Genomic DNA, 144,179 nt, shown 5'->3' on the forward strand with positions numbered 1-144,179 from the left:
AGGTCTACTGTAACTATCTGATAGGGGAGATGGTAGTAGGTCTACTGTAACTATCTGATAGATGGTAGTAGGTCTACTGTAACTATCTGATAGATGGTAGTAGGTCTACTGTAACTATCTGATAGATGGTAGTAGGTCTACTGTAACTATCTGACAGATGGTAGTAGGTCTACTGTAACTATCTGATAGATGGTAGTAGGTCTACTGTAACTATCTGATAGATGGTAGTAGGTCTACTGTAACTATCTGATAGGGGAGATGGTAGTAGGTCTACTGTAACTATCTGATAGGGGAGATGGTAGTAGGTCTACTGTAACTATCTGATAGATGGTAGTAGGTCTACTGTAACTATCTGACAGATGGTAGTAGGTCTACTGTAACTATCTGATAGTTGGTAGTAGGTCTACTGTAACTATCTGATAGGGGAGATGGTAGTAGGTCTACTGTAACTATCTGATAGATGGTAGTAGGTCTACTGTAACTATCTGATAGGGGAGATGGTAGTAGGTCTACTGTAACTATCTGATAGATGGTAGTAGGTCTACTGTAACTATCTGATAGATGGTAGTAGGTCTACTGTAACTATCTGATAGATGGTAGTAGGTCTACTGTAACTATCTGATAGGGGAGATGGTAGTAGGTCTACTGTAACTATCTGATAGGGGAGATGGTAGTAGGTCTACTGTAACTATCTGATAGATGGTAGTAGGTCTACTGTAACTATCTGATAGATGGTAGTAGGTCTACTGTAACTATCTGATAGGGGAGATGGTAGTAGGTCTACTGTAACTATCTGATAGGGGAGATGGTAGTAGGTCTACTGTAACTATCTGATAGGGGAGATGGTAGTAGGTCTACTGTAACTATCTGATAGGGGAGATGGTAGTAGGTCTACTGTAACTATCTGATAAGGGAGATGGTAGTAGGTCTACTGTAACTATCTGATAGATGGTAGTAGGTCTACTGTAACTATCTGATAGATGGTAGTAGGTCTACTGTAACTATCTGATAGATGGTAGTAGGTCTACTGTAACTACCTGATAGATGGTAGTAGGTCTACTGTAACTATCTGATAAGGGGAGATGGTAGTAGGTCTACTGTAACTATCTGATAGGGGAGATGGTAGTAGGTCTACTGTAACTATCTGATAGGGGAGATGGTAGTAGGTCTACTGTAACTATCTGACAGATGGTAGTAGGTCTACTGTAACTATCTGATAGATGGTAGTAGGTCTAATGTAACTATCTGACAGATGGTAGTAGGTCTACTGTAACTATCTGATAGATGGTAGTAGGTCTACTGTAACTATCTGATAGGGGAGATGGTAGTAGGTCTACTGTAACTATCTGATAGTTGAGATGGTAGTAGGTCTACTGTAACTATCTGATAGAAGGTAGTAGGTCTACTGTAACTATCTGATAGGGGAGATGGTAGTAGGTCTACTGTAACTATCTGATAGATGGTAGTAGGTCTACTGTAACTATCTGATAGATGGTAGTAGGTCTACTGTAACTATCTGATAGGGGAGATGGTAGTAGGTCTACTGTAACTATCTGATAAGGGGAGATGGTAGTAGGTCTACTGTAACTATCTGATAGGGGAGATGGTAGTAGGTCTACTGTAACTATCTGATAGGGGAGATGGTAGTAGGTCTACTGTAACTATCTGATAGGGGAGATGGTAGTAGGTCTACTGTAACTATCTGATAGATGGTAGTAGGTCTACTGTAACTATCTGATAGATGGTAGTAGGTCTACTGTAACTATCTGATAGATGGTAGTAGGTCTACTGTAACTATCTGACAGATGGTAGTAGGTCTACTGTAACTATCTGATAGATGGTAGTAGGTCTACTGTAACTATCTGATAGATGGTAGTAGGTCTACTGTAACTATCTGATAGGGGAGATGGTAGTAGGTCTACTGTAACTATCTGATAGGGGAGATGGTAGTAGGTCTACTGTAACTATCTGATAGATGGTAGTAGGTCTACTGTAACTATCTGACAGATGGTAGTAGGTCTACTGTAACTATCTGATAGATGGTAGTAGGTCTACTGTAACTATCTGATAGGGGAGATGGTAGTAGGTCTACTGTAACTATCTGACAGATGGTAGTAGGTCTACTGTAACTATCTGATAGATGGTAGTAGGTCTACTGTAACTATCTGACAGATGGTAGTAGGTCTACTGTAACTATCTGATAGATGGTAGTAGGTCTACTGTAACTATCTGATAGATGGTAGTAGGTCTACTGTAACTATCTGATAGATGGTAGTAGGTCTACTGTAACTATCTGATAGATGGTAGTAGGTCTACTGTAACTATCTGATAGATGGTAGTAGGTCTACTGTAACTATCTGATAGGGGAGATGGTAGTAGGTCTACTGTAACTATCTGATAGATGGTAGTAGGTCTACTGTAACTATATGACAGATGGTAGTAGGTCTACTGTAACTATCTGACAGATGGTAGTAGGTCTACTGTAACTATCTGATAGATGGTAGTAGGTCTACTGTAACTATCTGATAGGGGAGATGGTAGTAGGTCTACTGTAACTATCTGATAGGGGAGATGGTAGTAGGTCTACTGTAACTATCTGATAGATGGTAGTAGGTCTACTGTAACTATCTGATAGGGGAGATGGTAGTAGGTCTACTGTAACTATCTGATAGATGGTAGTAGGTCTACTGTAACTATCTGATAGGGGAGATGGTAGTAGGTCTACTGTAACTATCTGATAGATGGTAGTAGGTCTACTGTAACTATCTGATAGATGGTAGTAGATCTACTGTAACTATCTGATAGATGGTAGTAGGTCTACTGTAACTATCTGATAGGGGAGATGGTAGTAGGTCTACTGTAACTATCTGATAGATGGTAGTAGGTCTACTGTAACTATCTGATAAGGGGAGATGGTAGTAGGTCTACTGTAACTATCTGATAGGGGAGATGGTAGTAGGTCTACTGTAACTATCTGATAGGGGAGATGGTAGTAGGTCTACTGTAACTATCTGATAGGGGAGATGGTAGTAGGTCTACTGTAACTATCTGATAGGGGAGATGGTAGTAGGTCTACTGTAACTATCTGATAGGGGAGATGGTAGTAGGTCTACTGTAACTACCTGATAGATGGTAGTAGGTCTACTGTAACTATCTGATAAGGGGAGATGGTAGTAGGTCTACTGTAACTATCTGATAGGGGAGATGGTAGTAGGTCTACTGTAACTATCTGATAGGGGAGATGGTAGTAGGTCTACTGTAACTATCTGACAGATGGTAGTAGGTCTACTGTAACTATCTGATAGATGGTAGTAGGTCTACTGTAACTATCTGACAGATGGTAGTAGGTCTACTGTAACTATCTGATAGATGGTAGTAGGTCTACTGTAACTATCTGATAGGGGAGATGGTAGTAGGTCTACTGTAACTATCTGATAGGGGAGATGGTAGTAGGTCTACTGTAACTATCTGATAAGGGAGATGGTAGTAGGTCTACTGTAACTATCTGATAGATGGTAGTAGGTCTACTGTAACTATCTGATAGATGGTAGTAGGTCTACTGTAACTATCTGATAGATGGTAGTAGGTCTACTGTAACTACCTGATAGATGGTAGTAGGTCTACTGTAACTATCTGATAAGGGGAGATGGTAGTAGGTCTACTGTAACTATCTGATAGGGGAGATGGTAGTAGGTCTACTGTAACTATCTGATAGGGGAGATGGTAGTAGGTCTACTGTAACTATCTGACAGATGGTAGTAGGTCTACTGTAACTATCTGATAGATGGTAGTAGGTCTACTGTAACTATCTGACAGATGGTAGTAGGTCTACTGTAAATATCTGATAGATGGTAGTAGGTCTACTGTAACTATCTGATAGGGGAGATGGTAGTAGGTCTACTGTAACTATCTGATAGGGGAGATGGTAGTAGGTCTACTGTAACTATCTGATAGAAGGTAGTAGGTCTACTGTAACTATCTGATAGGGGAGATGGTAGTAGGTCTACTGTAACTATCTGATAGATGGTAGTAGGTCTACTGTAACTATCTGATAGATGGTAGTAGGTCTACTGTAACTATCTGATAGGGGAGATGGTAGTAGGTCTACTGTAACTATCTGATAAGGGGAGATGGTAGTAGGTCTACTGTAACTATCTGATAGGGGAGATGGTAGTAGGTCTACTGTAACTATCTGATAGGGGAGATGGTAGTAGGTCTACTGTAACTATCTGATAGGGGAGATGGTAGTAGGTCTACTGTAACTATCTGATAGATGGTAGTAGGTCTACTGTAACTATCTGATAGATGGTAGTAGGTCTACTGTAACTATCTGATAGATGGTAGTAGGTCTACTGTAACTATCTGACAGATGGTAGTAGGTCTACTGTAACTATCTGATAGATGGTAGTAGGTCTACTGTAACTATCTGATAGATGGTAGTAGGTCTACTGTAACTATCTGATAGGGGAGATGGTAGTAGGTCTACTGTAACTATCTGATAGGGGAGATGGTAGTAGGTCTACTATAACTATCTGATAGATGGTAGTAGGTCTACTGTAACTATCTGACAGATGGTAGTAGGTCTACTGTAACTATCTGATAGATGGTAGTAGGTCTACTGTAACTATCTGATAGGGGAGATGGTAGTAGGTCTACTGTAACTATCTGACAGATGGTAGTAGGTCTACTGTAACTATCTGATAGATGGTAGTAGGTCTACTGTAACTATCTGATAGATGGTAGTAGGTCTACTGTAACTATCTGATAGATGGTAGTAGGTCTACTGTAACTATCTGATAGATGGTAGTAGGTCTACTGTAACTATCTGATAGATGGTAGTAGGTCTACTGTAACTATCTGATAGATGGTAGTAGGTCTACTGTAACTATCTGATAGGGGAGATGGTAGTAGGTCTACTGTAACTATCTGATAGGGGAGATGGTAGTAGGTCTACTGTAACTATCTGATAGATGGTAGTAGGTCTACTGTAACTATATGACAGATGGTAGTAGGTCTACTGTAACTATCTGACAGATGGTAGTAGGTCTACTGTAACTATCTGATAGATGGTAGTAGGTCTACTGTAACTATCTGATAGGGGAGATGGTAGTAGGTCTACTGTAACTATCTGATAGGGGAGATGGTAGTAGGTCTACTGTAACTATCTGATAGATGGTAGTAGGTCTACTGTAACTATCTGATAGGGGAGATGGTAGTAGGTCTACTGTAACTATCTGATAGATGGTAGTAGGTCTACTGTAACTATCTGATAGGGGAGATGGTAGTAGGTCTACTGTAACTATCTGATAGATGGTAGTAGGTCTACTGTAACTATCTGATAGATGGTAGTAGATCTACTGTAACTATCTGATAGATGGTAGTAGGTCTACTGTAACTATCTGATAGGGGAGATGGTAGTAGGTCTACTGTAACTATCTGATAGATGGTAGTAGGTCTACTGTAACTATCTGATAAGGGGAGATGGTAGTAGGTCTACTGTAACTATCTGATAGGGGAGATGGTAGTAGGTCTACTGTAACTATCTGATAGGGGAGATGGTAGTAGGTCTACTGTAACTATCTGATAGGGGAGATGGTAGTAGGTCTACTGTAACTATCTGATAGGGGAGATGGTAGTAGGTATACTGTAACTATCTGATAGGGGAGATGGTAGTAGGACTACTGTAACTACCTGATAGATGGTAGTAGGTCTACTGTAACTATCTGATAAGGGGAGATGGTAGTAGGTCTACTGTAACTATCTGATAGGGGAGATGGTAGTAGGTCTACTGTAACTATCTGATAGGGGAGATGGTAGTAGGTCTACTGTAACTATCTGACAGATGGTAGTAGGTCTACTGTAACTATCTGATAGATGGTAGTAGGTCTACTGTAACTATCTGACAGATGGTAGTAGGTCTACTGTAACTATCTGATAGATGGTAGTAGGTCTACTGTAACTATCTGATAGGGGAGATGGTAGTAGGTCTACTGTAACTATCTGATAGGGGAGATGGTAGTAGGTCTACTGTAACTATCTGATAGATGGTAGTAGGTCTACTGTAACTATCTGATAGGGGAGATGGTAGTAGGTCTACTGTAACTATCTGATAGATGGTAGTAGGTCTACTGTAACTATCTGATAGATGGTAGTAGGTCTACTGTAACTATCTGATAGATGGTAGTAGGTCTACTGTAACTATCTGATAGGGGAGATGGTAGTAGGTCTACTGTAACTATCTGATAGGGGAGATGGTAGTAGGTCTACTGTAACTATCTGATAGGGGAGATGGTAGTAGGTCTACTGTAACTATCTGATAGATGGTAGTAGGTCTACTGTAACTATCTGATAGATGGTAGTAGGTCTACTGTAACTATCTGATAGGGGAGATGGTAGTAGGTCTACTGTAACTATCTGATAGGGGAGATGGTAGTAGGTCTACTGTAACTATCTGATAGGGGAGATGGTAGTAGGTCTACTGTAACTATCTGATAGGGGAGATGGTAGTAGGTCTACTGTAACTATCTGATAAGGGAGATGGTAGTAGGTCTACTGTAACTATCTGATAGATGGTAGTAGGTCTACTGTAACTATCTGATAGATGGTAGTAGGTCTACTGTAACTATCTGATAGATGGTAGTAGGTCTACTGTAACTACCTGATAGATGGTAGTAGGTCTACTGTAACTATCTGATAAGGGGAGATGGTAGTAGGTCTACTGTAACTATCTGATAGGGGAGATGGTAGTAGGTCTACTGTAACTATCTGATAGGGGAGATGGTAGTAGGTCTACTGTAACTATCTGACAGATGGTAGTAGGTCTACTGTAACTATCTGATAGATGGTAGTAGGTCTACTGTAACTATCTGACAGATGGTAGTAGGTCTACTGTAACTATCTGATAGATGGTAGTAGGTCTACTGTAACTATCTGATAGGGGAGATGGTAGTAGGTCTACTGTAACTATCTGATAGGGGAGATGGTAGTAGGTCTACTGTAACTATCTGATAGAAGGTAGTAGGTCTACTGTAACTATCTGATAGGGGAGATGGTAGTAGGTCTACTGTAACTATCTGATAGATGGTAGTAGGTCTACTGTAACTATCTGATAGATGGTAGTAGGTCTACTGTAACTATCTGACAGATGGTAGTAGGTCTACTGTAACTATCTGACAGATGGTAGTAGGTCTACTGTAACTATCTGATAGATGGTAGTTGGTCTACTGTAACTATCTGATAGATGGTAGTAGGTCTACTGTAACTATCTGATAGATGGTAGTAGGTCTACTGTAACTATCTGATAGATGGTAGTAGGTCTACTGTAACTATCTGACAGATGGTAGTAGGTCTACTGTAACTATCTGATAGATGGTAGTAGGTCTACTGTAACTATCTGATAGGGGAGATGGTAGTAGGTCTACTGTAACTATCTGATAGGGGAGATGGTAGTAGGTCTACTGTAACTATCTGATAGGGGAGATGGTAGTAGGTCTACTGTAACTATCTGATAGGGGAGATGGTAGTAGGTCTACTGTAACTATCTGATAGATGGTAGTAGGTCTACTGTAACTATCTGATAGATGGTAGTAGGTCTACTGTAACTCTCTGATAGGGGAGATGGTAGTAGGTCTACTGTAACTATCTGATAAGGGGAGATGGTAGTAGGTCTACTGTAACTATCTGATAGGGGAGATGGTAGTAGGTCTACTGTAACTATCTGATAGGGGAGATGGTAGTAGGTCTACTGTAACTATCTGATAGGGGAGATGGTAGTAGGTCTACTGTAACTATCTGATAGATGGTAGTAGGTCTACTGTAACTATCTGATAGATGGTAGTAGGTCTACTGTAACTATCTGATAGATGGTAGTAGGTCTACTGTAACTATCTGATAGGGGAGATGGTAGTAGGTCTACTGTAACTATCTGATAGATGGTAGTAGGTCTACTGTAACTATCTGATAGATGGTAGTAGGTCTACTGTAACTATCTGATATATGGTAGTAGGTCTACTGTAACTATCTGACAGATGGTAGTAGGTCTACTGTAACTATCTGATAGATGGTAGTAGGTCTACTGTAACTATCTGATAGATGGTAGTAGGTCTACTGTAACTATCTGATAGATGGTAGTAGGTCTACTGTAACTATCTGATAGATGGTAGTAGGTCTACTGTAACTATCTGATAGGGGAGATGGTAGTAGGTCTACTGTAACTATCTGATAGGGGAGATGGTAGTAGGTCTACTGTAACTATCTGATAGATGGTAGTAGGTCTACTGTAACTATCTGATAGGGGAGATGGTAGTAGGTCTACTGTAACTATCTGACAGATGGTAGTAGGTCTACTGTAACTATCTGACAGATGGTAGTAGGTCTACTGTAACTATCTGACAGATGGTAGTAGGTCTACTGTAACTATCTGATAGATGGTAGTAGGTCTACTGTAACTATCTGATAGGGGAGATGGTAGTAGGTCTACTGTAACTATCTGACAGATGGTAGTAGGTCTACTGTAACTATCTGATAGATGGTAGTAGGTCTACTGTAACTATCTGACAGATGGTAGTAGGTCTACTGTAACTATCTGATAGATGGTAGTAGGTCTACTGTAACTATCTGATAGATGGTAGTAGGTCTACTGTAACTATCTGATAGGGGAGATGGTAGTAGGTCTACTGTAACTATCTGATAGGGGAGATGGTAGTAGGTCTACTGTAACTATCTGATAGATGGTAGTAGGTCTACTGTAACTATCTGACAGATGGTAGTAGGTCTACTGTAACTATCTGATAGATGGTAGTAGGTCTACTGTAACTATCTGATAGATGGTAGTAGGTCTACTGTAACTATCTGATAGATGGTAGTAGGTCTACTGTAACTATCTGATAGATGGTAGTAGGTCTACTGTAACTATCTGATAGGGGAGATGGTAGTAGGTCTACTGTAACTATCTGATAGATGGTAGTAGGTCTACTGTAACTATCTGATAGATGGTAGTAGGTCTACTGTAACTATCTGATAGGGGAGATGGTAGTAGGTCTACTGTAACTATCTGATAGGGGAGATGGTAGTAGGTCTACTGTAACTATCTTATAGATGGTAGTAGGTCTACTGTAACTATCTGATAGGGGAGATGGTAGTAGGTCTACTGTAACTATCTGATAGATGGTAGTAGGTCTACTGTAACTATCTGATAGGGGAGATGGTAGTAGGTCTACTGTAACTATCTGATAGATGGTAGTAGGTCTACTGTAACTATCTGATAGGGGAGATGGTAGTAGGTCTACTGTAACTATCTGATAGGGGAGATGGTAGTAGGTCTACTGTAACTATCTGATAGGGGAGATGGTAGTAGGTCTACTGTAACTATCTGATAGGGGAGATGGTAGTAGGTCTACTGTAACTATCTGATAAGGGAGATGGTAGTAGGTCTACTGTAACTATCTGATAGATGGTAGTAGGTCTACTGTAACTATCTGATAGATGGTAGTAGGTCTACTGTAACTATCTGATAGGGGAGATGGTAGTAGGTCTACTGTAACTATCTGACAGATGGTAGTAGGTCTACTGTAACTATCTGATAGGGGAGATGGTAGTAGGTCTACTGTAACTATCTGATAGGGGAGATGGTAGTAGGTCTACTGTAACTATCTGATAGGGGAGATGGTAGTAGGTCTACTGTAACTATCTGACAGGGGAGATGGTAGTAGGTCTACTGTAACTATCTGATAGGGGAGATGGTAGTAGGTCTACTGTAACTATCTGATAGATGGTAGTAGGTCTACTGTAACTATCTGATAGGGGAGATGGTAGTAGGTCTACTGTAACTATCTGATAGATGGTAGTAGGTCTACTGTAACTATCTGATAGGGGAGATGGTAGTAGGTCTACTGTAACTATCTGATAGGGGAGATGGTAGTAGGTCTACTGTAACTATCTGATAGATGGTAGTAGGTCTACTGTAACTATCTGATAGATGGTAGTAGGTCTACTGTAACTATCTGATAGATGGTAGTAGGTCTACTGTAACTATCTGATAGGGGAGATGGTAGTAGGTCTACTGTAACTATCTGACAGATGGTAGTAGGTCTACTGTAACTATCTGATAGATGGTAGTAGGTCTACTGTAACTATCTGATAGGGGAGATGGTAGTAGGTCTACTGTAACTATCTGATAGATGGTAGTAGGTCTACTGTAACTATCTGATAAGGGAGATGGTAGTAGGTCTAGTGTAACTATCTGATAGGGGAGATGGTAGTAGGTCTACTGTAACTATCTGATAGGGGAGATGGTAGTAGGTCTACTGTAACTATCTGATAGATGGTAGTAGGTCTACTGTAACTATCTGATAGGGGAGATGGTAGTAGGTCTAGTGTAACTATCTGATAGGGGAGATGGTAGTAGGTCTACTGTAACTATCTGATAGGGGAGATGGTAGTAGGTCTACTGTAACTATCTGATAGGGGAGATGGTAGTAGGTCTACTGTAACTATCTGATAGATGGTAGTAGGTCTACTGTAACTATCTGATAGATGGTAGTAGGTCTACTGTAACTATCTGATAGATGGTAGTAGGTCTACTGTAACTATCTGATAGATGGTAGTAGGTCTACTGTAACTATCTGATAGATGGTAGTAGGTCTACTGTAACTATCTGATAGATGGTAGTAGGTCTACTGTAACTATCTGATAGGGGAGATGGTAGTAGGTCTACTGTAACTATCTGATAGATGGTAGTAGGTCTACTGTAACTATCTGATAGGGGAGATGGTAGTAGGTCTACTGTAACTATCTGATAGGGGAGATGGTAGTAGGTCTACTGTAACTATCTGATAGGGGAGATGGTAGTAGGTCTACTGTAACTATCTGATAGGGGAGATGGTAGTAGGTCTACTGTAACTATCTGATAGATGGTAGTAGGTCTACTGTAACTATCTGATAGGGGAGATGGTAGTAGGTCTACTGTAACTATCTGATAGGGGAGATGGTAGTAGGTCTACTGTAACTATCTGATAGATGGTAGTAGGTCTACTGTAACTATCTGATAGGGGAGATGGTAGTAGGTCTACTGTAACTATCTGATAAGGGGAGATGGTAGTAGGTCTACTGTAACTATCTGATAGATGGTAGTAGGTCTACTGTAACTATCTGATAGATGGTAGTAGGTCTACTGTAACTATCTGATAGATGGTAGTAGGTCTACTGTAACTATCTGATAGATGGTAGTAGGTCTACTGTAACTATCTGATAGATGGTAGTAGGTCTACTGTAACTATCTGACAGATGGTAGTAGGTCTACTGTAACTATCTGATAGGGGAGATGGTAGTAGGTCTACTGTAACTATCTGATAGATGGTAGTAGGTCTACTGTAACTATCTGATAGGGGAGATGGTAGTAGGTCTACTGTAACTATCTGACAGATGGTAGTAGGTCTACTGTAACTATCTGATAGATGGTAGTAGGTCTACTGTAACTATCTGACAGATGGTAGTAGGTCTACTGTAACTATCTGATAGATGGTAGTAGGTCTACTGTAACTATCTGATAGGGGAGATGGTAGTAGGTCTACTGTAACTATCTGATAGATGGTAGTAGGTCTACTGTAACTATCTGATAGATGGTAGTAGGTCTACTGTAACTATCTGATAGGGGAGATGGTAGTAGGTCTACTGTAACTATCTGATAGGGGAGATGGTAGTAGGTCTACTGTAACTATCTGACAGATGGTAGTAGGTCTACTGTAACTATCTGATAGATGGTAGTAGGTCTACTGTAACTATCTGACAGATGGTAGTAGGTCTACTGTAACTATCTGATAGATGGTAGTAGGTCTACTGTAACTATCTGATAGGGGAGATGGTAGTAGGTCTACTGTAACTATCTGATAGATGGTAGTAGGTCTACTGTAACTATCTGATAGGGGAGATGGTAGTAGGTCTACTGTAACTATCTGACAGATGGTAGTAGGTCTACTGTAACTATCTGATAGATGGTAGTAGGTCTACTGTAACTATCTGATAGGGGAGATGGTAGTAGGTCTACTGTAACTATCTGATAGATGGTAGTAGGTCTACTGTAACTATCTGATAGGGGAGATGGTAGTAGGTCTACTGTAACTATCTGATAGATGGTAGTAGGTCTACTGTAACTATCTGACAGATGGTAGTAGGTCTACTGTAACTATCTGATAGATGGTAGTAGGTCTACTGTAACTATCTGATAGATGGTAGTAGGTCTACTGTAACTATCTGATAGATGGTAGTAGGTCTACTGTAACTATCTGATAAGGGGAGATGGTAGTAGGTCTACTGTAACTATCTTATAGATGGTAGTAGGTCTACTGTAACTATCTGATAGATGGTAGTAGGTCTACTGTAACTATCTGATAGATGGTAGTAGGTCTACTGTAACTATCTGATAGATGGTAGTAGGTCTACTGTAACTATCTGATAGGGGAGATGGTAGTAGGTCTACTGTAACTATCTGACAGATGGTAGTAGGTCTACTGTAACTATCTGATAGATGGTAGTAGGTCTACTGTAACTATCTGACAGATGGTAGTAGGTATACTGTAACTATCTGATAGATGGTAGTAGGTCTACTGTAACTATCTGATAGATGGTAGTAGGTCTACTGTAACTATCTGATAGATGGTAGTAGGTCTACTGTAACTATCTGATAGATGGTAGTAGGTCTACTGTAACTATCTGATAGATGGTAGTAGGTATACTGTAACTATCTGATAGATGGTAGTAGGTCTACTGTAACTATCTGATAGATGGTAGTAGGTCTACTGTAACTATCTGATAGGGGAGATGGTAGTAGGTCTACTGTAACTATCTGATAGATGGTAGTAGGTCTACTGTAACTATCTGATAGATGGTAGTAGGTCTACTGTAACTATCTGATAGGGGAGATGGTAGTAGGTCTACTGTAACTATCTGATAGATGGTAGTAGGTCTACTGTAACTATCTGATAGGGGAGATGGTAGTTGGCAAGGTTGTGGAGTAATGGATTACATGTCACGGATTACAAAAAAAACTGTAGCTGTAATCCGTTACTTTTTATAAAGCAGATACTTTTTAAAAATTAGATGATTACTTCTAGGATTACTTTTAAATTCAGAAAGGATGTTTGGGCATTCGTTATTTCTCATTGATATTCAAATCAGCATTGAAAAAGGTGCAAGTTTAAGTTTGTTCTGCCTGAGTGAGTCTGACCACCAATCAAAGACCACTATGATGAGACACCAAATGCGTTTGATGGATCGCAGGAAAAGAGAAGTGGTGAAAAAAAAGTACCCAATTGTCATACTTGAGTAAAAGTAAAAATACCTTAATCGAAAATGACTCAAGTAAAAGTGAAAGTCACCTAGCAAAATACTACTTGAGTAAAAGTATTTGGTTTTAAATTTACTTAAGTGTATTTTAACAATTACATTTACTTTTGATACTTAAGTATATTTTAACAATTACATTTACTTTTGATACTTAAGTATCAATAGTAAAAGTTAAAGTATAAATCATTTCTCATTCCTTATATTAAGCAAACAATAATTGTTGTACTTTTTTTTTTTTACAACAGAACATCATTTACAAACAAAGCATTTGTGTTTAGTGAGTCCGCCAGATCAGAGGCAGTAGGGATGACCAGGGACCAGGGATAAGTGCGTTTATTGCACCATTTTCCTGTCCTGCTAAGCATTTGAAATGTAATGAGTACTTTTGGGTGTATGGAGTAAAACTTACATTATTTTCTTTAGGAAAGAAAAAGTCCAGGGTCTGTGTTCTTTTGCCCATCTTAATCTTTTCTTTTTATTGGCCAGTCTGAGATATGGCTTTTTCTTTGCAACTCTGCCTAGAAGGTCAGCATCAAGGAGTCGCCTCTTCACTGTTGACGTTGAGACTGGTGTTTTGCGGGTACTACTTAATGAAGCTGCCAGTTGAGGACCTGTGAGGCGTCTGTTTCTCAAACTAGACACTCTAATGTATTTCTCTTCTTGCTCAGTTGTGCACCGGGGCCTCCCACTCCTCTTTCTATTCTGGTTAGAGACAGTTTGCGCTGTTCTGTGAAGGGAGTAGTACACAGCGTTGTACGAGATCTTCAGTTTCTTGGCAATTTCTCGCATGGAATAGCCTTCATTTCTCAGAACAAGAACAGACTGATGAGTTTCAGAGGAAAGTTATTTGTTTCTGGCCATTTTGAGCCTGTAATCGAACCCAAAGTTGCTGATGCTCCAGATCCTCAACTAGTCTCAAGAAGGCCAGTTTTATTGCTTCTTTAATCAGCACAACAGTTTTCAGCTGTGCTAACATAATTGCAAAAGGGTTTTCTAATGATCAATTAGCCTTTTAAAATGAAAAACTTGGATTAGCAAACACAACGTGCCATTGGAACACAGCACTGATGGTTGCTGATAATGGGCCTCTGTACGCCTATGTAGATATTCCATAAAATATCTGCCGTTTCCAGCTACAATAGCCATTTACAACATTAACAATGTCTACATTGTATTTCTGATCAATTTGATGTTATTTTAATGGACAAAAAAATAGCTTTTCTTTCGAAAACAAGGACATTTCTGAGTGACCCCAAACTTTTGAACGGTAGTGTAGATGAAAAGGGAATGTCAGCTCACTGTTTTACTTCTCTCAAACTTGATATTTTAATTAAGTCTTGACTACTTCGTGATTGCATTGGGCAAACAAAACAACAAAAAACATATTTGAGAGGAGGGGAGGCTATGCCTGTTTTTTAATCCAATAAAACAAAATGGGAAAAAATATTAGTTTTTTATATTTATAAATATGAAGTATACAGGCACCAAAAGCACATTAGGCTACTCTTCTTCCATGCGCATATGGGCACCGTGCGTCTCATTTGGGCACTGTGCTGTCGGCATCAAAAGATTGTCCAATTTCAATAAACAATTGGACATAAGGATGATATCAGTGGTGTAGCCTACAGGAGGTCAGGATGATATCAGTGGTGTAGCCTACAGGATGTAAGGATGATATCAGTGGTGTAGCCTATGGGAGGTAAGGATGATATCAGTGGTGTAGCCTACAGGAGGTCAGGATGATATCAGTGGTGTAGCCTACAGGAGGTCAGGATGATATCAGTGGTGTAGCCTACGGGAGGTCAGGATGATATCAGTGGTGTAGCCTACAGGAGGTAGGGATGATATCAGTGGTGTAGCCTACAGGAGGTAAGAATGATATCAGTGGTGTAGCCTACAGGAGGTCAGGATGATATCAGTGGTGTAGCCTACGGGAGGTCAGGATGATATCAGTGGTGTAGCCTACAGGAGGTCAGGATGATATCAGTGGTGTAGCCTACAGGAGGTCAGGATGATATCAGTGGTGTAGCCTACAGGAGGTCAGGATGATATCAGTGGTGTAGCCTACAGGAGGTAAGGATGATATCAGTGGTGTAGCCTACAGGAGGTAAGGATGATATCAGTGGTGTAGCCTACAGGAGGTCAGGATGATATCAGTGGTGTAGCCTACGGGAGGTCAGGATGATATCAGTGGTGTAGCCTACGGAAGGTAAGGATGATATCAATGGTGTAGCCTACGGGAGGTAAGGATGATATCAGTGGTGTAGCCTACAGGAGGTAAGAATGATATCAGTGGTGTAGCCTACAGGAGGTAAGGATGATATCAGTGGTGTAGCCTACAGGAGGTGAAGATTATATCAATGGTGTAGCCTACAGGAGGTCAGGATGATATCAGTGGTGTAGCCTACCGGAGGTCAGGATGATATCAGTAGTGTAGCCTACAGGAGGTCAGGATGATATCAGTGGTGTAGCCTACGGGAGGTCAGGATGATATCAGTTGTGTAGCCTACAGGGTGTAAGGATGATATCAGTGGTGTAGCATATGGGAGGTAAGGATGATATCAGTGGTGTAGCCTACAGGAGATAAGGATGATATCAGTGGTGTAGCCTACAGGAGGTCAGGATGATATCAGTGGGTGTAGCCTACAGGAGGTCAGGATGATATCAGTGGTGTAGCCTACAGGAGGTCAGGATGATATCAGTGGTGTAGCCTACAGGAGGTAAGGATGATATCAGTGGTGTAGCCTACAGGAGGTCAGGATGATATCAGTGGTGTAGCCTACGGGAGGTCAGGATGATATCAGTGGTGTAGCCTACGGGAGGTAAGGATGATATCAATGGTGTAGCCTACGGGAGGTAGGGATGATTTCAGTGGTGTAGCCTACAGGAGGTCAGGATGATATCAGTGGTGTAGCCTACAGGAGGTCAGGATGATATCAGTGGTGTAGCCTACAGGAGGTCAGGATGATATCAGTGGTGTAGCCTACAGGAGGTAAAGATGATATCAATGGTGTAGCCTACAGGAGGTCAGGATGATATCAGTGGTGTAGCCTACCGGAGGTCAGGATGATATCAGTAGTGTAGCCTACAGGAGGTCAGGATGATATCAGTGGTGTAGCCTACGGGAGGTCAGGATGATATCAGTGGTGTAGCCTACAGGATGTAAGGATGATATCAGTGGTTTAGCCTATGGGAGGTAAGGATGATATCAGTGGTGTAGCCTACAGGAGGTAAGGATGATATCAGTGGTGTAGCCTACAGGAGGTCAGGATGATATCAGTGGTGTAGCCTACAGGAGGTAAGGATGATATCAGTGGTGTAGCCTACAGGAGGTCAGGATGATATCAGTGGTGTAGCCTACAGGAGGTCAGGATAATATCAGTGGTGTAGCCTACAGGAGGTCAGGATGATATCAGCGGTGTAGCCTACGGGAGGTCAGGATGATATCAGTGGTGTAGCCTACAGGAGGTCAGGATGATATAAGTGGTGTAGCCTACAGGAGGTAAGGATGATATCAGTGGTGTAGCCTACGGGAGGTCAGGATGATATCAGTGGTGTAGCCTACAGGAGGTCAGGATGATATCAGTGGTGTAGCCTACAGGAGGTCAGGATGATATCAGTGGTGTAGCCTACAGGAGGTCAGGATGATATCAGTGGTGTAGCCTACAGGAGGTCAGGATGATATCAGTGGTGTAGCCTACAGGAGGTAAGGATGATATCAGTGGTGTAGCCTACAGGAGGTCAGGATGATATCAGTGGTGTAGCCTACGGGAGGTCAGGATGATATCAGTGGTGTCGCCTACGGGAGGTAAGGATGATATCAATGGTGTAGCCTACGGGAGGTAAGGATGATATCAGTGGTGTAGCCTACAGGAGGTAAGAATGATATCAGTGGTGTAGCCTACAGGAGGTAAGGATGATATCAGTGGTGTAGCCTACAGGAGGTAAAGATGATATCAATGGTGTAGCCTACAGGAGGTCAGGATGATATCAGTGGTGTAGCCCACCGGAGGTCAGGATGATATCAGTAGTGTAGCCTACAGGAGGTCAGGATGATATCAGTGGTGTAGCCTACGGGAGGTCAGGATGATATCAGTGGTGTAGCCTACAGGATGTAAGGATGATATCAGTGGTGTAGCATATGGGAGGTAAGGATGATATCAGTGGTGTAGCCTACAGGAGATAAGGATGATATCAGTGGTGTAGCCTACAGGATGTCAGGATGATATCAGTGGGTGTAGCCTACAGGAGGTCAGGATGATATCAGTGGTTTAGCCTACAGGAGGTCAGGATGATATCAGTGGTGTAGCCTACAGGAGGTAAGGATGATATCAGTGGTGTAGCCTACAGGAGGTCAGGATGATATCAGTGGTGTAGCCTACGGGAGGTCAGGATGATATCAGTGGTGTAGCCTACGGGAGGTCAGGATGATATCAATGGTGTAGCCTACGGGAGGTAAGGATGATTTCAGTGGTGTAGCCTACAGGAGGTCAGGATGATATCAGTGGTGTAGCCTACAGGAGGTCAGGATGATATCAGTGGTGTAGCCTACAGGAGGTCAGGATGATATAAGTGGTGTAGCCTACAGGAGGTAAGGATGATATCAGTGGTGTAGCCTACAGGAGGTAGGGATGATATCAGTGGTGTAGCCTACAGGAGGTAAGAATGATATCAGTGGTGTAGCCTACAGGAGGTCAGGATGATATCAGTGGTGTAGCCTACGGGAGGTCAGGATGATATCAGTGGTGTAGCCTACAGGAGGTCAGGATGATATCAGTGGTGTAGCCTACAGGAGGTCAGGATGATATCAGTGGTGTAGCCTACAGGAGGTCAGGATGATATCAGTGGTGTAGCCTACAGGAGGTAAGGATGATATCAGTGGTGTAGCCTACAGGAGGTAAGGATGATATCAGTGGTGTAGCCTACAGGAGGTCAGGATGATATCAGTGGTGTAGCCTACGGGAGGTCAGGATGATATCAGTGGTGTAGACTACGGGAGGTCAGGATGATATCAATGGTGTAGCCTACGGGAGGTAAGGATGATATCAGTGGTGTAGCCTACAGGAGGTAAGAATGATATCAGTGGTGTAGCCTACAGGAGGTAAGGATGATATCAGTGGTGTAGCCTACAGGAGGTAAAGATGATATCAGTGGTGTAGCCTACAGGAGGTCAGGATGATATCAGTGGTGTAGCCTACCGGAGGTCAGGATGATATCAGTAGTGTAGCCTACAGGAGGTCAGGATGATATCAGTGGTGTAGCCTACGGGAGGTCAGGATGATATCAGTGGTGTAGCCTACAGGATGTAAGGATGATATCAGTGGTGTAGCATATGGGAGGTAAGGATGATATCAGTGGTGTAGCCTACAGGAGATAAGGATGATATCAGTGGTGTAGCCTACAGGAGGTCAGGATGATATCAGTGGGTGTAGCCTACAGGAGGTCAGGATGATATCAGTGGTGTAGCCTACAGGAGGTCAGGATGATATCAGTGGTGTAGCCTACAGGAGGTAAGGATGATATCAGTGGTGTAGCCTACAGGAGGTCAGGATGATATCAGTGGTGTAGCCTACGGGAGGTCAGGATGATATCAGTGGTGTAGCCTACGGGAGGTCAGGATGATATCAATGGTGTAGCCTACGGGAGGTAAGGATGATTTCAGTGGTGTAGCCTACAGGAGGTCTGGATGATATCAGTGGTGTAGCCTACAGGAGGTCAGGATGATATCAGTGGTGTAGCCTACAGGAGGTCAGGATGATATCAGTGGTGTAGCCTACAGGAGGTAAAGATGATATCAATAGTGTAGCCTACAGGAGGTCAGGATGATATCAGTGGTGTAGCCTACCGGAGGTCTGGATGATATCAGTAGTGTAGCCTACAGGAGGTCAGGATGATATCAGTGGTGTAGCCTACGGGAGGTCAGGATGATATCATTGGTGTAGCCTACCGGAGGTCAGGATGATATCAGTAGTGTAGCCTACAGGAGGTCAGGATGATATCAGTGGTGTAGCCTACGGGAGGTCAGGATGATATCAGTGGTGTAGCCTACCGGAGGTCAGGATGATATCAGTAGTGTAGCCTACAGGAGGTCAGGATGATATCAGTGGTGTAGCCTACGGGAGGTCAGGATGATATCAGTGGTGTAGCCTACAGGATGTAAGGATGATATCAGTGGTGTAGCATATGGGAGGTAAGGATGATATCAGTAGTGTAGCCTACAGGAGGTCAGGATGATATCAGTGGTGTAGCCTACGGGAGGTCAGGATGATATCAGTGGTGTAGCCTACAGGATGTAAGGATGATATCAGTGGTGTAGCATATGGGAGGTAAGGATGATATCAGTGGTGTAGCCTACAGGAGATAAGGATGATATCAGTGGTGTAGCCTACAGGAGGTCAGGATGATATCAGTGGGTGTAGCCTACAGGAGGTCAGGATGATATCAGTGGTGTAGCCTACAGGAGGTCAGGATGATATCAGTGGTGTAGCCTACAGGAGGTAAGGATGATATCAGTGGTGTAGCCTACAGGAGGTCAGGATGATATCAGTGGTGTAGCCTACGGGAGGTCAGGATGATATCAGTGGTGTAGCCTACGGGAGGTCAGGATGATATCAATGGTGTAGCCTACGGGAGGTAAGGATGATTTCAGTGGTGTAGCCTACAGGAGGTCAGGATGATATCAGTGGTGTAGCCTACAGGAGGTCAGGATGATATCAGTGGTGTAGCCTACAGGAGGTCAGGATGATATCAGTGGTGTAGCCTACAGGAGGTAAAGATGATATCAATGGTGTAGCCTACAGGAGGTCAGGATGATATCAGTGGTGTAGCCTACCGGAGGTCAGGATGATATCAGTAGTGTAGCCTACAGGAGGTCAGGATGATATCAGTGGTGTAGCCTACGGGAGGTCAGGATGATATCAGTGGTGTAGCCTACAGGATGTAAGGATGATATCAGTGGTGTAGCCTATGGGAGGTAAGGATGATATCAGTGGTGTAGCCTACAGGAGGTCAGGATGATATCAGTGGTGTAGCCTACAGGAGGTCAGGATGATATCAGTGGTGTAGCCTAAAGGAGGTAAGGATGATATCAGTGGTGTAGCCTACAGGAGGTAAGGATGATATCAGTGGTGTAGCCTACAGGAGGTCACGATAATATCAGTGGTGTAGCCTACAGGAGGTCAGGATGATATCAGCGGTGTAGCCTACGGGAGGTCAGGATGATATCAGTGGTGTAGCCTACAGGAGGTCAGGATGATATCAGCGGTGTAGCCTACAGGAGGTCAGGATGATATCAGTGATGTAGCCTACAGGAGGTCAGGATGATATCAGTGGTTTAGCCTACAGGAGGTCAGGATGATATCAGTGGTTTAGCCTACAGGAGGTAAGGATGATATCAGTGGTGTAGCCTACAGGAGGTCAGGATAATATCAGTGGTGTAGTCTACAGGAGGTCAGGATGATATCAGTGGTGTAGCCTACAGGAAGTCAGGATGATATCAGTGGTGTAGCCTACAGGAGGTAAGGATGATATCAGTGGTGTAGCCTACAGGAGGTCAGGATGATATCAGTGGTGTAGCCTACGGGAGGTCAGGATGATATCAGTGGTGTAGCCTACGGGAGGTCAGGATGATATCAATGGTGTAGCCTACGGGAGGTAAGGATGATTTCAGTGGTGTAGCCTACAGGAGGTCAGGATGATATCAGTGGTGTAGCCTACCGGAGGTCAGGATGATATCAGTAGTGTAGCCTACAGGAGGTCAGGATGATATCAGTGGTGTAGCCTACGGGAGGTCAGGATGATATCAGTGGTGTAGCCTACAGGATGTAAGGATGATATCAGTGGTGTAGCATATGGGAGGTAAGGATGATATCAGTAGTGTAGCCTACAGGAGGTCAGGATGATATCAGTGGTGTAGCCTACGGGAGGTCAGGATGATATCAGTGGTGTAGCCTACAGGATGTAAGGATGATATCAGTGGTGTAGCATATGGGAGGTAAGGATGATATCAGTGGTGTAGCCTACAGGAGATAAGGATGATATCAGTGGTGTAGCCTACAGGAGGTCAGGATGATATCAGTGGGTGTAGCCTACAGGAGGTCAGGATGATATCAGTGGTGTAGCCTACAGGAGGTCAGGATGATATCAGTGGTGTAGCCTACAGGAGGTAAGGATGATATCAGTGGTGTAGCCTACAGGAGGTCAGGATGATATCAGTGGTGTAGCCTACGGGAGGTCAGGATGATATCAGTGGTGTAGCCTACGGGAGGTCAGGATGATATCAATGGTGTAGCCTACGGGAGGTAAGGATGATTTCAGTGGTGTAGCCTACAGGAGGTCAGGATGATATCAGTGGTGTAGCCTACAGGAGGTCAGGATGATATCAGTGGTGTAGCCTACAGGAGGTCAGGATGATATCAGTGGTGTAGCCTACAGGAGGTAAAGATGATATCAATGGTGTAGCCTACAGGAGGTCAGGATGATATCAGTGGTGTAGCCTACCGGAGGTCAGGATGATATCAGTAGTGTAGCCTACAGGAGGTCAGGATGATATCAGTGGTGTAGCCTACGGGAGGTCAGGATGATATCAGTGGTGTAGCCTACAGGATGTAAGGATGATATCAGTGGTGTAGCCTATGGGAGGTAAGGATGATATCAGTGGTGTAGCCTACAGGAGGTAAGGATGATATCAGTGGTGTAGCCTACAGGAGGTCAGGATGATATCAGTGGTGTAGCCTACAGGAGGTAAGGATGATATCAGTGGTGTAGCCTACAGGAGGTCAGGATGATATCAGTGGTGTAGCCTACAGGAGGTCACGATAATATCAGTGGTGTAGCCTACAGGAGGTCAGGATGATATCAGCGGTGTAGCCTACGGGAGGTCAGGATGATATCAGTGGTGTAGCCTACAGGAGGTCAGGATGATATCAGCGGTGTAGCCTACAGGAGGTCAGGATGATATCAGTGATGTAGCCTACAGGAGGTCAGGATGATATCAGTGGTGTAGCCTACAGGAGGTAAGGATGATATCAGTGGTTTAGCCTACAGGAGGTAAGGATGATATCAGTGGTGTAGCCTACAGGAGGTCAGGATGATATCAGTGGTGTAGTCTACAGGAGGTCAGGATGATATCAGTGGTGTAGCCTACAGGAAGTCAGGATGATATCAGTGGTGTAGCCTACAGGAGGTAAGGATGATATCAGTGGTGTAGCCTACAGGAGGTCAGGATGATATCAGTGGTGTAGCCTACGGGAGGTCAGGATGATATCAGTGGTGTAGCCTACGGGAGGTCAGGATGATATCAGTTGTGTAGCCTACGGGAGGTAAGGATGATTTCAGTGGTGTAGCCTACAGGAGGTCAGGATGATATCAGTGGTGTAGCCTACAGGAGGTCAGGATGATATCAGTGGTGTAGCCTACAGGAGGTCAGGATGATATCAGTGGTGTAGCCTACAGGAGGAAAAGATGATATCAATGGTGTAGCCTACAGGAGGTCAGGATGATATCAGTGGTGTAGCCTACCGGAGGTCAGGATGATATCAGTAGTGTAGCCTACAGGAGGTCAGGATGATATCAGTGGTGTAGCCTACGGGAGGTAAGGATGATATCAATGGTGTAGCCTACGGGAGGTAAGGATGATATCAGTGGTGTAGCCTACAGGAGGTCAGGATGATATCAGTGGTGTAGCCTACAGGAGGTCAGGATGATATCAGTGGTGTAGCCTACAGGAGGTCAGGATGATATCAGTGGTGTAGCCTACAGGAGGTCAGGATGATATCAGTGGTGTAGCCTACGGGAGGTCAGGATGATATCAGTGGTGTAGCCTACAGGATGTAAGGATGATATCAGTGGTGTAGCATATGGGAGGTAAGGATGATATCAGTGGTGTAGCCTACAGGAGGTCAGGATGATATCAGTGGTGTAGCCTACAGGAGGTCAGGATGATATCAGTGGTGTAGCCTACAGGAGGTAAGGATGATATCAGTGGTGTAGCCTACAGGAGGTCAGGATGATATCAGTGGTTGTGGTGGATGGCAATTTACACATGTATATGTGTATTTTAACCCAATAATGGTCGAATTGAAGAAGTGTGAATTACCTATCAATTCTTGTTTTTTCGACCAGGGGTGTATTCATTACGGAAACCGTTTACTGTTTAAGAAATAAGCTGAAGCGTTTATTGGAATGAGACTTGTCCTTGAGGCAGAACTTAGTGATTTCCTCTAGGTGGGCCAACAGAAAAGCCCAAATTGGCTATATTGTAAAGATTTCTGAAAATAAAGAAATAGCTTTTTGGTCTTAATTTAACGTTAGGGTTAGGCATCAGGGTTAGCGGCGTAGTTAAGGTTATGGTTAAGGATAGTTTTAAAATCAGAATGTATGACTTGGTGTCTGTGACAGCTACTAACTCTCTAATATGCCATTTAGCAGACGCTTTTATCCAAAGCCACTTACAGTCATGTGTGCATAAATTTTTACGTATGGGTGGTCCCGGGGGATCGAACCCACTACCCTGGTGTTACAAGCGCCGTGCTCTATCAGCTGAGCTACAGAGGACCGCTCTACACACACGTACATTATAATATTGTTGAATGGTGGTACTATACATTTTGTATTGTAGATACAGTTGAAGTCGGAAGTTTACATACACTTAGGTTGCAGTCATTAAAACTCGTTTTTCAACCACTCCACACATTTCACTATAGTTTCGGCAAGTCGGTTAGGACGTCTACTTTGTGAATGACACAAGTCATTTTCCCACGTTCATCTGTACAAACAATGGTACGCAAGTATAAACACCATGGGACCACGCAGCCGTCATACCGCTCAGGAAGGAGACGCGTTCTGTCTCCTAGAGATGAACGTACTTTGGTGCAAAAAGTGCAAATCAATCCCAGAACAACAGCAAAGGACTTTGAAGATGCTGGAGGAAACAGGTACAAAAGTATCTATATCCACAGTAAAACTAGTCCTATATCAACATAACCTGAAAGGCCGCTCAGCAAGGAAGAAGCCACTGCTCCAAAACCGCCATAAAAAAGCCAGACTACAGTTTGCAACTGCACATGGGAACAAAGAGCGTACTTTTTGGAGAAATGTCCTCTGGTCTGATGAAACAAATATAGAACTGTTTGGCCATAATGATCATTGTTATGTTTGGAGGAAAAAGGGGGTCGCTTGCAAGCCGAAGAACACCATCCCAACCGTGAAGCACGGGGGTGGCACCATCATGCTGTGGGGGTGCTTTGCTGCAGGAGGGACTGGTGCACTTCACAAAATAGATGGCATCATGAGGAAGGAAAATTATGTGGATATATTGAAGCAACATCTCAAGACATCAGTCAGGAAGTTCAAGCTTGGTCGCAAATGGGTCTTCCAAATGGACAATGACCCCAAGCATACTTCCAAAGTTGTGGCAAAATGGCTTAAGGACAACAAAGTCAAGGTATTGGAATGGCCATCACAAAGCCCTGACCTCAATCCTATAGAACATTTGTGGGCAGAACTGAAAAAGCGTGTGCGAGCAAGGAGGCCTACAAACCTGACTCAGTTACACCAGCTCTGTCAGGAGGAATGGGCCACAATTCACCCAACTTATCGTGGGAAGCTTGTGGAAGGCTACCTGAAACGTTTGACCCAAGTTAAACAATTTAAAGGCAATGCTACCAAATACTAATTGAGTGTATGTAAACTTCTGACCCACTGGGAATGTAATGAAATAAATAAAAGCTTAAATAAATCATTCTCTGTCACGCCCTGGCTCTGGGGACTATGTTATGTTGAGCCAGGGTGTGTAAGTCTATGTTTAATTTTCTATGTTGGGCTGAGTGACTCCCAATCAGAGGCAACGAGTGTCAGCTGGGTGTCTCTGATTGGGAGCCATATTTAACTGTTTGTCTTGCACTTTGTGTTTTGTGGTTTCTTGTTCCTTTTGGTTTGTGTATCAAAGGACTTCACGTTTCGTTCTTTGTTTTGATCATGTGATCTAGTAATAAATATAAATATGTTCACCCGCAACGCTGCGCCTTGGTCCTCTCTGTTCGACGATCGTGACAGAAGAAACCACCTTAACCAGACCAAGCAGCGTGTTCAGGAGCCATCGCTGGCAGATCTCCGTGGCAACCTCGACTGGATCAAGCAGCGTGACGAGGAGAGAGGATGGACGTGGGAGGAGATGATTGCGAGTCTGGCAAGAGGGAGGAGAGACCCCCAGGAAATCTTTAGGGGGGGGCTCACGACGTCGGGCCAGCAGGTGTACGGGTTGGAGCGGTGCAAAGCGTTGGCAGAGAAGGCCGCCAGGTTAGGGGGGCCACTGGGCACAGAGGAGAGGGAAAGTGTGGAGGCACGGCGAGAGGTACTGGGGTGTGTTACCAGTCCGGTCCGGCCCGTTCCTGATCCCTGCGTGGGGCCAGTGGTGTGTGTCCCCAGCCCAGCCCGGCCTGTTCCTGCCATTCCCACCAAGTCAGTGGTGCGCGTCGTCAGCCCGGCCCGGCCTGTTCCTGCCATTCCCACCAAGTCAGTGGTGCGCGTCGTCAGCCCAGCCCGGCCTGTTCCTGCCATTCCCACCAAGTCAGTGGTGTGCGTCGACAGCCCAGCCCGGCCTGTCCCTGCTCCACGCACAAAGCCTACGGTGTGCGTCGACAGCCCAGCCCGGCCCGTTCCTGCTCTCCGCACCAAGTCTGTGGTGCGCGTCGCCAGCCCAGTCCGGCCCATCCAAGCTTCCCGCACCAAGCCAGTGGTGTGCGTCGTCAGTCCGGCACGGCACGTTCCTGCTCTCCGCACCAAGTCTGTGGTGCGCGTCGCCAGCCCAGTCCAGCCCATCCAAGCTTCCCGCACCAAGCCAGTGGTGTGCGTCGTCAGCCCTGTCCGGCCCGTTCCAGCTCCCCGCACCGGGTCAGTGGTGCGCGTCGTCAGCCCGGTCCGGCTCATTCCTGCTCCCCGCACCAAGTCAGGGGTGCGCTTCGTCAGCCCGGTCCGGCCCGTTCCTCCTCCACGCATCAAGCCAGGGGTGTGCGTCGTCAGTCCAGCACAACCCGTGCCTGGGTCATGTCCGGAGCCGGATCCGCCGCCGAGGCGGAGTGCCCACCCGGTCCCTCCCCTGTTGTGGTTGTTTGGCGCGGCCGGAGTCCGCGCCTTTGGGGGGGGGTACTGTCACGCCCTGGCTCTGGGGACTATGTTATGTTGAGCCAGGGTGTGTAAGTCTATGTTTAATTTTCTATGTTGGGCTGAGTGACTCCCAATCAGAGGCAACGAGTGTCAGCTGGGTGTCTCTGATTGGGAGCCATATTTAACTGTTTGTCTTGCACTTTGTGTTTTGTGGTTTCTTGTTCCTTTTGGTTTGTGTATCAAAGGACTTCACGTTTCGTTCTTTGTTTTGATCATGTGATCTAGTAATAAATATAAATATGTTCACCCGCAACGCTGCGCCTTGGTCCTCTCTGTTCGACGATCGTGACATTCTCTCTACTATTATTCTGACATTTCACATTCTTAAACTAAAGTGGTGATCCTAACTGAACTAAGACAGGGAATATTTACTAGGATTAAATATCAGGAATTGTGTGTCTGAGTTTAAATGTATTTGGCTAAGGTGTATGTAGTGGTGTATTAATGTTATATGATGTACTGTTTTATCTTTTGTTTTATATGTAATGTAAGTGTCTTGATGTATTTGGACCCCAGGAAGAGTAGCTGCTGCCTTGGCAGGAACTAATGGGGATCCATAATAAACCCCAGGAAGAGTAGCTGCTGCCTTGACAGGAACTAATGGGGATCCATAATAAACCCCAGGAAGAGTATCTGCTGCCTCGGCAGGAACTAATGGGGATCCATAATAAACCCCAGGAAGAGTAGCTGCTGCCTTGGCAGGAACTAATGGGGATCCATAATAAACCCCAGGAAGAGTATCTGCTGCCTCGGCAAGAACTAATGGGGATCCATAATAAACCCCAGGAAGAGTAGCTGCTGCCTTGGCAGGAACTAATGGGGATCCATAATAAACCCCAGGAAGAGTAGCTGCTGCCTTGGCAGGAAGTAATGGGGATCCATAATAAACCCCAGGAAGAGTAGCTGCTGCCTTGGCAGGAACTAATGGGGATCCATAATAAACCCCAGGAAGAGTAGCTGCTGCCTTGACAGGAACTAATGGGGATCCATAATAAACCCCAGGAAGAGTATCTGCTGCCTCGGCAGGAACTAATGGGGATCCATAATAAACCCCAGGAAGAGTAGCTGCTGCCTTGGCAGGAACTAATGGGGATCCATAATAAACCCCAGGAAGAGTATCTGCTGCCTCGGCAGGAACTAATGGGGATCCATAATAAACCCCAGGAAGAGTAGCTGCTGCCTTGGCAGGACCTAATGGGGATCCATAATAAACCCAAGGAAGAGTAGCTGCTGCCTTGGCAGGAAGTAATGGGGATCCATAATAAACTCCAGGAAGAGTAGCTGCTGCCTTGGCAGGAACTAATGGGGATCCATAATAAACCCCAGGAAGAGTAGCTGCTGCCTTGACAGGAACTAATGGGGATCCATAATAAACCCCAGGAAGAGTATCTGCTGCCTCGGCAGGAACTAATGGGGATCCATAATAAACCCCAGGAAGAGTAGCTGCTGCCTTGGCAGGAACTAATGGGGATCCATAATAAACCCCAGGAAGAGTAGCTGCTGCCTTGGCAGGAACTAATGGGGATCCATAATAAACTCCAGGAAGAGTAGCTGCTGTCTTGACAGGAACTAATGAGGATCCATAATAAATACAAATACAAATAACCTGTTCCCCTTAAGAGGGAAATTAATAAGATTACGTTAAAATGTATATAGTAAGTATAAGCTGGAAGTAGAAGCCTAAGTGTTGTTGTTCACTAGGGGTTGGAAAGTAATAAAGAAAAAATATTTTTAAAAAGGATATGTATATATATGTATGTATATGCATTTATATGTATTTATGTGTATATATATTTGCGAGAAGAAAAAAAACATATGGGTGATTACGTTACTTAGTTTGGGTAATCCAAAAGTTACATTACTGATTACAATTTTGGACAGGTAACTACTAACTGTAACGGATTCCATTTAGAAAGTAACCAACCCTGGTAGTAGGTTTACCTGTCTGACAGCCTGCGTTCCACAGGGGAACAGGGTTGTAGTTGGAGGAGTCTGTTCTGGAGCCAGCTGGGTAAATACGGCTCAGCTTGGTCATGTTGTGGTGGATAAAGGCTTTCGCTTGGAGAGAGGTAAACCAGACAGGATAGTGGTGCAATCATTGTAAGAACTGTTTTCTAGAACATGCATAATGAAAGCTGTTTTCTAGAACATGCATAATGAAAGCTGTTTTCTAGAACATGCATAATGAAAGCTGTTTTCTAGAACATGCATAATGAAAGCTGTTTTCTAGAACATGCATAATGAAAGCTTGCTGTTATTCATTACATTTTTTTTTACATTTTAGACATTTAGCAGACGCTCTTATCCAGAGCGACTTACAGTTAGTGAGAGCATACATTTTTCATTCAGGCTTGCTGTTATCCAGGCTTGCTGTTATCCAGGCTTGACAGAAGAGAGGGATTTACCTGCTGTCTCAGCCAGGTGAACAGCCTTGACAGAAGAGAGGGATTTACCTGCTGTCTCAGCCAGGTTAACGGCCTTGCTCTCTTTGAAGGAGGACATCTCGTAGAAGGCCTGGTTGTGTTTGGCGTGATCGAATCCTGAGAAGTGGACACTCTTACAGTAGATCACCAAGTTAGACAGCTGCTTGGATAACTTCATCTTTGACTTCTGAAAAGCAATAAGACATCATCTGTATAATATCATGTGTATAATATCATGTGTATAATATCATATGTATAATATCATGTGTATAATATCATGTGTATAATATCATCTGTATAATATCATGTGTATAATATCATGTGTATAATATCATATGTATAATATCATGTGTATAATATCATGTGTATAATATCATGTGTATAATATCATCTGTATAATATCATGTGTATAATATCATGTGTATAATATCATATGTATAATATCATGTGTATAATATCATGTGTATAATATCATGTGTATAATGTCCATGTGTATAATATCATGTGTATAATATCATGTGTATAATATACTTTGGTGCGAGAAGTGCAAATAAATCCCAGAACAACAGCAAAGGACCTTGTGAAGATGCTGGAGGAAACAGGTACAAAAGTATCAATATCCACAGTAAAACGAGTCCTATGTCGACATAACCTGAAAGGCCGTTCAGCAAGGAAGAAGCCAATGCTCCAAAACCACCATTAAAAAAGCCAGACTACGGTTTGCAACTGCACATGGGGAATAAGATCGTACTTTTTGGAGAAATGTCCTCTGGTCTGATGAAACAAAAATAGAACTGTTTGGCCATAATGACCATTGTTATGTTTGGAGGAAAAAGGGTGTTGCTTGCAAGCCGAAGAACACCATCCCAACCGTGAAGCACTGGGGTGGCAGCATCATGCTGTGGGGGTGCTTTGCTGCAGGAGGGACTGGTGCACTTCACAAAATAGATGGCATCATGAGGAAGGAAAATTATGTGGATATATTGAAGCAACATCTCAAGACATCAGTCAGGAAGTTAAAGCTTGGTCGCAAATGGGTCTTCCAAATGGACAATGACCCCAAGCATACTTCCAAAGTTGTGGCAAAATGGCTTAAGGACAACAAAGTCAAGGTATTGGAGTGGCCATCACAAAGCCCTGACCTCAATCCTATAGAAAATGTGTGGGGAGAACTGAAAAAGCGTGTGCGAGCAAGGAGGCCTACAAACCTGACTCAGTTACACCAGCTCTGTCAGGAGGAATGGGCCAAAATTCACCCAACTTATTGTGGAAAGCTTGTGGAAGGCTACCTGAAACGTTTGACCCAAGTTAAACAATTTAAAGGCAATGCTACCAAATACTAATTGAGTGTATGTAAACTTCTGACCCACTGAGAATGTGATGAAAGAAATAAAAGCTGAAATAAATCATTCTCTCTACTATTATTCTGACATTTCACGTTCTTAAAATAAAGTGGTGATCCTAACTGACCTAAGACAGGGAATCTATACTAGGATTAAAGGTCAGGATTTGTGAAAAACTGAGTTTAAATGTATTTGGCTAAGGTGTATGTAAACTTCCGACTTCAACTGTACATATTACTTAAATTACCTGGACTAACCGGTGCTCCCGCACATTGACTCTGTACCGGTACCCCCTGTACATAGCCTCGCTACTGTTATTTTATTTTACTGCTGCTCTTTAATTATTTGCTATTTTTATTTTTTACTTATCTATTTTTAAAACTGCATTTTTGGTTAAGGTCTTCTAAGTAAGCATTTCACTGTAAGGTCTACACCTGTTGTATTCGGCGAATGTGGCAAATAAAATTGGATTTGATTTGATTTATATTCTAACCCCAACCCTTCCCTCCACATACACTGATACATCACACTCTCTTCTTTGAGCCCTCCCCTCTCTTTATTCATGTCTTGTTTAGTCTGATGTTTTGATTTGAGCCCTGTTTTGTTGTTTTTATATAATTGTTTTTATAATTGTAAAGCGACTTTGGGTCCTTGAAAAGCGCTATACAAGTCCCATGTATTATTATACTGCACTACTTTTGACCAAAGTCCTATGGGCCCTGGTAGTGCACTATATAGGGAATAGGGTGCCATTCTCTGGTCTAAAGTAGTGCACTATATAGGGAATAGGGTGCCATTCTCTGGTCTAAAGTAGTGCACTATATAGGGAATAGGGTACCATTCTCTGGTCTAAAGTAGTGCACTATATAGGGAATAGGGTGCCATTCTCTGGTCTAAAGTAGTGTACTATATAGGGAATAGGGTGCCATTCTCTGGTCTAAAGTAGTGCACTATATAGGGAATAGGGTGCCATTCTCTGGTCTAAAGTAGTGCACTATATAGGGAATAGGGTGCCATTCTCTGGTCTAAAGTAGTGCACTATATAGGGAATAGGGTGCCATTCTCTGGTCTAAAGTAGTGCACTATATAGGGAATAGGGTGCCATTCTCTGGTCTAAAGTAGTGCACTATATAGGGAATAGGGTGACATTCTCTGGTCTATAGTAGTGCACTATATAGGGAATAGGGCGCCATTCTCTGGTCTAAAGTAGTGCACTATATAGGGAATAGGGTACCATTCTCTGGTCTAAAGTAGTGCACTATATAGGGAATAGGGTGCCATTCTCTGGTCTAAAGTAGTGCACTATATAGGGAATAGGGTGCCATTCTCTGGTCTATAGTAGTGCACTATATCGGGAATAGGGTGCCATTCTCTGGTCTAAAGTAGTGCACTATATAGGGAATAGGGTGCCATTCTCTGGTCTAAAGTAGTGCACTATATAGGGAATAGGGTGCCATTTGGGACTCCATGTCTTTAACTACCACAGCAGTGTGTTACCATACCTTGGGTTTGGCCTTCTGTCCACTGGAGTCTGTCTTGGAGTCCTTGATCTCTGCAGCCTCGTCCTCCTCTGAGACGCTGTCGTTCTCTACTCCAGGACTGATGTTGCTGAAGACGGCATCCAGCTTGTTCAGACGTTTACCCTTGATGATGAACCGACCCTTCAGCTCCTACACAGAGACAGACAGATACACATTGTGTTGATGGAGATGCATCTATTATAGATATTCTAATGATCATTGTCAATGCAAATACAAACCAAATACCAGGACACCTTGTTTTTGTTGTTGTTTTTTACAAAGATTACCAGTGGAACCCCATCAACAGCCAATAAGAGGTGAGAGAAACCTTTTATGCAAAGTGTAAATTCCCCTTTCCACAATACCACAGCCATCCCATGCTATACATGGACAACACTGTCTAAATGGGGCTGTGGGACATCAACACTGTCTAAATGGGGCTGTGGGACATCACTAAAAGATGATTCCAGACTATTGTCTCAGCTCTCTTTGTGTTTTAATACTGTCGCCTGGACTCGCCTAACCCCTAGGGTTATCTGCACTGCTATTCTCCAAGGAGAGAGAGAGAGAGAGAGAGAGAGAGAGAGAGAGAGAGAGAGAGAGAGAGAGAGGGAGAGAGAGAGAGACAGAGAGAGAGAGAGAGAGAGAGAGAGAGAGAGAGAGAGAGAGAGAGAGAGAGAGAGAGAGAGAGAGGGAGAGAGAGAGAGAGAGAGAGAGAGAGAGAGAGAGAGAGAGAGAGAGAGAGAGAGAGAGAGAGAGAGAGAGAGAGAGAGAGAGAGAGAGAGAGAGAGAGAGAGAGACCTGGCTCTCAACAGAAGACAGGCTATGTGCACACTGCCCACAAAATGAGGTGGAAACTGAGCTGCACTTCCTAACATCCTGCCAAATGTATGACCATATTAGAGACACATATTTCCCTCAGATTACACAGACCCACAAAGAATTCAAAAGCAAATCCAATTTTGATAAAATCCCTTATCTACTGGGTGAAATACCACAGTGTGCCATCACAGCAGCAAGATTTGTGACCTGTTGCCACAAGAAAAGGGCAAGGGGTGAAGAACAAACACCATTGTAAATACAACACATATTTATGTTTATTTATTTTCCCATTTGTACTTTAACTATTTGCACATTGTTACAACACTGTATATAGACATAATATGACATTTTAAATGTCTCTATTCCTTTCGAACTTTTGTGAGTAATGTTTACTGTTCATTTGTATTATTTATTTCACTTTTGTTTATTATCTATTTCACTTGATTTGGCAATGAAACATATGTTTCCCATGCCAATAAAGCCCTTAAATTGAAAAATAAATTGAATTGAGAGAGAGAGAGAGAGAGAGAGAGAGAGAGAGAGAGAGAGAGAGAGAGAGAGAGAGAGAGAGAGAGAGAGAGAGAGAGAGAGAGAGAGAGAGAGGAAGAGAGAGAGATTAACTTAGTTTTCTCCAGCAACTTTCTCTGTGAGGAGAAAACAAATCATTACCGCTGTTAAAGGGAAATTCCATCACTTTTCAACAGTTTTTCTTACTTTTAATCCTACCATGTGATGACAGAAACTGTTAGCCTCATAGACAGACAGGTTCTAACAGACAGATACTGTTAGCCTCATAGAGAGACAGGTTCTAACAACCAGATACTGTTAGCCTCATAGACAGACAGGTTCTAACAACCAGATACTGTTAGCATCATAGACAGACAGGTTCTAACAACCAGATACTGTTAGCCTCATAGACAGACAGGTTCTAACAACCAGATACTGTTAGCCTCATAGAGAGACAGGCTCTAACAACCAGATACTGTTAGCAGGGAAATCACATTCCTTCTGGTAACACCCCAATCCTATCCCACTCAGTCAAAGAAGGTTTGTGCTTCTAGCACTGTTGGAGATAGAAGCACAAGCATTTCGCTACACCCGCAATAACATCTGCTAAGCACTTGTATGTGACAAATAACATTTGATTTGATTTGATGTTGGTGTTCTTCCTTAGCACACTCAGTACGGACTTAGAAACTTCAATCTGTCTAACATCCACAACTTATTCAGGCTGCCTCTTAGCTTTCATATTTAAAGTACTGGGTATGGAGCTCCAGGCTTTAACCACAGAGGGGTGAAAAACAAACAAGATTAGATGGATGGATGGATGGATGGATGGATGGATGGATGGATGGATGGTTCGATGGATGGGTGGATGGATGGATTGGTGGGTGGATGGGTGGGTGGGTGGGTGAATTGATGGATGTATGGGTGGATTGATTATCTGCTAGTCTTTGACCTGCGGTGAGGGGAAGGCAGTGGGCATCTGGTGCTCCAGGGGGGAGGTGAGCAGGGCGCTGCCCAGGATGGACCTCATGTGCTGGGCCATCAGCTTCTGCTGCTCCAGGGTGCAGTGGTTCTCCAGGGACAGGATCACTGGGTATTCTGATGTCTGGGGGACAGGAGGACAACAACACATCATTACCAGTCATGTCCATCTCTGGGGGACAGGAGGACAACAACACATCATTACCAGTCATGTCCATCTCTGGGGGACAGGAGGACAACAACACATCATTACCAGGCATGTCCATCTCTGGGGGTCAGGAGGACAACAACACATCATTACCAGTCATGTCCATCTCTGGGGGACAGGAGGACAACAACACATCATTACCAGGCATGTCCATCTCTGGGGGACAGGAGGACAACAACACATCATTACCAGGCATGTCCATCTCTGGGGGACAGGAGGACAACAACACATCATTACCAGTCATGTCCATCTCTGGGGGACAGGAGGACAACAACACATCATTACCAGGCATGTCCATCTCTGGGGGACAGGAGGACAACAACACATCATTACCAGTCATGTCCATCTCTGGGGGACAGGAGGACAACAACACATCATTACCAGTCATGTCCATCTCTGGGGGACAGGAGGACAACAACACATCATTACCAGGCATGTCCATCTCTGGGGGACAGGAGGACAACAACACATCATTACCAGTCATGTCCATCTCTACTGGTGATCACAGGGCTGGTTTGACTCTACTGGTGATCACAGGGCTGGTTTGACTCTACTGGTGATCACAGGGCTGGTTTGACTCTACTGGTGATCACAGGGCTGGTTTGACTCTACTGGTGATCACAGGGCTGGTTTGACTTTATGGTGAAACTTCACCTTGAAGGCATACTCCTTGAAGGGTTAGGGTCTGGGTTAGGGGTTAGGGGTTAGGGGTTAGACTGACTTTGAAGGCATACTCCTTGAAGGGTTAGGGTCTGGGTTAGGGGTTAGGGGTTAGGGTCAGGGTTAGACTGACCTTGACGGCATACTCCTTAATGGGTTAGGGTCAGGGGTTAGGGTTAGGGTTAGAGGTCATGGGTTAGGGGTTATGGGTTAGGGGTTAGGGTTAGGGTTACCTTGAAGGCGTACTCCTTGATGGGTTAGGGTTAGGGTCAGTGGTCAGGGGTTAGGGTCAGGGGTTAGGGTTAGGGTTAGAGGTCATGGGTTAGGGGTTATGGGTTAGGGGTTAGGGTTAGGGTTACCTTGAAGGCGTACTCCTTGATGGGTTAGGGTTAGGGTTAGGGGTTAGGGTCAGGGGTTAGGGTTAGGGGTTAGGGTTACCTTGAAGGCGTACTCCTTGATGGGTTAGGGTTAGGGTTAGGGGTTAGGGTCAGGGGTTAGGGTTAGGGGTTAGGGTTACCTTGAAGGCGTACTCCTTGATGGGTTAGGGTTAGGATCAGGGGTCAGGGTTAGGGGTTAGGGTCAGGGGTTAGGGGTTAGGGTTAGGGTTACCTTGAAGGCGTACTCCTTGATGGGTTAGGGTTAGGATCAGGGGTCAGGGGTTAGGGTTAGGGGTTAGGGTTACCTTGAAGGCATACTCCTTGATGGGTTAGGGTTAGGATCAGGGGTTAGGGGTTAGGGTTAGGGTCAGGGGTTAGGGGTTAGGGTTAGGGTCAGTGGTCAGGGGTTAGGGTTAGGGTCAGGGGTTAGGGGTTAGGGGTTAGGGTCAGTGGTTAGGGGTTAGGGTCAGGGGTTAGGGGTTAGGGGTTAGGGTCAGGGGTTAGGGTTAGGGTTAGCACCAGGGTTAGGGTTAGGGTTAGGGTTAGCACCAGGGTTAGGGTTACCTTGAAGGCATACTCCTTGATGGCCTTGATGACGTCTTTAAACAGGACCTTGGAGGTGAGGGTGTGGCCATGGTAGATGACTGGCTCCCCCTGGGCCCCGTCCCAACAGTCTAACTCCACACAGCGACAACTCTTCATGAGGGCCCTAAGGATCACAACACAATCAACACACATATAGAGTACTACTACTATATCTAGTACTGTATCTAGTACTATATCTATTATATATAGTTCTGTATCTAGTACTATATCTATTATATCTAGTACTGTATCTAGTACTATATCTATTATATCTAGTACTGTATCTAGTACTATATCTACTATATCTACTACTGTATCTAGTACAATATCTATTATATCTAGAACTGTATCTAGTACAATATCTATTATATCTAGTACTGTATCTAGTACTACATCTACTATATCTAGTACTGTATATAGTACAATATCTACTATATATAGTACTGTAACTAGCACTATATATATTATTATCTAGAACTGTATCTAGTACAATAATTATAATACCTAGTACTGTATCTAGTACTACATCTACTATATCTAGTACTATATATATTATATCTAGTACTATATGTAGTACTATATCTATTATATCTAGTACTGTATCTAGTAATATATATATATTATATCTAGTACTGTATCTTGTACTACATCTACCATATCTAGTACTGTATGTAGTACAATGTGTATTATATCTAGTACTGTATTTAGTACTATATCTATTATATATAGTACTATATCTAGTACTATCTATTATATCTAGAACTGTATCTAGTACAATAATTATAATATCTAGTACTATATCTGTATCTAGTGATATATCTACTGTATCTAGTACTACATCTATGATATCTAGTACTGTATCTAGTACTATATATATTATATCTAGTACTATATCTGTATCTAGTGATATATCTGTATCTAGTGATATATCTACTGTATCTAGTACTACATCTATTATATCTAGTACTGTATCTAGTACTATATCTATTATATCTAGTACTATATCTATTATATCTAGTACTATATCTGTATCTAGTGATATATCTACTGTATCTAGTACTGTATCTGTATCTGTATCTAGTACTATATCTATAATATCTACTACTATATCTACTATATCTTGTACTGTATCTGTATCTAGTACTATATCTACTATATATTGTACTATATCTACTGTATCTAGTACTGTATCTGTATCTAGTACTATATCTAGTATATATGTCCTACTAGAACTGTATCAAGACATTTTCATAGTCATGCTGACATAGAACAATAGTCGAAGGCCTTTTGATAAAGCCCTCTCTTATACTGCCCTTTGATAAGCCCTCTCTTATACTGCCCTTTGATAAGCCCTCTCTTAAACTGCCCTTTGATAAGCCCTCTCTTATACTGCCCTTTTGATAAGCCCTCTCTTATACTGCCCTTTGATAAGCCCTCTCTTATACTGCCCTTTGATAATCCCTCTCTTAAACTGCCCTTTGATAAGCCCTCTCTTAAACTGCCTTTTGATAAGCCCTCTCTTAAACTGCCTTTTGATAAGCCCTCTCTTAAACTGCCCTTTGATAAGCCCTCTCTTATAATTGTACAACTGCATAGATGAGTTGTATGGTAAAAATGAATGTTTTCTTGATATAAGCAATGTGTAACTACATAGACACTGTAACAAAGGCATGTTAACTTTATGTAAACCTCGGAACTTTTGTGTAAGAGACTAGAGGTTGTATTCAGTAATATGTTTACGTACTGTTGTATGCAATATGTTGTAATATGTATGTATTATTTAAGGTACACTGTAAACCCCAATGTGCTGTCATTACTCAAAACGTATGAGGAAACCTGTTGCACTTAATATATCGGACTACAGTTACTTAAAGTGATTTTGTAGTCATTACTCAAACCGATAGAGACGCTGTCACCCTGTAGGGGTCCAGATTTGAGTTGTATCAACTTGAACATTTTGAGTAACGCCTCCAGTAAGCCACGCCTCCAGACACATGTAATAATCTGGAGTACCCAAAAGGGTTAGGGTTAGGGTTAGGTACTAAATGTCTTGTGATAAATTACATAAAATCCTTGAACATACAAACATTCTGGTAGTTTACTGGTAAACTTCAAACGTTTAGAGTAATATACACTCCCTTTGCAACCCTGGCCACATCAGGCCACATCAGGCCACATCAGGCCATATCAGGCCACATCAGGCCATATCAGGCCACATCAGGCCACATCAGGCCACATCAGGCCTGTGAGTAGGGTTGCAAAATTCCGGTAATTTTCCCAAAATTCCCAGACTTTCAAAAGATCCTGGTTGAAAGATTTCCAGGAATCTTCCAACTGAGATTTCTGGAAAACCTGGGAAGTTTACCAGAATTTTGCAACCCTACCTGCAAGTCACATTATGCTGGCTTGGAAAGGGATGTGTAATCCCTATTGGAATCCAGCCAGAGTTAGGATCCATTCATAATGAATCAGGAACAGTGAGAGGAGACTACCTAAGGCGTTTATACTGGAACAACCTAACTAAACGATTGGATTAGTTCAGAAAAACGTATGTTATGGGATCACGTGACCCTTGAACGAGATGGCCGAATGAACTGAGTAATTTCCAATTCTTAATCTTACCTCCACTTCAAGTTAAACCCCATTTGCTTTAGTCAAAACGAGTAATAGCCTCGGAAAAAGCCACTAGCCAGGAGCATGAGGACCCGTCCCTTCCCGAGGCCCAACAATTGCCAACCTCGTCCTCTGTAGAAGACATCCTTTCTGAGCTGAGATCCCAACAACAAGATAACCATCAACGCAGGGCGCCTGGATGAGGCAGAGGGGCGAATCCTCTCCATGGAAAGCTCCCTGGCAGACGCCATGGAAACAATAGCATCTGCTAAAAAGAAAATAGAGCATCTGGAAAAGAAAACAGAGGACCTGGAAAATAGGGGGCGCCAGAATAAATGCAATAAATGCAATTGCTAAAATATACTTAAGTATCAAAAGTAAAAGTAAAAGTATAAATAATTTCAAATTCCTTATATTATTATTTTTATTTTATTTTTATTGGCGGATAGTCAGGGGCACACTCCAACACTCAGACATAATTTACTAACGAAGCATGTGTGTTTAGTGAGTCCGCCAGATCAGAGGCATTAGGGATGACCAGGGATGTTCTCTTGATAAGTGCATGAATTGGACCATTTTCCTGTCAAAATGTAATGAGTATTTTTGGGTGTCAGGGAAAATGTATGGAGTAAAAAGCACATTATTTTCTTTAGGAATGTAGTGAAGTAAAATAAAAGTTGACAAAAATATAAATAGTAAAGTAAAGTACAGATAGCCCAAAAAACTACTTAAGTAGTACTTCAAGTATTTTTACTTAAGTACTTTACACCACTGCACCAGAGATGACTAGAGTTCCATTACTGTACAATGACATTGACTAGTACCTTAACTCTACTGAAAAATATACTATGTGCTCTCAAAAAGGAAAAAGCATACGTTGCGCTAATACAAAAGACACACCTCTGTGATGCTGAACACGCTAAACTCCGCAGAGCTCGGGTGGGACAGGTGTATTTCTCATCTTTCAAATCAAACAGTAGAGGCACAGCTATACCTATCCATAAGCTTGTTACATTCATAATTGACAAAGACATGCAGTATCTGACTGGGTCACTGTATGGGCAACCAATTACTATCTTAAATATAAATGCCCCCAACACAGATAGTCCTGTTTTCATGTTGAAAATGATAACCCTGTTCAATGAGCATTGTGTTTCCTTTGGAGTGCTGGCTGGAGATTTTAACTGTACCCTCAACTCAACTCTGGACAAATCGTCTCAAGTCCCCACCACAAACCCTCGATCGGCAAAGATGTTGAACTCTCTTACTAAAGAGATGGGACTGATAGATACCTGGAGAGAGACTAATAGCTCATCTATGGACTATACAGTTGAAGTCGGAAGTTTAAATACACTTAGGTTGGAGTCATTAAAACTTGTTTTTCAACCACTCCACACATTTCTTGTTAACAAACTATAGTTTTGGCAAGTCGGTTAGGACATCTACTTTGTGCATGACACAAGTAATTTTTCCAACAATTGTTTACAGACACATTATTTAACTTATGATTCACTTTATCACAATTCCAGTGGGTCAGAATTTTACATACACTAAATTTACTGTGCCTTTAAACAGCTTGGAAAATTCCAGAAAATGATGTCATGGCTTTAGAAACTTCTGATAGGCTAATTTACATACTTTGAGTCAATTGGAGGTGTACCTGTGGATGTATTTCAAGGCCTACCTTCAAACTCAGTGTCTCTTTGCTTGACATCATGGGAAAATCAAAAGAAATCAGCCAAGACCTCAGAAAAAAAATGGTAGACCTCCACAAGTCTGGTTCATCCTTGGGAGCAATTTCCAAACGCCTGAAGGTACCACGTTCATCTGTACAAACAATAGTATGCAAGTATAAACACCATGCGACCACGCAGCCATCATACCGCTCAGGAAGGAGACACGTTCTGTCTCTTAGAGATGAACGTACTTTGGTGCGAAAAGTGCAAATCACTCCCAGAACAACAGCAAAGAAACTTGTGAAGATGCTGGAGGAAACAGGTACAAAAGTATCTATATCCACAGTAAAACGAGTCCTATATCGACATAACCTGAAAGGCCGCTCAGCAAGGAAGAAACCACTGCTCCAAAACCGCCATAAAAAAGCCAGACTACAGTTTGTAACTGCACATGGGGACAAAGATAGTACTTTTTGAAGAAATGTCCTCTTTTCTGATTAAACAAAAATATAACTGTTTGGCCATAATGACCATCGTTATGTTTGGAGAAAAAAGGGGGATGCTTGCAAGCCTAAGTACACCATCCCAACTTTGAAGCACAGGGGTGGCAGCATCATGCTGTGGGGGTGCTTTGCTGCAGGAGGGACTGGTGCACTTCACAAAATAAATGGCATGTGGATATATTAAAGCAACATCTCAAGACATCAGTCAGGAAGTTCAAGCTTGGTCGCAAATGGGTCTTCCAAATGGACAATGACCCCAAGCATACTTCCAAAGCTGTGGCAAAATGGCTTAAGGACAACCAAGTCAACAAAGTCAAGGTATTGGAGTGGCCATCACAAAGCCCTGACCTCAATCCTATAGAAAATTTGTGGGCAGAATTAAAAAGCGTGTGCGAGCAAGGAGGCCTGCAAACCTGACTCCGTTACACCAGCTCTGTCAGGAGGAATGGGCCAAAATTCACCCAACTTATTGTGGGAAGCTTGTGGAAGGCTACCCGAAACGTTTGACCCAAGTTAAACAATTTAAAGGCAATGCTACCAAATACTAATTGAGTGTATGTAAACTTCTGACCCACTGGGAATGTGATGAAATAAATAAAAGCTGAAATAAATCATTCTCTCTACTATTATTCTGACATTTCACATTCTTAAAATAAAGTGGTGATCCTAACTGACCTAAGACAGGGAATTTGTACTAGGATTAAATGTCAGGAATTGTGAAAAACTGAGTTTAAATGTATTTGGCTAAGGTGTATGTAAACAAAGTGGTGATCCTAAATAAAGGTGTATGGAAACTTCCGACTTCAACTGTACATACCACTCCAATGTCCATAGCACCTACTCTCATATAGATTACATTTTATTCCCAATGATTTTCATAAATTCTGCCTCTTGTACAATCGGACCCATGGCAGATCCCACCTTTGTCCGCCTCCGCTTTGACCTCTGTAAGTACATCCCGAGGTCAAAGAGCTGGAAAATCCAACACCTCCATGTTATCAAACGAAGCATTCCATACATTGGTTACTACACCAAACATTGGAAGGCCACCAAAAATTCTGAAATTTCCATCCCCAACTATAACATTTTCCGTCTAGATAGAACTGCCAAAGGGGGTGGAGTTGCAATCTACTGTAGAGATAGCCTGCAGAGCTCTATCATACTATCCAGGTCTGTGCCCAAACAGTTTGAGCTTCTACTTCTAAAAATCCACCTTTCCAGAAATAAGTCTCTCACTGTTGCCGCTTGCTACAGACCCCCCTCAGCCCCCAGCTGTGCCCTGGACACCATATGTGAATTGATTGCCCCCCATTTATCCTCAGAGTTCGTACTGCTTGGTGACCTAAATTGGGATATGCTTAATACCCCGGCCATCCTACAATCCAAACTAGATGCCCTCAATCTCACGCAAATTATCAACAAACCTACCAGGTACAACCCTAAATCTGTAAACATGGGTACCCAAATAGATATCATCCTGACTAACTTACCCTCTAAATACACCTCCGCTGTCTTCAACCAGGATCTCAGCGATCACTGCCTTATTGCCTGCGTCCGTAACGGGTCCGCGGTCAAACGACCACCCCTCATCACTGTCAAACGCTCCCTAAAACACTTTAGCGAGCAGGCCTTCCTAATTGACCTGGCCCAGGTATCCTGGATGGATATAGATCTCATTCCATCAGTAAAGGATGCTTGGTTGTTCTTTAAAAGTAATTTCGTCTCAATCTTAAATAAGCATGCCCCATTCAAAAAATGCAGAACTAAGAACAGATATAGCCCCTGGTTCTCCTCAGACTTGCCTGCCCTTGACTTGCACAAAAACATCCTGTGGCATGCTGCATTAGCATCGATATGCAACTTTTCAGGGAAGTTAGGAACCAATATACACAAGCAGTTAGGAAAGCAAAGGCTAACTTTTTGAAACAGAAATTTGCATCCTGTAGCACTAACTCCAAAAAGTTTTGGGACACTGTAAAGTCCATGGAGAATAAGAGCACTTCCTCCCAGCAGCCCACTGCACTGAGGCTAGGAAACACTATGACCACCGATAAATCTACAATAATCGAGAATTTCAACAAGCATTTTGCTACGGCTGGCCATGCTTTCCACCTGGCTACCACTACCCCGACCACCAACTCTGCACCCTCTGCTGCAACTTGCCCATGCCCCCCCCCCCCCCCCCCGCTTCTCCTTCACACAAATTCAGACAGCTGATGTTCTGAAAGAGCTGCAAAATCTGGACCCCTACAAATCAGCTGGGCTAGACAATCTGGACCCTTTCTTTCTAAAACTAGCCGCCGAAATTGTCGCAACCCCTATTACTAGTCTGTTCAACCTCTCTTTCGTAACGTCTGAGATCCCCAGAGATTGGAAAGCTGCCACGGTCATCCCCCTCTTCAAAGGGGGTGACACTCTAGATCCAAACTGTTACAGACCTATATCCATCCTGCCCTGCCTGTCGAAAGTATTTGAAAGCCAAGTTAACAAACAGATCACCGACCATTTCGAATCCCACCATACCTTCTCCGCTATGCAATCCGGTTTCCGAGCTGGTCATGGGTGCACTTCAGCCACGCTCAAGGTCCTAAACGATATTATAACCGCGATCGATAATAGACAGTACTGTGCAGCCGTCTTCATCGACCTGGCCAAGGCTTTCGACTCTGTCAACCACCGCATTCTTATTGGCAGACTAAATAGCCTTGGTTTCTCAAATGACTGCCTCGCCTGGTTCACCAACTACTTCTCAGATAGAGTTCAGTGTGTCAAATCGGAGGGCCTGTTGTCTGGACCTATGGCAGTCTCTATGGGGGTGCCACAGGGTTCAATTCTTGGGCCGACTCTTTTCTCTGTGTATATCAATGATGTCGCTCTTGCTGCTGGTGACTCTCAGATCCACCTCTACGCAGACGACACCATTTTGTATACATCTGGCCCTTCATTGGACACTGTGTTAACAAACCTCCAAACGAGCTTCAATGCCATACAACACTCCTTCAGTAGCCTCCAACTGCTCTTAAACACTAGTAAAACTAAATGCATGCTCTTCAATCGAACGCTGCTGGCACCCGCCCACCCGACTAGAATCACCACTCTCGACGGGTCTGACCTAGAGTATGTGGACAACTACAAATACCTAGGTGTCTGGTTAGACTGTAAACTCTCCTTCCAGACTCACATTAAGAATCTCCAATCCAAAGTTAAATCTAGAATCGGCTTCCTATTTCGCAACAAAGCCTCCTTCACTCATGCTGCCAAACATGCCCTCGTAAAACTGACTATCCTACCGATCCTTGACTTCGGCGATGTCATTTACAAAATAGCCTCCAACACTCTACTCAGCAAATTGGATGTAGTCTATCACAGTGCCATCCGTTTTGTCTCCAAAGCCCCATACACTACCCACCACTGTGACCTGTACGCTCTTGTTGGCTGGTCCTCACTACATGTTCGTCGTCAAACCCAGGCCATCTATAAATCACTGCTAGGCAAATCCCCGCCTTATCTTAGCTCATTGGTCACCATAGCAGCACCCACCCGTAGTCTGCGCTCCAGCAGGTATATCTCACTGGTCATTCCCAAAGCCAACACCTCCTTTGGCCGCCATTCCTTCCAGTTCTCTGCTGCCAATGACTGGAACGAATTGCAAAAATCTCTGAAGCTGGAGACTCTTATCTCCCTCACTAACTTTAAGCATCAGTTGTCAGAGCACCTTACCGATCACTGCACCTGTACACAGCCCATCTGAAATTAGCCCACCCAACTACCTCATCCCTATATTGTTATTTATTTTGCTTTTTTGCACCCCAGTATCTCTATTTGCACATAATCTCTTGCACATCTATCATTCCAGTGTTAATACTAATTGTAATTATTTTGCACTATAGCCTATTTATTGCCTTACCTCCATAACTTGCTACATTTGCACACATTGTATATATATTTTCTGTTGTATTTTTTGACTTTATGTTTTTTTACCCCATATGTAACTCTGTGTTGTTGTTTTTATCTTACTGCTTTGCTTTATCTTGGCCAGGTCGCAGTTGTAAATGAGAACTTGTTCTCAACTGGCTTACCTGGTTAAATAAAGGTAAAAAAAAAAAAAAAAAAAAGAACATGGAAAGACAACTACACACAAGACAACAAAGACTCTGATGTTTCTCCGGCCACAATGTGGGATGCTGCCAAAGCCCCTCTGAGAGGTTATCTAATTGCATATGCTTCCTCTAAGAAAAAAGCAATGGAAGCACACAGGTTAGATCTTGAGAGGGAGCTGGAACGCTGCGAAAAAGAACATAAACAATCCCCAGACAGCGACACCTGGAGGCAACTTAAAGCAGCCAAAGCCAAACTAAACTTGGGCTATACTCGGGTGACAAAAAAAGTGTTTTCTTTACTAAACAGAAATACCATGAGTATAGCAATAGGCAGATTGTCTTGCTTACCCATTAAGAAAAGAGCAATCAGAGAGTACAATCATGCCCGTCCGAACAGCAGATGACGAGGTCACATGTGATCCAAATAAGATACATTAACATTTTCATGATTTTTATACTTCTGAGAGAAAACATACAGAAAAACTACGAAAACTATTAGAGACCGACCAAGAAGATCTCAACTCCCCCTTTGCTCCTGAGGAGGTCCTAGAGGCAATTATCTCCATGCCACCTAACAAGTCTCCAGGCCCAGACGGATTTCCCAGAGAGTTCTACAAAGCTTTTTTGCCGCAGCTTAGCCCCATTTTCATGCCAATGCTAGATGATTTTTGCTAACACGGAGCTCTCCCAGACTCTATGTACACAGCCCGCATTACAGTGTTGCTCAGAAAGACAAGGACCCTCTCTCCTGCTCGTCCTACCGGCCCATAAGCTTGTTGGAGTTCCACTACAAAATAATTACAAAATTTCTCACCAAAAGACTAAACACTCTTCTACCCAAAATAATAAAAGAGGACCAAACTGGATTTATTAGAGACAGGTACTCTTCTGATAACATTCACCGTCTTTTTGATATTATAGATCAAGTAAACACACAGAAGACCCTTGTCCTGTTGGAGTGGAGCTTTCTGTCCTGCTGGCTTCACTGGATGCTGAGAAGGCGTTCGACAGGATGGAGTGGAGCTTTCTGTCCTGCTGCTGGCTTCACTGGATGCTGAGAAGGCGTTCGACATGATGGAGTGGAACTTTCTGTCCTGCTGCTGGCTTCACTGGATGCTGAGAAGGCGTTCGACAGGATGGAGTGGAGCTTTCTGTCCTGCTGCTGGCTTCACTGGATGCTGAGAAGGCGTTTGACAGGATGGAGTGGAGCTTTCTGTCCTGCTGGCTTCACTGGATGCTGAGAAGGCGTTTGACAGGATGGAGTGGAGCTTTCTGTCCTGCTGGCTTCACTGGATGCTGAGAAGGCGTTTGACAGGATGGAGTGGAGCTTTCTGTCCTGCTGGCTTCACTGGATGCTGAGAAGGCGTTTGACAGGATGGAGTGGAGCTTTCTTTCCTGCTGGCTTCACTGGATGCTGAGAAGGCATCCGACAGGATGGAGTGGAGCTTTCTGTCCTGCTGGCTTCACTGGATGCTGAGAAGGCGTTTGACAGGATGGAGTGGAGCTTTCTGTCCTGCTGGCTTCACTAGATGCTGAGAAGGCGTTCGACAGGATGGAGTGGAGCTTTCTGACCTGCTGGCTTCACTAGATGCTGATTAGGCGTTTGACAGGATGGAGTGGAGCTTTCTGTCCTGCTGGCTTCACTGGATGCTGAGAAGGCGTTCGACAGGATGGAGTGGAGCTTTCTGACCTGCTGGCTTCACTAGATGCTGAGAAGGCATCCGACAGGATGGAGTGGAGCTTTCTGTCCTGCTGGCTTCACTGGATGCTGAGAAGGCGTTCGACAGGAAGGAGTGGAGCTTTCTGTCCTGCTGGCTTCACTGGATGCTGAGAAGGCGTTCGACAGGATGGAGTGGAGCTTTCTGTCCTGCTGGCTTCACTGGATGCTGAGAAGGCGTTTGACAGGATGGAGTGGAGCTTTCTGTCCTGCTGGCTTCACTGGATGCTGAGAAGGCGTTTGACAGGATGGAGAGGAGCTTTCTGTCCTGCTGGCTTCACTGGATGCTGAGAAGGCGTTTGACAGGATGGAGTGGAGCTTTCTGTCCTCCTGGTTTCACTGGATGCTGAGAAGGCGTTCGACAGGAAGGAGTGGAGCTTTCTGACCTGCTGGCTTCACTGGATGCTGAGAAGGCGTTCGACAGGATGGAGTGGAGCTTTCTGTCCTGCTGGCTTCACTGGATGCTGAGAAGGCGTTTGACAGGATGGAGTGGAGCTTTCTGTCCTGCTGGCTTCACTGGATGCTGAGAAGGCGTTTGACAGGATGGAGTGGAGCTTTCTGTCCTCCTGGCTTCACTGGATGCTGAGAAGGCGTTCGACAGGAAGGAGTGGAGCTTTCTGTCCTGCTGGCTTCACTGGATGCTGAGAAGGCGTTTGACAGGATGGAGTGGAGCTTTCTGTCCTGCTGGCTTCACTGGATGCTGAGAAGGCGTTTGACAGGATGGAGTGGAGCTTTCTGTCCTCCTGGCTTCACTGGATGCTGAGAAGGCGTTTGACAGGATGGAGTGGAGCTTTCTGTTCTCAGTCTTAGAAAAGTTCAATATGGGCCCAAACTTTATTAAATGGATCAAGTCACTATATTCTCATCCAAATACCATGGTGTATACTAATGGTCTGAACTCTGACAGATTCCCTTCGGGATGTGGCACAAGACGCTCACTGTCCCCCTGCTCTACTTGTTGGGTCAGTTAAGAACAAATTCTTATTTACAATGACGGCCTACTTGTAAAGCCCCCCCGGCCAAACCCTCCCCCAACCCGGACGACGCCCTATGCAATGCCTTAGACCGCTGCGCCACTCGGGAGCCTTGATAAGGAGCAATCCAAGTGTAATGGGTGTTTCTGCAGGTGGCCTTCAGCGCAAGATTTCGCTCTACGCGGATTATGTCTTGCTCTACATATCCAACCTGAAAAATCCCTCCCTCCCATTTTAGACACAATTGCTCAGTACGGCAAGTTTTCAGGAAGAAGATACATGTTATCAAATCCATTGTTTGCCCTCTCAATCTTACACTCACCAGCTCTATGAAGACACTCTGTCCGTTCCAATGGAAGACACAAAGGGTCTCAATACCTTGGGATCTTTCACCAGCTCTATGAAGACACTCTGCCCGTTCCAATGGAAGACACAGGGGTGTCAATACCTTGGGATCTTTGTAACACCAGATCTGATTGGCCTTTTCAAGGAAAATTAACTCCCACTGCTGGATCGAATCAAGAATGATCTCCGGACCTGGATCTCCCTCCCAATTAGCTTAGTCGGAAGAATCAATGTTACCCGTATGAACATCCTCCCTAGATGTAACTATTTATTTCAGATGCTCCCATGCTATCTCCCAGTTTCTTTTTTCAAAACAACCAACCAAAGCATCACCATATGTGTATATGGGGCAATAAAAACCTAGGATCAAGTTCTCCTCTCTATGGAAACCTGAATCTAAGGCTGGCCTTGCCCTTCCTTCCCTGCCTACTGTGCTGCTGGTCTGCCCAAATCCTCAACATGGATCACAAACAGACAAGACTCAATTAATAACCTTATTGAAGTGGGGAACATACCCAAAACCTTTGTGATTTGCAAATGGCAGGATCCTAGGTTTTTATTGCCCCTATTACCCTACTAGCATGGAAGGACTGTAAGAAATACCTTGGCATTTCTTCCCAGCGTCATACCCAAGAAGACTTGAGGCTGTAATCACTGCCAAAGGTGCTTTAACAATGTACTGAGTAAAGCTTATTTTTATACATTTGCAAACATTTCTAAAAACCTATTTTTGTCTAGACATTATCAGGTTTTGTGTGTAGACTGATGAGGAGAAGAAAAAAAAACTATTTAACAACTTTTAGAATAAGGCTGTAACCTAACAAAATTTGGCAAAAGTCAAGAGGTCTGAATACTTTCCGAATGCACTGTATTTCAAATTGGACAGTGTGAATGGGGGTGATTAGGGATGTGTGTGTATACAGAGCCTTCAGACAGTATTCAGACCCCTTGACTTTATTCACATTTTGTTACATTACAGCCTTATTCTAAAATGGACTATATCATTTCTTTTCCTCATCAATCTACACACAATACCCCATAATTACAAAGCGAAAACAGGTATTTTTGAGATTTTTGCAAATGTATTACAAATAAAAAACAGAAATACCTTATTTACATTAGTTTTCAGACCCTTTGCTATGAAACTCAAAATTGAGCTCAGGTGCATCCTGTTTCCATTGATCATCCTTGAGATGTTTCTACAACTTGATTGGAGTCCACCTGTGGTAAATTCAATTGATTGGACATGATTTGGAAAGGCACACACCTGTCTATTGAAGGTCCCACAGTTGACAATTAATGTCAAAGCACAAACCAAGCCATGAGGTCGAAGGAATTGTCCGTAGAGCTCAGAGACAGGAACGTTTCAGGGGAAGGGTACCAAAAAATGTCTGCAGCATTGAACGTCCCCAAGAACACAGTGGCCTCCATCATTCTTAAACGAAAGAAGTGTGGAACCACCAAGACTCCTAGAGCTGGCCGCCCGGCCAAACTGAGCAATAAGGGGAGAAGGGCCTTGGTCAGGGAGGGGACCAAGAACCCGATGGTCACTCTGACAGAGCTCCAGAGTACCTCTGTGGAGAAGGGAGAACCTTCCAGAAGGACAACCATCTCTGCAGCACCACCAATCAGACCTTTATGGTAGAGTGGCCAGACGGAAGCCACTCCTAAGTAAAAGGCACATAAAAGCCCGCTTGGAGTTTGCTAAAAGTCACCTATAGGACTCTCAGACCATGAGAAACAAGATTCTCTGGTCTGATGAAACCAAGATTTAACTCTTTGGCCTGAATGCCAAGCGTCACTTTTGGAGAAAACCAGGCACCGCTCATCACCTGGCCAATATTATCCCTACGGTGAAGCATGGTGGTGGCAGCATCATGCTGTGGGGATGTATTTCAGTGGCAGGGAATGAGAGACTAGTCAGGATCGAGGCAAAGATGAACGGAGCAAATTACTCGATGATAGATCCTTGATGAAAACCTGCTCCAGAGCACTCAGGACCTCAGACTGGGGCAAAGGTTCACCTTCCAACAGGACAACAACCCTAAACACACAGCCAAGACAACACAGGAGTGGCTTCGGGACAAGTCTCTGAATGTCATTGAGTGGCCCTGCCAGAGCCCAGACTTGAACTCGATCGAACATCTCTGGAGAGACCTGAAAATCGCTGTGCAGCGATGCTCCCCATCCAACATGACAGAGCTTGAGAGGATCTGCAGAGAAGAATGGGAGTAACTCCCCAAATACAGGTGTATACAAGCTTGTAGCATCATACTCAAGAAGACTCGAGGCTGTAATCACTGCCAAAGGTGCTTCAGCAAAGTACTGAGTAAAGGGTCTGAATACTTTTTTTTAAATATAAATTCGCAAAAAAATCTAAAAAACTATTTTTGCTTTGTCATTATGTTGTATTATGTGTAGATTGATGAGAAAAACAAAACAATTTAGTCAATTTTAGAATAAGGCTGTAACGTAACAAAATGTGGAAAAAGTGAAGGGGTCTGAGTACTTTCCGAATGCTCCGTACATGTTGTGGTGCTGTAAAACTAATGATTTGCTCATTGTCTCAGCTAAAGCTGGAAATAGCTAACACGATCACAGATAGTGCTGCTGCAAATGTGTTGTTTGTTTTGTTTTATATTTTATGTAATTATATTATTCATGTTTGCCACATGTGAGGGTGGAATGTGTTTTGTTTGTTGATTGAAAAATCAGAAACTCTTTAAAAAAAAGTTAAAGTAATGTTTTTTATCGTTGTGTATGTTTAACATGAATCAATCAATCACTCAATCAGTGGAGGCTCCTCAGAGGAGGAAGGGGAGGACCATCCTCATCAGTGAATTTCATAAAAATACAGATAGTGAGACATTAAAGTAATCATTTTTTAGATAAAACTATACTAAATATATTCACGTCACCAAATATTTGATTAAAACACTGTTTTGCAATGAATGTCTACAGTAGCCTCAACAGCACTCTGTAGGGTAGCACCATGGTGTAGCCGGAGGACAGCTAGTTTCCGTCCTCCTCTGGGTACATTGACTTCAATACATAACCTAGGAGGCTCATGGTTCTCACCCCCTTCCATAGACTTACACAGTAATTAGGACAGCGTCCTCCAGCCTATCTGAGCTCTTGCAGCAAGAACTGACATGTTGTCCACCCAATGAAAGGATCAGAGAATGAATCTAGTACTGAAAGCATAAGCTACAGCTAGCTAGCACTGCAGTGCATAACATGTGGTGAGTAGTTGACTCAAAGAGATAGAAAGACAATAGTTGAACAGTTTTGAACAAATTCATTTCTTCCAAAATTAAGGAGAAGCAATGTTAACATATGTTTCCCATGTCAATAAAGCCCTTAAATTGAAATTGAATTGAATTGAATTGAATTGAATTGAATTGAATTGAATTGAATTGAATTAGAGAGAGAGAGAGAGAGAGAGAGAGAGAGAGAGAGAGAGAGAGAGAGAGAGAGAGAGAGAGAGAGAGAGACAGAGAGAGAGAGAGAGAGAGAGAGAGACACAGAGAGAGAGAGAGAGAGAGAGAGAGAGAGAGAGAGAGAGAGAGAGCTATACACTGTATATATATTTTTCTTCTTTCACTCTGCTCAAACAGAGAGGGATGCCATGTTAGCTGGCTGGCTATGGCTATTTAACACTGGAACTCTTCCAAGTCAAGGTAAGCTTTTGCTACTTGTGGACTAATGATTACTCCCTGGCAAGAGTGTGCAAGGCAGTATTGAATGTGTCACTGTCTGTCATCTTGATTACTCAAAATTCTCTATGTTGTAAACTTTCATTCATAGGAAGGATGTAGCAACCTCATAATGGGTACAGGGAATATTCAAGTATCATGTAGTAGCCTAAACCTATCGATGTTACATTGAACTGGGTGAATGGAATATGAATGACAGTCATCCAATATGCTGTAATAGAAATAAGGCCATGCTCATAAATAAAAGAATCATCCTCCCTCATCTTAAACGGCACCAACCGCCACTGCACTCAATGTACATTCAAAAACACAGATATTAAAAACAATTCCAAAAAATCTACCTGTAGTAGAGCATGCTGGGGAAAAAGTTAATTTGTTATCATAACTTTTAAAAATTGAGTTGATGTGACTTCTCATAAAATTTTGAGTCAGTACCATTTAACAATTTAAAGTAATAATGACTTTTCATTTACTTTGAGTTTAGCTTACTAGAACTATTTTAATAAAAAATACCTTGGGGTTTACAGTGTAGGCCACGGTGCAGCTGCATAGTAAGGTTAGTTTAGATAAGAGGTAGTAAGGTATGGTTAGATTAGATTAGAGGTAGTAAGGTATGGTTCGTTTCGATTAGATTAGAGGTAGTAAGGTATGGTTAGTTTAGATTAGATTAGAGGTAGTAATGTATGGTTAGTTTAGATTAGATTAGAGGTAGTAAGGTATGGTTAGTTTAGATTAGATTAGAGGTAGTAATGTATGGTTAGTTTAGATTAGAGTTAGTAAGGTATGGTTAGATTAAATTAGAGGTAGTAAGGCATGGTTCGTTTAGATTAGATTAGTGGTAGTAAGGTATGGTTAGATTAGATTAGAGGTAGTAAGGTATGGTTAGTTTCGATTAGATTAGAGGTAGTAAGGTATGGTTAGTTTAGATTAGATTAGAGGTAGTAATGTATGGTTAGTTTAGATTAGAGTTAGTAAGGTATGGTTAGATTAGATTAGAGGTAGTAATGTATGGTTAGATTAGATTAGAGGTAGTAAGGTATGGTTAGTTTAGATTAGAGGTAGTAAGGTATGGTTAGTTTAGATTAGAGGTAGTAAGGTATGGTTAGTTTAGATTAGAGGTAGTAAGGTATGGTTAGATTAGATTAGATTAGAGGTAGTAATGTATGGTTAGTTTAGATTAGATTAGAGGTAGTAAGGTATGGTTAGTTTAGATTAGAGGTAGTAAGGTACGGTTAGTTTAGATTAGAGGTAGTAATGTATGGTTAGTTTAGATTAGAGGTAGTAAGGTATGGTTAGATTAGATTAGATTAGATTAGATTAGATTAGATTAGATTAGATTAGATTAGATTAGATTAGAGGTAGTAATGTATGGTTAGTTTAGATTAGATTAGAGGTATTAATGTATGGTTAGATTAGATTAGAGGTAGTAATGTATGGTTAGATTAGACTAGAGGTAGTAATGTATGGTTAGTTTAGATTAGAGGTAGTAAGGTATGGTTAGTTTAGATTAGATTAGATTAGAGGTAGTAAGGTATGGTTAGTTTAGATTAGAGGTAGTAAGGTATGGTTAGTTTAGATTAGAGGTAGTAATGAATGTTTAGATTAGATTAGAGGTAGTAATGTATGGTTAGTTTAGATTAGCGGTAGTAAGGTATGGTTAGTTTAGATTAGAGGTAGTAAGGTATGGTTAGTTTAGATTAGAGGTAGTAAGGTATGGTTAGATTAGATTAGATTAGATTAGATTAGATTAGATTAGATTAGATTAGATTAGATTAGATTAGAGGTAGTAAGGTATGGTTAGTTTAGATTAGAGGTAGTAAGGTATGGTTAGTTTAGATTAGATTAGATTAGAGGTAGTAAGGTATGGTTAGTTTAGATTAGAGGTAGTAATGTATGGTTAGTTTAGATTAGAGGTAGTAAGGTATGTTTGGATTAGATTAGAGGTAGTAAGGTATGGTTAGTTTAGATTAGAGGTAGTAAGGTATGGTTAGTTTAGATTAGAGGTAGTAAGGTATGGTTGGATTAGATTAGAGGTAGTAAGGTATGGTTCGTTTAGATTAGATTAGATTAGATTAGAGGTAGTAAGGTATGGTTAGTTTAGATTAGAGGTAGTAAGGTATGGTTAGTTTAGATTAGAGGTAGTAAGGTATGGTTAGTTTTGATTAGAGGTAGTAATGTATGGTTAGATTAGATTAGAGGTAGTAAGGTATGGTTAGTTTAGATTAGAGGTAGTAAGGTATGGTTAGTTTAGATTAGAGGTAGTAATGTATGGTTAGTTTAGATTAGAGGTAGTAAGGTATGGTTAGTTTAGATTAGAGGTAGTAAGGTATGGTTAATTAGATTAGATTAGATTAGATTAGATTAGATTAGAGGTAGTAAGGTATGGTTAGTTTAGATTAGATTAGATTAGAGGTAGTAAGGTATGGTTAGTTTAGATTAGAGGTAGTAAGGTACGGTTAGTTTAGATTACAGGTAGTAATGTATGGTTAGTTTAGATTAGATTAGATTAGAGGTAGTAAGGTATGGTTAGTTTAGATTAGAGGTAGTAAGGTATGGTTAGTTTAGATTAGATTAGATTAGAGGTAGTAAGGTATGGTTAGTTTAGATTAGATTAGAGGTAGTAATGTATGGTTAGATTAGATTAGAGGTAGTAATGTATGGTTAGTTTAGATTAGAGGTAGTAAGGTATGGTTAGTTTAGATTAGAGGTAGTAAAGTATGGTTAGATTAGATTAGATTAGATTAGATTAGATTAGATTAGATTAGATTAGATTAGATTAGATTAGATTAGATTAGATTAGATTAGATTAGATTAGAGGTAGTAAGGTATGGTTAGTTTAGATTAGATTAGAGGTAGTAAGGTATGGTTAGATTAGATTAGATTTGATTCGATTACATTAGAGGTAGTAAGGTATGGTTAGTTTAGATTAGATTAGATTAGAGGTAGTAAGGTATGGTTAGATTAGATTAGAGGTAGTAATGTACGGTTCGTTTAGATGAAAGGTTGTCATGGTTACTTGATATAGGCCTCTGTGCTGCTTGGGCCTTTGAGCTGGTCTTCCATCAGGTAGGTGTTGTGGGAGGAGCTGATGAAGTAGTGGTTGATTGGCTGGCTCATATCCTGGAACACCTCCTTGTGGGCGGGGTTGAAGATAGACCCCTCCTCCTGCTGCAGGTACATCAGGAAGCCATCTTTGGTCATGTGATTCTTCTGCTTAGCTGGGCGGGGGGACAGGGGACAGAATGAGATAGGGGGTTGGGTCTTGTGAAATAGGTCTCTCAGATATACACTACCTTCAGAAGGTATTCACACCCCTTGACACATTTTGTTGTGTTACAGCCTGAATTTAAAATGGATTAAATTGAGATTGTTTTGTCACTGGCCTACACACAATACCCCATAATGTCAAAGTGGATTTATGTTTTCAAATATTTTACTAATTTATTAATAATTAAAAGCTGAAATGTCTTCAGTCAATAAGTATTCAACACCTTTGTTATGGCAAGCCAAAATAAGTTCAGGAGTAAAACGTTGCTTAACAGGTCACACAATACGTTGCATGTACACACTCTGTGTGCAATAATAGTGTTTAACATGATTTATGAATGACTACTCATCTCTGTACCCCACACATACAATTATCTGTAAGGTCCCTCAGTCTAGCAGTGAATTTAAACACAGATTCAACCACAAAGACCAGGGAGGTTTTCCAATGCCTCACAAAGAAGGGCACCTATTGGTAGATGGGTAAAAATAAAAAAAAGTAGACATTGAATATCCCTTTGAGCACGATGAAGTTATTAATTGCAATTTGGATGGTGCTATCAATAAACCAAGTCACTACAAAAATACAGGTGTCCTTCCTAACTAGGTTGCCAGAGAGGAAGGAAACCACTCAGGGATTTCACCATGAGGCCAATGGTGACTTTAAAACAGTTACAGAGTCTAATGGCTGTGATAGGAGAAAACTGAGGATGGATCAACAACTTTGTGGTTACTCGACAATATTAACCTATTTGACATAGTGAAAAGAAGGAAGCTTGTACAGAATAAAAAATATTCAAAAACATGCATCCTGTTTGCAACAAAGCGCTAAAGTAATGCTGCAAAAAAATGTGGCAAAGCAATTCACTCTTTGTCCTGAATAGGAAGTGTTATGTTTGGGGCAAATGCAATAGAACACATAGCATGGTGGCGGCTCCATCATGTTATGGCAGTGGAGGCTCCTCAGAGGAGAAAGTGTATTATGGGTATGCATGGTGGCGTCTGCATCATGTTATGGCAGTGGAGGCTCCTCAGAGGAGAAAGTGTATTATGGGTATGCTTGGTGGCGGCTCCATCATCTTATTTCTTTTGTTTGTCATTTTAGCAGACGCTCTTATCCAGAGCGACTTACAGTTAGTGAGTGCATACATTTCATACTTTTGTCATACTGGTCCCCCATGGGAATCGAACCCACAATCTTGGCATTGCAAGCGCCATGCTCTAACAACTGAGCTACACAGGACCAGGATAACGGTGGAGGAAGGGGAGGACCATCCTCCTCAGGACCAGGATAACGGTGGAGGAAGGGGAGGACCATCCTCCTCAGGACCAGGATAATGGTGGAGGAAGGGGAGGACCATCCTCCTCAGGACCAGGATAACGGTGGAGGAAGGGGAGGACCATCCTCCTCAGTGAATTTCAGAAGAAAAAAAAAGTGAAACATTACAAAAGTGATCATTTTTAGATAAAACTATACTAAATATATTCACGTCCCCAAATAATTGATTAAAACACTGTTTTGCAATGAGATTATTCTTCTTCACTTTTAGCTTACTCAAACAGAGAGGGATGCCATGTTAGCTAGCAGGCTATGGCTATCCAACACAGGAACTTTTCCAAGTCAAGGTAAGCTTTTGTTTTTATTAATTTATTGCCACCGGGGCCCACCGGTGTAACTGCTAAACTGCTTGCTGACTGTACACTGTACTGCATGATTGTAGCAGGTTTACTAACGCATTAGTTCTAGTAGCTATGTTGATTATGACGTTAGCTAATATGGTGACAACGATGTAGTCTGTGTGTAGTGGCTAGCGGTTATGGTATGAAGGTTTGGCTTGGAAAGGTGTTTTCGTCTGGTCACAGACAGCGCATAGATGCAAGATGGAATTAACAAGAAAAGTGATCATGCTGTTTGTATGTGGCTGCTATAAAACTCAACTGTGTTTGCGTGTGATCAGGGATGAATTCATTACACTGATTCTGTTGAAAAATGTTTCTTAAAAGGAAGCAAACGGAATGAAATGTGGATAAACATACCTCCATTTGTCCAATAGAAACTCTAGTTTGCAACTGTTTGGCTAATGATTACACCCTAGATCAGCTAGATGCAGGCCAGAGTGTGCAAGGCCGTATTGAATGTGTAACTGTCTGTCACCTTCATTACTAAAATAATTATCTCAACCTGTGCACCTACGTTGTAAACTTTAATTCATAGGCTAGGTTGTAGCAACCTCATGATGGGTATAGGGAAAATGTGAGTATAATGTAGTAACCTAAACCTATCGATGTTACATTGAACTGGGTGAATGGAATATGAATGACAGTCATCCAATATGCTGTAATAGAAATAAGGCCATGCTCATTGTCACGACTTCCTACGAAGCTGCCTCCCTCTCCTTGTTCGGGCAGGCTTCGGCGTTCGTCGTCACCGGCCTTCTAGCCACTGCCGCTCCTCATCTCATCATTCCATTTGTTTTGTCTTGTTAATTACACACACCTGGTTCATATCCCCTCACCAGTACCTGTATAAGTATTCCCTCTGCCCCCCTTGTCTTTGTGTATGATTGTTTATTGTGGAGGTTACTATAGCTCGGTGGAGCTCTTTGTATTTTGTATTTCCAGGATATTCACCCGTGTGCCTTGTTTTCTCCAGTGCGGCGTATTTACCGCACTGGAGTGTTTTACGTATTGCTGCGTACCGCTGTCTTACCGGATAAACCATTTATTCTGAGATTTACCCTCTTATGCCTGACTCCATCCAAATCATCCGTCACACTCATAAAAAAAGAATCGGCCTGATCGTAAATGGCACCGACCGCCACTGTGTTATGGGTGTTATGGCTTGTAATCTTTAAGGGAGTTTTTCAGGATAAAAAAGAAACTGAATGGCGCTAAGCACAGGCAAAATCCTAGAGGAAAACCTGGTTCAGTCTGCTTTCCACCAGACACTGGGAGATGAATTCACCTTTCAGCAGGACAATAACCTAAAACACAAGGCCAAATCTACACTGGAGTTGCTTACCAAGTAGACAGTGAATGTTCCTGAGTGGCCGAGTTACAGTTTTGAAAATGACTTAGACTTGAAAATGGTTGTCTAGCAATGATCAACAACTCATTTGACAGAGCCTGGCACCTACTACCATACCCCGTTCAAAGGCACTTTTGTCTTTCCCATTCACCCTGTGAATGGCACACATACACAATCCATGTCTCAATTGTCTCAAGGCTTAAAAATCCTTCTGTAACCTGTCTCCTCCCCTTCACCTACACTGATTGAAGTGGATTTAACAAGTGACATCAATAAGGGATCATAGCTTTCACCTGGATTCACTTGGTCAGTCTGTCATGGAAAGAGCAGGTGATCTTAATGTTTTGTACACTCAGTGAGTTCATGTTTGTGTGAACTGAGCATCTCTCACCTGAGTCATCCAGCTCGTATTGAGTCAGTACCACAGCATCTCTCCTCACCTGAGTCGTCCAGCTCATATCTCTCTATGAGTCCGACAGCGTCCTCCATGGTGGCCACTTCACGCTGCTCGTTCAGCAGGAAGTTGAGCAGGTCTTTGACACTCATCTGCTCCCCCGTGGTGGCGTACTTCCTGTAGATCACATCGATCTCCTCGCGGTGTATCAGCAGGTTATAGAAGTGTTCGATCTCAGGACCTTCCAGGGAGCCCGAGTTAGACTTGTCACATTTCTGCAGGACAAGATCATTAACAAAACAGTACTTTACTAACGAGATACAGTACATTGAGGTCCTCCTCAGACTAATAAAATGCTTTGAGACATAGCAGAACCTTAAATGCAACCCATATACATACAGGAACATGACAGAACTGCATTAAGAGCTGCCTCTACAGCTTCTATAACACCATCCTTGTAAGTCATTGACCAACAGAAGCTGTCCACTCACTGCGAACAGCACTTCAGCGTACGTGTCATCCACCTTGATGTTCATCTGGCGGAGGAAGTGTTTCAGCTCCTTCAGAGTCATCTTGTTGTCCTTGTTCTTGTCTGCTCTCCTCATACAGTTGAAGATCCAGCTTTAATACGCCCAGATTTAAGGATCAATCATTCAACAGAGACAGTTGGACACCAGTTGCTTAACTTTTGACCCATTATAGATGGGAATCCACTTGACTGTATAGGCTGAACACTATCTTTTGATTTGTAACCCCAAGTAACTAAACAACGTATTAGTTGTGATTTGCAATGCAAGCAGATTCACAAAAGAGGATACTGTTCGCTCGTCTGCTGGAGGTTGAGTTTCCTCCGGTTGGAGGTGATCTTCTCCAGACCATTGACCCACTGCCTAGCCTCTTCCCCCGAGGGAGCCACCAGGTCCAGGGTCCTCCTGCGGCCCTTAAAGATGATGGAGAAACAGCGGTCCTCCACGTGGGCCTCTGTGTACTTCTGAAGACCCTCCGACTGACGGCCCTTACGCACCGAGTCTATCTCATCAATGGAGACTGGAGGAGAGACCAGGGGGAGTGAGGTTAGAATTATTTATGAAATCCTGGTCCTGAAGGCTCACTGTATGCGTACCCCAGTGGCTTGTCCCAGATACCCCAGAGGCTTGTCCCAGAGACCCCAGAGGCTTGTCCCAGAGACCCCAGTGGCTTGTCCCAGAGACCCCAGAGGCTTGTCCCAGGGACCCCAGAGGCTTGTCCCAGAGACCCCAGTGGCTTGTCCCAGAGACCCCAGAGGCTTGTCCCAGAGACCCCAGAGGCTTGTCCCAGAGACTCCAGAGGCTTGTCCCAGAGACCCCAGAGGCTTGTCATTGTTGATAGACAACAATAATTTTTTCACCTCTTCCACGCTCACTTTACAGAATTCAAAATTACGCTTGTCTTTCATAATTTTGTCAGTTATACTTGGAAATGTAGTGTCAGCGTTTGTTGCTGGCATGTCAAGCCTAATTTTGCTGATCTTGGCAATGAAAAATCATTAAAGTAGTTAGCAATATCAGTGGGTTTTGTGATGAACGAGCCATCTGATTCAATAAATGATGGAGATGAGTTTGCGTTTTGTCACAAAATGTAATTGAAGGTGCTCCAAAGCTTTTTACTATCATTCTTTATGTCATTTATCTTTGTTTCATAGTGTAGTTTCTTCTTCTTTTTATTCAGTTTAGTCACATGATTTCTCAGTTTGCAATACGTTTGCCAATCGGTTGTGCAGCCAGACTTATTTGCCATTCCTTTTACCTCATCCCTCTCAACCATACCATTTTAAAATTCCTCATCAATCCACGGGGATTTAACAGTTTTTACAGTCATTTTCTTAATTGGTGCATGCTTATTAGTAATTAGCTATTTATTTTACTATTTTCAGTTATCTGCAGCTAGCAACAAACACTAAAACTGGACAGTTTTATCTCCATCTCTTAATAATAAATAATATCTTCATTAAAAGACTCAATCATGGACACTCTTACTGCCAGTTGTGGCTGCTTCGTGTGATGTATTGTTGTCTCTACCTTCTTGTCCTTTGTGCTGTTGTCTGAGCCCAATAACGTATGTACCATGTGGTGTTGCTACCATGCTGTGTTGTCGTGTGTTGCTGCCATGCTATGTTGTTGTCTTAGGTCTCTCTTTATGTAGTGTTGTGGCGTCTCTCTTTATGTAGTGTTGTGGTGTCTCTCTTTATGTAGTGTTGTGGTGTCTCTCTTTATGTAGTGTTGTGGTGTCTCTCTTTATGTAGTGTTGTGGCGTCTCTCTTTATGTAGTGTTGTGGTGTCTCTCTTTATGTAGTGTTGTGGTGTCTCTCTTTATGTAGTGTTGTGGCGTCTCTCTTTATGTAGTGTTGTGGCGTCTCTCTTTATGTAGTGTTGTGGTGTCTCTCTTTATGTAGTGTTGTGGCGTCTCTCTTTATGTAGTGTTGTGGTGTCTCTCTTTATGTAGTGTTGTGGCGTCTCTCTTTATGTAGTGTTGTGGTGTCTCTCTTTATGTAGTGTTGTGGCGTCTCTCTTTATGTAGTGTTGTGGCGTCTCTCTTTATGTAGTGTTGTGGTGTCTCTCTTTATGTAGTGTTGTGGTGTCTCTCTTTATGTAGTGTTGTGGTGTCTCTCTTTATGTAGTGTTGTGGCGTCTCTCTTTATGTAGTGTTGTGGTGTCTCTCTTTATGTAGTGTTGTGGTGTCTCTCTTTATGTAGTGTTGTGGCGTCTCTCTTTATGTAGTGTTGTGGCGTCTCTCTTTATGTAGTGTTGTGGTGTCTCTCTTTATGTAGTGTTGTGGCGTCTCTCTTTATGTAGTGTTGTGGTGTCTCTCTTTATGTAGTGTTGTGGCGTCTCTCTTTATGTAGTGTTGTGGTGTCTCTCTTTATGTAGTGTTGTGGCGTCTCTCTTTATGTAGTGTTGTGGCGTCTCTCTTTATGTAGTGTTGTGGTGTCTCTCTTTATGTAGTGTTGTGGTGTCTCTCTTTATGTAGTGTTGTGGTGTCTCTCTTTATGTAGTGTTGTGGCGTCTCTCTTTATGTAGTGTTGTGGTGTCTCTCTTTATGTAGTGTTGTGGTGTCTCTCTTTATGTAGTGTTGTGGCGTCTCTCTTTATGTAGTGTTGTGGCATCTCTCTTTATGTAGTGTTGTGGCGTCTCTCTTTATGTAGTGTTGTGGCGTCTCTCTTTATGTAGTGTTGTGGTGTCTCTCTTTATGTAGTGTTGTGGCGTCTCTCTTTATGTAGTGTTGTGGTGTCTCTCTTTATGTAGTGTTGTGGCGTTTCTCTTTATGTAGTGTTGTGGCGTCTCTCTTTATGTAGTGTTGTGGTGTCTCTCTTTATGTAGTGTTGTGGTGTCTCTCTTTATGTAGTGTTGTGGTGTCTCTCTTTATGTAGTGTTGTGGCGTCTCTCTTTATGTAGTGTTGTGGTGTCTCTCTTTATGTAGTGTTGTGGTGTCTCTCTTTATGTAGTGTTGTGGCGTCTCTCTTTATGTAGTGTTGTGGCGTCTCTCTTTATGTAGTGTTGTGGTGTCTCTCTTTATGTAGTGTTGTGGCGTCTCTCTTTATGTAGTGTTGTGGTGTCTCTCTTTATGTAGTGTTGTGGCGTCTCTCTTTATGTAGTGTTGTGGTGTCTCTCTTTATGTAGTGTTGTGGCGTCTCTCTTTATGTAGTGTTGTGGCGTCTCTCTTTATGTAGTGTTGTGGTGTCTCTCTTTATGTAGTGTTGTGGTGTCTCTCTTTATGTAGTGTTGTGGTGTCTCTCTTTATGTAGTGTTGTGGCGTCTCTCTTTATGTAGTGTTGTGGTGTCGCTCTTTATGTAGTGTTGTGGTGTCTCTCTTTATGTAGTGTTGTGGCGTCTCTCTTTATGTAGTGTTGTGGTGTCTCTCTTTATGTAGTGTTGTGGTGTCTCTCTCTATGTAGTGTTGTGGTGTCTCTCTTTATGTAGTGTTGTGGTGTCTCTCTGTATGTAGTGTTGTGGCGTCTCTCTTTATGTAGTGTTGTGGTGTCTCTCTTTATGTAGTGTTGTGGTGTCTCTCTTTATGTAGTGTTGTGGTGTCTCTCTTTATGTAGTGTTGTGGCGTCTCTCTTTATGTAGTGTTGTGGTGTCTCTCTTTATGTAGTGTTGTGGTGTCTCTCTTTATGTAGTGTTGTGGCATCTCTCTTTATGTAGTGTTGTGGTGTCTCTCTTTATGTAGTGTTGTGGCGTCTCTCTTTATGTAGTGTTGTGGTGTCTCTCTTTATGTAGTGTTGTGGTGTCTCTCTTTATGTAGTGTTGTGGTGTCTCTCTTTATGTAGTGTTGTGGTGTCTCTCTTTATGTAGTGTTGTGGTATCTCTTTATGTAGTGTTGTGGTATCTCTTTATGTAGTGTTGTGGTGTCTCTCTTTATGTAGTGTTGTGGTGTCTCTCTTTATGTAGTGTTGTGGCGTCTCTCTTTATGTAGTGTTGTGGCGTCTCTCTTTATGTAGTGTTGTGGCGTCTCTCTTTATGTAGTGTTGTGGTGTCTCTCTTTATGTAGTGTTGTGGCGTCTCTCTTTATGTAGTGTTGTGGCGTCTCTCTTTATGTAGTGTTGTGGTGTCTCTCTTTATGTAGTGTTGTGGCGTCTCTCTTTATGTAGTGTTGTGGTGTCTCTCTTTATGTAGTGTTGTGGTGTCTCTCTTTATGTAGTGTTGTGGTGTCTCTCTTTATGTAGTGTTGTGGTGTCTCTCTTTATGTAGTGTTGTGGCGTCTCTCTTTATGTAGTGTTGTGGCGTCTCTCTTTATGTAGTGTTGTGGTGTCTCTCTTTATGTAGTGTTGTGGCGTCTCTCTTTATGTAGTGTTGTGGTGTCTCTCTTTATGTAGTGTTGTGGTGTCTCTCTTTATGTAGTGTTGTGGTGTCTCTCTTTATGTAGTGTTGTGGCGTCTCTCTTTATGTAGTGTTGTGGTGTCTCTCTTTATGTAGTGTTGTGGTGTCTCTCTTTATGTAGTGTTGTGGCGTCTCTCTTTATGTAGTGTTGTGGCGTCTCTCTTTATGTAGTGTTGTGGCGTCTCTCTTTATGTAGTGTTGTGGTGTCTCTCTTGTCGTGATGTGTGTTTTGTCCTACACTTTTATTAGATTTTTATCCCAGCCCCCGTCCACGCAGGAGGCCTTTTGCCTTTTGGTAGGCCATCATTGTAAATAAGAATTTGTTCTTAACTGACTTGCCTAGTTAAATAAAGGTTAAATAAAAAATAAATACATTTCATAAATGTGTCAAGTGCAGCGTCTGGTTGCTCCTCATTACACACCACGGACCAGCGAATATTCTTTACATCATCAACATAGGAATCACTACAAAACTTGTATGACCTCTTATACACTATATTAGGCCCAGCCTTTGGAACTTTGGTTTTCCTAGATATGGCTACTATATTGTGGTCACTAAAACCAATGGATTCGGATACTGCTTTAAAGCAAATTTATGCAGTATTACTGAAGATCAATTAATCAAATGTATTAATAAAGCCCTTTTTACATCAGCAGATTCACAAAATGCTATACAGAAACCCAGCCTAAAACCCCAAACAGCAGCAATGTAGATGTAGAAGCATTTATGAAAAAAATAATGTATGCACTCACTAACTGTAAGTCGCTCTGGATAAGAGCGTCTGCTAAAATGACTGAAATGGAAAAATGGTGGCTAGGAAAAACTCCCTGGAAAGGCAGAAACCCAGAGAGGATCTCATGTTGCGCAGTAATAAAGATGTGATCAATACATGTTGATGATTTCATTCCTGTTCTGTTTGTAACTACCCTGGTAGGTTGACTGATAACCTGAACCAGGTTACAGGCACTGGTTATAGTTTGAATCTTTCTCTTGAGTGGGCAGCTTGATGAAAGCCATTCAATATTTAAATCACCCAGAAAATATACCTCTCTTGATATCACATACGTTATCAATCATTTCACACATGTTATCCAGATACTGACTGTTAGCACTTGGTGGTCTATAGTAGCTTCCCACCAGAATGGGCTTTAGGTGAGGCAGATGAACCTGTAGCCATATTACTTCAACAGTATTTAACATGAGATCCTCTCTAAGCTTTACAGGAATGTGGTTCTGAATATAGACTGTTATTGAAGTGTTGTGGTTGCAGTTTCACTTGGCACATCTAAAGCCTTTTATTTTGGGGTGTTGCTATAGGCCAAATGAAATTATGGGCAGAAAGACAAATTCTTCATCGAATCAGATTAATCACAAAACCATTTGATGTTGCCAATTATTTGAAGGATTACTTCACTGGCATAGTGGGAAACGTAGGCAGGAAATGCCAACAACGAGCAGTGAGCCATCGTATTCATGCATTAAAAAACAAATAATGAAAGAAAAGCATTGCAAGTTTGAGTTTTGTAAAGTTAGTGTAGGAGAGGTGGAAAAATTATTGTTATCGATGGATCCTGGATGGATATAGATCTCATTCCGTCAGTAGAGGATGCCTGGTTGTTCTTTAAAAGTAATTTCCTCTCAATCTTAAATAGACATGCCCCATTCAAAAAATACAGAACTAAGAACAGATATAGCCCCTGGTTCTCCTCAGGCTTGACTGCCCTTGACCAGCACAAAAACATCCTGTGGCGTACTGCATTAGCATCAAATAGCCCCCGCGATATGCAACTTTTCAGGGAAGTTAGGAACCAATATACACAAGCAGTTAGGAAAGCAAAGGCTAACTTTTTCAAACAGAAATTTGCATCCTGTAGCACTAACTCCAAAAAGTTTTGGGACACTGTAAAGTCCATGGAAAATAAGAGCACTTCCTCCCAGCTGCCCACTGCACTGAGGCTAGGAAACACTATCACCACCGATAAATCTACAATAATCGAGAATTTCAACAAGCATTTTGCTACGGCTGGCCATGCTTTCCACCTGGCTACCACTACCCCGGCCACCAGCTCTGCACCCTCCGCTGCAACTTGCCCATGCCCCCCCCGCTTCTCCTTCACACAAATCCAGACAGCTGATGTTCTAAAAGAGCTGCAAAATCTGGACCCCTACAAATCATCTGGGCTAGACAATCTGGACCCTTTCTTTCTAAAACTAGCCGCCGAAATTGTCGCAACCCCTATTACTAGCCTGTTCAACCTCTCTTTCGTAACGTCTGAGATCCCCAGAGATTGGAAAGCTGCCGCGGTCATCCCCCTCTTCAAAGGGGGTGACACTCTAGATCCAAACTGTTACAGACCCATATCCATCCTGCCCTGCCTTTCAAAAGTTTTTGAAAGCCAAGTCAACAAACAGATCACCGACCATTTCGAATCCCACCGTACCTTCTCCGCTATGCAATCCGGTTTCCGAGCTGGTCATGGGTGCACTTCAGCCACGCTCAAGGTCCTAAACGATATTATAACCGCGATCGATAATAGACAGTACTGTGCAGCCGTGTTCATTTACCCGGCCAAGGCTTTCGACTCTGTCAACCACCGCATTCTTATTGGCAGACTAAATAGCCTTGGTTTCTCAAATGACTGCCTCGCCTGGTTCACCAACTACTTCTCAGATAGAGTTCAATGTGTCAAATCGGAGGGCCTGTTGTCTGGACCTATGGCAGTCTCTATGGGGGTGCCACAGGGTTCAATTCTTGGGCCGACTCTTTTCTCTGTGTATATCAATGACGTCGCTCTTGCTGCTGGTGACTCTCAGATCCAACTCTACGCAGACGACACCATTTTGTATACATCTGGCCCTTCATTGGACACTGTGTTAACAAACCTCCAAACGAGCTTCAATTCCATACAACACTCCTTCAGTAGCCTCCAACTGCTCTTAAACACTAGTAAAACTAAATGCATGCTCTTCAACCGAACGCTGCTTGCACCCGCCTGTCACGATCGTCTAATGAGGGAGACCAAAGCGCAGCGCGTTGAGCGAACATGACTTTATTAAATTAAAGTACTCACTACAAAAACAACGACGAATCGTGAAGTCCTCAGTTACAATGACTGACAAGGAACAAAAACCCACAACACTAAGGTGAACACTGACAGTTTAAATATGGCTCCCAATCAGAGATAACGAGCCGACAGCTGACACTCGTTACCACTGATTGGGAGTCACACGACCAAACAAGGAAACACAACCAAATACAACACAACCAATACCAAACACAACCAAATGAACACACCCTGGCTCAAAATACACAGTCCCGGAGCCAGAGCGTGACAGTACCCCCCCCTAAAGGCGCGGACTCCGACCGCGCCTACACCCCAAATAGGGAAGGGCTGGGTGGGTATTGCTCCTCGGAGGCGGCTCCGGCTCCGGGCTTGACCACCACCCTACTACAATCCCCCCGTAGTGCCCCCAGTCCGATCTGACCCAGTTAGCTGGATCAGGACTGCCGACGCGCACCCCTGGCTTGGCGCGTGAGGCAGGAATGGACCGGACCTGGCAGACGATACGCACCCTTTGCATGGTGCGTGGAGCCGGAACAGGCCTCACCAGGCTGAAGACTCGCATCCCTGGCTTGGTGCGAGTAGCAGGAATGGGCTGAATCCGGCTGACGACTCGCACCCTTGGCTTGGTGCGAGTAGCAGGAATGGGCTGAATCCGGCTGACGACTCGCACCCTTGACTTGGTGCGAGTGGCAGGAACAGGCAGAATCCGGCTGACGACTCGCACCCTTGGCTTGGTGCGAGTAGCAGGAACGGACTGGACCAGGCTGGCGACTCGCACCCCTGGTTTGGTGCGAGTGGCAGGAACAGGCCGGACAGGGCTGACGAAACGCACCATAGACTTGGTGCGGAGAGCAGGCACGGGCCGGACAGGGCTGGCGACGCGCACCACTGACCTGGTGCGGGGAGCTTGGATGGGCCGGACTGGGCTGGCGACGCGCACCATAGACTTGGTGCGGAGAGCAGGAACGGGCCGGACAGGGCTGACGAAACGCACCATAGACTTGGTGCGGAGAGCAGGCACGGGTCTGACAGGGCTGGCGACGCGCACCACAGACTTGGCGCGGAGAGCAGGAACGGGCCGGACAGGGCTGACGACGCACACCACTGGCTTGGTGCGGGGAGCTTGGATGGGCCGGACTGTACTGGGGACACACACCACTGGCCCTACACCGGGATCTGGAACGGGCCGGACCGGACTGGCAACACACGCCAGTACCTCTCGCCGTGCCTCTACTTCCTCCATCCCCTCTTCGACCAGTGGCCCCCGTAACCCGACGGCCTCCTCCGGCAACCCACTGGACCGCTCTATCGCGGCCTCCTGCTGGTCCGACGTCGTGAGCCCCCCCCTAAAAATTTTCTGGGGTTCTCTCCTCTTCGTGGACCAGGCCTCCATCGTTCTCGCCAGACTATCACCCCACTGCTCCAAAGTCCAACCTCTCTCCTCTTCTCTTGGCTTGGCCCAGTCGAGACTCCTACTCAACTGCTCCCAAGTCCATCCTCTCTCTTCTTCATGCTGCTTGATCTGGTTAAGGTGGGTTTTTCTGTCACGATCGTCTAATGAGGGAGACCAAAGCGCAGCGCGTTGAGCGAACATGACTTTATTAAATTAAAGTACTCACTACAAAAACAACGACGAATCGTGAAGTCCTCAGTTACAATGACTGACAAGGAACAAAAACCCACAACACTAAGGTGAACACTGACAGTTTAAATATGGCTCCCAATCAGAGATAACGAGCCGACAGCTGACACTCGTTACCACTGATTGGGAGTCACACGACCAAACAAGGAAACACAACCAAATACAACACAACCAATACCAAACACAACCAAATGAACACACCCTGGCTCAAAATACACAGTCCCGGAGCCAGAGCGTGACACCGCCCACCCGACTAGAATCACTACTCTCGACGGGTCTGACCTAGAGTATGTGGACAACTACAAATATCTAGGTGTCTGGTTAGACTGTAAACTCTCCTTCCAGACTCACATTAAGAATCTCCAATCCAAAGTTAAATCTAGAATCGGTTTCCTATTTCGCAACAAAGCCTCCTTCACTCATGCTGCCAAACATGCCCTCGTAAAACTGACTATCCTACCGATCCTTGACTTCGGCGATGTCATTTACAAAATAGCCTCCAACACTCTACTCAGCAAATTGGATGTAGTCTATCACAGTGCCATCCGTTTTGTCTCCAAAGCCCCATATCATACCCACCACTGTGACCTGTACGCTCTTGTTGGCTGGTCCTCACTACATATTCGTCGCCAAACCCACTGGCTCCAGGCCATCTATAAATCACTGCTAGGCAAATCCCCGCCTTATCTTAGCTCATTGGTCACCATAGCAACACCCACCCGTAGTCTGCGCTCCAGCGGGTATATCTCACTGGTCATCCCCAAAGCCAACACCTCCTTTGGCCGCAATTCCTTCCAGTTCTCTGCTGCCAATGACTGGAACAAATTGCACAAATCTCTGAAGCTGGAGACACTTATCTCCCTCACTAACTTTAAGCATCAGTTGTCAGAGCACCTTACCGATCACTGCACCTGTACACAGCCCATCTGAAATTAGCCCACCCAACTACCTCATCCCTATATTGTTATTTATTTTGCTCATTTGTACCCCAGTATCTCTATTTGCACATCATCTCTTGCACATCTATCATTCCAGTGTTAATACTAATTGTAATTATTTTGCACTATAGCCTATTTTATTGCCTTACCTCCATAACTTGCTAAATTTGCACACTGTATATTATATGTATTTCTGTTGTATTTTTGACTTTGTTTTGTTTTACCCCATATGTAACTCTGTGTTGTTGTTTTTATCGCACTGCTTTGCTTTATCTTGGCCAGGTCACAGTTGTAAATGAGAACTTGTTCTCAACTGGTTTACCTGGTTAAATAAAGGTGAAATAAATAAATAAATAAAAATCGATCAATGATGACAAACTTCCTGGCATTGATAACTTAGATGGAAAGCTACTGAGGATGGTAGCTGACTCTATAGCCACTCCTATCTGTCATATCTTTAATCTGAGCCTAGAGGAAAGTCTTTGTCCTCAGGCCTGGAGGGAAGCTAAAGTCATTCCACTACCCGAGAATGGTAAAGCTGCCTTTACTGGTTCTAACAGCAGACCAATAAGCTTTCTGCCAGCTCTTAGCAAACTGTTGGAAAAAATTGTGTTTAATAATAATATTATGCCATTTAGCAGACGCTTTTATCCAAAGCGACTTACAGTCATGTGTGCATACCAAATACAATGCTATTTCTCTGTAAACAAATTAACAACAGACTTTCAGCATGCTCATAGAGAAGGGCACTCAACATGTACTGCACTGACACAAATGACTGATCATTGGTTGAAAGAAATTGAAAATAGGAAGATTGTGGGAGATTTCTGTTAGATTTCAGTGCAGCCTTTGATATAATTGACCGTAACCTGTCGTTGAAAATACGTATGTGCTATGGCTAGGGCATATTACCGCCACACCGGGTCACGAGTCATGAAGTCAGTCAAATTCCACGTGACCGTTTAGTCACGGTAACTAGGTTTCTCCAAGCTCTGATGCTGCTGATGGTCATTAGTAGCCTACCAAACTAGCTAACTGCCTGGTACTCAGCACTCTATTGTCCCTCTAATCACTCTGACATCAATGCAAATGTGTTCGAAAATCTAATCAAACACTTCATGAGAGTCCATGAGCTCATGTTGCGCAACATTTCTATAGGCCATGCAATTGGTTGAGGAAACAGGGTGATGGCCTCTATTAAAAAGAGGAGGATCCCATCAGCTTTCTATAGGCTAGGCCTAATATATTTATTTCTAAACTTTCCTAATATTAAGCACATTGCTTATATTTACAACAGGAGTATAGTCTACCTGGCTGGCATGAAAATAAACCACAGGGAAAAGAGTCCTCCATTCGCTATTTAAGTGCAAAGATGACATGTATTTTTTCCCCTGGCCCTGTTTCAAACAGGTGCATGTTAATGGTCCATTCTAAATCAAAACAAATTTCACACATATATTATTTAGTATATGTTTTGTAAAGACGCGATTAAATCAAGAATAGTCTGATGGGTGACAATATTAGCCTATCACTTGTGAATTATATATTATCACTTGTGAATGATGCCCAGCATAAGAAACAGACTTTTTCGAATCATAGTCTCACACCTCATGTAGCCTAGCCCATAGGCATATATGTTTTAATAAGGTTTGTATCACAACTAAAGTGGCCAAATAACTTCTTAAAAATAAGCACATTCATTAACATTTTAGCAGACGCTCTTATCCAGAGCGACTTACAGGAGCAATTAGGGTTAAGTGCCTTGCTCAAGGGCGCATCGACAGATTTTTCACCTAGTCGGCTCGGGGATTAGAACCAGCAACCTTTCGGTTACTGGCACAACGCTCTTAACCACTAAGCTACCTGCCGCCTTAATCTGCTTTACAAGGGGTTTAGAGCCTAACTGGCATACATAAGAAGTGCGTGAGTTTCAAGTTTGGGGAAGACAATTTTCACCATACAAATGCACCTTTATAATAAAATAATTACATGCATAATCGCATTTGCGGTCACTTTTGATAATGGTGTTTTCCTGCTAATGGACCATTCGCGCTTATAGCCCACTGCCATGTGGGCACATTGCTGATCTTATAATGTGAAGAAATAGCCTAATAGTTTATCAACATTTTAAGCTAAATGTTCTAATCTGTTGCGTCAGCCACATTCTGTTAAAAATGATTTTGGTTGTATTGATTTGGGATCTATCGCATCCCACAACTGTCCCAGACTATGTTTGGAATATTTATTTATCTCGTAGAATAGAACAGGTCGACGTTTGTACTATGGGGGATAGTAGATTGACATGGGCTAGTGCTTTTGCTGTTCGTTAGGCCTCCTCATCTTGTTGGCTGACGAAAACTAAATGTGGACAGTTCTTCCAATATCTTCAATATGCGCCTCGGAATTGGACAAGGACGTGGGCAAGTTGAGTCCCCGATGTGTCTGTCTTAACTTGTAGCCAGTGAGAAAGACCTGATCACGTGACGGTGAGTGAAAGGTGCTTAGGCGCGTGCACTGGCCACAAAAGGCATGGATTTCTTTAGGGTGCATTACGGCCACAAAGGGGATGCTGCCGTGAAATTCGAGGCATTATCAAGTGCTTGTCAAATTGTGAATGAGACACTAATGAAGTGTGTACAGCCTGCGCAAAAAACTAAGCAGAGCTCATGACTTTCAAACAACTTTAAAAAAAATCATAATTAGAGTCTCATCATGCAGCCTTACAATGTATTAAAAATCAAAACATATAGCCCAACGTTTATAGAACAACTAAAGTTACATTAATAACTCTAAATTGTGACTTGTTTCAGGAAACTAGTGTATGTCGCGTGTCACTACTTCACAGGAGAGCCATTTGAACGTAAACTTTTTAGGCAGAAATGCCTTCTGGAACATGTGAACTTTCATGTGCCTTAATAACAAACTTGAATGCCATCCGTAAATAAGAAAATATTTTGTTAAATTAGCAGCCTAGTTGGTTTAGCCACGGAAAAAGACAGGAAACTTCCCGCTAGCCATGATTGGCTGAGATAATGGGTGGGCTGGACGTGCCGAGGGATGAGTTCGGATTGGTCTGCCATGTAGCACCTTATGTCTATAACATGAGCTGATCAGTATGTGTAGGTAACCCTTTCTAATTAGGCTTTTTTGAAAGATATCACGTAGTAGAACTGCAGAAATGTTGCTCTCCACTTTCTGGGGACCGAGTTTTGAAATCAGTGGAATTAGAGTATGATAGCTAAGGAGATGGAGAAAAGTCTGCCGTTTGATTGCAAATATGCAAATATGCACAGAAGGCTATTGTATAAAACACCTCCGGATTACATCATTTCGTAAATCGTTCGACCCCCTTTTTCGTGATTACGATCTTGTCTCATCGCTGCAACTCCACAACGTGCTCGGGAGAGGCGAAGGTCGAGTCATGCGTCCTCCGAAACATGCCCCGCCAAACCGCTTCTTAACACCCACCCCCTTAACCCGGAAGCCAGCTGCACCAATGTGTCGGAAGAAACACAGTTCAACTGACGACCGAAGTCAGCCTGCAGTCGCCCGGCCCATCACAAGGAGTCGCTGGAGCGCGATGAGCCAAGTAAAGACCCCTCTGCCCAACCCTCACCTAACCCGGACGCCGCTGGGCCCTATGGGACCCGGTTGAGACACAGCCTGGGTTCGATCCCGGGTCTGTAGTGACGCCACCACACTGCGAGGCAGTGCCTTAGACCGCTGCGCCACTCGGGAGGCCCAGATTAAATCTTTAAACTAAGGGCAACCATGGCCTCCGTGAAATGAGAGGGAGAAGGGTTCATCCATGTATTTGGGTAAGAGAGTCTAGCTAGCTACATTTTCAGATATTATACGTTTCTAATTTTGTCAGAAGGTCGTTTTCATTGCAAGTTAAAGAGTACTGCTAGCTAACGTTACGTGTATGATCTGTGTAGTAATATTATTCATATCTCATAGCCATTTGCTATGCTAGTTATAGCCTCATGTTAGCTAGCTAGCTAACATTGAACCTAGTTGGTTAGTTTTAGCTACCAGAAGATTCATGTAGGGTAGTAACGTTATGAGTTGGGATTATGGATTATTGTTTCGCTAGCTAGGTACATGTCTAAAAAAAAGACTCCACTATGCAAGTAACCATTTCACTGTACCGTTTACACCTTCTGTATCCTGTGCATGTGACAAATCAACTTAGATATTATTTGATATAGTGTGTGTTTACCAGAGACGGTAATGTGAAGAACAACATGACCTGCACCAAAGTCAGATTAGGATGTAATGTTAGGCCAACGAGACAGTGTCCAAGTTCTACAATTCACAGGTAGAAGCCCTGCTTTTATTTAGTCACATTCACAACCTATTTTCTGTAATTATCTCACCATTAACTTGTTAATAATGATCTTGTTTACCGCAAAAATGGAAGAGGCAAGTGGAAGGGGGAAAAAGTAAGGAACTTGTCTGTTGGCCCTGCATTAAAGACCAAGATTGGTTAAAGAAAATTGTGATAAATAAAAAAGTATACCAGTTTCATTTAAGGACCAAAACATTGACAGCTTTTTTTATTTATTTTTAGAAAAAATAAATATAGATTGCAAAATAGTTAGATTGCAAAATAGTTTGGAAGAGATTTTAAATGTACAGATTCCATGGCACATGGTTTATGAACTGATACGCAAAACAACGGCGGATTTAAAACTTAGAATTCTTCAATTTCAATTATTATACAAAATTCTTGCAAAAAATAGAATGTTATATATATGGGGGATACAACCATCCTAGCTCTGCAGATTTTGCTGCGAAGAGACAAAATCATTAGATCATTTGTTTTGATACTGTCCATATGTAGCTTGTTTTTGGTCGCCGGTTCAGGAATGGTTGAAGAAGTGTAACATTTACCTGGAGCTAACCCTGCAGATAGCACTACTGGGTGATTTGAAAAGTCATATTCAATCGATCAATAATATAGCAGCAAAAAATGTTATCTTTAATTTACAATCTGTAGAAACTATGAGAATAGAAAGGTTCAGAACTTTTGTGAAACATCACAGCACAGTTGAAAAATATATGGCAAATAGAAATCCAATATGGATGGTGTTAAGAGATAGATGGGTGGTGTTGAATGTAGTTGAAGGATGGGACTAATAACAACTAACAACTAATAACAACAAGATAACTAATGTAAAGCATACTGTGTCCATAATAAGTATATAGGTTATAGGTTGAGAGCTTTTGTGAAAGAGCACAGTTAGAAAGAAATGGCATATAGAAGCAAACCGGATGGACATCATGAAAATGATCGGAGAGGTTGAAGTTCAGGAGTAAAAACAAACAAAAATAGAATTATATTATAGTAGTACAGTGCCTTGCAAAAGTATTCATCCCCCTTGGCGTTTTTCCTATTTTGTTGCATTACAACCTGTAATTTAAATTGATTTTTATTTGGATTTCATGTAATGGACATACACAAAATAGTCCAAATTGGTGAAGTGAAATGAAAAAAATAACTTGTTTCAAAGAATTCAAAAAAATTAATAACGGAAAAGTGTTGCGTGCATATGGCAAATAGAAGAACATAAATGATGATGTTGGTGGATAGATGGGAGGGTTAAAAACAACAAGATAACTCATTTAAAATATACTGTGTCCATAAAATGTATATGGTTTCAGAACTTTTGTGAAACAGCACAGTTAAAATATATGGCAAAGTAGAAATCAAGCTGGATGGGCTTTCGGAGACAGATGGAAGGGGTTGGTGGTAGCTGAAGGATGGGATTAAAAACAAACAAAAGATAACTGTTGTAAGGTGCATTGTGTCCGTAAAATGTATATAGTATGTATAAACTGGAAGTAGAAGCCTAAGTGTTGTTGTCCATTAGTTTACTCCAATTAGGGGAGGGGTGGTAGGGTTGGGGTTGGGGTGGTAGGGTTAGGGGGAGGGGTGGTAGGGTTAGGGGGAGGGGTGGTAGGGTTAGGGTTGGGGTGGTAGGGTTGGGGTTGGGGTGGTAGGGTTAGGGGAGGGGTGGTAGGGTTAGGGGGAGGGGTGGTAGGGTTAGGGTTGGGGTGGTAGGGTTGGGGTTGGGGTGGTAGGGTTAGGGGGAGGGGTGGTAGGGTTAGGGGGAGTATGTGTATGTGTGCATGTACAGTAACAGTCAAACATTTGGACACACCTACTCATTAGTTTGGACACACCTACTCATTAGTTTGGACACACCTACACATTCAAGGGTTTTTCTTTATTTTTTACTATTTTTTTACATTGTAGAATAATAGTGAACACATCAAAACTATGAAATAACACATATGGAATCATGTAGTAACCAAAAAAGTGTTAAACAAATCAAAATATATTTGAGATTTGAGATTCTTCAAAGTAGCCACCCTTCGCTTTGATGACAGCTTTGCACACTCTTGGCATTCTCTCAACCAGCTTCACCTGGAATGCTTTTCCAACAGTCTTGAAGGAGTTCCCACATATGCTGAGCACTTGTTGGCTGCTTTTCCTTCACTCTGCGGTCCAACTCATCCCAAACCATCTCAATTGGGTTGAGATCGGGTGATTGTGGAGGCCAGGTCATCTGATGCAGCACTCCATCACTCTCCTTGTTGGTCAAATAGCCCTTACACAGCCTGGAGGTGTGTTTTGGGTCATTGTCCTGTAGAAAAACAAATGATAGTTCCACTAAGCCCAAACCAGATGGGATGGCATATCGCTGCAGAATGCTGTGGTAGCCATGCTGGTTAAGTGTTCCTTGAATTCTAAATAAATCACAGACAGTGTCACCAGCAAAGCACCCCCACACCATCACACCTCCTCCTCCATTGAGAGCATCCTGTCAAGCTGTATCACCGCCTGGTACGGCAACTGCACCGCCCGCAACCGCAGGGCTCTCCAGAGGGTGGTGCGGTCTGCCGAACGCATTACCGGGGGCAAACAACCCGCCCTCCAAGACACATACAGCACCCGATGTCACAGGAAGGCCAAAAAGATAATCAAGGACATCAACCACCCGAGCCACTGCCTGTTCACCCCGCTATCATCCAGAAGGCGAGGTCAGTACAGGTGCATCAAAGCTGGGACCGAGAGAATGAAAAACAGCTTCTATCTCAAGGCCATCAGACTGTTAAATAGCCATCACTAGCACATTAGAGGCTGCTGCTGCCTATTGAAATCATTGGCCACTTTAAGAAATGGAACACTAGTCACTTTAATAATGTTTCCATATCTTGCACTACTCATCTCATATGTATATACTGCATTCTATTCTATAATATTCTACTGTATCTTAGTCCATGCCGCTCTGTCATTGCTTGTCCATATATGTATATATTCTTAAATCCCATTCCTTACTAGTTTTGTGTGTATTGGGTATATGTTGTGAAATTGTTAGATATTACTTGTTAGATATTACTGCACTGTCAGAGCTAGAAGCACAAGCATTTCGCTACACCCACAATAACATCTGCTAAACACGTGTATGTGACAAATAACATTTGATTTGATTAGATTTTATCCTTCACGGTGGGAACCACACATGCAGAGATCATCCGTTCACCTACTCTGCGTCTCACAAAGACACAGCGGTTGGAACCAAAAATCTCAAATTTAGACTCCAGACCAAAGGACATATTTCCACCGGTCTAATGTCCATTGCTCGTGTTTCTTGGCTCAAGCAGGTCTCTTCTTCTTATTGGTGTCCTTTAGTAGTGGTTTCTTTGCAGCAATTCGACCATGAAGGCCTGATTCACGCAGTCTCCTCTGAACAGCTGATTTTGAGATGTGTCTGTTACTTGAACTCTGTGAAGCATTTATTTGGGCTGCAATTTCTGAGGCTGGTAACACTAATTAACTTATCCTCTGCAGCAGAGGTAACTCTGGGTATTCCATTCCTGTGGTGGTCCTCGTGAGAGCCAGTTTCATCATAGCACTTGATGGTTTTTGTGACTGCACTTCAAGAAACATTCAAAGTACTTGAAATGTTCCAGATTGAGTGACCTTCATGTCTTAAAGTAATGATGGACGGTCGTTTCTCTTTGCTTATTTGAGCTGTTCTTGCCATAATATGGACTTGGTCTTTTACCAAATAGGGCTATCTCCTGTATACCACCCCTACCTTGTCACAACACAACTGATTGGCTCAAACACATTAAGAAGGAAAGAGATTCCACAAATTAACGTTTAAGAAGGCACACCTGTTAATTGAAATCCATTCCAGGTGACTACCTCATGAAGCTGGTTGAGAGAATGCCAAGAGTGTGAAAAGCTGTGTGAATCAGGCCTTCATGTTCGTACTTTGTATTTGGACTAGTAGTTGTTGCAGATTTCCATTTTGAAAGACAGAACAGACAGAACAGTGTCCAAGTCATCACGTAGACATTCCTTAAATACCAGAAGAAGTTCAGGAAGAGAATGGGGACATTGTGTGGTGCTGAACATATTCACTCCCTTGTTATTTCTCAAGTCTTTCTGTGGAAAAACAATATCCAGCACTCTGTGGTGCAGACAAACGGAGGATGGTACTGGTAGAGTTATTGTTTAGCCTTTTAGCTAAGCTCAGTCTGGTGGATGATTGATGGATAGAAGTAAATCTCTGTGACATTAATACTTCTAAAACTCTGATAATTACAATGATATGACGATTACAAGCAGCAACATGCTACCAATAGGAATTGTAGTTCTTTTTTGTAAAATATCCAAGCAGGATTATAATGGTCTGATTAAAACTTCCCTATCCTTTACCACCATTGACAGTCTTACAAGCCTCATCATCATCACGCATTGTGTTCACTATCCTTTAACAGTAACCTACAGTACAGTACAGGACTCTACCTCATATGACCCGGGTCGTTACAGTACTAGGTCTGGTCCCCTCTCAGTTACTAGATACCTGAGTTAACAGTAACAAACAGTACAGTACAGGACTCTACCTCATATGACTCTCTCATATGACTCTACCTCATATATCTCTACCTCATATGACCCGGGTCGTTACTCTAGCCTTACTGCACTCAGTGACTCTCTCTCTCTCTCTCTCTCTCTCTCTCTCTCTCTCTCTCTCTCTCTCTCTCTCTCTCTCTCTCTCTCTCTCTCTCTCTCTCTCTCTCTCTCTCTCTCTCTCTCTCTCTCTCTCTCTCTCTCTCTCTCTCTCTCTCTCTCTCTCTCTCTCTCCCTCTCCCTCTCCCCCTCCCTCCTCCCCCCCCCCCCCCTCTCTCTCTCTCTCTCTCTCTCAGGGAGTCAGGGTGTGGACGGTAAACACAGGATAGGCATTGTAAACAAAACACTGCCCTATGAGACAGAGGGCCTGGTGATGTGTTAGTGTGGATAGATATGGCTTTAGTCTGCTGCAGTGTCACACAGGTATACATTACCAGGTAAAACAGGTTATGGAGAAAGACTACACCTGATGACCATTTCAGGAACCGTTCTACTGTAGTTCTCCAGCTGGTGCTAGACGCTACAGAACAGAGTCAGTCCATAGTTCTCCAGCTGGTGCTAGACGCTATAGAACAGAGTCAGTCCATAGTTCTCCAGCTGGTGCTAGACGCTACAGAACAGAATCAGTCCATAGTTCTCCAGCTGGTGCTAGACGCTATAGAACAGAGTCAGTCCATAGTTCTCCAGCTGGTGCTAGACGCTACAGAACAGAATCAGTCCATAGTTCTCCAGCTGGTGCTAGACGCTATAGAACAGAGTCAGTCCATAGTTCTCCAGCTGGTGCTAGACGCTATAGAACAGAGTCAGTCCATGGGGAGGAAGTGTTTACTAAACACACAGTATCACCCTCCCACATTCTCTTCTCCTTTGACAAAACACTTGAGAGCTCATTGGTAAACTTGGCTCAATCAAAAATTGAGCGGGGGGAGGTGGCTGGGGGAGGGGGGGAGGTGGCTAGGGGAGGGATGGATAGGGTGGAGGGGGCTGGGGGAGGGGTGGATGTGGCTTGGGGTAGAGTTCAGACAGACAGAGTAGGTGGTAGAGTTCAGACAGAGTAGGTGGTAGAGCGCAGACAGACAGAGTAGGTGGTAGAGTTCAGACAGAGTAGGTGGTAGAGCGCAGACAGAGTAGGTGGTAGAGTTCAGACAGACAGAGTAGGTGGTAGAGTTCAGACAGACAGAGTAGGTGGTAGAGTTCAGACAGACAGAGTAGGTGGTAGAGTTCAGACAGAGTAGGTGGTAGAGCGCAGACAGACAGAGTAGGTGGTAGAGTTCAGACAGACAGAGTAGGTGGTAGAGTTCAGACAGACAGAGTAGGTGGTAGAGTTCAGACAGAGTAGGTGGTAGAGTTCAGACAGACAGAGTAGGTGGTAGAGCTCAGACAGACAGAGTAGGTGGTAGAGTTCAGACAGACAGAGTAGGTGGTAGAGTTCAGACAGAGTAGGTGGTAGAGCGCAGACAGACAGAGTAGGTGGTAGAGTTCAGACAGACAGAGTAGGTGGTAGAGTTCAGACAGACAGAGTAGGTGGTAGAGTTCAGACAGAGTAGGTGGTAGAGTTCAGACAGACAGAGTAGGTGGTAGAGCTCAGACAGACAGAGTAGGTGGTAGAGTTCAGACAGACAGAATAGGTGGTAGAGCTCAGACAGAGTAGGTGGTAGAGTTCAGACAGACAGAGTAGGTGGTAGAGTTCAGACAGACAGAGTAGGTGGTAGAGCGCAGACAGACAGAGTAGGTGGTAGAGTTCAGACAGACAGAGTAGGTGGTAGAGCTCAGACAGACAGAGTAGGTGGTAGAGTTCAGACAGACAGAGTAGGTGGTAGAGCTCAGACAGACAGAGTAGGTGGTAGAGTTCAGACAGACAGAGTAGGTGGTAGAGTTCAGACAGACAGAGTAGGTGGTAGAGCTCAGACAGACAGAATAGGTGGTAGAGTTCAGACAGACAGAGTAGGTGGTAGAGCTCAGACAGAGTAGGTGGTAGAGTTCAGACAGACAGAGTAGGTGGTAGAGTTCAGACAGAGTAGGTGGTAGAGTTCAGACAGTCAGAGTAGGTGGTAGAGCTCAGACAGACAGAGTAGGTGGTAGAGTTCAGACAGACAGAGTAGGTGGTAGAGTTCAGACAGAGTAGGTGGTAGAGTTCAGACAGACAGAGTAGGTGGTAGAGTTCAGACAGAGTAGGTGGTAGAGTTCAGACAGACAGAGTAGGTGGTAGAGCTCAGACAGACAGAGTAGGTGGTAGAGTTCAGACAGACAGAGTAGGTGGTAGAGCTCAGACAGAGTAGGTGGTAGAGTTCAGACAGACAGAGTAGGTGGTAGAGTTCAGACAGACAGAGTAGGTGGTAGAGCGCAGACAGACAGAGTAGGTGGTAGAGTTCAGACAGACAGAGTAGGTGGTAGAGCTCAGACAGACAGAGTAGGTGGTAGAGTTCAGACAGACAGAGTAGGTGGTAGAGCTCAGACAGACAGAGTAGGTGGTAGAGTTCAGACAGACAGAGTAGGTGGTAGAGTTCAGACAGACAGAGTAGGTGGTAGAGCTCAGACAGACAGAGTAGGTGGTAGAGTTCAGACAGACAGAGTAGGTGGTAGAGCTCAGACAGAGTAGGTGGTAGAGTTCAGACAGACAGAGTAGGTGGTAGAGTTCAGACAGAGTAGGTGGTAGAGTTCAGACAGACAGAGTAGGTGGTAGAGCTCAGACAGACAGAGTAGGTGGTAGAGTTCAGACAGACAGAGTAGGTGGTAGAGTTCAGACAGAGTAGGTGGTAGAGTTCAGACAGACAGAGTAGGTGGTAGAGCGCAGACAGACAGAGTAGGTGGTAGAGTTCAGACAGAGTAACAACAGTAGAATGGACCAGCTGTTATATCTCTGTGATTAAAGGGTAGGTAGCAGAAACGTAACCAGGGTTGGGGAATCACGGATTACAGGTTTGATGTGATTGATGGATTGCGGGAAAAGAGCAGGAATAGGCTTTTATAGGCTACAGTCCCACATATGTCTTCCAATTGTGCTACTGCTGTCAGCATCCAATAATGATCCAACTTGAATAAACACTTGGAGGTAAGGACGACAGCAGTGGTGTAGCCTACAGGAGGTCAGGATGATATCAGTGGTGTAGCCTACAGGAGGTCAGGATGATATCAGTGGTGTAGCCTACGGGAGGTAAGGATGATATCAGTGGTGTAGCCTACAGGAGGTCAGGATGATATCAGTGGTGTAGCCTACAGGAGGTCAGGATGATATCAGTGGTGTAGCCTACAGGAGGTAAGGATGATATCAGTGGTGTAGCCTACAGGAGGTCAGGATGATATCAGTGGTGTAGCCTACAGGAGGTCAGGATGATATCAGTGGTGTAGCCTACAGGAGGTCAGGATGATATCAGTGGTGTAGCCTACAGGAGGTAAGGATGATATCAGTGGTGTAGCCTACAGGAGGTAAGGATGATATCAGTGGTGTAGCCTACAGGAGGTCAGGATGATATCAGTGGTGTAGCCTACAGGAGGTCAGGATGATATCAGTGGTGTAGCCTACAGGAGGTCAGGATGATATCAGTGGTGTAGCCTACAGGAGGTCAGGATGATATCAGTGGTGTAGCCTACAGGAGGTCAGGATGATATCAGTGGTGTAGCCTACAGGAGGTCAGGATGATATCAGTGGTGTAGCCTACAGGAGGTCAGGATGATATCAGTGGTGTAGCCTACAGGTGAAACGGATATCATCCGGGATGTAGCTCAGTTGGTAGAGCATGGTGTTTGCAACGCCAGGGTTGTGGGTTTGATTCCCACGGGGAGCCAGTATAAAATAAAATAATTAATAATGTATGCACTCACTAAACTGTAAGTCGCTCTGGATAAGAGCGTCTGCTAAATGACTAAAATGTAATGTAAATGTAAATATCACTTATCATTTATATCTAGGCTACATAGCGCGTTGATGTGAATCACACTGCTGCTGTCTCATTTTGTTACGGTGGTTGTGGTGGATGGCTATTTGCACATGTATACAGTGCCTTCGGAAATTATTCAGACCCCTTGACTTTATCCACATTATGTTATGTTACAGCCTTATTCTAAAATTGATTAAATAAATACAAATCCTCAGCAATCTACACACAGTACCCCATAATGACAAAGCAAAAACAGAAATGTTTGCAAATGTATGAAAATAAAAATAAACTGAAATACATTATTTACATAAGTATTGCTATGAGACTCGAAATTGAGCTCAGGTGCATCCTGTTTCCATTGATCATCCTTAAGATGTTTCTACAACTTGATTGGAGTCCACCTGTGGTAAATTCAATTGATTGGACATGATTTGGAAAGGCACACACCTGTCTATAGTTGACAGTGCATGTCAGAGCAGAAACCAAGCCATGAGGTCGAAGGAATTGTCTGTAGAGCTCCGAGACAGGATTGTGTGTACATGTTTATTAAATATTAAACTCAACGAGCTGCTTGGTCCTCGTTTGGTGGTATCTTCTGTCACGTTCGTTCATCGACGGGTCAGACCAAGGCGCAGCGTGATATGCGTACATGTTTAAATATTAAACACAACGACAAAACAACAAACAAAACGAAACGTGAAGTCCAAGGCAGCACAACACAACATACCTTAACTGGAACAAGATCCCACAACCCACTAGTGCCAATAGGCTGCCTAAGTATGGTCCCAAATCAGAGACAACGAGCGACAGCTGCCGCTGTTTGGGAACCACACCGGCCAACATAGATCTAGACATACTAGATCCAAACATAGAAAATACAACATAGAAAATCACACCCTGACTCAACAAATAAGAGTCCCCAGAGTCAGGGCGTGACAGTAACCCCCCCCCCCCCCCCCCCCCCCTCCCCTCCGACCGCACAACCTTTACTTAACAGGGTAGGGGCCGGGTGGGCATTCCGCCTCTGAGGCGGATCCGGCTCCGGCCGTGACAACCACCTATTCTCCGCTTCCCTATTGCGCCCCTGGTCTGGTCTGGACCTCGGCGCTCTGCTTCCCCTCTCCTTCCTCCCACTATACTCCAAGCCCTGTCTGGACCCTGGTGTGGGAGACCCCGAACCTGGAGAGGGGCTGACTTCTGGGTCTGGACTGGAGCCGCTGACTGGAGCTGGACCGGGCACCGGTGGAGCGGACTGCTCAGGCTCCGGACTAGGGGGCCGCTGACCGGAGCTGGACTGGGCACCGGTGGAGCGGACTGCTCTGGCTCCGGAGTGGAGCCGCTGACCGGAGCTGGACTGGACCCCGGTGGAGTGGACTGCTCTGGCTCCGGAGTGGAGCAGCTGACCGGAGCTGGACTGGACCCCGGTGGAGTGGACTGCTCTGGCTCCGGAGTGGAGCAGCTGACCGGAGCTGGATCAGGCACCGGTGGAGCAGACTGCTCTGGCTCCGGAGTGGAGCCGCTGACCGGAGCTGGACTGGACCCCGGTGAAGCGGATTGCTCTGGCTCCGGAGTGGAGCAGCTGACTGGAGCTGAACTGGGCACCGGTGGAGCGGACTGCTCTGGCTCCGGAGTGGAGCAGCTGACCGGTGCCGGACCAGGCACCGGTGGAACAGACACGGGCCGTGCCGGACTGGACACACGCACCACTGGCTTGATGCGGGGAGCAGGAACAGGCCGGGCCGGGCTGGCGACGCGCACCACTGTCTTGGTGTGAGGGGCAGGAACAGGCCGGGCCGGGCTGGCGACGCACACCACTGGCTTGGTGCGAGGGAAGGGACAGGCCGGGCCGGGCTGGCGACGCGCACCACTGGCTTGGTGCGAGGGGCAGGAACAGGCCGGGCCGGGCTGGCGACGCGCACCACTGGCTTGGTGCGAGAGGCAGGAACAGGCCGGGCCGGGCTGGCGACCCGCACCACTGGCTTGGTGCGAGGGAAAGGGACAGGCCGGGCCGGGCTGGCGACGCGCACCACTGGCTTGGTGCGAGGGGCAGGAACAGGCCGGGCCGGGCTGGCGACGCACACCACTGGCTTGGTGCGAGGGGCAGGAACAGGCCGGGCCGGGCTGGCGATGCGCACCACTGGCTTAGTGCAGGGAGCGGGAACGGGCCGGACCGGACTGGCGACACGCACCACTTGCTTGGTGCGAGGAGCAGTAACGGGTCGGGCCGTACTGGGAACACGCACCACTGGCTTAGTGCAGGGAGCAGGAACGGGCCGGACTGGTGACACACACCACTTGCTTGGTGCGAGGAGCGGGACTGGGTTCCTTTATTAACCCCCGCTCCTTCTGCTGCCTAACCAGCTCCTCTCGCTGTTCCTATTCACTTTCCTTCTCCCTTTTAGCCTCCTGTAGCGCCTCCCTCTGACCGAATAACTCCTGCTCCCTCTGAGCCAATAGCCCCCGTAACATGGTGGCCTCCTCTCCTAACCTGCAGACCCGCCCTTTAACGGCCTCCTGCTGCCTCTTCGTCCACACCGTGTGCCCCCCCCACATTTTTTTATTGGGGTTGCCTCTCGGGTCTCCGTCGTCGGCACTGTTAGCGCCGTTTCTCCTGCCTGGGCATCTACCCTTGCCCATGGCCCTTTCCCCGCAAATATCTCCTCCCATGACCACCATTTGTCCACCTGTGACATGGCTATTCGCTCCTCCTGGGCACGCTGCTTGGTCCTCGTTTGGTGGGATCTTCTGTCACGTTCGTTCATCGACGGGTCAGACCAAGGCGCAGCGTGATATGCGTACATGTTTAAATATTAAACACAACGACAAAACAACAAACAAAACGAAACGTGAAGTCCAAGGCAGCACAGCACAACATACCTTAACTGGAACAAGATCCCACAACCCACTAGTGCCAATAGGCTGCCTCTGATTGGGAACCACACCGGCCAACATAGATCTAGACATACTAGATCCAAACATAGAAAATACAACATAGAAAATCACACCCTGACTCAACAAATTAGAGTCCCCACAGTCAGGGCGTGACAACCAGTTGCTTTGAATGTTCAAAATCATAGTGTAAGAACACTTTAAAGCCTCAAAGGTTAAGATGAGCCAACTTTCAAAATGAGTCCTTTTTGGCTAGCCACAGCAGTCAACTGGCTAGCTAGCTAGCTTTATAGCACATTCACTCATTTGTTTGTAAACAATTAACAAGCTAATTAGCTACCACATGTTCTTACCACATGTTCTGGTCCTCTTTAGCTCAGCAGGTAGAGCATGGCGCTTGTAACGCCAAGGTAGTGGGTTCGATCCCCGGGACCACCCATACACAAAAATGTATGCACGCATGACTGTAAGTCACTTTGGATAAAAGCGTCTGCTAAATGGCATATTATTATTATTTATCAAACTGTAAACAGAGTAGCTAGCAAGCAACAAGATACCCCAAATAACATTTACATTACATTTACGTCATTTAGCAGACGCTTTTATCCAGAGCGACTTACAAATTGGTGCATTCACCCTATAGCCAGTGGGATAACCACTTTACAATTATTATTATTATTATTTATTTTTTTTAGGGGGGGGGTGGGGGGGTAGAAGGATTACTTTATCCTATCCCAGGTATTCCTTAAAGAGGTGGGGTTTCAAATGTCTCCGGAAGGTGGTGAGTGACTCCGCTGTCCTGGCGTCGTGAGGGAGCTTGTTCCACCATTGGGGTGCCAGAGCAGCGAACAGTTTTGACTGGGCTGAGCGGGAACTATGCTTCCGCAGAGGAAGGGGAGCAAGCAGGCCAGAGGTGGATGAACGCAATGCCCTCGTTTGGGTGTAGGGACTGATCAGAGCCTGAAGGTACGGAGGTGCCGTTCCCCTCACAGCTCCACAGTCTAAATACCACTTGAGGGCCAGGAGTCAGATTTGTATCTGATTTCAAACCACCTACGAAGTTGGTTTGAAATGTGGCTTGAAATATCAGATTCTATGTGCTTTTTGGCTGTTCAGACTGCAGGAAAAAGAACAGATTCAAATCGGATGTGCAATTTGTTTTTATTTGAGTCACTTCAAACTGCCAATATGAAGAAGCCTTAAGAAACATATGGTTCTCAGAACGTTATGTGCTAGCTGGGATGCTCAAACTCATGCACTTTTGATAGACTTAAACAGCTGCAAATTATTGAGACATCAGTGTCGCCAATATACAGTGGGGAAAAAAAGTATTTAGTCAGCCACCAATTGTGCAAGTTCTCCCACTTAAAAAGATGAGAGAGGCCTGTAATTTTCATCATAGGTACACGTCAACTATGACAGACAAAATGAGAAAAAGAATTCCAGAAAATCACATTGTAGGATTTTTTATGAATTTATTTGCAAATTATGGTGGAAAATAAGTATTTGGTCAATAACAAAAGTTTCTCAATACTTTGTTATATACCCTTTGTTGGCAATGACACAGGTCAAACGTTTTCTGTAAGTCTTCACAAGGTTTTCACACACTGTTGCTGGTATTTTGGCCCATTCCTCCATGCAGATCTCCTCTAGAGCAGTGATGTTTTGGGGCTGTCGCTGGGCAACACAGACTTTCAACTCCCTCCAAAGATTTTCTATGGGGTTGAGATCTGGAGACTGGCTAGGCCACTCCAGGACCTTGAAATGCTTCTTACGAAGCCACTTCTTCGTTGCCAGGGCGGTGTGTTTGGGATCATTGTCATGCTGAAAGACCCAGCCACGTTTCATCTTCAATGCCCTTGCTGATGGAAGGAGGTTTTCACTCAAAATCTCACGATACATGGCCCCATTCATTCTTTCCTTTACACGGATCAGTCGTCCTGGTCCCTTTGCAGAAAAACATTCCCAAAGCATGATGTTTCCACCCCCATGCTTCACAGTAGGTATGGTGTTCTTTGGATGCAACTCAGCATTCTTTGTCCTCCAAACACGACGAGTTGAGTTTTTACCAAAAAGTTCTATTTTGGTTTCATCTGACCATATGACATTCTCCCAATCCTCTTCTGGATCATCCAAATGCACTCTAGCAAACTTCAGATGGGCCTGGACATGTACTGGCTTAAGCAGGGGGACACGTCTGGCACTGCAGGATTTCAGTCCCTGGCGGCGTAGTGTGTTACTGATGGTAGGCTTTGTTACTTTTGTCCCAGCTCTCTGCAGGTCATTCACTAGGTCCCCCCGTGTGGTTCTGGGATTTTTGCTCACCGTTCTTGTGATCATTTTGACCCCACGGGGTGAGATCTTGCGTGGAGCTCCAGATCGAGGGAGATTATCAGTGGTCTTGTATGTCTTCCATTTCCTAATAATTGCTCCCAAAGTTGATTTATTCAAACCAAGCTGCTTACCTATTGCAGATTCAGTCTTCCCAGCCTAGTGCAGGTCTACAATTTTGTTTCTGGTGTCATTTGACAGCTCTTTGGTCTTGGCCATAGTGGAGTTTGGAGTGTGACTGTTTGAGGTTGTGGACAGGTGTCTTTTATACTGATAACAAGTTCAAACAGGTGCCATTAATACAGGTAACGAGTGGAGGACAGAGGAGACACTTAAAGAAGAAGTTACAGGTCTGTGAGAGCCAGAAATCTTGCTTGTTTGTAGGTGACCAAATACTTATTTTCCACCATCATTTGCAAATAAATTCATTAAAAATCCTACAATGTGATTTTCTGGAGATTTTTTTTTCTCAATTTGTCTGTCATAGTTGACGTGTACCTATGATGAAAATTACAGGCCTCTCTCATCTTTTTAAGTGGGAGAACTTGCACAATTGGTGGCTGACTAAATACTTTTTTTCCCCACTGTACATGTAAACAAAAGGCCTATGGCAGATGCAGCATTTGGCTCATACATTTTTCACATGCAAATAACACTTTTCAATATACATTACTCTTACTGAATTTCCACGTGGGCGAGGATATTAGAGATGTAATCAAAGCCTATTGGATGATAACTTGCTTTTAACAAGGACAGAGGAATTTATAACTGATTTTTTCCGACATAACATAGGTACAGCAAATCCACCTTTAAATGTGCCTTTAGAGGCCATGCAATTCAGTACTCATCAAAAGCAATTTAGGTCAAAATAGTTTATACTAACACAGGAAATAGAAGGTCTAACAGAACAGATAGATAGCAATAAAAACTGTAACATAGAGGCTCAGAATAAATTAAAGGAAAAATAAAAAGAAATTGAGAAACTTATTCAAGAAAGATCAAGTGTAATATATTATTTTAAAGTGGTTATCCCACTGGCTATAGGGTGAATGCACCAATTTGTAAGTCGCTCTGGATAAGAGCGTCTGCTAAATGACGTAAATGTAAATGTAATTATAAAAATAAAGCAAACTGGATGGAATATGGGGGAAAATGCACCAAATTATTTTTTTATCTTCAATATAGGAACGCTACCAAAAATAAGTCACCCATGATTCATCAAATTATATTTTGAAAGAGGTAGCAAAGTACTTTAAGCATATGTTTTCGTTTCAGTCGCCTCCATCTCCTCTAACTGAAGCTAATTGTAGAGATTTTTTTTCTATTGATAATGTAAAATGAACAGCCACACAGAAAGACTCATGTGAAGGTGAAATTACAGAGGAGGAACTTCTGGATGCAATTAAAGACTTTAAGTCCGGGAAAACTCCAGGGTTGGATGGCATACCAGCGAGGTATACCAAACCTTTTTTGATATACCAAGAGGACCATTATTAGCATGTTTTAACCACTCCTATGTAAACGGTAGATTAGGCCCCTTACACTTCAGTGTTGTGATGCAAAACTTCTAGCAAAACGCATAGAATTAAAAAGGTGTTGTCGGACATTATTCATTCTAATCAGACAGGTTTTTTACATGGAAGTGAAGTGATGGAGGCATTTTGGCTGCTGCTACTTAGAAGGATTAAACTCTAGAAAAGAACTTGATAGTAACCCAACTCTTTATCATTGAACCCACGGCTCTTCGGAGAAGGTGATAGATAATGAAGTCAAATAATTACAGAGGAATCAGAAGGGAATAAGCAGGAAATCCGGAACCTTCTGGAAAACCAGAAACCTAGTTAGGCATTAGGGTTAGGTTTAAAATCTGATTGTATGACTTTGTGGCTGTGTCAGCTAGTGACGACTGCTGAGCTGCCTCCAGAACAACATTCATGATGAAAAATAATAACCATCGCCTCTTAAGGGGAAGTAATCCGATTACGTTACTGAGTTTGGGTAATCCAAAAGTTACGTTACTGATTACAATTTTGGACAGGTAACCATTAACTGTAAAGGATTACATTTAGAAAGTAACCTACCCAATCCTGAATGTAACCAATTGATTTGCATTAGTATACACATCAAAAGTCCCAATGCAAGGTTACCTCACTTTTCAATATTTTGAGTTATTACATAAAACTGATCATGCCAGATTTGGTGTAATGTTATATGGAAGCCAGCCTATTCCCTATCATGTCCAACAGAAATAACTTCAAATGTATAAATTAAACCAAATCGTTTAAAATTGAAACTACTGGTTTCAATTAAATTCTCTGCCAATTTACAAGCAAATACTTGGTGAATGTGTTTTTACAAATCAGCTTGCAAGGTTGCTAGCCAACTAGCCTGCATGAGTCAGCCAGTTGCTATCAACACCTGGCTTACAGCTACATTAAAGTATTCCAAAGTTTTCATCTAAACAGTTATCAAATAATGTTACCGATATATGCGGTTATCTTATCTTATTTCAGCCAGCCAGCTAAAGCTTGTTAGTTGCCTATCAAGCCAACCACCATGGTTTACATAGATAAATAGAGAACAACACCAACTAGTCTAGCACATGCAGGAACCCACAGAAAACAAGAACAAAAATAGCCAGCAGATATAAAGTAGAGAGAGCGGAGACTTACTGATTTATGGCTGAGTTAGCTACCAAAGAAGAGCCAAGGAGAGAGGGGTCATAGAGGGAGAGGCCGTTTCACCGGCAGAGGGAGAGTCAGCTAATCCAATTGCGATATAGTGAGGTATATCGACATAACCTGAAAGGCCGCTCAGCAAGGAAGAAGCCACTGCTCCAAAACCGCCATTAAAAAAAGCCAGACTACGGTTTGCAACTGCACATGGGGACAAAGATCGTACTTTTTGGAGAAATGTCCACTGGTCTGATGAAACAAAAATAGAACTGTTTGGCCATAATGACCATCGTTATGTTTGGAGGAAAAAGGGGGTTGCTTGCAAGCCGAAGAACACCATCCCAACCGTGAAGCACGGGGGTGGCAGCATCATGCTGTGGGGGTGCTTTGCTGCAGGAGGGACTGGTGCACTTCACAAAATAGATGGCATCATGAGGAAGGAAAATTATCTGGATATATTGAAGCAACATTTCAAGACATCAGTCAGGAAGTTAAAGCTTGGTCGCAAATGGGTCTCCCAAATGGACAATGACCCCAAGCATACTTCCAAAGCTGTGGCAAAATGGCTTAAGGACAACCAAGTCAACAAAGTCAAGGTATTGGAGTGGCCATCACAAAGCCCTGACCTCAATCCTATAGAAAATTTGTGGGCAGAATTAAAAAGCGTGTGCGAGCAAGGAGGCCTACAAACCTGACTCAGTTACACCAGCTCTGTCAGGAGGAATGGGCCAAAATTCACCCAACTTATTGTGGGAAGCTTGTGGAAGGCTACCCGAAACGTTTGACCCAAGTTAAACAATTTAAAGGCAATGCTACCAAATACTAATTGAGTGTATGTAAACTTCTGACCCACTGGGAATGTGATGAAAGAAATAAAAGCTTAAATAAATCATTCTCTCTAGTATTATTCTGACATTTCACATTCTTAAAATAAAGTGGTGATCCTAACTGACCTAAGACAGGGAATCTATACTAGGATTAAATGTCAGGAATTGTGAAAGACTGAGTTTAAATGTATTTGGCTAAGGTGTATGTAAACTTCCGACTTCAACTGTAACTATGTTTTAAGTTCTAGGTAACCATATCGTGACTACAACTAAGTTACTAAGTCTTTGACCACACTTTGTTTTTACTTTGAGTAAAAACTCTTACTTCCTACCCTAACACATTACAACCTGTTTCCACTGGAACTGGTCCACTATAACAGACAACCCACTGGAGGATATGTTGTTTCACAACAGGCCCATTTTAGTCATTTAGCAGACGCTCTTATCCAGAGCAACTTACAATCAGTGAGTGCATACATTTTTCAATATGGCCCCCCCGTGGGAATAGCGTTCAATGGGATAGCGTTAATTCAGTTGTAGATGTTAATGTACATGAGTCGCCATTAAAACACTAACATCCGATTTTCAGGGATATTTTCAACCTAACTTCCGTTTCCCCCTGAAAAATGGATGAGGGAACTCTGCTTAGGCATCTTTCTAGGTTACGTTAACGGTAGCAGCACTCACAGGTCTGGTTGCTCTTGAAGGTCCTGTGTGACTCGTGCCACATGGTTGTGCAGTCCTCCTGCAGCTTGTAGAATCGGTTCTTCCTCCAGAAGGAGGACCTCACCTTCATCAGCTCTCCCCCCACCAGCAAGAACTGGAGGTCCGCATCGCCCTCCAACCCTAGTGGGGTCACACAGAGGTCAGAGGTCAGAGACAGGTGGACTGCTGTAGACATGGTAAATCCATCTGGAATATTAATAAAGGAGGCCATGAAATATTACTGTGTTGGGATGGAGCAGTGTGGCGTTGGGATGGAGCAGTGTGGCGTTGGGATGGAGTGTGGGATGGAGCAGTGTGGTGTTGGGATGGAGCAGTGTGGCGTTGGGATGGAGCAGTGTGGTGTTGGGATGGAGCAGTGTGGTGTTGGGATGGAGCAGTGTGGTGTTGGGATGGAGCAGTGTGGCGTTGGGATGGAGCAGTGTGGTGTTGGGATGGAGCAGTGTGGTGTTGGGATGGAGCAGTGTGGTTTTGGGATGGAGCAGTGTGGTGTTGGGATGGAGCAGTGTGGTGTTGGGATGGAGCAGTGTGGTGTTGGGATGGAGCAGTGTGGTGTTGGGATGGAGCAGTGTGGCGTTGGGATGGAGCAGTGTGGTGTTGGGATGGAGCAGTGTGGTGTTGGGATGGAGCAGTGTGGTGTTGGGATGGAGCAGTGTGGTGTTGGAGCAGTGTGGTGTTGGGATGGAGCAGTGTGGCGTTGGGATGGAGCAGTGTGGTGGAGCAGTGTGGTGTTGGGATGGAGCAGTGTGGTGTTGGGATGGAGCAGTGTGGTGGAGCAGTGTGGTGTTGGGATGGAGCAGTGTGGTGTTGGGATGGAGCAGTGTGGTGTTGGGATGGAGCAGTGTGGTGTTGGGATGGAGCAGTGTGGTGTTGGGATGGAGCAGTGTGGTGTTGGGATGGAGCAGTGTGGTGTTGGGATGGAGCAGTGTGGTGTTGGGATGGAGCAGTGTGGTGTTGGGATGGAGCAGTGTGGCGTTGGGATGGAGCAGTGTGGTGTTGGGATGGAGCAGTGTGGTGTTGGGATGGAGCAGTGTGGTGTTGGGATGGAGCAGTGTGGTGTTGGGATGGAGCAGTGTGGTGTTGGGATGGAGCAGTGTGGTGTTGGGATGGAGCAGTGTGGTGTTGGGATGGAGCAGTGTGGCGTTGGGATGGAGCAGTGTGGCGTTGGGATGGAGCAGTGTGGTGTTGTAATTGTGGTGAAGGGTGAATACTGTAAAAGCAGCTGACTTTCCATCAGAACTCATAAACTATGTCTTTCACATTGTCTGACAAAGCTCAATGATAAAGCACAACGATTTCACCAGGGGCTGCTTACAACCCCATGTGTGTATGTGTATGCATGCATGTGTTTGCTTGTGTGCAGGTTCGTGGTTGTAACCTTGTGTAGAACATCTGAGACAAACATTCCAGGTCAGTCGAGTCAGACTCTAAGTGAAAGCAAAGGACCCCTCCACCCCAAATATTTTCCTCACTACCACTCCAGTTAGACTCTGAAAATGAAAGATGTAGTATGTCCACTGAGCAGCAGTCAGCGGGCTGGGCTGTGCCGCGCGGTCCACATTCAGAACCACCCTGTCAGTGCTCGCCACTCCTGGGGCGTGGGCAAAACAACAACATTGCAGACATTTTTACAAGATCCCGCAACAGACAGAGGCTGTTTATTAATCTAACTGGACTCAGGGAGGAGGAATATGCTGGGCACTGGGAATTAGCTTTGTGCTCCAGACTGCCTCTGTAGGGTTTTGGACCATAGCCTGAATTCACTCAGTAGCTCTGTTGTTGTTGACTTGCTTGATCACAGGACTGCTGAGTCCTGACCTATACCATAATAAACACAAAACATGAGCTTAGATAAGCATTTATTGGTCTAATTTCTCCATCTGATTCAGTCTTTGTTTCAAAATGCGTACTGGTGTTCTATCTCGAGTGTATCGTGAGTACAGAAGTTAACTGTCATTTTTCAACTGCGATTCCAAACCTCCCTTACCAAAATGAATTTGTTGCTGCAAACATCCCGCAAGTTTGTGGCAAATTTGCTGCAAACTAAATAGTGTGCCACAAAATGTTGCCAGAACTTTGCAAATGTTTGCCACTAGTGGTGAATTTGCAGCAAACCTTTGGCACAACAATATTTATTGCCACTAGTGGCAAACAGTTTACCAGAAGTCATTTCTGGTGAACACATGAGTTCCAAGACCAGTAACCGTTGACAACCATCTGTTACAAATGGAAACCAAGCGACCTACATTTTTACATTTTACATTTTAGTCATTTAGCAGACGCTCTTATCCAGAGCGACTTACAGTTAGTGAGAGCATACATTCCTTTTTTTTTTTTTTCATTTTTTTTTTTTTTTTCTTTTCTATTTTTTTTTTTATATATATATATATATTTTTTTTTCATACTGCCCCCCGTGGGAATCGAACCCACAACCCTGGCGTTGCAAACGCCATGCTCTACCAACTGAGCTACATCCCTGCCGGCCATTCCCTCCCCTACCCTGGACGACGCTGTGCCAATTGTGCGCCGCCCCATGGGTCTCCCGGTCGCGGCCGGCTACGACAGAGCCTGGATTCGAACCAGGATCTCTAGTGGCACAGCTAGCACTGCGATGCAGTGCCTTAGACCACTGCGCCAAAGTTGTCCGGTGAGTGTCTAACTTATTAGTTCATGAAACTTCCCAATAAACTTTCAAATGTATTAGCTAATTGATGCCTGGATAGAGTGAAACACATTTTGTTGCTATACCAGTTTCAATCTGTCAGCGCCACTGACAGGCTAGATAACGTTAGCTCTCATATTGTTAACACATTTAATGTGATAGCTAGCTAGCTAACTAATGATTTGCCTGATATTTTAAACCACTTACATTTTTGGGTGAATACGTTGCTGTCTATGTTGCTGTCAAGCTTTGCTTGATTTACCATCCGATACGTCAGTCCTTACCCGCCCTGCTGATAAGGGTGGGTCGGATGTACTCATGGATAGGACAGTTTATGTAAATGAGTGTCATAGACAACTGCTTGACAACACCTTTTACAAGAAACTCAGAAGTGACCCCACTTTCCAATTTCAGAACACTATCTTTACTGTCCTAGATGGGTTTTTAAGTTCTGGTCAAATCATCAAAAAAGAACATGACTTTTTGGCTATTCAACACCCTACAATTGCCACTTTCTATACTTTGCCGAAATTACACAAGAATGTTACAAAACCCCCAAAACCCTATTGTAGCGGGTATTGATGCAGTAACGGCCCCTTTATCGACTTCTAGGCAGAGTTGCAAAAAAAAAGCCAATCTTTTCTTTTTATTGGCCAGTCTGAGATATGGCTTTTTCTTTGCAACTCTGCCTAGAAGGTCAGCATCCTGGAGTCACCTCTTCACTGTTGACGTTGAGACTGGTGTTTTGCGGGTACTATTTGATGAAGCTCCCAGTTGAGGACCTGTGAGGCGTCTGTTTCTCAAACTAGACACTCTAATATATTTGTCCTCTTGCTCAGTTGTGCACCGGGGCCTCCCACTCCTCTTTCTATTCTGGTAAGGCCAGTATGCGCTGTTCTGTGAAGGGAGCAGTACACAGCGTTGTACGAGATCTTCAGTTTCTTGGCAATTTCTCGCATGGAATAGCCTTAATTTCTCAGAACAAGAATAGACTGACGAGTTTCAGAAAAAGTTATTTGTTTCTGGCCATTTTGAGCCTGTGATCAAACCCACAATTACTGATGCTCCAGATACTCAACTAGTCTCAAGAAGGCCAGTTTTATTGTTTCTTTAATCAGCACAACAGTTTTCAGCTGTGCTAACATAATTGCAAAAGGGTTTTCTAATGATCAATTAGCCTTTTAAAATTAGAAACTTGGATTAGCAAACACAATGTGCCATTGGAACACAGGACTGATGGTTGCTGATAATGGACCTCTGTACGCCTATGTAGATATTCCATAAAAAAACAGCCGTTTCCAACTACAATAGCCATTTTCAACATTAACAATGTCTAAACTATATTTCATGTTATTTTAATGGACAAAAAATTGCTTTTCTTTCGAAAACAAGGACATTTCTAAGTGACCCCAAACTTTTGAACGGTAGTGTCACGAATTCAGCCGAGGCTGCCCCTCCTCCTTGCTTGGGCAGGTTTCGGCGTTCGTCGTCACCGGCTTACTAGCCACTACCGCTCCATTTATCATCACTCCATTTGTCTTGTCTTGTCAATCACACACACCTGGTAGTCATTTCCTCATTAGTCTGTGTATAAGTGTTCCCTCTGCCCCCTTGTCCTTTGTGAGTGATTGTTCGTTGTGAAAGTGAGTAGCTTGTATGCAGCCAAGGTTGATTTTCCCTTGTTCTAGTTTCCTTCTGTCGTTATATACGCTACATTATTGGACACTGAATAAACTCTTGATTTCTGTGTTTTACCTCCTGCACCTGACTCCATCATTCACACCTCATCACAGGTAGTGTATATCTGTAAATTAACCATTGATATCAAGCCACACCCAGCCATGATTACAGACACCTGTGTGTGTCCTTTGACATTATATAAACTAGTGACCCGCAGTGTTTGTCATTATACCCTGATGAAGACAGCTTGTCTGTCGAAACATTGGTTATTAGGTTATTAAATTGTTGCATCTGAGCTCCTAGAGTGTGCGGCTCTCCTTTTCTTTTTCTACCAGACGAGCTAAATGTCTTTTATGCTAGCGTCGAGGCAAGCAACACTGAAGCATGCATGAGAGCACCAGCTGTTCCGGATGACTGTGTGATCACGCTCTCCGTAGCCGATGTGAGCAAGACCTTTAAAAAGGTCAACATTCAGAAGGCAGTGGGCCAAATGGATTACCGGGACATGTACTCAGAGCATAGCGGACTAACTGGCAAGTGTCTTCACTGACATTTTCAACCTCTCCCTGACCGAGTCTGTAATACCTACAGTGGGGAGAACAAGTATTTGATACACTGCCGATTTTGCAGGTTTTCCTACTTACAAAGCATGTAGAGGTCTGTATCATTTATCATTTATCAAAAATCCAGAAAATCACATTGTATGATTTTTAAGTAATTAATTTGCATTTTATTGCATGACATAAGTATTTGATCACCTACCAACCAGTAAGAATTCCATCTCTCACAGACCTGTTAGTTTTTCTTTAAGAAGCCCTCCTGTTCTCCACTCATTACCTGTGTTAACTGCACCTGTTTGAACTCGTTACCTGTATAAAAGACACCTGTCCACACACTCAATCAAACAGACTCCAACCTCTTCACAATGGCCAAGACCTGCACAAGGCTGGGATGGGCTACAGGACAATAGGCAAGCAGCTTGGTGAGAAGGCAGCAACTGTTGGCGCAATTATTAGAAAATGGAAGAAGTTCAAGATGACGGTCAATCACCCTCGGTCTGGGGCTCCATGCAAGATCTCACCTTGTGGGGCATCAATGATCATGAGGAAGGTGAGGGATCAGCCCAGAACTACACGGCAGGACCTGGTCAATGACCTGAAGAGAACTGGGACCACAGTCTCAAAGAAAACCATTAGTAACACACTACGCCGTCATGGATTAAAATCCTGCAGCGTACGCAAGGTCACCCTGCTCAAGGCAGCGCATGTCCAGGCCCATCTGAAGTTTGCCAATGACCATCTGGATGATCCAGAGGAGGAATGGGAGAAGGTCATGTGGTCTGATGAGACAAAAATAGAGCTTTTTGGTCTAAACTCCACTCGCCGTGTTTGGAGGAAGAAGAAGGATGAGTACAACCCCAAGAACACCATCCCAACCGTGAAGCATGGAGGTGGAAACATCATTCTTTGGGGATGCTTTTCTGCAAAGGGGACAGGACGACTGCACCGTATTGAGGGGAGGATGGATGGGGCCATGTATCGCGAGATCTTGGCCAACGACCCGAAACACACAGCCAGGGCAACTAAGAGTGGCTCTGTAAGAAGCATCTCATGGTCCTGGAGTGGCCTAGCCAGTCTCCAGACCTGAACCCAATAGAAAATCTTTGGAGGGAGCTGAAAGTCCGTATTGCCCAGCGACAGCCCCGAAACCTGAAGGATCTGGAGAAGGTCTGTATGGAGGAGTGGGCCAAAATCCCTGCTGCAGTGTGTGCAAACCTGGTCAAGACCTACAGGAAACGTATGATCTCTGTAATTGCAAACAAAGGTTTCTGTACCAAATATTAAGTTCTGCTTTTCTGATGTATCAAATACTTATGTCATGCAATAAAATGCAAATTAATTACTTAAAAATCATACAATGTGATTTTCTGGATTTTTGTTTTAGATTCCGTCTCTCACAGTTGAAGTGTACCTATGATAAAAATTACAGACCTCTACATGCTTTGTAAGTAGGAAAACCTGCAAAGTCGGCAGTGTATCAAATACTTGTTCTCCCCACTGTATATGTTTCAAGCAGACCACCATAGTCCCTCTGTGGCCAAGAAAGCAAAGGTAAGCTGCCTAAATGACTACCGCTCCATAGCACTCACGTTGGTAGCCATGAAGTGCTTTGAAAGGCTGGTCATGACTCACATCAATACCATCATCCCGGAAATCCTAGACCCACTCCAATTCGCATTCCGCCCCAACAGATCCACAGATGATGCAATCTAAATCGCACTCCACATTGCCCTTTCCCACCTGGACAAAAGGAACACCTATGTGAGAATGCTGTTCTTTGACTACAGCTCAGCATTCAACACCATAGCGCCCACAAAATCTTTGAAATTGTTGCATGTTGCGTTTATGTTTTTTGTCAGTGTAGTTCATATTTTAAGTAGTCTGACTTACGTTAATTGCAGTCTCTTGTTAATTTAAGTGTAAATTGGAGTAAAATGCCTTTAGTGTTTTTTATTAGGATAAGTTAAGACTAAATCAAGTGGCCACTGTTTATTACAGGCAGATAAAGCATGTTGTAGCCTAAATATTACGAAAGAGCGTTGGACTTTCAAGACTGTTGGAAAAGCATTCCAGGTGAAGCTGGTTGAGAGAATGCCAAGAGTGTGCAAAGCTGTCATCAAGGCAAAGGGTGGCTATTTGAAGAATCTCAAATATAAAATATATTTTGATTTGTTAAACACTTTTTTTGGTTACTATATGATTCCATATGTGTTATTTCATAGTTTTGATGTCTTCACTATTATTCTATAATGTAAAAAATAGTACAAATAAAGAAAAACTCTTGAATGAGTAGGTGTTCTAGAACTCTTGAATGAGTAGGTGTTCTAGAACTGTTGACTGGTACTGTATGTCTGTCCTAGTCAGTTATATATATATATATATATATATGTTTTTTTTTTTTTTCACCTTTATTTAACCAGGTAAGCCAGTTGAGAACAAGTTCTCATTTACAACTGCGACCTGTCCAAGATAAAGCAAAGCAGTGCGATAAAAACAACAACACAGAGTTACATATGGGGGCCATATCTAGGCTAACTACCTAGTCAGTTATAGGGGCCATATCTAGGCTAACTACCTAGTCAGTGATAGGGGCCATATCTAGGCTAACTACCTAGTCAGTGATAGGGGCCATATCTAGGCTAACTACCTAGTCAGTGATAGGGGCCATATCTAGGCTAACTACCTAGTCAGTGATAGGGGCCATATCTAGGCTAACTACCTAGTCAGTGATAGGGGCCATATCTAGGCTAACTGAATGTTTATATTGATAAGAGGGTATCAACTCAGTGAAGAGCCAAGAGGTAACAAGCTAGTGTCTTTTATTGGTGTGGCCAACAGCATTTCACTTCAACTACATTTCCACAGCTATATCTATCACATTAAATCCACCTGATTGTTAACTGGGGTAGACAGGCTACCTGTGCAACGGGTAAACTAGCATTTTGATGGTACAGTGACGTGATTGGGTGATCAGGTAACCAGGGTGAGGTGAAGGATAGTGAAGGTGTGAAGGAAGGAGTTGGGATGTATCCTCCCTGGTTGGCTGCCTTTCTCTACCTGTCCTCAAGACACTAATATCTGATCTGGCTGCACACAAACATGTTGTATAATTACACACATTGTTCATCCCACAGGAGAAAGCCTTTCTTTAGTTTGTTCTTCCAATAATGACCTTCAGGCAGAATGTCTTCTAACAAGCTGAGCTCACTTCCTTTTGGTTTAGTATGTGCTCTAGAGACAGGACACTAGACAACAATCTCATTTCTAAAAAAAAAAATGTTTGAAATTGCGCACTTGAGTCATCCTAGAGGTGCATCTAACAGATTGTGAAGGTTCTCTCAACAATATGAACCGACATCATACCACATTCCATACATCTGCAGTTCAACAATATGAACCGACATCACACCACATTCCATACATCTGCAGTTCAACCATATGAACCGACATCACACCACATTCCATACTTCTGCAGTTCAACCATATGAACCGACATCACACCACATTCCATACATCTGCAGTTCAACCTACCATGTTTTCCCACTTTGCCGTTTGATTCCATCCCAATTTGATCAGATCAGTCCAAAGTTGCAGCTGCTTAAAATCCCTCCACCTGTCCGAAATTACGCAAACGTCCAAGTCCAAGGGTCTCTGTGGATAAATGCGAATAGCAGAGCGGTGATTTAAAAGTGGTGCGCCTTCAGTCCGCTTCAGGCTGCTGATGAGATCCAGACAGTGCAGCAGCGCTGTCAGTCGCCTACAGCCAGTATCAAGCCCTGCCTCCCAGTCAGTCCACAACAACAGCACAGCCACACCGGTCTGACGGGTCCTCTAAGCCCGGTGTCGGTCCACAACAACAGCACAGCCACACCGGTCTGACGGGTCCTCTAAGCCCGGTGTCGGTCCTCTTATTGACTCTGAAGCCTGGTCTACATGGAGTTCCTGATGCAGGGAACATTCTGATATGTTGTCCCATACATATTTATACTGACTCTGTGTGTCTGACAATGATGATTGGCTGAGCTGTCGGAGGTCATGAATAATAGCTTAATGCAGTAACATAGAGTATATGTAATTTTCTACTATATAACCTTAGTCATTAAACTTCTCAAATGTATTCATTAGGAATACTTCTAATGAAGTATCTGATGGAGAATGAATCCTCATTTTATCATTAAAACACAAGCCAGTCCTAAGGAAGAGTCTATGATCCTAACCCATAGGCCTGGTCTGTCTGACAGAGTGGATGTATTCTAGCACCCATGTTTACATACTGAGTAGAACTGAGCAGAAATATGTGCTAAAGCAACAGATAAAAACAGCAGTTGTTTGACCTCATGCATGCCTCGGCCATCAGACGCCATCTCCAGTCAAATGACAAGGCATGCATGTCTCAGCTGCAGTGACGAGCTTGTCCAACCTTGTCCAAGCTGGGTGGTTGGAATTTAACTCCTTATATAAATTATAGAGGCTCTATGGGTAAATGTTTCAGTGTGTTACAGCTGTTCTCCATTGGGACACCAATAATTTATTGCTACATTAGTCATACATCAAAATATTGTTGAGAAACAGACAATTGGGCAATAGTGTGTATCGACAGACCACAGGCCTCTGTCTCTGTGGTATACCTTACAACCAGGACCACAGGCCTCTGTCTCTCTGCCATATCTTACTAACCAGGACCACAGGCCTCTGTCTCTGGGCCATATCTTACTAACCAGGACCACAGGCCTCTGTCTCTGGGCCATATCTTTGTGGTCCTGGTTAGTCAGATATACCATAGAGACAGAGGCCTGTTGTCCTGGTTAGTAAGATATGGCCCAGAGACAGAGGCCTGTGGTCCTGGTTAGTGAGATATGCCATAGAGACAGAGGCCTGTGGTCCTGGTTAGTGAGATATGCCATAGAGACAGAGGCCTGTGGTCCTGGTTAGTGAGATATGCCATAGAGACAGAGGCCTCAGTGCTCTAGAGACAGAGGCCTGTGGTCCTGGTTAGTAAGATATGGCCCAGAGACAGAGGCCTGTGGTCCTGGTTAGTGAGATATGCCATAGAGACAGAGGCCTGTGGTCCTGGTTAGTGAGATATGCCATAGAGACAGAGGCCTGTGGTCCTGGTTAGTGAGATATGCCATAGAGACAGAGGCCTCAGTGCTCTATTGTTTCCAGCAGAAGGCAGCTCTGTCTCTTCTGCTCAGGGTGTGAAACGACAGTCTGTTTGGCCTCAGGGAGCTACACCGTGTTTCATCAGTCACCACTTTGAGTGTCCCACACCACATGATAGAGTGTAGGCCAGTCTATTGAGAGTAGACTGATTAGTTGTTTATTTAAACGGGAGTTGCAGAATACCACATCCAGTCTAACAGGTCACTGTGCTGCGCTAACCTGGTCTCAGGGGTAGACGTAAGATAGTCAACGGAAATCTGGGACACTGAAATTAGTAAGATATGTTCGTTTTGTATGTTATTAATTTGTGGATGTCCAATCATTACTATTCGTATCATATATTACGAATTGCAATTTGTATGATATGTTACGATTGCACTTCGTACAATATGTTACGAATTTGCAATACGTACGATATGTTATGAATTACAATTTGTTGTTGCTAAAGCTAATGTTAGCTAGGTGGCTAACGTTAGCTAGGCTAGGGGTTGGGGTTAGGGTTAAGGTTAGGAGTTAGGTTAAAGTGTTAGGGGAAGGTTTAGCTAACATGCTAAAGTTGTCCGTGATGAGATTCGGGTTGCTATGGTTGCTAGTCATCCTCCTTTCATTTTGCCTTAAGTAGCCTTCAGTCTTACGTAACTAAACGTGTCCTCTCATGCTAATCTGAGTGTCCCTGATTTCTGTTTACTAAGTTACGTCTAGCCTATGAGACCAGCCTGGCTGAGCTGTTGCTGGTCACTGACATCCTCCACCTCGCCCTCCTCTGTAGAGGAAAATCTGTTTCACAACAGTCACAATAGAAAGTTATCTGAAAGTCTGTGACACATGGCTGACACACCCTGTTTCAGACACACCAGTCCACCCAACGGGGAAAAGTCTGAAAATGCTTTAGGTGTACACTGCATATACTCCCGACTTCCACAGCCTGACGCCTACAGAGCTTCCACAGCCTTACAGCCTGACGCCTACAGAGCTTCCACAGCCTGCAGCCTGACGCCTACAGAGCTTCCACAGCCTGATGCCTACAGAGCTTCCACAGCCTTACAGCCTGACACCTACAGAGCTTCCACAGCCTTACAGCCTGACGCCTACAGAGCCTTACAGCCTGACGCTTCCACAGCATTACAGCCTGACACCTACAGAGCTTCCACAGCCTTACAGCCTGACACCTACAGAGCTTCCACAGCCTTACAGCCTGACGCCTACAGAGCTTCCACAGCCTGCAGCCTGACGCCTACAGAGCTTCCACAGCCTTACAGCCTGACGCCTACAGAGCTTCCACAGCCTGACACCTACAGAGCTTCCACAGCCTTACAGCCTGACGCCTACAGAGCTTCCACAGCCTGCAGCCTGATGCCTACAGAGCTTCCACAGCCTTACAGCCTGACGCCTACAGAGCTTCCACAGCCTGCAGCCTGACGCCTACAGAGCTTCCACAGCCTTACAGCCTGACGCCTACAGAGCTTCCACAGCCTTACAGCCTGACACCTACAGAGCTTCCACAGCCTGCAGCCTGATGCCTACAGAGCTTCCACAGCCTTACAGCCTGACGCCTACAGAGCTTCCACAGCCTTACAGCCTGACGCCTACAGAGCTTCCACAGCCTGCAGCCTGACGCCTACAGAGCTTCCACAGCCTGACACCTACAGAGCTTCCACAGCCTTACAGCCTGACGCCTACAGAGCTTCCACAGCCTGCAGCCTGATGCCTACAGAGCTTCCACAGCCTTACAGCCTGACGCCTACAGAGCTTCCACAGCCTGCAGCCTGATGCCTACAGAGCTTCCACAGCCTTACAGCCTGACACCTACAGAGCTTCCACAGCCTGACACCTACAGAGCTTCCACAGCCTTACAGCCTGACGCCTACAGAGCTTCCACAGCCTGCAGCCTGACGCCTACAGAGCTTCCACAGCCTACAGCCTGATGCCTACAGAGCTTCCACAGCCTTACAGCCTGACACCTACAGAGCTTCCACAGCCTTACAGCCTGATGCCTACAGAGCTTCCACAGCCTTACAGCCTGACACCTACAGAGCTTCCACAGCCTTACAGCCTGACGCCTACAGAGCTTCCACAGCCTTACAGCCTGACGCCTACAGAGCTTCCACAGCATTACAGCCTGATGCCTACAGAGCTTCCACAGCCTTACAGCCTGACACCTACAGAGCTTCCACAGCTTACAGCCTGACGCCTACAGAGCTTCCACAGCCTGCAGCCTGACGCTTACAGAGCTTCCACAGCCTTACAGCCTGACGCCTACAGAGCTTCCACAGCCTGCAGCCTGACGCCTACAGAGCTTCCACAGCCTACAGCCTGACGCCTACAGAGCTTCCACAGCCTTACAGCCTGACACCTACAGAGCTTCCACAGCCTGCAGCCTGATGCCTACAGAGCTTCCACAGCCTACAGCCTGACACCTACAGAGCTTCCACAGCCTGCAGCCTGACGCCTACAGAGCTTCCACAGCCTTACAGCCTGACACCTACAGAGCTTCCACAGCCTGCAGCCTGATGCCTACAGAGCTTCCACAGCCTACAGCCTGACACCTACAGAGCTTCCACAGCCTTACAGCCTGACACCTACAGAGCTTCCACAGCCTTACAGCCTGACGCCTACAGAGCTTCCACAGCCTTACAGCCTGACGCCTACAGAGCTTCCACAGCCTTACAGCCTGACGCCTACAGAGCTTCCACAGCCTTACAGCCTGATGCCTACAGAGCTTCCACAGCCTTACAGCCTGACGCCTACAGAGCTTCCACAGCCTGCAGCCTGATGCCTACAGAGCTTCCACAGCCTTACAGCCTGACGCCTACAGAGCTTCCACAGCATTACAGCCTGATGCCTACAGAGCTTCCACAGCCTTACAGCCTGACACCTACAGAGCTTCCACAGCCTGCAGCCTGACGCCTACAGAGCTTCCACAGCCTTACAGCCTGACACCTACAGAGCTTCCACAGCCTGCAGCCTGACACCTACAGAGCTTCCACAGCCTGCAGCCTGACGCCTACAGAGCTTCCACAGCCTGACACCTACAGAGCTTCCACAGCCTGCAGCCTGACGCCTACAGAGCTTCCACAGCCTGCAGCCTGACGCCTACAGAGCTTCCACAGCCTGCAGCCTGACGCCTACAGAGCTTCCACAGCCTGCAGCCTGACGCCTACAGAGCTTCCACAGCCTTACAGCCTGACGCCTACAGAGCTTCCACAGCCTGACACCTACAGAGCTTCCACAGCCTTACAGCCTGACGCCTACAGAGCTTCCACAGCCTTACAGCCTGACGCCTACAGAGCTTCCACAGCATTACAGCCTGATGCCTACAGAGCTTCCACAGCCTTACAGCCTGACACCTATAGAGCTTCCACAGCCTTACAGCCTGACGCCTACAGAGCTTCCACAGCCTGCAGCCTGACGCTTACAGAGCTTCCACAGCCTTACAGCCTGACGCCTACAGAGCTTCCACAGCCTGCAGCCTGACGCCTACAGAGCTTCCACAGCCTGCAGCCTGACGCCTACAGAGCTTCCACAGCCTTACAGCCTGACACCTACAGAGCTTCCACAGCCTGCAGCCTGATGCCTACAGAGCTTCCACAGCCTACAGCCTGACACCTACAGAGCTTCCACAGCCTGCAGCCTGACGCCTACAGAGCTTCCACAGCCTTACAGCCTGACGCCTACAGAGCTTCCACAGCCTTACAGCCTGATGCCTACAGAGCTTCCACAGCCTTACAGCCTGACGCCTACAGAGCTTCCACAGCCTTCAGCCTGATGCCTACAGAGCTTCCACAATCTTACAGCCTGACGCCTACAGAGCTTCCACAGCATTACAGCCTGATGCCTACAGAGCTTCCACAGCCTTACAGCCTGACACCTACAGAGCTTCCACAGCCTGCAGCCTGATGCCTACAGAGCTTCCACAGCCTACAGCCTGACACCTACAGAGCTTCCACAGCCTGCAGCCTGATGCCTACAGAGCTTCCACAGCCTTACAGCCTGACGCCTACAGAGCTTCCACAGCCTGCAGCCTGATGCCTACAGAGCTTCCACAGCCTTACAGCCTGACGCCTACAGAGCTTCCACAGCCTTACAGCCTGACGCCTACAGAGCTTCCACAGCCTGCAGCCTGACGCCTACAGAGCTTCCACAGCCTTACAGCCTGACACCTACAGAGCTTCCACAGCCTGCAGCCTGATGCCTACAGAGCTTCCACAGCCTTACAGCCTGACACCTACAGAGCTTCCACAGCCTGACACCTACAGAGCTTCCACAGCCTTACAGCCTGACGCCTACAGAGCTTCCACAGCCTGCAGCCTGACGCCTACAGAGCTTCCACAGCCTTACAGCCTGATGCCTACAGAGCTTCCACAGCCTTATAGCCTGACACCTACAGAGCTTCCACAGCCTTACAGCCTGACGCCTACAGAGCTTCCACAGCCTTACAGCCTGACGCCTACAGAGCTTCCACAGCCTTACAGCCTGACGCCTACAGAGCTTCCACAGCCTTACAGCCTGATGCCTACAGAGCTTCCACAGCCTTACAGCCTGACGCCTACAGAGCTTCCACAGCCTGCAGCCTGATGCCTACAGAGCTTCCACAGCCTTACAGCCTGACGCCTACAGAGCTTCCACAGCATTACAGCCTGATGCCTACAGAGCTTCCACAGCCTTACAGCCTGACACCTACAGAGCTTCCACAGCCTTACAGCCTGACGCCTACAGAGCTTCCACAGCGTGCAGCCTGACGCCTACAGAGCTTCCACAGCCTTACAGCCTGACGCCTACAGAGCTTCCACAGCCTTACAGCCTGACGCCTACAGAGCTTCCACAGCCTTACAGCCTGACGCCTACAGAGCTTCCACAGCCTACAGCCTGACACCTACAGAGCTTCCACAGCCTGCAGCCTGACGCCTACAGAGCTTCCACAGCCTTACAGCCTGACACCTACAGAGCTTCCACAGCCTGCAGCCTGATGCCTACAGAGCTTCCACAGCCTTACAGCCTGACACCTACAGAGCTTCCACAGCCTGACACCTACAGAGCTTCCACAGCCTTACAGCCTGACGCCTACAGAGCTTCCACAGCCTGCAGCCTGACGCCTACAGAGCTTCCACAGCCTTACAGCCTGATGCCTACAGAGCTTCCACAGCCTTATAGCCTGACACCTACAGAGCTTCCACAGCCTTACAGCCTGACGCCTACAGAGCTTCCACAGCCTTACAGCCTGACGCCTACAGAGCTTCCACAGCCTTACAGCCTGACGCCTACAGAGCTTCCACAGCCTTACAGCCTGATGCCTACAGAGCTTCCACAGCCTTACAGCCTGACGCCTACAGAGCTTCCACAGCCTGCAGCCTGATGCCTACAGAGCTTCCACAGCCTTACAGCCTGACGCCTACAGAGCTTCCACAGCATTACAGCCTGATGCCTACAGAGCTTCCACAGCCTTACAGCCTGACACCTACAGAGCTTCCACAGCCTTACAGCCTGACGCCTACAGAGCTTCCACAGCGTGCAGCCTGACGCCTACAGAGCTTCCACAGCCTTACAGCCTGACGCCTACAGAGCTTCCACAGCCTTACAGCCTGACGCCTACAGAGCTTCCACAGCCTTACAGCCTGACGCCTACAGAGCTTCCACAGCCTACAGCCTGACACCTACAGAGCTTCCACAGCCTGCAGCCTGACGCCTACAGAGCTTCCACAGCCTTACAGCCTGACACCTACAGAGCTTCCACAGCCTGCAGCCTGATGCCTACAGAGCTTCCACAGCCTACAGCCTGACACCTACAGAGCTTCCACAGCCTTACAGCCTGACACCTACAGAGCTTCCACAGCCTGCAGCCTGACACCTACAGAGCTTCCACAGCCTTACAGCCTGATGCCTACAGAGCTTCCACAGCCTTACAGCCTGACACCTACAGAGCTTCCACAGCCTGCAGCCTGACGCCTACAGAGCTTTTATTCTCATTAAGTCACAAGGTTCATAAAGGGTTAATGACACTCTGTCCTATAATGAAGTAAGAGGCCCTATGTTTCATCACAGGGTAGCAGATAGAGTGGGTGAGGACTGTTACCGTGTAGCAGGTGTGCAGGACCACGTTGGAAACGGCAGGTGGCTTAGTGGTTAAGAGTGTTGTGCCAGTAACCGAAAGGTCGCTGGTTCTAATCCCCGAGCCGACTAGGTGAAAAATCTGTCGATGTGCCCTTGAGCAAGGCACTTAATCCTAATTGCTCCTGTAAGTCACTCTGGATAAGAGCGTCTGCTAAATGACTAAAATGTCAAATGAAACCACAACTGCAGCAGAGAGCATGCTCTCAAGTATTTCTTGATTCTGCAATAGTTGATTCCTGCTAAATTCCTGCACTTTTAATCAAGCAAATAGATTGCCTGATTTTTAAGTAATTAATTTGCATTTTATTGCATGACATAAGTATTTGATCACCTACCAACCAGTAAGAATTCCGGCTCTCACAGACCTGTTCGTTTTTCTTTAAGAAGCCCTCCTGTTCTCCACTCATTACCTTTATTAACTGCACCTGTTTGAACTCGTTACCTGTATAAAAGACACCTGTCCACACACTCAATCAAACAGACTCCAACCTCTCCACAATGGCCAAGACCAGAGAGCTGTGTAAGGACATCAGGGATAAAATTGTAGACCTGCACAAGGCTGGGATGGGGCTACAGGACAATAGGCAAGCAGCTTGGTGAGAAGGCAACAACTGTTGGCGCAATTATTAGAAAATGGAAGAAGTTCAAGATGACGGTCAATCACCCTCGGTCTGGGGCTCCATGCAAGATCTCACCTCGTGGGGCATCAATGATCATGAGGAAGGTGAGGGATCAGCCCAAAACTACACGGCAGGACCTGGTCAATGACCTGAAGAGAGCTGGGACCACAGTCACAAAGAAAACCATTAGTAACACACTACGCCGTCATGGATTAAAATCCTGCAGCGCACGCAAGGTCCCCTTGCTCAAGCCAGCGCATGTCCAGGCCCGTCTGAAGTTTGCCAATGACCATCTGGATGATCCAGAGGAGGAATGGGAGAAGGTCATGTGGTCTGATGAGACAAAAATAGAGCTTTTTGGTCTAAACTCCACTCGCCGTGTTTGGAGGAAGAAGAAGAATGAGTACAACCCCAAGAACACCATCCCAACCGTGAAGCGTGGAGGTGGAAACATCATTCTTTGGGGATGCTTTTCTGCAAAGGGGACAGGACGACTGCACCGTATTGAGGGGAGGATGGATGGGGCCATGTATCGCGAGATCTTGGCCAACAACCTCCTTCCCTCAGTAAGAGCATTGAAGATGGGTCGTGGCTGGGTCTTCCAGCATGACAACGACCCGAAACACACAGCCAGGGCAACTAAGGAGTGGCTCCGTAAGAAGCATCTCAAGGTCCTGGAGTGGCCTAGCCAGTCTCCAGACCTGAACCCAATAGAAAATCTTTGGAGGGAGCTGAAAGTCCGTATTGCCCAGCGACAGCCCCGAAGGTTTCTGAACCAAATATTAAGTTCTGCTTTTCTGATGTATCAAATACTTATGTCATGCAATAAAATGCAAATTAATTACTTAAAAATCATACAATGTGATTTTCTGGATTTTTGTTTTAGATTCCGTCTCTCACAGTTGAAGTGTACCTATGATAAAAATTACAGACCTCTACATGCTTTGTAAGTAGGAAAACCTGCAAAATCGGCAGTGTATCAAATACTTGTTCTCCCCACTGTAAGTGTGTTTCATTCAAGAAGATTAACAGACTAACGTTAACATTATAAGCCTAATGCAACATGTTTTAATACAGGACATTTCACATTTATTATAGATCATCTTCAAGGATCTCTACACGACAGAGATTATTGGGAAAGATGCCATTCTCACCAAGGCAAGAAGGGGATGCAGCAACTACCATGACCAATATGAGGATCTTCAACAGGTAGCTACCCATTCAACAGAGCTAGCTAGCTATGTGCCCTCACTGCCCTGTGTGTGAATGTGAATGGGAGTGGGAGTGTGTGTGCGTGTGTGTGTGTGTGTGTGTGTGTGTGTGTGTGTGTGTGTGTGTGTGTGTGTGTGTGTGTGTGTGTGTGTGTGTGTGTGTGTGCGTGTGTGTGTGTGTGTGTGTGTGTGTGTGTGTGTGTGTGTGTGTGTGTGTGTGTGTGTGTGTGTGTGTGTGCGTGTGTGTGCGTGCGTGCGTGTGTGTGTGTGTGTGTGTGTGTGTGTGTGCGTGCGTGCGTGCGTGTGTGTGTGTGTGTGTGTGTGTGTGTGTGTGTGCGTGTGCGTGTGTGTGTGTATGTGTTGACCTTCTTCAGTGACAATTACAGAAAATTAAGGTCCCCCAGTGTCTGGTCTGGAGGGTGAGGTCACGAGCTCTGCTGGGGTCCCCCAGAGTCTGGTCTGGAGGGTGAGGTCACGAGCTCTGCTGGGGTCCCCCAGAGTCTGGTCTGGAGGGTGAGGTCACGAGCTCTGCTGGGGTGCCCCAGTGTCTGGTCTGGAGGGTGAGGTCACGAGCTCTGCTGGGGTCCCCCAGTGTCTGGTCTGGAGGATGAAGTCACGAGCTCTGCTGGGGTCCCCCAGAGTCTGGTCTGGAGGGTTAGGTCACGAGCTCTGCTGGGGTCCCCCAGAGTCTGGTCTGGAGGATGAAGTCACGAGCTCTGCTGGGGTGCCCCAGTGTCTGGTCTGGAGGATGAAGTCACGAGCTCTGCTGGGGTCCCCCAGAGTCTGGTCTGGAGGGTTAGGTCACGAGCTCTGCTGGGGTCCCCCAGTGTCTGGTCTGGAGGGTGAGGTCACGAGCTCTGCTGGGGTCCCCCAGTGTCTGGTCTGGAGGATGAAGTCACGAGCTCTGCTGGTCAGCTACTGCCTAGTGGTGCCAAAAGGCCTGGTCTGCCCTAGAAAGCCTATATGTAAATAAATGTATGTAATTTACGATTGCCAGAAGGGCCATTTTGGGCCGTTTTGGCCTCTAAAATTAGTTTAATATGATCAAGTTCAATCCCAATGAAGAATTATTTTAAATTTCGCTACAAATCAAGATATTTAATTAAAGAGTGATCCAGTCTGACTACTACATTTGTCGTCACACAGGGCCACGTGCTGACCAATCACGGGCCGACGCGCTGACACAGACCAATCACGGGCCACGCGCTGACACAGACCAATCACGGGCCGGCAGGCTATGACAGGACCACGTGCTGACACAGACCAATCACGGGCCGACAGGCTATGACAGGGCCACGCGCTGACACAGACCAATCACGGGCCGACAGGCTATGACAGGGCCACGCGCTGACACAGACCAATCACGGGCCGGCAGGCTATGACAGGGCCACGTGCTGACACAGACCAATCACGGGCCGACAGGCAATGACGAGGCTCCCGTTTGACTCGCTCAGACAGGATGAAAATGACTACATCGACCATGATCCTTTGCTAGTTACGGCCACTTTCACCATGATCCTTTGCTAGTTATGGCCATTTTCACCATGATCCCTAGCGATTTTTTGGTGCCATTCAGCCCCATTCAGCAATATGTCGTGCTTCAAATTCAAATACTTCTGGCTTCATGCGCCGTCACGAGTTTTCCATAGGAATACGTAGATGACATCAGCGCTAAACACTGGGGGGGTTGTTTTAACACTGTAGGGTGTAAATCTGTATTTGCATATTTCCCAGCATGCCTTTCAAGTTAATGTGAGAGATACCCACCCATGACTGTGTTTGTTAATGATAGAGACATGGTTGTATCATTCAATAACTTCTACTCCTGAAGCCTTCACCAAGTGACTGTCTAAGTGAATGTTTTTCAATTAAAAGTAAACCCTTTATGACCTCATATTAGACATGTCATAAGGCCTTTAGTTATGACCTAGTAATCCTCAACCTTTAGTTATGGTCTAGTTAACCTTTAGTTATGGTCTAGTTATCCTCAACCTTTAGTTATGGTCTAGTTATCCTTAACCTTTAGTTATGGTCTAGTTAACCTCAACCTTTAGTTATGGTCTAGTTAACCTTTAGTTATGGTCTAGTTATCCTCAACCTTTAGTTATGGTCTAGTTATCCTCAACCTTTAGTTATGGTCTAGTTAACCTTTAGTTATGGTCTAGTTATCCTCAACCTTTAGTTATGGTCTAGTTATCCTCAACCTTTAGTTATGGTCTAGTTATCCTCAACCTTTAGTTATGGTCTAGTTAACCTTTAGTTATGGTCTAGTTATCCTCAACCTTTAGTTATGGTCTAGTTATCCTTAACCTTTAGTTATGGTCTAGTTAACCTCAACCTTTAGTTATCGTCTAGTTAACCTTTAGTTATGGTCTAGTTATCCTCAACCTTTAGTTATGGTCTAGTTATCCTCAACCTTTAGTTATGGTCTAGTTAACCTTTAGTTATGGTCTAGTTATCCTCAACCTTTAGTTATGGTCTAGTTATCCTCAACCTTTAGTTATGGTCTAGTTATCCTCAACCTTTAGTTATGACCTAGTTATCCTCAACCTTTAGTTATGACCTAGTTATCCTCAACCTTTAGTTATGACCTAGTTATCCTCAACCTTTAGTTATGGTCTAGTTATCCTCAACCTTTAGTTATGGTCTAGTTATCCTCAACCTTTAGTTATGGTCTAGTTATCCTCAACCTTTAGTTATGACCTAGTTATCCTCAGCCTTTAGTTATGGTCTAGTTATCCTCAACCTTTAGTTATGGTCTAGTTATCCTCAACCTTTAGTTATGGTCTAGTTATCCTCAACCTTTAGTTATGGTCTAGTTATCCTCAACCTTTAGTTATGGTCTAGTTATCCTCAACCTTTAGTTATGGTCTAGTTATCCTCAACCTTTAGTTATGACCTAGTTATCCTCAGCCTTTAGTTATGGTCTAGTTATCCTCAACCTTTAGTTATGGTCTAGTTATCCTCAACCTTTAGTTATGGTCTAGTTATCCTCAGCCTTTAGTTATGACCTAGTTATCCTCAGCCTTTAGTTATGGTCTAGTTATCCTCAACCTTTAGTTATGGTCTAGTTATCCTCAACCTTTAGTTATGACCTAGTTATCCTCAACCTTTAGTTATGGTCTAGTTATCCTCAACCTTTAGTTATGACCTAGTTATCCTCAACCTTTAGTTATGGTCTAGTTAACCTTTAGTTATGACCTAGTTATCCTCAACCTTTAGTTATGGTCTAGTTAACCTCAACCTTTAGTTATGGTCTAGTTATCCTCAGCCTTTAGTTATGGTCTAGTTATCCTCAACCTTTAGTTATGACCTAGTTATCCTCAACCTTTAGTTATGGTCTAGTTATCCTCAACCTTTAGTTATGACCTAGTTATCCTCAACCTTTAGTTATGGTCTAGTTATCCTCAGCCTTTAGTTATGGTCTAGTTATCCTCAACCTTTAGTTATGGTCTAGTTATCCTCAACCTTTAGTTATGGTCTAGTTATCCTCAGCCTTTAGTTATGACCTAGTTATCCTCAGCCTTTAGTTATGGTCTAGTTATCCTCAACCTTTAGTTATGGTCTAGTTATCCTCAACCTTTAGTTATGACCTAGTTATCCTCAACCTTTAGTTATGGTCTAGTTATCCTCAGCCTTTAGTTATGGTCTAGTTATCCTCAACCTTTAGTTATGGTCTAGTTAACCTTTAGTTATGGTCTAGTTATCCTCAACCTTTAGTTATGACCTAGTTATCCTCAACCTTTAGTTATGACCTAGTTATCCTCAACCTTTAGTTATGACCTAGTTATCCTCAACCTTTAGTTATGACCTAGTTATCCTCAACCTTTAGTTATGGTCTAGTTATCCTCAACCTTTAGTTATGGTCTAGTTATCCTCAACCTTTAGTTATGACCTAGTTATCCTCAACCTTTAGTTATGACCTAGTTATCCTCAGCCTTTAGTTATGGTCTAGTTATCCTCAACCTTTAGTTATGACCTAGTTATCCTCAACCTTTAGTTATGGTCTAGTTATCCTCAACCTTTAGTTATGGTCTAGTTATCCTCAACCTTTAGTTATGACCTAGTTATCCTCAACCTTTAGTTATGGTCTAGTTAACCTTTAGTTATGGTCTAGTTATCCTCAACCTTTAGTTATGGTCTAGTTATCCTCAACCTTTAGTTATGGTCTAGTTATCCTCAACCTTTAGTTATGGTCTAGTTATCCTCAACCTTTAGTTATGGTCTAGTTATCCTCAACCTTTAGTTATGACCTAGTTATCCTCAACCTTTAGTTATGGTCTAGTTATCCTCAGCCTTTAGTTATGGTCTAGTTATCCTCAACATTTAGTTATGGCCTAGTTATCCTCAACCTTTAGTTATGGTCTAGTTATCCTCAACCTTTAGTTATGGTCTAGTTATCCTCAGCCTTTAGTTATGACCTAGTTATCCTCAACCTTTAGTTATGACCTAGTTATCCTCAACCTTTAGTTATGGTCTAGTTATCCTCAACCTTTAGTTATGACCTAGTTATCCTCAACCTTTAGTTATGGTCTAGTTATCCTCAGCCTTTAGTTATGACCTAGTTATCCTCAACCTTTAGTTATGGTCTAGTTATCCTCAACCTTTAGTTATGACCTAGTTATCCTCAACCTTTAGTTATGGTCTAGTTATCCTCAACCTTTAGTTATGACCTAGTTATCCTCAACCTTTAGTTATGGTCTAGTTATCCTCAACCTTTAGTTATGACCTAGTTATCCTCAACCTTTAGTTATGGTCTAGTTATCCTCAACCTTTAGTTATGACCTAGTTATCCTCAACCTTTAGTTATGGTCTAGTTATCCTCAGCCTTTAGTTATGGTCTAGTTATCCTCAGCCTTTAGTTATGGTCTAGTTATCCTTTAGTTATGGTCTAGTTATCCTCAGCCTTTAGTTATGACCTAGTTATCCTCAGCCTTTAGTTATGGTCTAGTTATCCTTTAGTTATGGTCTAGTTATCCTCAACCTTTAGTTATGACCTAGTTATCCTCAACCTTTAGTTATGGTCTAGTTAACCTTTAGTTATGGTCTAGTTATCCTCAACCTTTAGTTATGGTCTAGTTATCCTCAACCTTTAGTTATGGTCTAGTTATCCTCAGCCTTTAGTTATGACCTAGTTATCCTCAGCCTTTAGTTATGGTCTAGTTAACCTTTAGTTATGGTCTAGTTATCCTTTAGTTATGGTCTAGTTATCCTCAACCTTTAGTTATGGTCTAGTTATCCTCAGCCTTTAGTTATGGTCTAGTTATCCTCAGCCTTTAGTTATGGTCTAGTTATCCTCAGCCTTTAGTTATGACCTAGTTATCCTCAACCTTTAGTTATGGTCTAGTTATCCTCAACCTTTAGTTATGGTCTAGTTATCCTCAACCTTTAGTTATGGTCTAGTTATCCTCAGCCTTTAGTTATGACCTAGTTATCCTCAACCTTTAGTTATGGTCTAGTTATCCTCAGCCTTTAGTTATGGTCTAGTTATCCTCAGCCTTTAGTTATGGTCTAGTTATCCTCAACCTTTAGTTATGGTCTAGTTATCCTCAACCTTTAGTTATGGTCTAGTTATCCTCAACCTTTAGTTATGGTCTAGTTATCCTCAACCTTTAGTTATGGTCTAGTTATCCTCAGCCTTTAGTTATGGTCTAGTTATCCTCAACCTTTAGTTATGGTCTAGTTATCCTCAACCTTTAGTTATGGTCTAGTTATCCTCAACCTTTAGTTATGGTCTAGTTATCCTCAACCTTTAGTTATGGTCTAGTTAACCTTTAGTTATGGTCTAGTTATCCTCAACCTTTAGTTATGGTCTAGTTATCCTCAACCTTTAGTTATGGTCTAGTTATCCTCAGCCTTTAGTTATGGTCTAGTTATCCTCAGCCTTTAGTTATGACCTAGTTATCCTCAACCTTTAGTTATGACCTAGTTATCCTCAACCTTTAGTTATGGTCTAGTTATCCTCAACCTTTAGTTATGGCCTAGTTATCCTCAACCTTTAGTTATGGTCTAGTTATCCTCAACCTTTAGTTATGGTCTAGTTATCCTCAACCTTTAGTTATGGTCTAGTTATCCTCAACCTTTAGTTATGGTCTAGTTATCCTCAGCCTTTAGTTATGGTCTAGTTATCCTCAACCTTTAGTTATGGTCTAGTTATCCTCAACCTTTAGTTATGACCTAGTTATCCTCAACCTTTAGTTATGGTCTAGTTATCCTCAGCCTTTAGTTATGGTCTAGTTATCCTCAGCCTTTAGTTATGGTCTAGTTAACCTTTAGTTATGGTCTAGTTATCCTCAGCCTTTAGTTATGGTCTAGTTATCCTCAACCTTTAGTTATGGTCTAGTTATCCTCAACCTTTAGTTATGGTCTAGTTATCCTCAGCCTTTAGTTATGACCTAGTTATCCTCAACCTTTAGTTATGGTCTAGTTATCCTCAACCTTTAGTTATGGTCTAGTTATCCTCAACCTTTAGTTATGACCTAGTTATCCTCAACCTTTAGTTATGGTCTAGTTATCCTCAGCCTTTAGTTATGGTCTAGTTATCCTCAACCTTTAGTTATGGTCTAGTTATCCTCAACCTTTAGTTATGGTCTAGTTATCCTCAGCCTTTAGTTATGGTCTAGTTATCCTCAACCTTTAGTTATGACCTAGTTATCCTCAGCCTTTAGTTATGGTCTAGTTATCCTCAACCTTTAGTTATGGTCTAGTTAACCTTTAGTTATGGTCTAGTTATCCTCAACCTTTAGTTATGGTCTAGTTAACCTTTAGTTATGGTCTAGTTATCCTCAACCTTTAGTTATGACCTAGTTATACTCAACCTTTAGTTATGGTCTAGTTATCCTCAACCTTTAGTTATGGTCTAGTTATCCTCAACCTTTAGTTATGGTCTAGTTATCCTCAACCTTTAGTTATGGTCTAGTTATCCTCAGCCTTTAGTTATGACCTAGTTATCCTCAACCTTTAGTTATGGTCTAGTTATCCTCAACCTTTAGTTATGGTCTAGTTATCCTCAACCTTTAGTTATGACCTAGTTATCCTCAACCTTTAGTTATGGTCTAGTTATCCTCAACCTTTAGTTATGGTCTAGTTATCCTCAGCCTTTAGTTATGGTCTAGTTATCCTCAACCTTTAGTTATGGTCTAGTTATCCTCAACCTTTAGTTATGACCTAGTTATCCTCAACCTTTAGTTATGGTCTAGTTATCCTCAACCTTTAGTTATGGTCTAGTTATCCTCAGCCTTTAGTTATGACCTAGTTATCCTCAACCTTTAGTTATGACCTAGTTATCCTCAACCTTTAGTTATGGTCTAGTTATCCTCAACCTTTAGTTATGGTCTAGTTATCCTCAACCTTTAGTTATGGTCTAGTTATCCTCAACCTTTAGTTATGGTCTAGTTATCCTCAACCTTTAGTTATGGTCTAGTTATCCTCAACCTTTAGTTATGACCTAGTTAACCTTTAGTTATGGTCTAGTTATCCTCAACCTTTAGTTATGGTCTAGTTATCCTCAACCTTTAGTTATGGTCTAGTTAACCTTTAGTTATGGTCTAGTTATCCTCAACCTTTAGTTATGGTCTAGTTATCCTCAACCTTTAGTTATGGTCTAGTTAACCTTTAGTTATGGTCTAGTTATCCTCAACCTTTAGTTATGGTCTAGTTATCCTCAACCTTTAGTTATGGTCTAGTTATCCTCAGCCTTTAGTTATGGTCTAGTTATCCTCAGCCTTTAGTTATGACCTAGTTATCCTCAACCTTTAGTTATGACCTAGTTATCCTCAACCTTTAGTTATGGTCTAGTTATCCTCAACCTTTAGTTATGGCCTAGTTATCCTCAACCTTTAGTTATGGTCTAGTTATCCTCAACCTTTAGTTATGGTCTAGTTATCCTCAACCTTTAGTTATGGTCTAGTTAACCTTTAGTTATGGTCTAGTTATCCTCAACCTTTAGTTATGACCTAGTTATCCTCAACCTTTAGTTATGGTCTAGTTATCCTCAACCTTTAGTTATGGCCTAGTTATCCTCAACCTTTAGTTATGACCTAGTTATCCTCAACCTTTAGTTATGGTCTAGTTAACCTTTAGTTATGGTCTAGTTAACCTTTAGTTATGGTCTAGTTATCCTCAGCCTTTAGTTATGGTCTAGTTATCCTCAGCCTTTAGTTATGGTCTAGTTATCCTCAACCTTTAGTTATGGTCTAGTTATCCTCAACCTTTAGTTATGGTCTAGTTATCCTCAACCTTTAGTTATGGTCTAGTTAACCTTTAGTTATGGTCTAGTTATCCTCAACCTTTAGTTATGGTCTAGTTATCCTCAACCTTTAGTTATGGTCTAGTTATCCTCAACCTTTAGTTATGGTCTAGTTATCCTCAACCTTTAGTTATGACCTAGTTATCCTCAGCCTTTAGTTATGACCTAGTTATCCTCAACCTTTAGTTATGACCTAGTTATCCTCAACCTTTAGTTATGGTCTAGTTATCCTCAGCCTTTAGTTATGGTCTAGTTATCCTCAACCTTTAGTTATGGTCTAGTTATCCTCAACCTTTAGTTATGACCTAGTTATCCTCAACCTTTAGTTATGGTCTAGTTATCCTCAACCTTTAGTTATGGTCTAGTTATCCTCAACCTTTAGTTATGGTCTAGTTAACCTTTAGTTATGGTCTAGTTATCCTCAACCTTTAGTTATGACCTAGTTATCCTCAGCCTTTAGTTATGGTCTAGTTAACCTTTAGTTATGGTCTAGTTATCCTCAACCTTTAGTTATGGTCTAGTTATCCTCAACCTTTAGTTATGGTCTAGTTATCCTCAACCTTTAGTTATGGTCTAGTTATCCTCAACCTTTAGTTATGGTCTAGTTATCCTCAACCTTTAGTTATGACCTAGTTATCCTCAACCTTTAGTTATGGTCTAGTTATCCTCAACCTTTAGTTATGACCTAGTTATCCTCAACCTTTAGTTATGGTCTAGTTATCCTCAACCTTTAGTTATGGTCTAGTTATCCTCAACCTTTAGTTATAGTCTAGTTAACCTTTAGTTATGGTCTAGTTATCCTCAACCTTTAGTTATGACCTAGTTATCCTCAGCCTTTAGTTATGGTCTAGTTAACCTTTAGTTATGGTCTAGTTATCCTCAACCTTTATTTATGGTCTAGTTATCCTCAACCTTTAGTTATGACCTAGTTATCCTCAACCTTTAGTTATGGTCTAGTTATCCTTTAGTTATGACCTAGTTATCCTCAACCTTTAGTTATGGTCTAGTTATCCTCAACCTTTAGTTATGGTCTAGTTATCCTCAACCTTTAGTTATGGTCTAGTTATCCTCAACCTTTAGTTATGGTCTAGTTATCCTCAACCTTTAGTTATGGTCTAGTTATCCTCAACCTTTAGTTATGGTCTAGTTATCCTCAACCTTTAGTTATGGTCTAGTTATCCTCAACCTTTAGTTATGACCTAGTTATCCTCAACCTTTAGTTATGGTCTAGTTATCCTCAACCTTTAGTTATGACCTAGTTATCCTCAACCTTTAGTTATGGTCTAGTTATCCTCAACCTTTAGTTATGGTCTAGTTATCCTCAACCTTTAGTTATGGTCTAGTTATCCTCAACCTTTAGTTATGGTCTAGTTATCCTCAACCTTTAGTTATGGTCTAGTTATCCTCAGCCTTTAGTTATGGTCTAGTTATCCTCAACCTTTAGTTATGGTCTAGTTATCCTCAACCTTTAGCTATGGTCTAGTTATCCTCAACCTTTAGTTATGACCTAGTTATCCTCAACCTTTAGTTATGACCTAGTTATCCTCAACCTTTAGTTATGGTCTAGTTATCCTCAACCTTTAGTTATGGTCTAGTTATCCTCAACCTTTAGTTATGGTCTAGTTATCCTCAACCTTTAGTTATGACCTAGTTATCCTCAACCTTTAGTTATGGTCTAGTTATCCTCAACCTTTAGTTATGGTCTAGTTATCCTCAGCCTTTAGTTATGGTCTAGTTATCCTCAACCTTTAGTTATGGTCTAGTTATCCTCAACCTTTAGTTATGACCTAGTTATCCTCAACCTTTAGTTATGGTCTAGTTAACCTCAACCTTTAGTTATGGTCTAGTTATCCGTTAGTTATGGTCTAGTTATCCTTAACCTTTAGTTATGGTCTAGTTATCCTCAACCTTTAGTTATGGTCTAGTTATCCTCAACCTTTAGTTATGGTCTAGTTAACCTTTAGTTATGGTCTAGTTATCCTCAGCCTTTAGTTATGGTCTAGTTATCCTCAACCTTTAGTTATGGTCTAGTTAACCTTTAGTTATGACCTAGTTATCCTCAACCTTTAGTTATGGTCTAGTTATCCTCAACCTTTAGTTATGGTCTAGTTATCCTCAACCTTTAGTTATGGTCTAGTTAACCTTTAGTTATGGTCTAGTTATCCTCAGCCTTTAGTTATGACCTAGTTATCCTCAACCTTTAGTTATGGTCTAGTTATCCTCAACCTTTAGTTATGGTCTAGTTATCCTCAGCCTTTAGTTATGGTCTAGTTATCCTCAACCTTTAGTTATGGTCTAGTTATCCTCAACCTTTAGTTATGGTCTAGTTATCCTCAACCTTTAGTTATGGTCTAGTTATCCTCAACCTTTAGTTATGGTCTAGTTATCCTCAACCTTTAGTTGTGACCTAGTTATCCTCAACCTTTAGTTATGGTCTAGTTATCCTTTAGTTATGGTCTAGTTATCCTCAACCTTTAGTTATGGTCTAGTTATCCTCAACCTTTAGTTATGGTCTAGTTATCCTCAACCTTTAGTTATGGTCTAGTTATCCTCAACCTTTAGTTGTGACCTAGTTATCCTCAACCTTTAGTTATGGTCTAGTTAACCTCAACCTTTAGTTATGGTCTAGTTATCCTCAACCTTTAGTTATGGTCTAGTTAACCTTTAGTTATGACCTAGTTATCCTCAACCTTTAGTTGTGACCTAGTTATCCTCAACCTTTAGTTATGGTCTAGTTATCCTCAACCTTTAGTTATGGTCTAGTTATCCTCAACCTTTAGTTATGGTCTAGTTAACCTCAACCTTTAGTTATGACCTAGTTATCCTCAACCTTTAGTTATGGTCTAGTTAACCTCAACCTTTAGTTGTGACCTAGTTATCCTCAACCTTTAGTTATGGTCTAGTTATCCTCAACCTTTAGTTATGACCTAGTTATCCTCAGCCTTTAGTTATGACCTAGTTATCCTCAGCCTTTAGTTATGACCTAGTTATCCTCAACCTTTAGTTATGGTCTAGTTATCCTCAACCTTTAGTTATGACCTAGTTATCCTCAACCTTTAGTTATGGTCTAGTTATCCTCAACCTTTAGTTATGGTCTAGTTATCCTCAACCTTTAGTTATGGTCTAGTTATCCTCAACCTTTAGTTATGGTCTAGTTAACCTTAACCTTTAGTTATGGTCTAGTTAACCTTTAGTTATGGTCTAGTTATCCTCAACCTTTAGTTATGGTCTAGTTATCCTCAACCTTTAGTTATGACCTAGTTATCCTCAACCTTTAGTTATGGTCTAGTTATCCTCAACCTTTAGTTATGGTCTAGTTAACCTTTAGTTATGGTCTAGTTATCCTCAACCTTTAGTTGTGACCTAGTTATCCTCAACCTTTAGTTATGACCTAGTTATCCTCAACCTTTAGTTATGACCTAGTTATCCTCAACCTTTAGTTATGGTCTAGTTAACCTTTAGTTATGGTCTAGTTATCCTCAACCTTTAGTTATGGTCTAGTTAACCTTTAGTTATGGTCTAGTTATCCTCAGCCTTTAGTTATGGTCTAGTTATCCTCAACCTTTAGTTATGGTCTAGTTATCCTCAACCTTTAGTTATGACCTAGTTATCCTCAACCTTTAGTTATGACCTAGTTATCCTCAACCTTTAGTTATGACCTAGTTATCCTCAACCTTTAGTTATGGTCTAGTTAACCTTTAGTTATGGTCTAGTTATCCTCAACCTTTAGTTATGGTCTAGTTATCCTCAACCTTTAGTTATGGTCTAGTTATCCTCAACCTTTAGTTATGACCTAGTTATCCTCAGCCTTTAGTTATAGTCTAGTTAACCTTTAGTTATGGTCTAGTTATCCTCAACCTTTAGTTATGACCTAGTTATCCTCAGCCTTTAGTTATGGTCTAGTTAACCTTTAGTTATGGTCTAGTTAACCTTTAGTTATGGTCTAGTTATCCTCAACCTTTAGTTATGGTCTAGTTATCCTCAACCTTTAGTTATGGTCTAGTTATCCTCAGCCTTTAGTTATGGTCTAGTTATCCTCAGCCTTTAGTTATGGTCTAGTTATCCTCAACCTTTAGTTATGGTCTAGTTATCCTCAACCTTTAGTTATGGTCTAGTTATCCTCAACCTTTAGTTATGGTCTAGTTATCCTCAACCTTTAGTTATGGTCTAGTTATCCTCAACCTTTAGTTATGGTCTAGTTATCCTCAACCTTTAGTTATGGTCTAGTTATCCTCAACCTTTAGTTATGGTCTAGTTAACCTTTAGTTATGGTCTAGTTATCCTCAACCTTTAGTTATGGTCTAGTTATCCTCAACCTTTAGTTATGGTCTAGTTATCCTCAACCTTTAGTTATGACCTAGTTATCCTCAGCCTTTAGTTATGGTCTAGTTAACCTTTAGTTATGGTCTAGTTATCCTCAACCTTTAGTTATGGTCTAGTTATCCTCAACCTTTAGTTATGGTCTAGTTATCCTCAACCTTTAGTTATGACCTAGTTATCCTCAACCTTTAGTTATGGTCTAGTTATCCTCAACCTTTAGTTATGGTCTAGTTAACCTTTAGTTATGGTCTAGTTATCCTCAGCCTTTAGTTATGGTCTAGTTATCCTCAACCTTTAGTTATGGTCTAGTTATCCTCAGCCTTTAGTTATGGCCTAGTTATCCTCAACCTTTAGTTATGGTCTAGTTATCCTCAACCTTTAGTTATGACCTAGTTATCCTCAACCTTTAGTTATGACCTAGTTATCCTCAACCTTTAGTTATGGTCTAGTTATCCTCAACCTTTAGTTATGGTCTAGTTAACCTTTAGTTATGGTCTAGTTATCCTCAACCTTTAGTTATGGTCTAGTTATCCTCAACCTTTAGTTATGGTCTAGTTATCCTCAACCTTTAGTTATGGTCTAGTTAACCTTTAGTTATGGTCTAGTTATCCTCAACCTTTAGTTATGGTCTAGTTATCCTCAACCTTTAGTTATGGTCTAGTTATCCTCAACCTTTAGTTATGGTCTAGTTATCCTCAGCCTTTAGTTATGGTCTAGTTATCCTCAGCCTTTAGTTATGGCCTAGTTATCCTCAACCTTTAGTTATGGTCTAGTTATCCTCAGCCTTTAGTTATGGTCTAGTTATCCTCAACCTTTAGTTATGGTCTAGTTAACCTTTAGTTATGGTCTAGTTATCCTTAACCTTTAGTTATGGTCTAGTTATCCTCAACCTTTAGTTATGGTCTAGTTATCCTCAACCTTTAGTTATGGTCTAGTTATCCTCAACCTTTAGTTATGGTCTAGTTATCCTCAACCTTTAGTTATGGTCTAGTTAACCTTTAGTTATGGTCTAGTTATCCTTAACCTTTAGTTATGGTCTAGTTATCCTCAACCTTTAGTTATGGTCTAGTTATCCTCAGCCTTTAGTTATGGTCTAGTTATCCTCAACCTTTAGTTATGACCTAGTTATCCTCAACCTTTAGTTATGGTCTAGTTATCCTTTAGTTATGGTCTAGTTAACCTTTAGTTATGGTCTAGTTATCCTCAGCCTTTAGTTATGGTCTAGTTATCCTCAGCCTTTAGTTATGGTCTAGTTATCCTCAACCTTTAGTTATGGTCTAGTTATCCTCAACCTTTAGTTATGGTCTAGTTATCCTCAACCTTTAGTTATGGTCTAGTTAACCTTTAGTTATGGTCTAGTTATCCTCAACCTTTAGTTATGGTCTAGTTATCCTCAACCTTTAGTTATGGTCTAGTTATCCTCAACCTTTAGTTATGGTCTAGTTATCCTCAACCTTTAGTTATGACCTAGTTATCCTCAGCCTTTAGTTATGACCTAGTTATCCTCAACCTTTAGTTATGACCTAGTTATCCTCAACCTTTAGTTATGGTCTAGTTATCCTCAGCCTTTAGTTATGGTCTAGTTATCCTCAACCTTTAGTTATGGTCTAGTTATCCTCAACCTTTAGTTATGACCTAGTTATCCTCAACCTTTAGTTATGGTCTAGTTATCCTCAACCTTTAGTTATGGTCTAGTTATCCTCAACCTTTAGTTATGGTCTAGTTAACCTTTAGTTATGGTCTAGTTATCCTCAACCTTTAGTTATGACCTAGTTATCCTCAGCCTTTAGTTATGGTCTAGTTAACCTTTAGTTATGGTCTAGTTATCCTCAACCTTTAGTTATGGTCTAGTTATCCTCAACCTTTAGTTATGGTCTAGTTATCCTCAACCTTTAGTTATGGTCTAGTTATCCTCAACCTTTAGTTATGGTCTAGTTATCCTCAACCTTTAGTTATGACCTAGTTATCCTCAACCTTTAGTTATGGTCTAGTTATCCTCAACCTTTAGTTATGACCTAGTTATCCTCAACCTTTAGTTATGGTCTAGTTATCCTCAACCTTTAGTTATGGTCTAGTTATCCTCAACCTTTAGTTATAGTCTAGTTAACCTTTAGTTATGGTCTAGTTATCCTCAACCTTTAGTTATGACCTAGTTATCCTCAGCCTTTAGTTATGGTCTAGTTAACCTTTAGTTATGGTCTAGTTATCCTCAACCTTTATTTATGGTCTAGTTATCCTCAACCTTTAGTTATGACCTAGTTATCCTCAACCTTTAGTTATGGTCTAGTTATCCTTTAGTTATGACCTAGTTATCCTCAACCTTTAGTTATGGTCTAGTTATCCTCAACCTTTAGTTATGGTCTAGTTATCCTCAACCTTTAGTTATGGTCTAGTTATCCTCAACCTTTAGTTATGGTCTAGTTATCCTCAACCTTTAGTTATGGTCTAGTTATCCTCAACCTTTAGTTATGGTCTAGTTATCCTCAACCTTTAGTTATGGTCTAGTTATCCTCAACCTTTAGTTATGACCTAGTTATCCTCAACCTTTAGTTATGGTCTAGTTATCCTCAACCTTTAGTTATGACCTAGTTATCCTCAACCTTTAGTTATGGTCTAGTTATCCTCAACCTTTAGTTATGGTCTAGTTATCCTCAACCTTTAGTTATGGTCTAGTTATCCTCAACCTTTAGTTATGGTCTAGTTATCCTCAACCTTTAGTTATGGTCTAGTTATCCTCAGCCTTTAGTTATGGTCTAGTTATCCTCAACCTTTAGTTATGGTCTAGTTATCCTCAACCTTTAGCTATGGTCTAGTTATCCTCAACCTTTAGTTATGACCTAGTTATCCTCAACCTTTAGTTATGACCTAGTTATCCTCAACCTTTAGTTATGGTCTAGTTATCCTCAACCTTTAGTTATGGTCTAGTTATCCTCAACCTTTAGTTATGGTCTAGTTATCCTCAACCTTTAGTTATGACCTAGTTATCCTCAACCTTTAGTTATGGTCTAGTTATCCTCAACCTTTAGTTATGGTCTAGTTATCCTCAGCCTTTAGTTATGGTCTAGTTATCCTCAACCTTTAGTTATGGTCTAGTTATCCTCAACCTTTAGTTATGACCTAGTTATCCTCAACCTTTAGTTATGGTCTAGTTAACCTCAACCTTTAGTTATGGTCTAGTTATCCGTTAGTTATGGTCTAGTTATCCTTAACCTTTAGTTATGGTCTAGTTATCCTCAACCTTTAGTTATGGTCTAGTTATCCTCAACCTTTAGTTATGGTCTAGTTAACCTTTAGTTATGGTCTAGTTATCCTCAGCCTTTAGTTATGGTCTAGTTATCCTCAACCTTTAGTTATGGTCTAGTTAACCTTTAGTTATGACCTAGTTATCCTCAACCTTTAGTTATGGTCTAGTTATCCTCAACCTTTAGTTATGGTCTAGTTATCCTCAACCTTTAGTTATGGTCTAGTTAACCTTTAGTTATGGTCTAGTTATCCTCAGCCTTTAGTTATGACCTAGTTATCCTCAACCTTTAGTTATGGTCTAGTTATCCTCAACCTTTAGTTATGGTCTAGTTATCCTCAGCCTTTAGTTATGGTCTAGTTATCCTCAACCTTTAGTTATGGTCTAGTTATCCTCAACCTTTAGTTATGGTCTAGTTATCCTCAACCTTTAGTTATGGTCTAGTTATCCTCAACCTTTAGTTATGGTCTAGTTATCCTCAACCTTTAGTTGTGACCTAGTTATCCTCAACCTTTAGTTATGGTCTAGTTATCCTTTAGTTATGGTCTAGTTATCCTCAACCTTTAGTTATGGTCTAGTTATCCTCAACCTTTAGTTATGGTCTAGTTATCCTCAACCTTTAGTTATGGTCTAGTTATCCTCAACCTTTAGTTGTGACCTAGTTATCCTCAACCTTTAGTTATGGTCTAGTTAACCTCAACCTTTAGTTATGGTCTAGTTATCCTCAACCTTTAGTTATGGTCTAGTTAACCTTTAGTTATGACCTAGTTATCCTCAACCTTTAGTTGTGACCTAGTTATCCTCAACCTTTAGTTATGGTCTAGTTATCCTCAACCTTTAGTTATGGTCTAGTTATCCTCAACCTTTAGTTATGGTCTAGTTAACCTCAACCTTTAGTTATGACCTAGTTATCCTCAACCTTTAGTTATGGTCTAGTTAACCTCAACCTTTAGTTGTGACCTAGTTATCCTCAACCTTTAGTTATGGTCTAGTTATCCTCAACCTTTAGTTATGACCTAGTTATCCTCAGCCTTTAGTTATGACCTAGTTATCCTCAGCCTTTAGTTATGACCTAGTTATCCTCAACCTTTAGTTATGGTCTAGTTATCCTCAACCTTTAGTTATGACCTAGTTATCCTCAACCTTTAGTTATGGTCTAGTTATCCTCAACCTTTAGTTATGGTCTAGTTATCCTCAACCTTTAGTTATGGTCTAGTTATCCTCAACCTTTAGTTATGGTCTAGTTAACCTTAACCTTTAGTTATGGTCTAGTTAACCTTTAGTTATGGTCTAGTTATCCTCAACCTTTAGTTATGGTCTAGTTATCCTCAACCTTTAGTTATGACCTAGTTATCCTCAACCTTTAGTTATGGTCTAGTTATCCTCAACCTTTAGTTATGGTCTAGTTAACCTTTAGTTATGGTCTAGTTATCCTCAACCTTTAGTTGTGACCTAGTTATCCTCAACCTTTAGTTATGACCTAGTTATCCTCAACCTTTAGTTATGACCTAGTTATCCTCAACCTTTAGTTATGGTCTAGTTAACCTTTAGTTATGGTCTAGTTATCCTCAACCTTTAGTTATGGTCTAGTTAACCTTTAGTTATGGTCTAGTTATCCTCAGCCTTTAGTTATGGTCTAGTTATCCTCAACCTTTAGTTATGGTCTAGTTATCCTCAACCTTTAGTTATGACCTAGTTATCCTCAACCTTTAGTTATGACCTAGTTATCCTCAACCTTTAGTTATGACCTAGTTATCCTCAACCTTTAGTTATGGTCTAGTTAACCTTTAGTTATGGTCTAGTTATCCTCAACCTTTAGTTATGGTCTAGTTATCCTCAACCTTTAGTTATGGTCTAGTTATCCTCAACCTTTAGTTATGACCTAGTTATCCTCAGCCTTTAGTTATAGTCTAGTTAACCTTTAGTTATGGTCTAGTTATCCTCAACCTTTAGTTATGACCTAGTTATCCTCAGCCTTTAGTTATGGTCTAGTTAACCTTTAGTTATGGTCTAGTTAACCTTTAGTTATGGTCTAGTTATCCTCAACCTTTAGTTATGGTCTAGTTATCCTCAACCTTTAGTTATGGTCTAGTTATCCTCAGCCTTTAGTTATGGTCTAGTTATCCTCAGCCTTTAGTTATGGTCTAGTTATCCTCAACCTTTAGTTATGGTCTAGTTATCCTCAACCTTTAGTTATGGTCTAGTTATCCTCAACCTTTAGTTATGGTCTAGTTATCCTCAACCTTTAGTTATGGTCTAGTTATCCTCAACCTTTAGTTATGGTCTAGTTATCCTCAACCTTTAGTTATGGTCTAGTTATCCTCAACCTTTAGTTATGGTCTAGTTAACCTTTAGTTATGGTCTAGTTATCCTCAACCTTTAGTTATGGTCTAGTTATCCTCAACCTTTAGTTATGGTCTAGTTATCCTCAACCTTTAGTTATGACCTAGTTATCCTCAGCCTTTAGTTATGGTCTAGTTAACCTTTAGTTATGGTCTAGTTATCCTCAACCTTTAGTTATGGTCTAGTTATCCTCAACCTTTAGTTATGGTCTAGTTATCCTCAACCTTTAGTTATGACCTAGTTATCCTCAACCTTTAGTTATGGTCTAGTTATCCTCAACCTTTAGTTATGGTCTAGTTAACCTTTAGTTATGGTCTAGTTATCCTCAGCCTTTAGTTATGGTCTAGTTATCCTCAACCTTTAGTTATGGTCTAGTTATCCTCAGCCTTTAGTTATGGCCTAGTTATCCTCAACCTTTAGTTATGGTCTAGTTATCCTCAACCTTTAGTTATGACCTAGTTATCCTCAACCTTTAGTTATGACCTAGTTATCCTCAACCTTTAGTTATGGTCTAGTTATCCTCAACCTTTAGTTATGGTCTAGTTAACCTTTAGTTATGGTCTAGTTATCCTCAACCTTTAGTTATGGTCTAGTTATCCTCAACCTTTAGTTATGGTCTAGTTATCCTCAACCTTTAGTTATGGTCTAGTTAACCTTTAGTTATGGTCTAGTTATCCTCAACCTTTAGTTATGGTCTAGTTATCCTCAACCTTTAGTTATGGTCTAGTTATCCTCAACCTTTAGTTATGGTCTAGTTATCCTCAGCCTTTAGTTATGGTCTAGTTATCCTCAGCCTTTAGTTATGGCCTAGTTATCCTCAACCTTTAGTTATGGTCTAGTTATCCTCAGCCTTTAGTTATGGTCTAGTTATCCTCAACCTTTAGTTATGGTCTAGTTAACCTTTAGTTATGGTCTAGTTATCCTTAACCTTTAGTTATGGTCTAGTTATCCTCAACCTTTAGTTATGGTCTAGTTATCCTCAACCTTTAGTTATGGTCTAGTTATCCTCAACCTTTAGTTATGGTCTAGTTATCCTCAACCTTTAGTTATGGTCTAGTTAACCTTTAGTTATGGTCTAGTTATCCTTAACCTTTAGTTATGGTCTAGTTATCCTCAACCTTTAGTTATGGTCTAGTTATCCTCAGCCTTTAGTTATGGTCTAGTTATCCTCAACCTTTAGTTATGACCTAGTTATCCTCAACCTTTAGTTATGGTCTAGTTATCCTCAACCTTTAGTTATGGTCTAGTTATCCTCAGCCTTTAGTTATGGTCTAGTTATCCTCAGCCTTTAGTTATGGTCTAGTTATCCTCAACCTTTAGTTATGACCTAGTTATCCTCAACCTTTAGTTATGGTCTAGTTATCCTCAACCTTTAGTTATGGTCTAGTTATCCTCAACCTTTAGTTATGGTCTAGTTATCCTCAACCTTTAGTTATGGTCTAGTTATCCTCAACCTTTAGTTATGGTCTAGTTATCCTCAACCTTTAGTTATGGTCTAGTTATCCTCAACCTTTAGTTATGGTCTAGTTATCCTCAACCTTTAGTTATGGTCTAGTTATCCTCAACCTTTAGTTATGGTCTAGTTATCCTCAACCTTTAGTTATGGTCTAGTTATCCTCAACCTTTAGTTATGGTCTAGTTATCCTCAACCTTTAGTTATGGTCTAGTTATCCTCAACCTTTAGTTATGACCTAGTTATCCTCAGCCTTTAGTTATGGTCTAGTTATCCTCAACCTTTAGTTATGGTCTAGTTATCCTCAACCTTTAGTTATGGTCTAGTTATCCTCAACCTTTAGTTATGACCTAGTTATCCTCAGCCTTTAGTTATGGTCTAGTTATCCTCAACCTTTAGTTATGGTCTAGTTAACCTTTAGTTATGGTCTAGTTATCCTCAACCTTTAGTTATGGTCTAGTTATCCTCAACCTTTAGTTATGGTCTAGTTATCCTCAACCTTTAGTTATGGTCTAGTTATCCTCAACCTTTAGTTATGGTCTAGTTATCCTCAGCCTTTAGTTATGGTCTAGTTATCCTCAACCTTTAGTTATGGTCTAGTTATCCTCAACCTTTAGTTATGGTCTAGTTATCCTCAACCTTTAGTTATGACCTAGTTATCCTCAACCTTTAGTTATGACCTAGTTATCCTCAGCCTTTAGTTATGACCTAGTTATCCTCAACCTTTAGTTATGACCTAGTTATCCTCAACCTTTAGTTATGGTCTAGTTATCCTCAACCTTTAGTTATGACCTAGTTATCCTCAACCTTTAGTTATGACCTAGTTATCCTCAGCCTTTAGTTATGACCTAGTTATCCTCAACCTTTAGTTATGACCTAGTTATCCTCAACCTTTAGTTATGGTCTAGTTATCCTCAACCTTTAGTTATGGTCTAGTTATCCTCAACCTTTAGTTATGGTCTAGTTATCCTCAACCTTTAGTTATGGTCTAGTTAACCTTTAGTTATGGTCTAGTTATCCTCAACCTTTAGTTATGGTCTAGTTATCCTCAACCTTTAGTTATGGTCTAGTTATCCTCAACCTTTAGTTATGGTCTAGTTATCCTCAACCTTTAGTTATGGTCTAGTTATCCTCAACCTTTAGTTATGGTCTAGTTAACCTTTAGTTATGGTCTAGTTATCCTCAACCTTTAGTTATGGTCTAGTTATCCTCAACCTTTAGTTATGGTCTAGTTATCCTCAACCTTTAGTTATGGTCTAGTTATCCTCAACCTTTAGTTATGGTCTAGTTATCCTCAACCTTTAGTTATGGTCTAGTTAACCTTTAGTTATGGTCTAGTTATCCTCAACCTTTAGTTATGGTCTAGTTATCCTCAACCTTTAGTTATGGTCTAGTTATCCTCAACCTTTAGTTATGGTCTAGTTATCCTCAACCTTTAGTTATGGTCTAGTTATCCTCAACCTTTAGTTATGGTCTAGTTATCCTCAACCTTTAGTTATGGTCTAGTTATCCTCAACCTTTAGTTATGGTCTAGTTATCCTCAGCCTTTAGTTATGGTCTAGTTATCCTCAACCTTTAGTTATGGTCTAGTTATCCTCAGCCTTTAGTTATGGTCTAGTTATCCTCAACCTTTAGTTATGACCTAGTTATCCTCAGCCTTTAGTTATGGTCTAGTTAACCCTTTAGTTATGACCTAGTTATCCTCAACCTTTAGTTATGGTCTAGTTATCCTCAACCTTTAGTTATGGTCTAGTTATCCTCAACCTTTAGTTATGGTCTAGTTATCCTCAACCTTTAGTTATGGTCTAGTTATCCTCAGCCTTTAGTTATGGTCTAGTTATCCTCAGCCTTTAGTTATGGTCTAGTTATCCTCAGCCTTTAGTTATGGTCTAGTTATCCTCAGCCTTTAGTTATGGTCTAGTTACCTCAACCTTTAGTTATGGTCTAGTTATCCTCAACCTTTAGTTATGGTCTAGTTATCCTCAACCTTTAGTTATGGTCTAGTAATCCTCAACCTTTAGTTATGGTCTAGTTATCCTCAACCTTTAGTTATGGTCTAGTTATCCTCAACCTTTAGTTATGGTCTAGTTAACCTTTAGTTATGGTCTAGTTATCCTCAACCTTTAGTTATGGTCTAGTTATCCTCAACCTTTAGTTATGGTCTAGTTATCCTCAACCTTTAGTTATGGTCTAGTTATCCTCAACCTTTAGTTATGGTCTAGTTATCCTCAACCTTTAGTTATGGTCTAGTTCAACCTTTAGTTATGGTCTAGTTATCCTCAACCTTTAGTTATGGTCTAGTTATCCTCAACCTTTAGTTATGGTCTAGTTATCCTCAACCTTTAGTTATGGTCTAGTTATCCTCAACCTTTAGTTATGGTCTAGTTATCCTCAACCTTTAGTTATGGTCTAGTTATCCTCAACCTTTAGTTATGGTCTAGTTATCCTCAACCTTTAGTTATGGTCTAGTTAACCTTTAGTTATGGTCTAGTTATCCTCAGCCTTTAGTTATGGTCTAGTTATCCTCAACCTTTAGTTATGGTCTAGTTATCCTCAGCCTTTAGTTATGGTCTAGTTATCCTCAGCCTTTAGTTATGACCTAGTTATCCTCAGCCTTTAGTTATGACCTAGTTATCCTCAACCTTTAGTTATGGTCTAGTTATCCTCAACCTTTAGTTATGGTCTAGTTATCCTCAACCTTTAGTTATGGTCTAGTTATCCTCAACCTTTAGTTATGGTCTAGTTATCCTCAACCTTTAGTTATGACCTAGTTATCCTCAACCTTTAGTTATGGTCTAGTTATCCTCAACCTTTAGTTATGGTCTAGTTATCCTCAACCTTTAGTTATGGTCTAGTTATCCTCAACCTTTAGTTATGGTCTAGTTATCCTCAACCTTTAGTTATGGTCTAGTTATCCTCAACCTTTAGTTATGACCTAGTTATCCTCAACCTTTAGTTATGGTCTAGTTATCCTTTAGTTATGGTCTAGTTATCCTCAACCTTTAGTTATGGTCTAGTTATCCTCAACCTTTAGTTATGGTCTAGTTATCCTCAACCTTTAGTTATGACCTAGTTATCCTCAACCTTTAGTTATGGTCTAGTTATCCTCAACCTTTAGTTATGGTCTAGTTATCCTCAACCTTTAGTTATGGTCTAGTTATCCTCAACCTTTAGTTATGGTCTAGTTATCCTCAACCTTTAGTTATGACCTAGTTATCCTCAACCTTTAGTTATGACCTAGTTATCCTCAACCTTTAGTTATGACCTAGTTATCCTCAACCTTTAGTTATGGTCTAGTTAACCTTTAGTTGTGGTCTAGTTATCCTCAACCTTTAGTTATGGTCTAGTTATCCTCAACCTTTAGTTATGACCTAGTTATCCTCAACCTTTAGTTATGACCTAGTTATCCTCAACCTTTAGTTATGACCTAGTTATCCTCAACCTTTAGTTATGGTCTAGTTAACCTTTAGTTGTGGTCTAGTTATCCTCAACCTTTAGTTATGGTCTAGTTATCCTCAACCTTTAGTTATGACCTAGTTATCCTCAACCTTTAGTTATGACCTAGTTATCCTCAACCTTTAGTTATGGTCTAGTTATCCTCAACCTTTAGTTATGGTCTAGTTATCCTCAACCTTTAGTTATGGTCTAGTTATCCTTAACCTTTAGTTATGGTCTAGTTATCCTTAACCTTTAGTTATGGTCTAGTTATCCTCAACCTTTAGTTATGGTCTAGTTATCCTCAACCTTTAGTTATGGTCTAGTTATCCTCAACCTTTAGTTATGGTCTAGTTATCCTCAACCTTTAGTTATGGTCTAGTTAACCTTTAGTTATGGTCTAGTTATCCTCAACCTTTAGTTATGGTCTAGTTATCCTCAACCTTTAGTTATGGTCTAGTTATCCTCAACCTTTAGTTATGGTCTAGTTAACCTCAACCTTTAGTTATGGTCTAGTTAACCTTTAGTTATGGTCTAGTTATCCTCAACCTTTAGTTATGGTCTAGTTATCCTCAGCCTTTAGTTATGACCTAGTTATCCTCAACCTTTAGTTATGGTCTAGTTATCCTCAACCTTTAGTTATGACCTAGTTATCCTCAACCTTTAGTTATGACCTAGTTATCCTCAACCTTTAGTTATGGTCTAGTTATCCTCAACCTTTAGTTATGGTCTAGTAATCCTCAACCTTTAGTTATGACCTAGTTATCCTCAACCTTTAGTTATGGTCTAGTTATCCTCAACCTTTAGTTATGGTCTAGTTATCCTCAACCTTTAGTTATGGTCTAGTTATCCTCAACCTTTAGTTATGGTCTAGTTAACCTCAACCTTTAGTTATGGTCTAGTTATCCTCAACCTTTAGTTATGACCTAGTTATCCTCAACCTTTAGTTATGGTCTAGTTATCCTCAACCTTTAGTTATGGTCTAGTTAACCTTTAGTTATGGTCTAGTTATCCTCAACCTTTAGTTATGGTCTAGTTATCCTCAACCTTTAGTTATGGTCTAGTTATCCTCAACCTTTAGTTATGGTCTAGTTATCCTCAACCTTTAGTTATGGTCTAGTTATCCTCAACCTTTAGTTATGGTCTAGTTATCCTCAACCTTTAGTTATGGTCTAGTTATCCTCAACCTTTAGTTATGGTCTAGTTATCCTCAACCTTTAGTTATGGTCTAGTTATCCTCAACCTTTAGTTATGGTCTAGTTATCCTCAACCTTTAGTTATGGTCTAGTTAACCTCAACCTTTAGTTATGGTCTAGTTATCCTCAACCTTTAGTTATGGTCTAGTTATCCTTTAGTTATGGTCTAGTTATCCTCAACCTTTAGTTATGGTCTAGTTATCCTCAACCTTTAGTTATGGTCTAGTTATCCTCAGCCTTTAGTTATGGTCTAGTTATCCTCAACCTTTAGTTATGGTCTAGTTAACCTTTAGTTATGGTCTAGTTATCCTCAACCTTTAGTTATGGTCTAGTTATCCTCAACCTTTAGTTATGGCCTAGTTATCCTCAACCTTTAGTTATGGTCTAGTTATCCTCAACCTTTAGTTATGGTCTAGTTATCCTCAACCTTTAGTTATGGTCTAGTTATCCTCAACCTTTAGTTATGGTCTAGTTATCCTCAACCTTTAGTTATGACCTAGTTATCCTCAACCTTTAGTTATGGTCTAGTTATCCTCAACCTTTAGTTATGGCCTAGTTATCCTCAACCTTTAGTTATGGTCTAGTTATCCTCAACCTTTAGTTATGGTCTAGTTATCCTCAACCTTTAGTTATGACCTAGTTATCCTCAGCCTTTAGTTATGGTCTAGTTATCCTCAACCTTTAGTTATGGTCTAGTTATCCTCAACCTTTAGTTATGGTCTAGTTATCCTCAACCTTTAGTTATGGTCTAGTTATCCTTTAGTTATGGTCTAGTTATCCTCAACCTTTAGTTATGGTCTAGTTATCCTCAACCTTTAGTTATGGTCTAGTTATCCTCAACCTTTAGTTATGACCTAGTTATCCTCAGCCTTTAGTTATGGTCTAGTTATCCTCAACCTTTAGTTATGGTCTAGTTATCCTCAACCTTTAGTTATGGTCTAGTTATCCTCAACCTTTAGTTATGGTCTAGTTATCCTCAACCTTTAGTTATGGTCTAGTTATCCTCAACCTTTAGTTATGACCTAGTTATCCTCAACCTTTAGTTATGACCTAGTTATCCTCAACCTTTAGTTATGGTCTAGTTATCCTCAACCTTTAGTTATGGTCTAGTTATCCTCAACCTTTAGTTATGGTCTAGTTATCCTCAACCTTTAGTTATGACCTAGTTATCCTCAACCTTTAGTTATGACCTAGTTATCCTCAACCTTTAGTTATGACCTAGTTATCCTCAACCTTTAGTTATGACCTAGTTATCCTCAACCTTTAGTTATGACCTAGTTATCCTCAACCTTTAGTTATGACCTAGTTATCCTCAACCTTTAGTTATGGTCTAGTTATCCTCAACCTTTAGTTATGGTCTAGTTAACCTTTAGTTATGGTCTAGTTATCCTCAACCTTTAGTTATGGTCTAGTTATCCTCAGCCTTTAGTTATGGTCTAGTTATCCTCAGCCTTTAGTTATGACCTAGTTATCCTCAACCTTTAGTTATGGTCTAGTTATCCTCAACCTTTAGTTATGGTCTAGTTATCCTCAACCTTTAGTTATGGTCTAGTTAACCTTTAGTTATGGTCTAGTTATCCTCAGCCTTTAGTTATGGTCTAGTTATCCTCAACCTTTAGTTATGGTCTAGTTATCCTCAACCTTTAGTTATGGTCTAGTTATCCTCAACCTTTAGTTATGGTCTAGTTATCCTCAACCTTTAGTTATGGTCTAGTTATCCTCAACCTTTAGTTATGGTCTAGTTATCCTCAACCTTTAGTTATGGTCTAGTTATCCTCAACCTTTAGTTATGGTCTAGTTATCCTCAACCTTTAGTTATGACCTAGTTATCCTCAACCTTTAGTTATGGTCTAGTTATCCTCAACCTTTAGTTATGGTCTAGTTATCCTCAACCTTTAGTTATGGTCTAGTTATCCTCAACCTTTAGTTATGGTCTAGTTATCCTCAACCTTTAGTTATGGTCTAGTTATCCTCAACCTTTAGTTATGACCTAGTTATCCTCAACCTTTAGTTATGACCTAGTTAACCTTAACCTTTAGTTATGGTCTAGTTATCCTCAACCTTTAGTTATGACCTAGTTATCCTCAGCCTTTAGTTATGGTCTAGTTATCCTCAACCTTTAGTTATGGTCTAGTTATCCTTTAGTTATGGTCTAGTTATCCTCAGCCTTTAGTTATGACCTAGTTATCCTCAACCTTTAGTTATGACCTAGTTATCCTCAACCTTTAGTTATGGTCTAGTTATCCTCAACCTTTAGTTATGACCTAGTTATCCTCAACCTTTAGTTATGACCTAGTTATCCTCAACCTTTAGTTATGGTCTAGTTATCCTCAACCTTTAGTTATGACCTAGTTATCCTCAACCTTTAGTTATGACCTAGTTATCCTCAACCTTTAGTTATGACCTAGTTATCCTCAACCTTTAGTTATGGTCTAGTTATCCTCAACCTTTAGTTATGACCTAGTTATCCTCAACCTTTAGTTATGACCTAGTTATCCTCAACCTTTAGTTATGGTCTAGTTATCCTCAACCTTTAGTTATGACCTAGTTATCCTCAACCTTTAGTTATGACCTAGTTATCCTCAACCTTTAGTTATGGTCTAGTTATCCTCAACCTTTAGTTATGGTCTAGTTATCCTCAACCTTTAGTTATGGTCTAGTTATCCTCAACCTTTAGTTATGACCTAGTTATCCTCAACCTTTAGTTATGGTCTAGTTATCCTCAACCTTTAGTTATGGTCTAGTTATCCTCAACCTTTAGTTATGACCTAGTTATCCTCAACCTTTAGTTATGGTCTAGTTATCCTCAACCTTTAGTTATGGTCTAGTTATCCTCAACCTTTAGTTATGGTCTAGTTATCCTCAACCTTTAGTTATGACCTAGTTATCCTCAACCTTTAGTTATGGTCTAGTTATCCTCAACCTTTAGTTATGGTCTAGTTATCCTCAACCTTTAGTTATGGTCTAGTTATCCTCAACCTTTAGTTATGGTCTAGTTATCCTCAACCTTTAGTTATGACCTAGTTATCCTCAACCTTTAGTTATGGTCTAGTTATCCTCAACCTTTAGTTATGGTCTAGTTATCCTCAACCTTTAGTTATGGTCTAGTTAACCTTTAGTTATGGTCTAGTTATCCTCAACCTTTAGTTATGGTCTAGTTATCCTCAGCCTTTAGTTATGGTCTAGTTATCCTCAGCCTTTAGTTATGACCTAGTTATCCTCAACCTTTAGTTATGGTCTAGTTATCCTCAACCTTTAGTTATGGTCTAGTTATCCTCAGCCTTTAGTTATGGTCTAGTTATCCTCAACCTTTAGTTATGGTCTAGTTATCCTCAACCTTTAGTTATGACCTAGTTAACCTTTAGTTATGACCTAGTTATCCTCAACCTTTAGTTATGACCTAGTTAACCTTTAGTTATGACCTAGTTATCCTCAACCTTTAGTTATGGTCTAGTTATCCTCAACCTTTAGTTATGGTCTAGTTATCCTCAACCTTTAGTTATGACCTAGTTAACCTTTAGTTATGACCTAGTTATCCTCAACCTTTAGTTATGGTCTAGTTATCCTCAACCTTTAGTTATGGTCTAGTTATCCTCAACCTTTAGTTATGACCTAGTTAACCTTAACCTTTAGTTATGGTCTAGTTATCCTCAACCTTTAGTTATGACCTAGTTATCCTCAGCCTTTAGTTATGGTCTAGTTATCCTCAACCTTTAGTTATGGTCTAGTTATCCTCAGCCTTTAGTTATGGTCTAGTTATCCTCAACCTTTAGTTATGGTCTAGTTATCCTCAACCTTTAGTTATGGTCTAGTTATCCTCAACCTTTAGTTATGGTCTAGTTATCCTCAACCTTTAGTTATGGTCTAGTTATCCTCAACCTTTAGTTATGGTCTAGTTATCCTCAACCTTTAGTTATGGTCTAGTTATCCTCAGCCTTTAGTTATGGTCTAGTTATCCTCAACCTTTAGTTATGGTCTAGTTATCCTCAGCCTTTAGTTATGGTCTAGTTATCCTTTAGTTATGACCTAGTTATCCTCAACCTTTAGTTATGGTCTAGTTATCCTCAACCTTTAGTTATGGTCTAGTTATCCTCAACCTTTAGTTATGGTCTAGTTAACCTTTAGTTATGGTCTAGTTATCCTCAGCCTTTAGTTATGACCTAGTTATCCTCAACCTTTAGTTATGGTCTAGTTATCCTCAACCTTTAGTTATGACCTAGTTATCCTCAACCTTTAGTTATGGTCTAGTTATCCTCAACCTTTAGTTATGGTCTAGTTATCCTCAACCTTTAGTTATGGTCTAGTTATCCTCAGCCTTTAGTTATGGTCTAGTTAACCTTTAGTTATGGTCTAGTTATCCTCAACCTTTAGTTATGGTCTAGTTATCCTCAACCTTTAGTTATGGTCTAGTTATCCTCAGCCTTTAGTTATGACCTAGTTATCCTCAGCCTTTAGTTATGGTCTAGTTATCCTCAACCTTTAGTTATGGTCTAGTTATCCTCAGCCTTTAGTTATGGTCTAGTTAACCTTTAGTTATGGTCTAGTTATCCTCAGCCTTTAGTTATGGTCTAGTTATCCTCAACCTTTAGTTATGGTCTAGTTATCCTCAACCTTTAGTTATGGTCTAGTTATCCTCAACCTTTAGTTATGGTCTAGTTATCCTCAACCTTTAGTTATGACCTAGTTATCCTCAACCTTTAGTTATGGTCTAGTTATCCTCAGCCTTTAGTTATGACCTAGTTATCCTCAACCTTTAGTTATGGTCTAGTTATCCTCAACCTTTAGTTATGGTCTAGTTATCCTCAACCTTTAGTTATGGTCTAGTTATCCTCAACCTTTAGTTATGACCTAGTTATCCTCAACCTTTAGTTATGGTCTAGTTATCCTCAACCTTTAGTTATGGTCTAGTTATCCTCAGCCTTTAGTTATGGTCTAGTTATCCTCAACCTTTAGTTATGGTCTAGTTATCCTCAACCTTTAGTTATGGTCTAGTTATCCTCAGCCTTTAGTTATGACCTAGTTATCCTCAACCTTTAGTTATGGTCTAGTTATCCTCAACCTTTAGTTATGGTCTAGTTATCCTCAACCTTTAGTTATGGTCTAGTTATCCTCAACCTTTAGTTATGGTCTAGTTATCCTCAACCTTTAGTTATGGTCTAGTTATCCTCAACCTTTAGTTATGACCTAGTTATCCTCAACCTTTAGTTATGGTCTAGTTATCCTCAACCTTTAGTTATGGTCTAGTTATCCTCAACCTTTAGTTATGGTCTAGTTATCCTCAACTTTTAGTTATGGTCTAGTTATCCTCAACCTTTAGTTATGGTCTAGTTATCCTCAACCTTTAGTTATGGTCTAGTTATCCTCAGCCTTTAGTTATGGTCTAGTTATCCTCAACCTTTAGTTATGGTCTAGTTATCCTCAACCTTTAGTTATGACCTAGTTATCCTCAACCTTTAGTTATGGTCTAGTTATCCTCAACCTTTAGTTATGGTCTAGTTATCCTCAGCCTTTAGTTATGGTCTAGTTATCCTCAACCTTTAGTTATGGTCTAGTTATCCTCAGCCTTTAGTTATGGTCTAGTTATCCTCAACCTTTAGTTATGGTCTAGTTATCCTCAACCTTTAGTTATGGTCTAGTTATCCTCAGCCTTTAGTTATGGTCTAGTTAACCTTTAGTTATGGTCTAGTTATCCTCAACCTTTAGTTATGGTCTAGTTATCCTCAACCTTTAGTTATGGTCTAGTTATCCTCAACCTTTAGTTATGGTCTAGTTATCCTCAACCTTTAGTTATGGTCTAGTTATCCTCAGCCTTTAGTTATGACCTAGTTATCCTCAACCTTTAGTTATGACCTAGTTATCCTCAACCTTTAGTTATGGTCTAGTTATCCTCAACCTTTAGTTATGGTCTAGTTATCCTCAACCTTTAGTTATGGTCTAGTTAACCTTTAGTTATGGTCTAGTTATCCTCAGCCTTTAGTTATGGTCTAGTTATCCTCAACCTTTAGTTATGACCTAGTTAACCTCAACCTTTAGTTATGGTCTAGTTATCCTCAACCTTTAGTTATGGTCTAGTTATCCTCAACCTTTAGTTATGACCTAGTTATCCTCAACCTTTAGTTATGGTCTAGTTATCCTCAACCTTTAGTTATGGTCTAGTTATCCTCAGCCTTTAGTTATGGTCTAGTTAACCTTTAGTTATGGTCTAGTTATCCTCAACCTTTAGTTATGGTCTAGTTATCCTCAACCTTTAGTTATGGTCTAGTTATCCTCAGCCTTTAGTTATGGTCTAGTTAACCTTTAGTTATGGTCTAGTTATCCTCAGCCTTTAGTTATGGTCTAGTTATCCTCAACCTTTAGTTATGACCTAGTTATCCTCAACCTTTAGTTATGGTCTAGTTATCCTCAGCCTTTAGTTATGACCTAGTTATCCTCAACCTTTAGTTATGGTCTAGTTATCCTCAACCTTTAGTTATGGCCTAGTTATCCTCAACCTTTAGTTATGGTCTAGTTATCCTCAACCTTTAGTTATGGTCTAGTTATCCTCAGCCTTTAGTTATGGTCTAGTTATCCTCAGCCTTTAGTTATGGTCTAGTTATCCTCAACCTTTAGTTATGGTCTAGTTATCCTCAACCTTTAGTTATGGTCTAGTTATCCTCAACCTTTAGTTATGGTCTAGTTATCCTCAACCTTTAGTTATGGTCTAGTTATCCTCAGCCTTTAGTTATGGTCTAGTTATCCTCAACCTTTAGTTATGGTCTAGTTATCCTCAACCTTTAGTTATGGTCTAGTTATCCTCAACCTTTAGTTATGGTCTAGTTATCCTCAACCTTTAGTTATGGTCTAGTTATCCTCAGCCTTTAGTTATGGTCTAGTTATCCTCAACCTTTAGTTATGGTCTAGTTATCCTCAACCTTTAGTTATTGTCTAGTTATCCTCAACCTTTAGTTATGACCTAGTTATCCTCAGCCTTTAGTTATGGTCTAGTTATCCTCAACCTTTAGTTATGGTCTAGTTATCCTCAGCCTTTAGTTATGACCTAGTTATCCTCAACCTTTAGTTATGGTCTAGTTATCCTCAACCTTTAGTTATGGTCTAGTTATCCTCAACCTTTAGTTATGGTCTAGTTATCCTCAACCTTTAGTTATGGTCTAGTTATCCTCAGCCTTTAGTTATGGTCTAGTTATCCTCAACCTTTAGTTATGGTCTAGTTAACCTTTAGTTATGGTCTAGTTATCCTCAACCTTTAGTTATGACCTAGTTATCCTCAACCTTTAGTTATGGTCTAGTTATCCTCAGCCTTTAGTTATGGTCTAGTTATCCTCAACCTTTAGTTATGGTCTAGTTAACCTTTAGTTATGGTCTAGTTATCCTCAACCTTTAGTTATGACCTAGTTATCCTCAACCTTTAGTTATGACCTAGTTATCCTCAACCTTTAGTTATGGTCTAGTTATCCTCAACCTTTAGTTATGGTCTAGTTATCCTCAACCTTTAGTTATGGTCTAGTTATCCTCAACCTTTAGTTATGACCTAGTTATCCTCAACCTTTAGTTATGGTCTAGTTATCCTCAACCTTTAGTTATGGTCTAGTTATCCTCAGCCTTTAGTTATGGTCTAGTTATCCTCAACCTTTAGTTATGGTCTAGTTAACCTTTAGTTATGGTCTAGTTATCCTCAACCTTTAGTTATGACCTAGTTATCCTCAACCTTTAGTTATGACCTAGTTATCCTCAACCTTTAGTTATGGTCTAGTTATCCTCAACCTTTAGTTATGGTCTAGTTATCCTCAACCTTTAGTTATGGTCTAGTTATCCTCAACCTTTAGTTATGGTCTAGTTATCCTCAGCCTTTAGTTATGACCTAGTTATCCTCAGCCTTTAGTTATGGTCTAGTTATCCTCAGCCTTTAGTTATGGTCTAGTTATCCTCAGCCTTTAGTTATGACCTAGTTATCCTCAGCCTTTAGTTATGGTCTAGTTAACCTTTAGTTATGGTCTAGTTATCCTCAACCTTTAGTTATGGTCTAGTTATCCTCAACCTTTAGTTATGGTCTAGTTAACCTTTAGTTATGGTCTAGTTATCCTCAACCTTTAGTTATGGTCTAGTTATCCTCAACCTTTAGTTATGGTCTAGTTATCCTCAGCCTTTAGTTATGACCTAGTTATCCTCAGCCTTTAGTTATGGTCTAGTTATCCTCAGCCTTTAGTTATGACCTAGTTATCCTCAGCCTTTAGTTATGGTCTAGTTAACCTTTAGTTATGGTCTAGTTATCCTCAACCTTTAGTTATGGTCTAGTTATCCTCAACCTTTAGTTATGGTCTAGTTAACCTTTAGTTATGGTCTAGTTATCCTCAACCTTTAGTTATGGTCTAGTTATCCTCAACCTTTAGTTATGGTCTAGTTATCCTCAGCCTTTAGTTATGGTCTAGTTATCCTCAACCTTTAGTTATGGTCTAGTTATCCTCAACCTTTAGTTATGGTCTAGTTATCCTCAACCTTTAGTTATGGTCTAGTTATCCTCAACCTTTAGTTATGGTCTAGTTAACCTTTAGTTATGGTCTAGTTATCCTCAACCTTTAGTTGTGACCTAGTTATCCTCAACCTTTAGTTATGGTCTAGTTATCCTCAGCCTTTAGTTATGACCTAGTTATCCTCAACCTTTAGTTATGGTCTAGTTATCCTTAACCTTTAGTTATGGTCTAGTTATCCTTAACCTTTAGTTATGACCTAGTTATCCTCAACCTTTAGTTATGGTCTAGTTATCCTCAACCTTTAGTTATGACCTAGTTATCCTCAACCTTTAGTTATGGTCTAGTTATCCTCAACCTTTAGTTATGGTCTAGTTATCCTTTAGTTATGGTCTAGTTATCCTCAACCTTTAGTTATGGTCTAGTTATCCTCAACCTTTAGTTATGGTCTAGTTATCCTCAACCTTTAGTTATGGTCTAGTTAACCTTTAGTTATGGTCTAGTTATCCTCAACCTTTAGTTATGACCTAGTTATCCTCAACCTTTAGTTATGGTCTAGTTAACCTCAACCTTTAGTTATGGTCTAGTTATCCTCAACCTTTAGTTATGGTCTAGTTATCCTCAACCTTTAGTTATGGTCTAGTTATCCTCAACCTTTAGTTATGACCTAGTTATCCTCAACCTTTAGTTATGGTCTAGTTATCCTCAACCTTTAGTTATGGTCTAGTTATCCTCAACCTTTAGTTATGGTCTAGTTATCCTCAACCTTTAGTTATGACCTAGTTATCCTCAGCCTTTAGTTATGGTCTAGTTATCCTCAACCTTTAGTTATGGTCTAGTTATCCTCAACCTTTAGTTATGGTCTAGTTATCCTCAACCTTTAGTTATGACCTAGTTATCCTCAACCTTTAGTTATGGTCTAGTTATCCTCAACCTTTAGTTATGACCTAGTTATCCTCAACCTTTAGTTATGGTCTAGTTATCCTCAACCTTTAGTTATGGTCTAGTTATCCTCAACCTTTAGTTATGGTCTAGTTATCCTCAACCTTTAGTTATGGTCTAGTTATCCTCAACCTTTAGTTATGGTCTAGTTATCCTCAACCTTTAGTTATGGTCTAGTTATCCTCAACCTTTAGTTATGACCTAGTTATCCTCAACCTTTAGTTATGGTCTAGTTATCCTCAACCTTTAGTTATGACCTAGTTATCCTCAACCTTTAGTTATGGTCTAGTTATCCTCAACCTTTAGTTATGGTCTAGTTATCCTCAACCTTTAGTTATGGTCTAGTTATCCTCAACCTTTAGTTATGGTCTAGTTATCCTCAACCTTTAGTTATGGTCTAGTTATCCTCAACCTTTAGTTATGGTCTAGTTATCCTCAACCTTTAGTTATGGTCTAGTTATCCTCAGCCTTTAGTTATGGTCTAGTTATCCTCAACCTTTAGTTATGGTCTAGTTAACCTTTAGTTATGGTCTAGTTATCCTTTAGTTATGGTCTAGTTATCCTCAACCTTTAGTTATGACCTAGTTATCCTCAACCTTTAGTTATGGTCTAGTTATCCTCAACCTTTAGTTATGGTCTAGTTATCCTCAACCTTTAGTTATGGTCTAGTTAACCTCAACCTTTAGTTATGGTCTAGTTATCCTCAACCTTTAGTTATGGTCTAGTTATCCTCAACCTTTAGTTATGGTCTAGTTAACCTTTAGTTATGGTCTAGTTATCCTTTAGTTATGGTCTAGTTATCCTCAACCTTTAGTTATGGTCTAGTTATCCTCAACCTTTAGTTATGGTCTAGTTATCCTCAACCTTTAGTTATGGTCTAGTTAACCTTTAGTTATGGTCTAGTTATCCTCAACCTTTAGTTATGGTCTAGTTATCCTCAACCTTTAGTTATGGTCTAGTTATCCTCAACCTTTAGTTATGGTCTAGTTATCCTCAACCTTTAGTTATGGTCTAGTTATCCTCAACCTTTAGTTATGGTCTAGTTAACCTTTAGTTATGGTCTAGTTATCCTCAACCTTTAGTTATGGTCTAGTTATCCTCAACCTTTAGTTATGACCTAGTTAACCTTAACCTTTAGTTATGGTCTAGTTATCCTCAACCTTTAGTTATGGTCTAGTTATCCTCAACCTTTAGTTATGGTCTAGTTATCCTCAGCCTTTAGTTATGGTCTAGTTATCCTTTAGTTATGGTCTAGTTATCCTCAGCCTTTAGTTATGACCTAGTTATCCTCAACCTTTAGTTATGGTCTAGTTATCCTCAGCCTTTAGTTATGGTCTAGTTAACCTTTAGTTATGGTCTAGTTATCCTCAGCCTTTAGTTATGACCTAGTTATCCTCAACCTTTAGTTATGGTCTAGTTATCCTCAGCCTTTAGTTATGGTTCAGCTGCCTGAGTCAGGACATCATTATGACGTGGTTCATTATTCAACAACCACTAAATACATGGACTTACAT

At 42.4% G+C, this 144,179-nt stretch overlaps 1 protein-coding gene across 1 annotated transcript; it reads right to left on the reverse strand.

Moving 5' to 3' along the window:
• Positions 1-28,446: 28,446 nt before the first annotated feature.
• LOC311122745 (1-phosphatidylinositol 4,5-bisphosphate phosphodiesterase delta-1-like) lies at positions 28,447-99,482 on the reverse strand (the record flags this gene model as incomplete). The annotated part of the gene is made up of 11 exons (XM_084197068.1): positions 28,447-28,563; positions 28,959-29,115; positions 31,774-31,941; positions 34,073-34,225; positions 35,911-36,055; positions 54,592-54,793; positions 58,308-58,536; positions 58,753-58,882; positions 59,080-59,308; positions 90,983-91,141; positions 99,452-99,482. Coding segments are annotated over 11 exons (1,720 nt in total), but the record flags the coding sequence as incomplete, so codon positions are not given.
• Positions 99,483-144,179: the final 44,697 nt, after the last annotated feature.

This window comes from Coregonus lavaretus (assembly GCF_964263955.1).
Source record: "Coregonus lavaretus genome assembly, contig: HAP1_SCAFFOLD_966, whole genome shotgun sequence".
NCBI lineage: Eukaryota > Metazoa > Chordata > Actinopteri > Salmoniformes > Salmonidae > Coregonus > Coregonus lavaretus.